This window comes from Choloepus didactylus, chromosome 6, assembly GCF_015220235.1.
Source record: "Choloepus didactylus isolate mChoDid1 chromosome 6, mChoDid1.pri, whole genome shotgun sequence".
Classification (NCBI taxonomy): Eukaryota; Metazoa; Chordata; class Mammalia; order Pilosa; family Megalonychidae; genus Choloepus; species Choloepus didactylus.
The window spans coordinates 3,369,058-3,509,337 of NC_051312.1; the positions used below are offsets into that span (position 1 = coordinate 3,369,058).

At 56.0% G+C, this 140,280-nt stretch overlaps 2 protein-coding genes across 6 annotated transcripts; one reads left to right on the forward strand and one right to left on the reverse strand.

The window, feature by feature from the left end:
- Window positions 1–4,817: 4,817 nt before the first annotated feature.
- LOC119536551 (tumor necrosis factor receptor superfamily member 6-like) lies at window positions 4,818–18,166 on the forward strand. Its single transcript, XM_037839415.1, has 12 exons — window positions 4,818–4,830; window positions 4,900–5,090; window positions 5,173–5,241; window positions 9,455–9,578; window positions 10,500–10,628; window positions 12,184–12,304; window positions 12,933–13,012; window positions 14,918–14,998; window positions 15,591–15,626; window positions 16,095–16,120; window positions 16,511–16,565; window positions 18,071–18,166. The coding sequence occupies exons 1-12, from the start codon at window positions 4,818–4,820 to the stop codon at window positions 18,079–18,081; spliced, it is 936 nt and encodes a 311-aa protein (XP_037695343.1). The 3' UTR covers window positions 18,082–18,166.
- Window positions 18,167–40,915: 22,749 nt separating this feature from the next.
- OSBPL5 (oxysterol binding protein like 5) lies at window positions 40,916–104,968 on the reverse strand. 5 transcript variants are annotated; one of them, XM_037838804.1, is made up of 22 exons: window positions 104,847–104,968; window positions 78,858–79,014; window positions 76,829–76,911; window positions 73,802–73,882; window positions 73,480–73,557; window positions 72,354–72,557; window positions 71,681–71,765; window positions 69,367–69,541; window positions 69,055–69,244; window positions 65,217–65,401; window positions 64,660–64,741; window positions 63,062–63,160; window positions 62,613–62,709; window positions 61,535–61,633; window positions 46,182–46,279; window positions 45,734–45,823; window positions 45,513–45,649; window positions 44,870–45,055; window positions 44,507–44,633; window positions 43,112–43,238; window positions 42,482–42,584; window positions 40,916–42,041 (listed from the first exon to the last, which is right to left on the reverse strand). In XM_037838804.1, the coding sequence occupies exons 2-22, from the start codon at window positions 78,991–78,993 to the stop codon at window positions 41,903–41,905; spliced, it is 2,601 nt and encodes an 866-aa protein (XP_037694732.1). In that variant the 5' UTR covers window positions 78,994–79,014; window positions 104,847–104,968; the 3' UTR covers window positions 40,916–41,902. The 5 variants fall into 5 exon arrangements, with proteins under 5 accessions (XP_037694732.1, XP_037694730.1, XP_037694733.1 ...); XM_037838802.1 differs by having other exon boundaries at window positions 73,480–73,581; XM_037838805.1 differs by having other exon boundaries at window positions 44,870–45,111; window positions 73,480–73,581.
- Window positions 104,969–140,280: the final 35,312 nt, after the last annotated feature.

The following is a 140,280-nucleotide window of genomic DNA, read 5'->3' on the forward strand; positions in this document are numbered from 1 at the left end:
GTGTCCCAGATGGAGAAGAGAATGGAAAAGGGGCAGAAACGATAATGGAGGAGATAATCACTAAAAATGTCCCATCTCTTATGAAAGACATAAAAGTACAGATCCAAGAAGTGCAGCATACCCCAAACAGAATAGGTATGAAAAGAACTATGCTAAGACACTTAATAATCAGATTATCAAATGTCAAAGACAAAGAATTCTGAAAGCAGTAAGAGAAAAGTGATCCATCACAATACAAAGGAAGCTTGGTAAGACTATGTGCAGATTTCTCATGGAGGTGAGAAAGCAGTGGTATGATACGTATAAGATACTGAAGGAGAAAAACTGCCAACCAAGAATATTATATCTGGCAAAACTGTCCTTCAAAAATGAGGGAGAGTTTAAAATATTCTTAAACAGATGCTGAGAGAGTTTGTGAACAAGATACCTGCTCTACAGGAAATACTAAAGGGAGCACTACAGACAGATAGGAAAAGACCGGAGAGAGACATGTGGAGCACAATATTGGGTGATTGTAGCACAATAATGTAAGCACACTGAGCAAAGATGACTGTGAGTATAGTTGAAAGAGCAAGGTTAGGGGCATGTGAGACACCAGAAGGAAAGAGGAAAGCTAAAGACTGCTACCATATAGCTTGGTGAAAACTAGAGTGGTCAGTGAGTGTGCCTAAATATACAAAAAAATTTTTTTAGGCACAGCATGACTTGATACACACACACACACACACACACACACACACACACACACGCACATAAATATACAAATTATCATGGTACCAAAGAAAAATACTTCTTTTTTTTTTTCACTAGTGCAGGGTTTATATCCTTCCATACTGACAGATAAATGCACATACATTCTCTAAGCACGAAGCATATATTCACAAGTAACTTTTTGCTTAAAGACAAAACTTCAATTAATGATCACAATGGGAATTTAGTTATTTGATACAACCACTAATCTAATGTCACCAATAAAATCTAAGCCAATATATCACAAAACCAGGGTTATATTCAGTGGATATGCATTAATAATCTATACAACTTAACATTATACCAAAAAAACTGGAATTAAATACAAAATTTCCCTTATTTTTGGTGGTTTTCAAATACCATGGAACAGATTACCAAAAAAGCAAAAAAACAACAACAACAAAAAAAACGACCAAACAAACAAAAAAACCTGTCAAAACAGATTTTAAATATTTTCACTAAGATGATAAAAAATTGAATAAGCCTTTGAAATTTTCATACTGGGCTGAAGATTGAAAACATCAAGCTGGCCCCATTCTGTCAAAATTGACAGATAAATATTTACAATGACCAGATAGGCTTTAATTACAATGATACTGGAGGACTAGTCCCTCACATCAAGAACCCTTTTGGGGTTAATTTTCAATGCAAACATATTGTTCCAGTTTGCTGATTCTGCCTTTTAGCAAAACACCGGAAAAGGATCAGCTTTTATAAAGGGGTTTTATTTGGTTACAAAGTTACAGTCTTAAGTCCATAAAGTGTCCAAGATAAGGCATCAAAAATTGGGTACCTTCACTGGAGGGTGGCCAATGGCATCAGGAAATCCTCTGTTAGCTGAGAAGTCACATGGCTGGTGTCTGCTCCAGAGTTCTTGTTTCAAAATGTCTTTCTCCTAGGACATTCCTCTCTAGGCTGCAGCTTCTCAAAAATGTCACTCTTAGTTGCTCTTGGGGTGTTTGTCCTCTCTTAGCTTCTCTGGAGCAAGAGTCTGCTTTCAATGTCCATCTTCAAACTGTCTCTCGTCTGCAGCTCCTCTCTCAGCTCCTGTGCATTCTTCAAAGTGCCTCTTTTGGCTGTAGCAAGCTCGCTTCTTCTGTCAGCTTATATAGTGCTCTAGTAAACTAATGAAGGCCCATGCTGAATGGGCAGGGCCACACCTCCATGGAAACTATCCAATCAGAGTTATCACCTACAGTTGGGTGGGTCGCATCTCTACAAATACGTTTTTACATGAGGGAGAATAAACCAATGCCAACTTTGCAAGATGTTGAAAATGGGGTGATATTGGGGAAAAAATACAATCAATGCAAACTAGAGTCTATAGTTAACAGTAACATTGTAATATGCTTCATTAACTGTAACAAGTCAATATACCAAAGCTGTAAGAGGGGGATATAAGGGAGGGGTATGAGATTCCTGGTGTCAGCATTGTCGTCTGACTTTTATTGTGTTCTTTTTAAAATCAGTTTTATTGAGATATATTCACATACCATACAGTCATCCATGGTGTACAATCAGGTGTTCACAGCACCATCATATAGTTGTGCATTCATCACCCCAATCTATTTTTTAACATTTTCCTTATACTAGAAAGAATCAGAATAAGAGTAAAAAATAAAAATGAAAAAGAACACCCAAATCATCACCCCCATCCCATCCTATTTTTCATTTAGGTTTTGTCCCCATTTTTCTACTCATCCATCCATAAGCTGGATAAAGAGAGGGTGAGCCACAAGGTTTTCACAATCACACTATCAACCCTTGTAATCTACATTTGTTATATAATCATCTTCAAGAGGCAAGGCTACTGGGTTGGAGTTTGGTAGTTTCAGGTATTTACTTCTAGCTATTCCAATACATTAAAATCTAAAATGTGTTATCTATATAGTACATAAAAATGTCCACCAGAGTGACCTCTCGACTCCATTTGAAATTTTTCAGCCACCGAGAGATTTTGCTTCAATTAGCATCCCCCTTTTGGTCAAGATGTTCTCAATCCCACGAAGCCGGGTCCAGATTCATCTCTGGGAGTCATATCCCATAGTCATATCCCGGAGTCATATCCCGTAGTCATATCCCGGAGTCATATCCCATAGTCATATCCTGGAGTCATATCCCGTAGTCATATCCCGTAGTCATCTCTGGGAGACATATCCCATAGGTTTTTATGAAATCTACCCTGAAAACACATACTTGACATACAAAGAAGTTTTTACGTTTGTCAGGGTAATTGTGCAAGAGCCTGTGCTGTTCATGTTCTCTATTGTTCTTTTATCATATTTTTATTATAGAATATAACATATATGCATAATAGTGATAACTTTCCAAGTACAATTTCAAAGAATATTATAGGTTACTATTCCACAGTTTCATTTATTTCCTTATTAGGAAATATATATACAAAAAGTGTTATCTTCCAAAGTATGTTTTAACTACTGGGTATATAAGAAATTTCCAAAGTTATTATGAGTTATAGTACCATAGTTTTAGTCTTTCCATTATTATAAAATCTAAGATAGAGACAAAAAGGTATAGCTTCCAAAGGCTCCCATAAGGTTCTGCTTCATGGGGGCCTCCTGGATTCCCCCCCTCCTCCTGTCCATTGCTGAGGAGGGTCCCAAGGCCCAGATCTGGAGGTGCACTCGTCTACACCCTTCGCAGGGCCTCCCTATCTGAACTTTTTGGGAGAGGCGCCAAGCAACGCAGCGGGCCTCCCTCGGGCCTGGAGAGCCATCATCTCCTGCCTTGACCCCCACAACGTGCCCCCAGGGTCTGTGAGTGGCTTTCCAGTCTCCTAATGGGCCTTCTCCCTGTGGGGTCCCCTGTGGGTAGACCCTTCCCCCTGGAACGCGCTTCCCACCCACCCCATCCCCATCCCCCCCCTAAGTCAGCCTCCGGGCACCAGGGCCCCTCCCTGGGGCTCATCTCAGCCTCTGGGAGACCCTGAGACCCCTGGGTGCCCTTGTTCCCTCTCAGTGGCTCATCTCCAGGGCTCAACCCCGACGGTGACTTAGATCCCAACGCGTAGAGACCTGTCCCTAGTGCCCGTGTCCCTGCAGCTGCACCGCGACCCCCTCCCACCCTTCGCCCACACTGGTCCCGGACCCTGTTGAAAGTGTGTCGCCCGGATGCAGTGCCTGTCCCCGGGTGGGTCGCTGTCCGGTGAGTCGCTCCCCTCAGCCTGTCCCCGGGTGGGTCGCTGTCCGGTGAGTCGCTCCCCTCAGTTCCCCGCGGCGGTGAGTCACGCATCTGGACTCTTGCTTGTGCCGGGCAACCCAGGGACAGGGACTTCCCGCCCGGCTCCAGCGGCGGAGGCAGGCGGCTCCTCCGGGTTAAAACTGGAAACCGCGATGTGGGGACACCGCAGCTCCGGACTCGGCCCTGCCTGTGCGCGCAGTCGCCCGGCCACCGCCGCTCCTCCGAGCCGCTTTGTTCGCGCTCCTCCATCACCCCCGGGTAGGGGGAACCACAGACTTTTTCGGGCCGCGATGGGTCCCAGGCCAGGGCTGCGCTCTGGCGGCGAGCTCGGTGGCCGCTCCCTCCCCGGCGTGGATTATTTCGGTGGCCGGAGGGGGGGTGGGGATAAGTGGGGGGGTCAGGGGTGGGAAAGCCCCCGTTGCCCTTCCTGGGCCGTGTCCTGTTCACCCCGGTCCCCGTGAGGGCACAGGGGAGTCCCGTCGACATGGCACTTGGGATAACGAAAGAACGCCTGGAGGGGCTCGCGCTCCCCCAAATTCCTCCCAGACTCCAACCCCCACCGCGCACGAGGCTCCAGGGGGACTCAGAGAACTTGGGGGCGTGAGGGGAGACGGAGGGTCGGACGCTAGTGGGGGCCTCAAGACACAGGGGGTGACAACACGGCTGGAGCCTGTGCTCACCCTTACCGGGCGCTCGGTGGTGGGGTGTGACGGGGAGGGGAACCCTGTCAGGAAAGACGTGAACTTGGGGTGTATAGTGGGTGGTGAAAGTCGTCGCTACCCCGTCCCTCCCCTTGCAGCAACAGGACAGCAGGTTGGGCCTCTTGGGGGGTAGGAGGGCGGGGGACCGCGGTCCCGGGGGCGCCGATGCCGCTGCGAGGTCTGGGGGAGGCCAGAAGCCTCGGCCCGCGCTGCACTTCGGGGATCCTGGGGCGCCCTGGGTCCTAAGGTTCCGCGGACGCCTGTCGTCAGGCGGCTCTTTGCGCGCTGGGTCCCCGGCGTCCGGGCCTGACGCTGGCGGGTGGCGGCCTCGGCCTGGGGCCGGAAGCTCTCCAGGGCCTGGAGCGCAGCGTTGGCCTCTGGGCGCCGCCTCCGGGAGCCCCGGCCTGGGGAACCCGTGGGCCGGGGGCGGGGCCGGGGGTGCGGCCGGGGGCGCCGATGCCGCTACGTGGTCTGGGGCGGGGCCTGCACACTGCGGCTATAACTGCGAGGCGCACAGCAGTTTCGTCAGATGCGCACTATGTTCGCGCTCGCTGCCCTGTCGCTGCCGCTGCTGCTGCTCCGGGTGCAGGTGGGTGGGCGTCGGCGGGTCGCGAGAGAGGAAGAGGAGAAGGGGTCCCGGGGGGCGAGGACCCCGAACACTGAAGGCTGCCGGGTCCTGCCGCGCGCCCCGAGGGTTTGGCGAGGACGGAGGGACCGACTTGGAAACACTCGCGAAGTGTCGGCTCTGAATCCAAAGGGAGCCCCGAGACGCCCCGCACTCCCGGCCCCCCGCGACCCCCCCCCCCCAGCCCGATTCGGAACAGATCGCGGAGGCGAATCCCCTTCCCGTGTCCCCACCTCCCAGGGCAGCCGGGCGCGCCCGCTGTCTTCCCGTTGAGCGCGCCCGGAGACCCTCTCGGAGCCCGCCCTGGGCAGGGTCACGGGATCGCGGCAAGTCGTCCCCTCCTGGGGCTCTCGGGGCGGCTAACGGGGACTCGGAGCGCGTCGTGGGGCCGGGGGGCGGCGGGGGACGGCCCGGGAGACACTGGCAGAGCCTCCTTCGGGCTCCACTTGGCGGCCGCGCGGCGCCTCCGCGATCTGCGCCGGTGGCGGGTCCCGAGCTTGGGGGTTGGGGGGCTGGTGCGCGGCCCCGGAGGTCGTGGACGAGACCCACCTGGGCGCGAGGGCAGGTGAGGCTGAGGGGGCGGGGCCTGCCCTTTCTTTGGCAACTGGATTCTTTCTCTTTATCACTTTCTTTACTTCTTTCTTTCTTCACAGGAAATGCACATTGTGAGGCCATTTATTGCCTTACAATTTATTTATAATTTGCGGAGGGAGGTTAACTGCCTTATTGAGGTAGGACAGACAGACATCCACTGCCCATATTTGAAGTGGACACTTTGAGAAGTGCAAACCCCCCAGGAAGCCCCTAAGCCCCCAGGTGAGAACACGCCCACCTTCCCAAGGCCCCCCCCCCCCCCCCCCCCAGGCCCTTCCAGGCTCCCTCTCTGGTGAGTGCTGCATTTTCTAGAATTTATTACATGGAGCCTGCACCACTCTGTGTCTCATGCGCCTTCTTTCACTTCGCTGAGTGATTTTGAGGCTCATCCATGGCCTGAATGGGTCGTTCATTCATTCTTCTTTGTGCCTTTCTCTCAGTTAACTGACCAAATATACATGACCTAGAAACCATTTGAGCCACATTGAATTGGACAATTCTGCAACATTAAGTACACTGATATGCTCATGTAACTCCCACAGCCATCTATTTCTAGAACCTTTTCCTCATCCCAAAAAGAAACTCATCTCCATTTACAGCCCCTCCCCTTCCTCCACCCCAGCTCCCCAAAACGTTGAATCTGCTTGGGCCTCAGTGATTTGCTGGTCCCAGGATTGTGTGTGAGAGGGGCAAGGTTCCCCGGCTATGCCTGGCTGGGGTCCGCAGCCGCCGTCCTCAGGGCCATCCCCGCTGTGTCCTGTCTGCCCCCGGCTGTCCTTTCATGGCTGAACCATATTCTACTGCGTGGGGAGACCACCTGGGGTCCCCACTCCCCTGCCAAGGCCCCTGGGTGCTATCACCTTGGACTGCTGAGAACACAGCTGCGGGGACACTGCCACCCAGTGTAGGGCGCGTCCTGGTATAGACGCTTCTGGGTCTGTCCCTGGGCTGCGAGGGCCGGTCTCAGGGTGGGTCTGGGCGAGGGCTCTGAGGACCCCCAGGCTGTTTCCTGTGGGGCTGTTCCACTGTCACCCCCACCAGGTACAGGGCTGAGGGTTCCACTCATCTGCACCAGCAATTGGTGTTCTGTTTTTTTAGCTATGAATTTTATTGACAAACACTCTACACCCACCAAGCAAACACACACCCCCTCCCATCGCCCTGGACCCTCTAATCTACTTTCTGTCTCTGCAAAGTTGCTGCCTCTAGACACCTCTTACCCGTGACACTGTTCAGTATGTGTCGCTATGTGTCCTGCTCATTTCTCCAGGATGTTGGAAGGTTCTGCTGTGATACAGCAATCCCAACCCAAATCCCAGCAGCCTACTTGGCAGAAATGGTAAAGCCAATTACCAATTTATTTGGAAGGATAAAGGGCCCAAGGATCCAGAAACCTCTGGAAAAAGGAGGAGGAAGTTGGGGAACTCGCCCTTCCTGCCTTCGCAGCACATGACAGTTGCCTGCAGTCAGGACTCCTGCCTGCCTTCTCCTGGGTGACAGTGGGACCCTGCCCCAGGGACTCCTCTCCTGCCCCATCCCCACCCAACCCCACCACCTACCCTCGCTGGCCTTATCCATTGCACAGTGTGCAACAGGGTGGCTGAGGCTCTCGCCTGCCTGCTGGGGGTCCCACCCAGGGATTCCCTGCAGGAGGAAGCAGAGCAGGTGCCGGGAGGAGCAAAGGAGAAACCAGCCCTCCCTGCGATGGCCGTGCTCCTGGAGTAGACTCTCTGCTCTCGGGCCCGCCCCACTCCAGGCCTCCAGCCCCGGGACCGATGGGACAGGCCTGTGCTCCTGTTGGCTGCAGGCTGTGGTGGGGTCAGGGACCCCAAAGTGTCTGGAGGTGGAGGGCAGAGCCGTGGAACCAGGGCAGCCCTGCCCCGGCCCTGCTCAGGCTCCCTTCCGAACCCCCACGGGGGGAGCAGCAATGGGGGGAGGGGGGATCTGGGGCCTGGAACCCCCCCACTTCCTGGGTAAATCCACTTCGGGGGCGCTGAGCCCTCTCCCCCGCCCAAGGGAACCCCCACACCCCCAGGAATCCGGTGGTGACCCAGGATGTGCTGCTGCGGCTCCGGGGTCCTCTACTGTCACCTTTAGGCTTCCCATAGCCACGACCCCCTGGGTCCCCAGTGACCCCTGTCGCTCTGTGACCCGGAAGACGGGCGGGAAAGCAGCTTCGTGGCTGCCCTGGGCCTTCTCAGCCCGGAGCCCCCTTCACTCGGGACTCGGGGCCTTCACTTCAGCCAGAGCCGGGGGGACAGCCGGCGCCCCCGACCCGAGAGGAGCCGCCCAGACTCTCCTGCTCCCCCCTCCTCACCGACTGAGGAGGCCCGAGCCCGCCTGGCCTGGGGGGCAGGGGTCCCTGGGTTCCAGCTGAGGTCAGCAATGGAAAAGGGTCAGGCGTCGGCCACGTGTTTGCCTGAGGTGGCCGAGGAGCGAGACTGGGGAGACCCGGCAGCACACACCCTGCTGGGACAGGGGCCCCAGGGCGCTTTAAGGGGGCTTTAATGTGGCTTTAAAGGGTCTGTGGGTGTCAGTTGCTTCCTCTGTGAGGTTCTTTCAACTGTTTTGCTTCATCATATTGCAGCAGCTCAGGTTAGAGACCTAGAAACGTGGGAGGTTTGCAGTTGAGACACCACATGTATTTTGTGGTTTATAATACGATTCGCCTGTACATAGCAAGTCCTGGGAGTTAATATCTGCACGAGACCCGTTTGCTGTGATGTGTTAATATCTACTACTTCATAACTCTTGATGCATTTTTATTGGAATTCTGGACCCTGGGGAGCTCAGCGTTCTTTAGGTTTGTTTTCACAGTCGGAGGGTTTCAGGTGAGGTTTTCATTTTTCTCAAGGGCTCTGTAAGGAATCCTTTAAGGAGCAATTTTAGGATCGGATGCTCTTGGCTGACTGGGCCAACGATTGAAGAGCATAGTTCCCTTCCTGGGGAGCCTCAGGAGGATTTCAGCCTCCCTGCTTGTGGCTCCTGGCTCCGCTGGCAGCAGGTGCCCCTTGGTGGCCGCGCACAGCCCACTCGGTCCCCATTTCCACCATCTCCGGGCCACCTGGGCCCTGTCCGGGGAGCCCCTGCCCCTTCGGAGTCCCGGCGTGTGGGCCTTGGCGTCGGCCTCTGCACTTCCCCCGCCCAGACGTTCCTTTGGGACGTGGGTGAGGGTTTGACTGAATTCCTGTCCCCGAGGAGAGCCTGTGCGCTGTCCTGTCACCCCAAGGAGGGGGCAGAGAGGAGGGTCCCGCCCGCCCCCAGCAGTGCGGCTCTGCCCTCCGCGCTCTCCCCAGCGCGCTGCTGCGGCCCCTGCGGGACCGGGGTAGGGCCGTGTCTGGTGGGCCGGGCGCAGGTGGGGGGCGAGACCCCCGGGGCTGTGTCCCGGCTCCCTTGTGACCCGGGGGCTGGGCTGGTCGCCCCCGCCCCGTCTATCGGGGTGTCAGTCGTACGCATCTCTGGGTGGGCATTACCATGAATCGAGCACCTGATCACTCCCTGCTGAGGAAACACCTCCTGACACAGCGGCCACTGCCCTGGGCCCTTGCTGACCCGCGTCTGTCCCCGCGTCTGTCGTTTCCAGATGACGGCGACCCCTGCCCCGCCCCACCTGATTCCCACCGGGAGCCGGGAGGCCGCTGACCCGCTGGGCTGTGGGCCCCACGAGTACTGGACGGCCGGACGCTGCTGCAGGCCCTGCCCTCCCGGTGAGTCCCGGGGGCCCCACCCAGACCTCGGCACCCCGGGAGATGGGGGAGGCCCTGAGCGGGGAGGGAGGGCTGGGGCTCCCCTCGGCAGCCCCCACACGGAGACCCTGGGCTGGAGGGTCCCGCCCCCCCCAGGCCTCCCCCTCCTCCCCGGGAGGGTCCCCAGGGGCTCAGGGCGCCTGTGTGTGTTTGTCCCTCCGAGGGCAGAGGGGGCCCGCAGGCCCTCCCGGTCCAGGCCTGAGTCACCCCCTCCCTCCAGGGCTGAGCGGGGCCAGGGAGGGCGGGAGGGCCTGAGGGACAACTGGGGGTGACTCTGCAGGAGCCGGCCCCCCCGGGCAGTGAGGAGGGAAGTCCGAGCAGTCCAGGGGCGTCGTCACCCCCATTCGATCAGGACCTCCCGGGCCCCTGCTGTCTGCGCACTGGGGCGTGCTCTCCTACGGGTACCTGTGTCCCTGGGTCGGGGCCACAACCACCCTCGGGGCCGATGACCCCCTGGAGGTCAGAGGATGCAGAGAGGCTGTGAGACCCCCCAGGGAGAGGACAAGGGTTAAAACCAGCCAGGGAAACGCGCCCCGGCAGGGTGAGGGGAGACCAGGCTCCAGGGGGAGGCTGGAGGACAGGATGCCGGAGGTGTGCCCAGGTGTGTCCCGGGCTGGACTCTCTGCTCTCCCCTCCTGTGGGAGGAGGACGCAGCGTGGTGAGGACGGGGAGCTCCTGGGGCCGGGCTGTGGAGCCATCACCACTCAGCTCATGAGCCCCAGACCCCCAGTGGGTGATTCCATCCTCAGGAGGAGGCTGGGAAATCAGTCCTCGCCCGAGAAGTGCCCGAGGAACCAGGGTCCCTAACAGGCAGGGGCACCCACCACCCTCCTGGGTCCCCTCCCACCAAACCCCTCACCTCCGCGGCCCCCTCTTGCCCAGGCCAGCGCATCGGCAAGCACTGCAGTGTGACCCACAGTGTCGGAGAGTGTGTCTCCTGTGAGTCGGGGACCTTCTCGGATGTCCCCAACGAGGACACCTCCTGCCGTCGGTGCACCCGGTGCCGCACAGGTGAGTGCAGGTGGAGCCGAGGTGCCCGAGGTCCTCTGGCTAAAGGAAATGCCCCCCCTGGCTGCGCAGTACCCACATGGGAGATTCTGCCCAGTTAGTGATCCTGGACGTGCCGCGACATGGGGCCACACGAACATCCGTCCCCCATGGAGCCCTGGGCTGGGGGCCGAGGGGCTGAGGTTTCATGTCCTCGTGGTGATACCTGTGCAGGTGACAGAATCGATCACCAGATCACTAGGATTTACAGGACAGGTTGGCACGGCTGCTACGGGCAAAGTCAATATTCAAAAGTTCATCTGAGCATTGAGATGGCAGCACCAGATCTTTAGCAAAAACATAATTTTTAAAAGACGCCATTTGCATTAATGCAAAATAGCAGTTACCTTGCATGAATCTAGCAAAGGATGTGGAAGGTGCTCATGTGACGAAACACTATTCATGAGGGACTGAAAATGCAGAGAAATATAGCACGACTGGGGGAGAGAAGACTCAAGGTTACAGGTGTCAGTTCTACCTGGAATGAGTCTCAGGATCACTGTGTTTGCAGTGAAAATCCCAAGAGGGATTTCCCTGAGCTTTGACAAGCTGACAGTTGCCAGAACTCTCCAGAGAAGAAACGCAAGCTGGTGCCCCTGGCCCTGCAGACGGGAAACTCTCTCTCTACAGTGGTGAAGCCCGTGGGAGCAAAGACCCAGAGGGAAGTGCCTGTGGAGAGCCCAGCGTGGGGACACCTGGTCTTTGCCGCCCGACCTCCCCCCTTCCAGCGACAAGCAGGAATCCCCCACGGGTCTGGGATCCTTGAAGGTCCACGGATACCACGATGGAGAGTGCCCACCGCACAGCACCCACGGGCGTCCGTTCCTGGTGGGGGAAAGTCCAGAGCTGAAGAGTGAAACTTCACCTTTAAGCAGAAAACATGGAGAATAACTGATTGGAAAGTAAATGTTGGAAAAGTAAGAAAATCGTAGACTTTTAAAAGGAGGTAAAATGGAAAAGATCAGTAAACATACAGACACATTAAAGTAAATGAGAAGATGAGCCACGTGCCAGGCTGAAGGATGTGAATGCTCACACTGAGTGTCTGAGGGGCACAGGGTCCGGGGCCTCTCGCTCTAATGACGGCTGGGGACACGCAGGACCTTAGAACACAGCCTGGCGGGGGGAGCAGGGTGCAGCCGAGCCATAGGCAGTAAGCAGGTCCCCGTGCACGGGAATATTATTCAGCCGTGAGAAGGAACGAAGTCCGGGTCTGTGTGTCCACTTGGATGAACGTTGACCAAGTCCCGTTGGGTGAAATAAGCCAGACAGGTGTTGTGCGATCTCAGGGTGTGATGACCCAGAACAGGCCAACTCGTGGAGTCAGTATGTAGGATACAGGTGACCAGGGGTGCAGGGCAGGGTGGGGATTTCCTGCCTAGTCGGTAGACGTCCTGTTTGGAGTCTGGAAAGGTTCCGGGTGGGAGGGCAGGTCTGTTCCCGGGACGAGGCATTGCCATGGCCCGGTGTGTATGGGGACAGGGTCCCTGCTCCGTGACTGACCCCCGCCGCCCTCCAGCAGACCAGGAGATGGTGGCTGAGTGCTCGCTGACCAGTGACCGGCACTGCCAGTGCAGGACGGGGAGCTTCTACTGCGACTCCCCTGCAGAGTGCCCCGAGAGCTGCTTCCGGTGCTCCAGGTGCCCCCCGGGGGCTGGCGGATAGGGGGGCCGGGGCGCTTGGGGGAGCCTGGTGGCTGTGGGTGCACACAGGCCTGGGTGGGCCCCCACGCTCTGCTTGTCAGCCTCAGGGGATACAGTGGAAAAACTGCCTGCAGGAGCGTGTGCATTTGTAAAGCCACCGTAGACTTTAAAGGAGCTCAGGGTGGGTTGTTCACTCTTATACCTGAAAGGTCCAGAGTAAGGACTGCTTCAGGTCCAGCTTGATCAGGGTGTTGGCTCCATTTCTCTGTGACCCTCTGGCCTTCCGCCCTCTCCTTGGGCTGGTGTTGTTCCTGGGCTGGCTTCCCGCTGAAGGAGAGACCCCTGCAGCAGGCCCAGTCCTTCAGGCCAAACACCACAGTGTCCAGCAGAGAGACAGAGGGAACTCCATCCGCCCCCCTTCCTCCCTGGGTCACAGCTCACTCTCCTTGGACTGTCTGGTCAGGGAGCCGGGGGAAAGCAGGTACTGAAGGCCCATGGCCTGGCCGTGCGCCTCCAGGGAGCTGCGCCTGGTCCCTGCTGTGCTGTAACCTGCTGTGGAGGTGACGATGCTGGGCCGGGCCAGGCAGGGGAGTAACTTTCCGGTTTCTTCCTTGTTTGCTCTCAGGTGTCTGGAAGACACCGTCCCCCTTTGGCCGTGCAACGCCACGAGGGACACCGTGTGTGGCCCAGCTCACCCTGGGTCTGGTAAGAAGCTTATTCTCTTACATCTGGGCTTGGGAAAACTTTTCTGTAAAGGTTAATGCTTCCAGCTTCCCGAGCCAGAGTCTGTCACACCATTCAGCGCCATCCTGGTACTGAGAGCAGCCAAGGACAATGCGTAGATGGATGTGCACGGCTGTGTGCCAGTAAAGCTTTATTTACAAACACTGACCGAGGGGCCGGATTAGGAGAACCCTATGCAGCGCAGGGGACGAGCTGTGGCCCCCTGTCCTCTCCCGGGTGGGGCAGTGAGGAGCTAGCCTGGGCCTCTCTGATCCCTCCTACCCTCCCAGTGCTGTCCGGACTCTGGGTCCACGGGGTAGCCGGGCTCTGAGCGGGGCCCGTGGGAAGGATGGCGCAGCTGCCTCCCGGGAGCCTGTGTTTTCTCCTTCCGTCTGTTTTCCCCATTCCCCATCCCAGTCCTGTCCACGGTCACCATGAATCCACCCATGTGTAGAGCCCAGCTATGCCTGCTCACGGCCTGCTTCTGCCTCTTCCCGTGTTTGTGTCCGGTTCTCTGGTGGCTTTTTTGTTCTTTTTTTGGCTGTTTTGCGATTTATAAACCTTACATATCTTTAAGCCATTTCTGTCACAATCATCTTCACGCCGTGGCCTGTTCTCTCGCTGGGTGGTGTCCTCTTGAGGGACGGACGTCCCTACTGTTGTGATGTCCTGTTCCTGTGTCCCTGTGCGGTTGGGTCCTCTGTGTCCTGCGTGTGAAATCTGAGCCCTGAGATGGTGGGTGCTCTCTCCTCGTCTGCGGGGAGCTTCTTGGCTGTACCTTTCTCACTTCATTCTCCGGTGACTACAGAGTGGATTTTGCAGGGTGCGAGGCTGGGTCTCCGTGGGTGATGTTTTCTCTCTGTGAGCCCAGAAGACATCCACGACCGCCCTCAGGGCTCGGCTCCCTGTCCCCTGGCGCCTGCCGCCCTCAGCCCCTGTCGGCTGCCTTTCCTCGGGGGTCCTTGGCTTGTCCCCTGCCTCCCGCCACGTGGCCTGTCCCCTCCTTTCCCGCTTCCGAGACTCTGGGTTCTCTGTATCAGGCTCCAGTCGTGAGGGCTTTCGGGCCTCCCCGGGGCGCTGGCCCCACCTGACCGGAAATGGCTCCTTCAGGTGCTGAGAGCCGTGGGTCTCCCCGCAGCGGCGCAGACGGGAACCGCGGTTTCCCGTGATGACCACACAGGCCACCAGGGCCAGTCCCACTCTCACATCAGGCTTTATCCAGAGAGCTTGAGGCCCCAGCTTGCTCCTCCTCTGCACATCGTGGCTGCCCCGCTGCTTTGGTTTTTGAATTACACTTCAGAAAAGCTTTTTCGGTTTCTACAAAAAAAAAAAAAATTTACTCAAATATCCTACAAATCTTTTAAAGGGAATTTAAGATAGAAAAACTTGGGTGGGTGATCTGAGGATGTGGAAGTCTTTAGTGTGTGGGGACCCTGAGGACGTGTCACTCATTGTCCTCCTCACTGGGGGTGGTGGGACCCCGCGCCCTCTCCCCACGTGTGTCTGTGCATCAGCTCCTCCTCCTCGTGCTTCTGCCTTCCCAGCGGGAGACTGTGACCCCCGGGTGGGCTGCCCTGTCGTGCCCCTCACACCAGCCCCCGGCCCCGGGGAGCCCACAGCCTCTGGCCGCCATTCTGGGGACAGGCCACCCACCTCTTGTGGGACTCGAGCCTGGGGTCCTCATCTTTGACGTAGTCAGGATGGTCCTGGTCACCAGGAGCCGTCAGGGAGGGGAACAGAAATGGGCAGTGGGAGAGGCCCCGGGGCTGGACACGTGCTGCCCCCGCTGACGTTCCCAGGGCCGGAGCGCTCCTGTGAGGCATCTCCCTGGGGTGCGGGGAGCCCGGGTGGGCTCTGAGCCCCTTCCCCTGCTCTGCCTCCTCCCAGGAAACAGAAACCTGCTGTGGATCTGCGTCATCGTGCCACTGAGCTTCCTCACCGCCGGCCTCTGGTACTGTCACAGAAAAGGTGGGTGAGAGCTGGGGTCACAAACCCTTAGGAAATAGCTACATGGAGAGACACCCGGACAATTAGATGGGGAGATAGGTGGTAGAGGGACAGACAGATGGTAGCTATACACACAGACAGACATATAGTTAGATGGACAGATTATTGGTAGAAAGATAGAAAGAAGATAGTCAAGTGATGGCTGATTGAAGATGAAATGAGAGGACAAATGCAGCAAGTTGTGAACAGTGGGTGGATCTGGGCACCAGGTGAGGGACGTGTTCAAAGTCCCTGGAAGGGTTTTGAATAATTTTTGCTACTATCCTATTGGTTTGAACTTATTTTGAAATGAAAACCTAAAGGTAAATTAATAAGGGATTAATCTGCCGCCTTGGCAGCATGGAATCTGGGCACGATCACAAGAGGGTCTCGTAGGGAGTTTTAGGTGCAGACCCCCAGGCCCATTTCCTGACCCAAGAGGCCCCCACTGGCCTTGGCGTGGGGAAGGGGCGGGAGAGGGACGGGCCTTTGACAAATCCCAGGTCAGCTGGGGCCGGGGAGGGGTCCTGGGCGGGAAGGGGGGCTCGTGGGGTGACCCCTGCTGTGTCCCCAGGGCGCCTTCGGAAGTGGGTCATCGGCTACGTGAAACGTGAGTACCTGTCTGGGCGTGAGCTGCAGGCATCGGGGTCCCTCATAAGCAGAACCCCCGATGCGTGTCCACGTGTCGACTGAGGGGCTCCTCTGTGATACTGGCTCGGGTGACCGAGGGGCTGACGGGCAGAACCCAGAGGGCAGGCAGCAGCTGGCAAACTCAGGCCGGAGATTTACGCTGTGGTCTTGAGGCCGAACTTCCCCAGGGAACCTCGGTTTTCAGTCTAGATAGGAACCCCAACTACAGAGCTCCTGCCTCGCACACCTGGGCCAGCCTGAGTGACCAGTGGGTCCTTTACCTGGCCCGGAGGACACACGGACTGACCGTCCCCGAGTTAGAGCATTTCCCCCATGACTGTACACTGATAACCAGGGACGTCCCCCGACACTGGGCGTGTGCATGCGGAGCGTCCCGTGGTGTGTGAGGACGAGGAGGAGACTTCCTTTCTCCTGTTTTTGGTTTCAGGGCAGTTGAGTGCACCAGGTCCCCAGGTACGTGTCTCGCTGGTATTGGGGTGCACACCTCCTGGGAAACCCTCGTGGGCTCGGGGTCCCGGGATAGGCCTGAGCCTCCAGCCTGACAGGACCCAGGAGCCAGCCCGGGCGGGTGGGGACCCCACCTTCCCCTGCACCCGCCAAGTTGGCCCGAGCTGGCACTTTCATCCACCTTCTAGAGCCCAGGGTGGCTGGGCCGGGAGACGGCTTGAGTTCTGCTGGTTTAGCCCATGGAAGGGGGGAACTGAGGCCCAGAGGCCAGGGCTTGGCCTGGGGACCCCCAGGGAGGGCTGGTGGCAGAGCTGGGACCGTCCCCATGTGGTATTCCTGGGTGGAACTGCACTCGCCCGGCTCACCATCCAACACTGAGACTTTCTCTCCCCATAGGCGGCTCAGGAGGGGCTGGGCCATGAGGTCCCCTACCCCAAAGCTCTCTTTGCCTGTGAGTCACCTGGAAGCAGCCAGGCCAGTGTGGTGCTGCTCTCTGTGGACGCTGGAGGTGCTGGGCCCGTCCCTGGAGTGGACCTCGAGGCTGGGACCCAGCCTGTGTCATCGGGGGGTGTTCTAGTTTGCTAATGCTGCCAGAAAGCAAAACACCAGAGATGGATTGGCTTTTATAAAAAGGGGGTTTATTTGGTTACACAGTTACAGTCTTAAGGCCGTAAAGTGTCCAAGTAACACATCTGCAATTGTGTACCTTCACTGGAGGATGGCCAATGGTGTCCGGAAAACCTCTGTTAGCTGGGAAGGCACGTGGCTGGCGTCTGCTCCAAAGTTCTGGTTTCAAAATGGCTTTCTCCCAGGACGTTCCTCTCTAGCAAGCTTGCTCCTCTTCAAAATGTCACTCACAGCTGCACTGAGTTCCTTCTGTTTGTCAGCTCATTTACATGGCTCCACTGATCAAGGCCCACCCTGAATGGGCGGGGCCACCCCTCCATGGGAACCTCTCATCAGAGTCATCACCCACAGCTGGATGGGGCACAGTCCAAGCAAATCTGATCAGCACCAAAACGTCTGCCCCACAAGACTACATCAAAGATAATGGCAATTGGGGGACATAATACATTCAAACTGGCACAGGGGTCCCGGGGGCGCCCCTGCCCTGCAGGCTGTGGTACCCAAAGGTCCTCCAGGGGCCCCGGGAGTGGGTGTGAGGGGAGAGGGAGGGTCGGTGGCTGGGTGCCTGCCAGTAGAGCGAAAGTGGGGGCCCTAAGATATGGGGGGTGACAACACGGTTGGAGATTGTGCTTGCACTTAGTGGGTATTGGGCTGTGGAGTGTAAGGGGAGGTGACCCTGTCAGGAAAGATATGAACTTGGGGTGTACGGTGAGGGGGCGATATCCCGGTGTACCCTCAGCTCCACTGTCACGTGGCCAGGTGCACGGTGGCATCTGCTGCTGTCTCTTGGTTTTCGTTGCTCCCGGTGTCCGGCTTTAGTGGCTCCTCTGTTTCTGCGGCTTCTGTGTCCTGGGCGTCCTCGCTCAGCTTCTCGGGCTTTTCTCTCTGAGCTTCTCTGTGCCTTTCTTCTGTCTTCCCTCTGTCTTTATCTCCTTGTAAATGATCCAGTTAGGGGATTAAGACCCAACCTGCATGAAGTGGGTCACATCTCACCTAACTTGAGATCCTGTCACAGTGCATCCACACCATCAGGAAGGGACTAGCTTTCAGAACACCATCTTTTCTGGGGTTCATACAGCTTCACACCATCACGGGGTACAGCAGGGCCAGTCATGGCGTTTGTACATTCACAGGGAAAAGGTTATATAGTTGCACAATCATTATCAAAGTTTGAGGCATCTGGGTTACAGTTTAGTGTGTTTCAGTAATTTCGGGTATTTCCTTTGGGCTATTCTACAATATACTAGAAAGTACTGAAAAACCCTTCTCTAAAAGGATTCAGTCACCCACTTATTTGTTAACTCTTAATTTCCCTGTCACAACACCCAGGCGGAGGATGAACCTCAAAATCACCGGGTGGCATTAAAGAAGGTGAGTGACACGGATCGCTGCAGGCTCCAGGGATGAAAGTCTAGAAAACGCCAGCACTCTAGGGGCAGAGGGGAGCCTGGAGGGGTTGGGGGTGGCCCTTCGGGGGTGGGCGTGTTCTCACCTGGGGGCCCTGAGGGGTTTGCACTTCTCAAAGTGACCACTTCAAATACTGGCAGTGGATGTCTGTCTGTCCTACCTCAATAAAGGTGTTAACCCCCTCCCCAAATTTTAAATAGTGAAGCAAGAAATGGCCTCACAACGTGCATTTCCTGTGAAGAAAGAAAGAAGCAAAGAAAGTGGCAAGGAGAAAGAATCCACAGCTACCAAAGCAAGGGCAGGCCCCGCCCCCTGAGCCTCACCTGGCCTCACCTGCCCCCCGCCCAGGACCCCCGGGGCCGCCCCGCCCGCTCGGGACTCGCTACCGGCGCAGATCGCGGAGGTGCCGCGCGGCCGCCAAGTGGAGCCCGAAGGAGGCTCTGCCGGTGTCTCCCCGGCCGTCCCCCGCGCCCCCAGCCCCACGGCGCGCTCCGAGTCCCGGTTAGCCGCTCCGAGAGCCCCAGGAGGGGGCTGTTCCCCGCGGTCCCTCGGGCGTCTCCCCAGGGCGCCTCCGAGCAGGGACGCGGGGCGCCCAGACGCGGAGAGCAGCGGGGTCGGCTTGGCCCGCGCGGGGCGTGGGGACGAGGAAGGGGCTGCGCCGCAGGGATCTGTTCCTAGTCGGGTTTGGAGGGGGAGCGGGGCGTTGCGGGGGTCCCCTCGGACTCTGGACCCGCCGCCACCCTCGCGACGCGAGCGCCGGTACGGACCCCTTCACTCTCCCGGGGTCCTCGCTCCCCGGGTCCCCCTTCCCCTTTCCCACCCGTGCGCCCCCTCCTGCGCCGGGAGCGGCAGCGGCGACAGCGCCGGGACAGCCCCTGGTGAGAAGCCAAACTCGGCCCTGCTGGGTGTTGAGCAGCAAAGCGCTCATCCCCGCCCCTGCCAGGCCCCTCTCCCAACTCCCACCCCCCCAGGGGACGGCCCACCCCCACGCCCGCACCCGGGCTCCGTGTGCACAGCGCCGCCGGCCCGAGGTATGTTTGGGACCCAGGTGCCCATGAGGACGCACCACTCCCGCCCTTCTGCAGCCTTGTGGGCCCGGAGGCGCCCCAGGACCCCGAAATGGGGCACGGGCCAGAGCCTTCTGGGCCCTCCCCAGACCTTGCAGTGGCTTCAGTGGCCCCAGGACTGTGTGTCCCCTGCCCTCCTCCTGCCCAAGAGGCCCAACCTGCTGTCCTGTCACTGCAAGGGAGTGTGTGTGGGACACCCCGGACTTGCACCCCCTCATTATACATGGCAAGTTCTTATCTTTCCTGGGAGTCCCCCTCCCTGTCCCACTCCACTGCCCAGGGCTTCTTAAGTGCAAGCACAACCCCCAGTCGTGTTGTCACCCCCCTATGTCTTGGGGCCCCCACTTTTGCTCTGCTGGCAGGTGCCCAGCATCAATCCTCCCTCTCCCCTCAGGCCCATGAGTTCTCTCTGAGACCCTCCTGGAGCCTTGGACAGTGGAGTGACTGGGGACCCGGGAGGGATTTGGGGAGGGGTCACTCCTTCCTAAAATTCCTTCATCATCTCAAGGTCCTGTGATGTGGGGCCTCCCCTGTGCCTGCACTGGGGACCAGGGTGAACTGGACACAGCCCAGGAAGGGCTACCCGGACTTGCCCACCCCCTGATCCCCCACTAATCCCCATCCCTCCTCCAGCCACCGAAACAAACCCATTGAACTCGCCTTCCAAGCGTCCAGCTCAGGCTTGGGTTGAAGCACAAATCATAGTCGAGTTTGCAGATTATAGCATTTTATTTGGGACACCAACAATTTTGCTGCAACAAGGAAGCTGGATCACTTGCAAAAGTGGAAGCAGTTTTGAGCTTCTAGGGATGGGAAGCTATTCTTAGTGACATAAAAAGGAAATTAACTTGACTCCTATGATTAGAGGAGGGTTTTCATTTCTATAGGGGCAGGTTTAGGGCAGGTGGGCTTTACTTTGTATTGACTCAAAAGTGATGGGTCAGGGGCTTGACTGGCTCTCTGGGTCAGCTGCCTTGGTGGGGATTTCAAATTGCAACAGATAAAGAGATCAAGAAGGAGTCATAGAGGAGGCTGGGCACGGGTTTTTGGTCTCTGAATGGGTCTCTGGGGCTTTCTCTATATAATTTTATCAGTTTCCCTCCTTGTGGTCGCTCCGTCATAGGAAGCCTTGACTGAAGCTTTTACTCTCTTTCACCTCCCCTCACTCCACCCTAGGAACCTGCAGATCTGCAATAAGCCACCGCCCCACCCTTAGGAATCCCGAACATTAAAATTTTAAACTCTCCTGCTGCCAAGCCCCCACTTTTAAACTGGCCAGTGGAAACTTGCCAACTATTCCTCTCCCCAAAGTGGCCACTGAGAAACGGCCACACCTAGACCTGCCAGCCTCCCGTCCCTGGACAAAGAACTTCCTGCCAACCATCCTTCATGGGCCCCACTGTTCTCTCGGCTCGGGGCTGTCACCATTTTCATAGGCCTCAGTCCACCTGTGCATGGTTGGACAATAAAACTCCTTCTGATCAAGTTTTCGTCTCTTCTCAATTGAAAAACCTAACAATAACTGTCATCTTCATTGTTTTCTGATAACTTGCTCCTATTTAACCAACAATTTCCCCTGCCTGACCCTTCAGCCCACCAGAAATGTGTGGAATAAGTTCGTATGTTACTCAACCTTGGAGAAAACTTGGAGAAAAATGGTGTCTCTGTTACCAGACAAAGGCTGTGGGTTCTCTGCCTGATGCGCTCAAATGACCAATTCCCAAGATACCAGGTTTCGAAGAGAGAGAGTTTCTTGCTAGGTGCAAAGCAGGAGAGCAGACGGCCTGGCAGCCCCAAATCTGTATCCCTGAGCCTAGGGAGTTGAAGGTTTTTACAGATTCTAACAAGGGGAGAGGAAGTCATTACAATTTGAAGGTGAGCCGAGGGGAAGAGGCAGTTATCCTGTCTGCAGCAGGCACAGGTAGACACAGTTTACCAAGGTAGAGGGGTGACACTGAGCTGGAGCAGTTCATGGCTGACTCAGGTTCCCTCTTAGCATCAGGGCATTTCCTTATAAGTTTCTGAAGTGAAAAAATAATGGGTAAAGGAAGTATCGGCTTTTATAATCAAAAAGGCACAAGAGATTTTATAACCATTATCAGGGGTCAGGTCTGCTGGATCACAGTTCAGAGGTTCCAGGTATTTCCTCTCTGTCTACTCTAATATACCAGAAAGAAAAAAGGAATAATTACGTAACCATTCAGTGGCCATAATCATCCCTTCAATCCTGATTCCCAGGTTGCATCTCTAAAGGGTGTCTGCTCCCAGCTCGTGACAGTAAGAGGAGACTTCCATAGAGAAACTGAGCATTTACTAGGCCCTGCCTGGTGGCCCTTGTTATCTGTGTGTTTCCAGTAAAATACCACATTCCTTGGGGTAAAGAGGCCACATTGTAATCCTGGACTTGGGGACTCTTGAGGCAGAGTCCAGAGCAGTTCAACAAGGAGATGCATTTGACGGGGTGAACCTGATGTTTCCTCAGGGCCACGTCTCCAAGTGTAAGGGGGAGGGTTATAGAGGAGAACAGCTAAGTGGGGGGTGGGCACAGACCCAGCACGACTCTGCGTGGTTTCATTTGCTATGTGGTATGCAGGAAGGATGAAGGAACTGTGTTCCAGGTAGGAGTACACAGGGCAGAAATAGGGCAAAAAGGAGATAGAAATTCATGGTGAAGTTAGGGTATTACTAGGGATGGAGATTGGACATTGCAAGGGGTACAGGAAGAATAAGTGGGTGTTTAGACTGAGGGCAAAAAGCAAGAGAGAGAATAAGATAAGGAAATTCACACAGGTCTTAATCCATGGTCTTGAGCATTATCTACTTGTGACATCTTGGGCAGAAGCTGTCTACCTCAGATGCTGTCAGCTTTTGGAATCCTTCTGTCAACTTCAGCTTGAGGCCCAAAGTGGGAGTGATCTCCTGTGCTAGATTGAAGTTGTTGTGTACCCCAGAAAAGGCTGTGCTTTTAATCCTTTCCTATGGGTGCAGCTCTATTGTGGGTGGGACCTTCAGATTAGGTTGTTTCAGTTGCGAGGTGACCCACCCAATGCAAGGTGGGTCTTAAACCTTTACTGGAGTCCTTTACAAGGATAAAAGCCAGAGATCTCACAGAGAAAAAACACCCAGAGAAACTCAGAAGAGAGCCTCTGGAGGAGCTGGGACAGCCACTGAAGCCAGGAGCTGAAAGCAAAACATCCTGGGAAAGAAGGATGAGCAGACGCCGGCCAAGTGCCTCGTTATCTGACAGAGGAACCCCGGATTCCAACAGTCTTTCTTCAGAGAAGGTATCAACCTCTTGATGCCTTAATTGGGACATTTTCATAGCCTTAGAACTGTGAATTTGTGAACTAATAAATCCCTGTTGTAAAAGCCAACTCATTTCTGGTATCACATTCCGGCAGCTTTAGCAAACTGAAACACCTCCCAAGGGCATGGAGCACATTTGCTTAGGACTCGGGGACCCAGAGGCCTGTTCCCTGTAGTCTGACTGCCACGCTGGCTGTAAGATCCGGGAAGCTCCTTCCAGCTGGTTGCAGAAGCAGTCTTCCATTGACCTCCTTTTCAGAATACCCAGCATCTGGTTGGAAGGTCGTGTAGAGTCCTCTGGAGGAATCTTGGAGAGGCAGCCGGATCTGTGAGTGGTGGAACTGGCTCTTTGCAGCGAGTGCCTTCTGATAATGAGCAATTCCAGATTGTAACAGACTGGTGTCTGGTGGAGTGGAGACGTCTTCCCACTGTGACTTCAAGGGGGACGGCCGGGGCTCTCTCCAGGGTCCAGGTCTCACAGCCACCAAGGCTGAGGGGAGAGCCCCAGCCCAAGGCAGGGAGAGGGATTCAGATAACTTAGCTGGTTTTGGCTTTAAGATACCGTTTGATCTTTTAACCTTTCCTGAAGACTGAGGATGGTCGGGACAGTGAAGCTTCTGGCTGACGGGTGAGACCTTGCAAAGGTCCTTGATTGAGTTCCAGTACAGCGGGCGCCTCTGTCACTGGAGAGAAGAGAAGGGACCCCCCAGGGGGGCAACCGAAGCCTAAGAGTGTTGTAGCCACGGTGAGGGCAGTGGCCGTGAGACAGGGACAAGCCTCCTTCCACCCAGAACACACCTACGATGACGAGGACAGTACTCATAGCCCATAGAAGGGGCAGTTGTGTAAAGTCCATCGGAAGGCGTCCAAAAGGGCCCTGCCGTCAAGGTGTTTCACCCTGTCCCACCTTTACAGGTTTCCCAGGCTTATGTTAATTGACAGGTGGAACATGAGTTATATACTAGCCTCGCTTCTCCTCTAAAGTCCTTTTTTTTGTTGTTAAGATGAAGCTCTGAGCTGTAGCTGATTGCAAGCACCTTCAGGGAGGCAATAGAGTAAAACAATGTAATTGACAAAGAAATGTGGTTATTTTTGTGGCATGCAACATTTTTCAAGAATAACTAAAATTATGATCAATTACAAATATACTCCTGTCAAAATCATGCAAATCAGTATCCGGAGATACCATGGACAGCGAGGACATTGTCAAATCTCTAGGGATTCTACATAACGTCAGAAATATTTATATTAATCACATTTTACCCATTCAGAGTCAACCATCCAAAGGTGAGAAAATCCTTCTAACTTGACAAGACTACCATGTAACTTAAAACATATCAACTGAACCATTTCCAGCACCACTCTTTTTATAACTCAAAAGAGGAAATCCTTTGTGATTTTCCAGGGTCCTCAGAAAGATCCTGATTAGTTGAAATAAAAAAGATATCATTTACATTTTGATTTTGAGAAGGCAAAATGTCAAAACAAGCAGTTATTTTTAACACTTGGCTAAATTGGATCATAGTGGGCTGATAAATAAATAGTTGGTTACTTACTTAGATTTTAAAAAGTAAATATAGGAGAAAGCCATAGGAAGCAAGAAGCTTGAAACAGAACCTGGAAGAGAAGGAAGAGATGAGCAAGGAGATGCCACCATGTGTCCTGCAAGGGCAAGAGGAACCCAGGGTCACTGGCCGCCAGCCCGGAATGACAGTCTTCGGGGATAAAGCGTTACTTCGATCATGTCTTGATTTGGACATTTTTCTGGCTTCAAAACTCAGGTCACAGAACAATGGCAGAACAGATCAAAACAAAAGAAGTTGATGATCAGATGCTATACCTTAAACGGTTTAAGTCTTTATGTCCAATTGCTGCTCCAGGTTTTCTAAATGTACTTTGTAAATCAAGACAGTGACCTCTTTATTATTACTTATCCAAAATCAGAAAGGAGAGGGAGATTTGTGTACAAAGACATACAACAAGAAGAAGGCCATGTGGAGATGGAGGCAGTGGAGACTGGAGCGATGCAACCACAGGCCGAGGAAGACCAAGGATTGCTGGGAGCCACAGAAGGCCCAGATCATCTCCAGACACGTGTGTTCTGGTTCACTGGCTCACCTCTTCAGTCTCATTCATTCCACAACAAACTTTCCGTCTTTTTCATTTCCTTGTCAGTCTTGAAAAGTAGAGACCTTTCATTCTGAAGGTTAATAATCTGAGTCCATCTGATGACTCCTAATGACCGGGCAAAGACCACCTCTTCTGGGCTAACACACTACAGAAATGGTGCCGTGCTCTTAATGCATCACAGCCGGAAGCACACGAGGTCTACTTGACTCGTGTCTCGTGAGGTTATCCTCGATCACATGGTCAAGGGGGTGCCTGCCAGATTTCTCCATTACAGCATCAACATTTTCACTTTCTCTTTTATTAGTATTTTTTAAGATACTCTGATTCAATGTGAAAATCCAGTTTTCCATCAAACACCTAACCACCAACCATACCATTTATTGATGGAAACTGTCTAAATCAACTGCTAATATAATGGCTGCCAAATAGTGATTTGCTATTTCTATCATCCTGTCTATAATTAGTAACTGGCATTCTACGGTAATGAAGAGCTATTCTTCTCCATCATTTATGTCTTTATCTTCTTTCTAGCTTTCTTTTCCTTCCTCCCTCCGTTCCTCTCTCCCTCTCGCCCCTACCCTCCTTCCTATGGACTAATGGAATCCTATTTTATTCGGTCTTGTGGGGGCACATGTATTAGTGTTGATTAAGTTGGAACCTTTGGATTAGGTTGTTTCCGTGGAGATGTGCCCCACCCAACTGTAGGCGATAACTCTGATTGGATAATTTCCATGGAGGTGTGGCCCCGTCCATTCAGCATGGGCCTTGATTAGTTTACTAGAGCCCTATATAAGAGCTCAGACAGAAGGAGCTGCTGCTGCAACTTACAGACACATTTTGAAGACAACTGGTGGAAATAGAGTTTTGCTGATGTTTTGGAGGTACTAGCCCAGAGTTTACCCTGAGACGCTGACAGACATTTTGGAGAATGCCATTTTTAAACCCCACCTGAGAGCAGCTAAGAATGACATTTTGGAGAGCTGCTGCAGCCTAGAGAGGAATGTCCTGAGAGAAAAGCCCTTTAGAAACCAAAACTCCAGAGCAGATGCCAGCCACGTGCCTTCCCAGCTAACAGAGGTTTTCCGGACACCATTGGCCATCCTCCAGTGAAGGTACCTGATTGCTGATGTGTTACCTTGGACAATTTATGTCCTTAAGACTGTAACTGTGTAACCAAATAAACCCGCTTTATAAAACCCAATCCATTTCTGGTGTTTTGAAACACGGCAGAATTGGCAAACCGGAAGATCCCTCCGGACAAAAGCAGCTTGAGACAATTTTTTAATGTAATGTTATTGAGATATTTTCACACACCACAAAACCAGTTTTGCCTTCCCAGATTCAGCCCGTGAGGTTCTGACCAACAGGTGTGCATAAGCTGATGAAGTTCAGGTGGCCTGGATCTCAGAGCCCCAAAAGAATCCTAAATTCTTCTGTGAATTATCTTGTTGCTGGCAGGGCAGCGAAGGAATGAAACATGGACACAAAGATAAGTTTTTATGGGAGCAGGGGACTCAGTGCCTAGTTGACAAGCAGTGCCCCTGCTTGCTCCACACCATATTTATTAGCTTTATTTTATTACAAGAATTAGGGGAGTTAGTAACAGGCCAGAGAAGGCAGGATAAAGAAGTTAGTAAGATAGGGAAGTCAGGGACAGGCTCCGCTTCTTGTATCAACAATGCGGGTGCTGCCCTGGACAGTGCTCCGTCTGGGCAGGATTTGGTGTTGCCATATCCATATCCTTGAATATGTCAAGGACGCCTTCAAAGCTCAGGCTATTTTCCCACATTTCCCCCTTTTTTATTTTAGCTGCTGGCCAGGTCTCTGTCTGCTACCTGGGTCCCGATTTGAGCTGGGCGTGGGAAACAAATAGCCATGGGGGCAGGAGACCTCCCTTAAAAGGGTTGAGGGTTCAGACCCCTGCAAAGTTGGGGGGGTGAGGTTCTGTGCCCCACCTCTGTTGGCCCCCAAGTTCTCTCCTGATGGCCCCTCTGCGACTGTGCCTGTCTTAGGTTGTTCCTTCCCCGAGGAATCTTACCCATCTCTGGCTAACCAGCCATCCTCCGGGGCCATGCAGGGTGATGTAAGGGAGGGGCAACGCCCCCCAAGAGGGTCAGTTTTGTCTCCTTGACAGCCTATGCCCCCCTGGCCTCCATGCCTAGCAATGGTCTGGACCCAGGCAGCCAAAACAAAAAAGGGGGAAAACTGAGTGAACTGTTTTCTTTTGCATTGCCAATGTTTATATCTTGTTGCATAATTGAAGGAACAATTTAGGTGCAGGAGAATAGTAAAACGTTGTCATCATGGTCCCAAGACACATATCTTTACGAGGTGTACCTGCACAGCTTTCCATGCAGGCATGTGGCTCAGCTTTCCAAGCCACTACCTCAGATATGACCTAAGTAACATGGAAGACTTGGTTCCCCACATGTCCCCCTCTTTTGCCTCTTCAATGCTGACAAGATGGACCAAGCAGCTTCTTTCTGCTTTAGGTCTGAGAGGGTTTTTCTTGTGCATCTGAGGACTAAACAAAGACACAACAAGATTAACAAGATTATGAAAATGCTACCTAGGAACCTACCACTGAGGGATTTAACCCATGCATAGGATTTAACCGTTTGAGGCCATCAGCAATGCCTTGCATAGTTTCTGATTTTGAAAGGATATTGAAGCTTACACTTTGTGTATCATACACAGTTTCTTGCAATTTTAAAATGTCTAGTGTAAGATTATTATAATGTCCAAGTAGATGTTTTTTTAACTTTATTCCAATTTAAAAGTGTGTGATTATATTCATGAGGAGTGACACAAAATATTGACGTATTCCAGTCACATTTTAACTTAAATTGATTCCGCAAGTTTTCCACCTCCTCCCCCAAAAGGAGAACGGCATTTTCTAAGTCCACCAGGCGGGCATTAACCTCCTTATCAGTTTGCAACTGCTCGCCCCAAGCTTTGCTTGCATTCTTATGCCATTCTTGAACAAACTCTGTGGTTTGAATAGATTGATGTAATGCTGTCCCTGCGACAGTGGCTGTTGTTGTAATAGCTATTAAACCAATAAGAAAAGCTATTAATGATCCAAGAAATCTTTTTGTTCTTTTGTATACTTTTTCTACATTTGCAGTAACATATATGCATATCAGGTGACGATTCCCAAGGTCTGCGCTGTGAAACAGGGAGCCATAGACCTTTTCGTCATCTGAGAATTAGGATAGTAATATTAGTAGAATCTGTAGTATTATTTAAACACGTATATAATGAACAACTTCTATTTTTCATACAACTAACTTCTTTAGTAGTAGTATTAATGGTTAGGTTTCCTATCAAAAACGCATAAGAATCTCTAACACAGGCTTGTATTCCAAAATTATCTATCTTTGTAAATTTTAGAGAATAATGAGTCTTATCCATATAATTTCCATCCCATCGGGAGATGTTATGTAAACTAATGGGGAGCCTCCAAAGCGTATCTTGAACGTAGGAATTATTTAAAGTAGGTTTGGGTGGGGCCAGCCAACGCCATGCCAAATAATAGGATATCTGGCCTGGGTTTGAATACTAACAGAGTGATTATAGTTACAGACCTTCCATCTCAACTTCTTGTGATCAGAGCAATTTGTGTTGGTACAATTCTGAACCACATACCCCTTAGGGGACCAGTCAGTTGGAATTCCCTAGGAACCATTCTGCACCAACACTCTACTAGTTGCTCTACAATCATCCCAATGCACCCTTTGCATTTCTGGCAACCAATATCGTGGTATGTGACAAATAGGCCATTGGGGACATGATCAGTAATAGTAATATTTTCATTATAGGCAAAACTATATCCAGATATTAAAAATAAGGATGACTTTGAAATATTATTTTGTTTGGGTATGATTGATAACCGTGCCTGCCAGGTTAAGGTTAAACACCATTCACCCCAGCCCACACACAAAGGTAAATGCGTGAAAGCCAATGATTGAGAATAATTTTTTCCTTCATCCTTAGGAAACTGGGGAAGTCTTTCATCAATTGGAGGAGGTAGCCAAGTACAGTTGCTAAAATATACGGTGGGGGAGGGATGATCCCACTCTACAGGCTTTAACAACAGGGGATTGGGAATATAAACCCAATAGGTATAATTTCTAGAATGAGCACATGCCAGAGATATACTTACAGCAATAGCAATTAGAGCCAACATTGCTACAGTCAGGTTAGGACCTGTCATAGGCAACTGAGCTTGTTGGACTTGTTTTTCTGCATCCTGACACAATTTCTTTATCTGCCCCCAAGTTGGATGTCTAGCTTCTCTAGTTCGGGGCGTTGGCCCGATCACCACTGTTTTCAGAATCAGTCCCTGCGGCCCCATCACTGGCGGCTTGACGTCCCACAGCCATTTCCTTTTCCTGTCTGGAGTCATGGTACGGCTTCAGTCATCGGGCCGGGACCCACATTGGTGCACGTCCGTCACTTGGGGAAACACAAGCATAGCCTCTTCCCCATGTTAACAAGGTACCCGTTGTCCATTCATTGGTTAACATATCTGTCCACCATATAGGAGGTGCTTTGTGAAAGTAATGTTTCAGTGTTGTCTTTTCTGCTGGGAAATGTCGTTCTGCTGCAGCTCCACCCAGCTTTTCATAAAAATTAAGAAAATTAAGAGTAAAGAGGGCTTTGGACAAGCGCTCATGGGGAGAGCCTTCATCTCCCCCCTTTTGTTTTGTTAACATGAATTTCAAAGTATGGTGAGCACGCTCAACAATAGTTTGACCCTGAGGGTTATACGGAATACCGGAATACCGGTGGTGTGACGAATCTGCCAAGCAGCCGTGAAAGCTGCAAATTTAGTGGAGGAATAGGCGGGGCTGTTGTCAGTTTTGAGAGCTTAGGGAAGCCCCATGGAAGCAAAAAATGCAAATGAATGAGCACGAACATGACGAGAAGTTTCACCAGTTTGAGCAGTAGCCCAAAGAAAACCAGAATAGGTGTCAATGCAAACATGGACGGTTGCTAGACGGCCAAAAGACGGGATGTAACATCCATTTGCCATAGATCATTAGGAGCGAGACCGCGGGGGTTAACTCCAGCCTCCTGAAGAGGTGGAGCAGCCAGGAACTGACATCCCGGGCAGGAGGAAAAAACAGCTTGTGCCCCAGCAAGTGGGAAGTGGCGCATAAGATGTTGAGATGGGGGAAATGGATTTCACAGAGGAATTTGGCAAAAACAACCATTCTACAAGCTTATTGTTTTGCAAAAGTAACCTTGTAGGGGATCTTGGAGTGGAAAAAATAAGTAAAGACAATGGCTTCTGAGGATCAACACCAGACACCTGGGCTTGCTGAATTTTTGCTTCTACTAATTGCAATTATTTTTCTGCAGCAGGAGTTAAAGACCTTGGGCTAGTTAATTTAGAGTCTCCACAGAGTAAAGAAAACAAATTTGTCAATTCATAGTTTGCTATACCCACTTTAGGGCGAAGCCAATTAATATTGCCTAATAACTTCTGCAGATCATTTAAAGTGGTAACAACATCTCTTTGAAGGTGTACCTTTTGGGGATGGATTGTTAACTGATTAATAGTGGAACCCAGATACTGCACTGGCAGGACATGTTGTGCTTTGTCAGGAGCAATATATAAACCTGCAGTTTGTAAAGCATTTTGAACAGCAGTGAACAAGGCTTCTACTTCAGCTTCTTGAGGTACAGTGCACAAGATATCATCCATATAATGAATGACATAAGCCTTGGGAAACTGCAAGTAGACGGGCTGTAGGGCTCGGTCTACGTGGTACTGACAGATTGTAGGGCCATTTAACATGCCCTGAGGTAAAACTTTCCACTGATACCGTTTAGAAGGAGTTTTATTATTAATAGACAAGACAGTAAATGCAAATTTTTCTTTATCTTGATTTGCTAAAGGGATAGAGAAAAAACAATCTTTAATGTCAATAACTACTAAAGCCCAATTTTCAGGGATCATACTAGGATTTGGAAGGCCAGGTTGTGAAGGTCTCATAGGCTGAATGACAGCATTGACACTCCGTAGATTAGTTAATCTTCTCCATTTCCCTTTAGCCTCGATTCTATTCCAAGCTTTTAAACAATGCTGAACTTGTTCAATGGCCTGATTATTATAAACAGACTGATTTTCAATGGTAGAATAAATGCCAGTTTTCATTAGTTGCTCAGTTGATATGTTTACATTATTTCGGCGATTATCAGCAGCCTGTATTTCTGCATGTTCCATTCACCAAGTCTTAGATGGCAAATACTCTTCCTAACTAAGAACTGTACGAGCTAGGGTGGCCCAATCAATAGGGATTAACCATGAGCCTTCAGCCACACCTTGAATAATGCCAAATGTAAAAGGAGAGTGAAGCTCATAGGTTTGAATTAACTTTTTGAGCTCTTTAATAACCTCAAAAGGAATGGATTTATGAGAAAAACTATAGATTTCATTAGGATGATCAACATCTTGGCCAGGAGGCACTTCCTCAGTAACTGTGACCGGGAAAGCAACAGGATAACTCACAGCCTCTAAATTTCCACGCCGTTTCACCTCCGCCAAGACCCTGCTGAACGCCTGATAGACGGGCTGGCTTTGTCAGCGGAGCGCCGCCAGGCACGGGATGCGGCGGGAGGGGAGGCGGAGGCCATTCCTCCCAGCAAGGAGCCGTGGGAGGAGGTAAGTCAGAATGGGAAAGTTTCTAGCGCTTTTGAAAAGCAGTTTCATTTTCTGAAAGGGTATCAGGATCTGAATCATCCTCCAGTTTCTTCCCCTCTTTCTCATCATCAGTTTTTAAAGGCTCAAGAACAGATTTAATTAAAGTCCAGGTAGACCAAATAGTAATAGGTAGGTTAACTCCGTGTAAATGTTTTTGTTTTAATTCCTTGCCTACCCTTTCCCAATCATGTAATTCCAGAGAGCCAAGAGTCGGGAACCAGGAACAATATTTTTCAGTAACCTGCAATAATTCCAAAATCTGTGATTTCCCCACCTTAATGCCGCCGGCCCGCAGCAGCTGTCGTAGGAGGGAGCTACATGGCACGTATTTATCATGTCCTTCCACATTACCATTACCCTGCTATTGTGCTCGGGGTCGTTCTACAAGGAACGCATACAAAACACCGCTGTTACCCCCACCCGAGTTCCAGCGCCGCTGTCCCTCAGTCGTTCAAGCGACTCTTCTGTCAGGAACCGGGTCTGGTTCTTCCGGCCCCACGTCGGGCGCCAATTGCTGCTGACAGGGCAGTGCAGGAATGAGACACGGACACGAAGATAAGTTTTTATGGGAGCAGGGGACTCAGTGCCTAGCTGACAAGCAGTGCCTGCGCTTGCTCCACACCATATTTATTAGCTTTATTTTATCACAAGAATTAGGGGAATTAGTAACAGGCTGGAGAAGGCAGGATAAAGAAGTTAGTAAGACAGGGAAGTCAGGGACAGGCTCCGCTTCTTGTGTCAGCAATGCGGGTGCTGCCCTGGACAGTGCTCCGTCCGGGCAGGATTTGGCGTTGGATATCCATATCCTTGAATATGTCAAGGACGCCTTCAAAGCTCAGGCTATTTTCCCACATTATCTGTATGTCTTGTTTGTGGAAATCTTCAATTATAGCTCTTAATTTAGCTCAGGTCCGAGGTTTAAATTATTGCACTCTGGAGGCCTCACCAGTTTGGGGAGTTTTCATTTTCAAGGAGCCTGGGTTAATCATTTTACTTCTCGGGGTCAAGGGGAGCCAATCAGGGCAGCTGTGGGGGAAGGGCTGCAGACAGCAAGCTGAGGGGGGTGGGGAGCTCTAGGTTTGGTTGGAGTTTGCTCCCCTTTGTTCTGCTTTTGGCCTTTTCTTTTTCTAACGCACCTTTAAGTGACACTATGGTGGAGCAGCCCCCACATGTTTTTTTAAAGGCACCTCTCTCAAATGCACGATTCTGTTTATATCAGAAGTCTTTCACAGTGGCCACTGTACAGACAGACCGTCCTTCATCAGAGCCACCCACGCACACAGAAAGCGACAGGGAGCCGGAGTTCTAGCAGGCCGAGGAGAGGGAGATTAGGAGCAAGAAGAGCCCATCAGGCTGCAGCGCGATGAACTATGATTTGTGCAGCACGTGTCTCAGGGCCCTGGGCTGTGGGCTCAGCAGCTGGGAAGCCATCCTGACCCCAACGGAGTCCCAAGGATGGAAGGACCAGCCGGACGCGGGAGTGAACCAGGAGCAGCTCTTTGCGCAAAAAAGAGGCTCCAAGAGAGACAGCCAGAAAATCAGGGGCATGAGGAGGAAGGAAAAGCAGATGGGAATCTGAGATAGAACCAAAACAAAGCTACCGAACAGGAGTCCCGAATAAAAGAACCTAACCGGCCGCAGATTGCGGACTTGCGCCTGGAAGGGCTCACCTGGCTGTTAGGTTTGGAGCCATTGAAGAATTCATACAATGCAGCCAGTCAAAGTTCAAGTATAAAGGTTAAGATTTATTAGAGGAAGAAAGCAGGTGGGAGCCAGCAAAAAAGAAGAAAAAGATAATGGCTCCCGCTCTCTATCTGAGAGCAGCATTTTTTTAATGAAAAAAGGAACCCACGTTGGGTAGGGTGTCTGCTGTGATGTTCTGTGCCTCGATTGGGTGAGGGCCTGTCTAGTTTTGGGCTGATTGGTTGGTAGAATTCTGAGACAATGTTCTTTTTAGGAAAGCAGCTGCGTTATCTAACTGGGGAGAGCAGGCCTTCTTGGTTGTTTATTTTACGGGCATCTCTGGCCTCGCCTTACCCACCTTTGAGGGGCTACTGTGGCTGGAACGGCCTTGGACAGCTTTGAACAGCCTCATCCTTTAGTTTATGGGGCACCTGTTTTCTTGTGAGATAAGCTGTGGGGCCCCTGGGTTAGAAACTCCTTCTACATGTTAGTTTCTTCTTCTGGGATCTAACATTCCTGCTTGTTGCTTTTAATAAAAATTGGCACAAGTCTGTGCTGCATTAGGGTTAAGGCTTTAACTTAGCTCAAGGCAACTTTTTGCAGGGGATTGGGGCGTCGTTTTTCTCTTTGCTTCTGGCTGGGTGGGGTTGTGGTTGGGGGTAGTTGCCTTAACTAAGCTTTAGCATTATTAAATTGATGTTTGGATATTTTCTGCTGGAACCAGCTGGTAGCGAGGCTCTTCCTGTGGCAGGAGCAGACCTTCAAATCTTTGTTGTAGAAGGAGCATGTTTTCGGAATTTTGCTGGTAAGTTACGGCTGCTATTGACCTATTGAAAAATTTAATTAGACATTGTAAGAGGCAAGGAGCAAAAAGAAAAATTAATATAAGGATAATTAATGGCCCAATAAGGGGGAGTAGAATAGCTTACACAGGCATGGAGAAGAATGAAGGAAAATTTGATAGAAAGTTTTTTAACTAGGTAGAAGAGAGAAAGCTGTTTGGTTAGCATTTTTTTTTTTTTTTTTGTTATTTTTAGGTTTTTTCTTATTTAGGCTTGCTTTTTGAGGTTTTGATTATGAGACTATATGGTTACATCCCTCATATTTTACCATTGGCAATGCTGGGAAAGTTCTTGGGAGTAGAGAATAAGTTTTTGTTGTTGAGTTTATGAATGCTTAAGTTTTTCCTGAGCCACACTGGGTGTTAAGTTTACAGCACCATACATGCTGTCCCCTCATAAGAGCAGGCTTTAGTGGTAATTATTAATTGCTTTTAGGTTTTAACCACATCACACTGGCAATTACAGCTCCGGGAGGTATCTTGTTTGTACAGTTGTTGTAGCGCAGCATCACTGGTCTTCTGGGAAACAGGACAGTGGGCTTTAGGGTTCCATTGGGCTGCTTCATAGTGCCCTCTGACGCCGTGCAGCAGAGTCAGTCTGGAGGCAGTGTTCACTGAGAAGCCAAAGTGATCGAGTCTTTTCTGGCAGGCAGAGGCCAAGGTGTCTGTAGTAAAAGGTGTTTGCAGTAACAGCTTGTGTCCATTTACTTCTGGAGCACGTCCATGTGATGTGGTTGACACCCTTATAGCTTTAGGGACCACAGAAATGGGTCTTACCAATAACTCTGATGGGGAGAGAGCATGCAGGCACAGTACTGGGAGCTTGGTTTAAACATGCAAGCACTTGAATTAAAATAGAGGTCTAGTTTTTCTTTACATTTTTATTAGGATTATGTTAGATAATGAGTAGAACATAATTTATATACTTGTCTTGCTTTTTTTAAAAGTGTTTTTTTTTTGCTGTTGTTGAAGATGAAGCTTTGACTTGTTGCTAACTGCAAGTGCTTTTAGAGAAGGATTAGAGTAAAACAATGTAATTTACAAGGACATTTGGCTTTTTTGTGACAGATGACTTTAAAATAACTGAAATTGTTACTGTATTGTTTGATGTTATGATGCACTTAGTAACCACAAGAAGTTAGAAGTTTTTAATTTTTATAATGTTGTCTAAATATTTCTTATGCAATTTATAACATAGTATATGAATTTAATTATTTTTTAGTAGTTTATTTATATTTTTTTCCCAAGGTGAAAGAACAATTTTTTTGTAACTGTTGGGAATAAAAAGATACTTTTTAGGTTTGTCCTTGAGAAAGTACAATGGGTTTGCTGCTAGAGCACAGGTGTTGTGAAAATCATTGCTGATTTTTAAGCTAAAATGGAAGAGGAAAAGACTTAGCTCTTTTAAAAGTGAGAAGACAACATTTTACAATATTTTACTAAAAAAAGATAACATAGGTTTAAATTTGTTAGAATATTGCTAAATAATTAAAACATTTTAGTTAATGCTCCTTGAAATAGTAATAAACAATTTTTGGCAAGCATTAATGGAATGTACAGGTGTTACATCATTTCTCTTAAAAAATACACAAATCTTGTATAACAATTATTAAATTAGAGTTTTTGAGAGGGTTTCGCTATTTGCCATTTTATGGCTGCTTTTTATGCCAGCTTTAAGGTAGCTTTCTTGGTAGGTTTGGGACATATTAGGAGGATATGGGTTAAAGCTTTTGCTTTGTGATTACAAGGAGAAGTTTTTTAGTTTAATTATTTAGCAAAGTATTCTCTTATTATTATTTTTAATGTAATGTGTTAATACTGTTAAATATTTGAGGTTTGATGACAAGTTGAAGTGATGATATTAAGTTTTCTCTATATATTCCAGGTTTATTACAGTGACTACTAAGTAATTGATGGATATATTTATTTGAGGCATGGATAACTTAGAAAACAAATAATATTTTTATACATTTAAAAAGTTTTATTTAATATGAAATGAGTAAACATAGTTTTATTCATTGGCTAAACAAGGCTGTTAGAGGGACTTTGTGTTAGCATTATAGGTTTGTTTGTTACACTTTAAACCTATGGTTTTTATTAGAAAAGGCCTGAGCCTTATTAGGTTGTCATTTAGCCAGTTTGGGATTTATTAAGGAACCTCCCATTCAAATAAGAGTATAGGGACAGACAATAATTTAAAAGTAAAGAGTGCTTAATACAAGAATTTAAATAAACAATCAAGGACCTAATAATGTTAATATAAAGTGAGAGAAGTTATTTTGATAAAAGAGACTTTTTGCATCCTATGCTGATTACTTAGAAAAACAGTTTTACAACCTTTTATTAAGAAATAACACTTCAATAATTGAAGGGAAACACAAATCATTAGTTGGCATATGAGAATAACAAGACTTCTTAGCTGTTTGAAGTTTACAGAGAGAGGGAGTCAAAGTTATTATGATCAGATTCTTTAGTAGAGATATTATTTTATGACATTGGTTTGACAATTTGCACTTTTGCTGTTTTTTAAATTGTATTAGTTATTTTTCATGTCTTTCTAGCAATTTTAGTTTTTTGCAAGGACCCTTTTGACTAGATCTTTTGATTTTTTAATTTTAAAAACTGATAGGCTAGCACATTTACATTATTATTTTTTATTTAATTGCTTTGGAAGTTTTGATGTTAAAGCAGAGGTGGAAGTCCACATATTTTTTTTTTTTTAAACTGCAACTTTTCTTTTAACTTACCGATTTCTTTGTCTTTTTGAGACAGTTTGCTGCAGCTAGCCATACCACACATAAAGGCTAGCTGGCTGCAGCTATAGCTCATTAACAATTTTAATGATACTTTGTAAATTTAAACTAATTATTAAGAATAGTTTTTAAGAAAGATATAGCTGGCATATTTTAAGAGTTTCCCACAGCTAAGCAATAGCAAAAGAAATTATAAAGACAAATATAGGAGTAGGAGCTGTTTAAATGTAACTGGTTTTTCACACAAATGCAAATTGTGTAAACTGCACAAAATTTAAAAGAAGAACTACAAATTTGTGTTTGTATGGATGACTTTTGGATTAACTTAATTAGCCTTGGTACACAATAGACTTGAAACAAAAGAAAGTAAAGTGAAGACAATAAACAAAAAATTACACACTTACTCAGCACAGGGAAAGTCCTAATTGCCACGCTACCTTAACTCAGATGCATTTGGTGTTTAGTTTTTGTATATTAGAGGTTAAATGTTGTTAGGGACGGGGGTAGGTTTGGGAAAGGAAGGGTTAATAGTAAACCAGCAGGAGACAGTAACTTGAGGAGTTTTTGCCTTTTTCATTTATCTTCTGGTTGTGCCAGACACACGCTCCAGGCTTGCATCACACCCCCTGCCTGGGAGAGGAGGGCTGAGTGGGAGATGGGGAGAGAGGCGTGTGGACGGCAAGCTGACTGCGCGCGGGCAGGGTGAGTGAGGGGGTGCTGTGATGGGACGAGAAGGGAGGGGAAGGGGTTAAGGACAAGGAGAGGGGAGCGGAAGGGGTTAAGAACAAGGGAAGGGGAGTGGAAGGGGTTGGAGAGGAATTGGGAGGGGGAGTATAGTTATGAGGGGGGTGGTTTGCAAGGTTAAAGAAGCTGAAGCCGTTTAAAGGCTTTTCAGGGTTAACTTTTGTAGAAAGGAAAGTAGAAGACTTAGAAGGCTTTTTTGTGAAGGTAGAGGATTTGGTAGAAGATGGCAGAGTGGCATAAAGATAGCCAGGATGGGACAGTTTAAGATTAGAAGCTACAGACCAGTAGTCATTGTGCCAAATAAAATTATTAAGTTCAGTGAGAATTTGCCAATCAAAAATGCCATTTTCTGGCTAATGTTTTTGTTGTTCTAAAGGATATTGCGGCCAAATTGTATTACAAAAGTGGATGAGTTTTTTGCTTTTATTTCCCCTTTTAATTGAAGTTTACTAAGATTGCAGATTAAATATTTGAGGGGAGTAGATTTAGGTGGAAATTTAGTTTTGGAGCCACTGAAAAGTGACTGTGTATTGCCCATGATTATTTAAGAAATTTGAAAGGCTTGAGGTTTGTTAGGGAATTTTGCTTGTCAGAGGCTTACGGAGATTGTGGGAAACTTATGGCCCCCCTGCTCCTTTAGGGGCTTGCAGGGGCCACCCAAGACGTTGCTCAAGTGAGACTAACAGCCCAGATCCACACGACGGCAGCAACAACAAAGCAGGCATCCCCAGTCTGTCATTGAGGGTCAGGAAATGCGTGCAGTCTTTTGCCCAAGGTGTCCCCCGAGTTACTCTGACTGCTGCAATGGGGAAAGACACTCACGGAGTGTCGGAGAGTTTTGACTGAGCGCTCAGTTTCCCTAGGCTTACGAAGCCGGGCGTCGCGATAGAGCGAGCCAAGGCGCCACCTGGAGGTGGGCCGGGGTGTCCACGGGACACCGAACAAAACTCTCGAGGGGGGATCTGGGCAGAAAGATGTCACTTACCTCCCTAGGGCTGAATTAGTTGTAGATACTTGAGAGCTGTGTGGGTGAGCTGGCATCGCGTCAAGGTGGTCTGAGTTGATGGACTCAAGCCGCTGAAGGCAAGGAAACCTGAACGGCTGTGTAGTTCAGGGCATGGAGTCAACTGGGAGGCTGCCCCATTGCCCTGAGGGGCCAGGAAATTTAAATCCCAGTCACACCCCCTTCCCGGGTTTTCGGCACCAAATGTTAGGTTCGGAGCCATTCAAGAATCCACACAATGCAGCGAGTCAAAGTTTAAGTATAAAGCTTAAGATTTATTAGAGGAAGAAAGCAGGTGAGAGCCAGCAGAAAAGAAGAAAAAGATAATGGCTCCCGCTCTCTATCTAAGAGCAGCATTTTTTAACGAAAAAAGGAACCCACGTTGGGTAGGGTGTGTGCTGTGATGTTCTGTCCTCAATTGGGTGAGTGCCTAATTTTGGGCCGATTGGTTGCTAGAATTCTGAGACAATGTTCTTTGTAGGAAAGCAGCTGCGTTATCTAGCTGGGGAGAGCAGGCCTCTTGGTTGTTCTCTTACGGGCATCTCTGACGTCGCCTTACCCGCCTTTGAGGTGCTACTGTGGCTGGGACAGCCTTGGACAGCTTTGAACACCAGCCCCCGAGGGATCCCTTCTCTATCTCGGGGGGGCCTCAAAACTTGTCAAAAGACAAACTGGAGGTGAGTTTGCAGATCACCGCATTTTATCCGGGACGCCAAAAGTTTGCTTGCAAAAATGTAAGCGACTTCCAGGTTGCAGGGCTGGCGATGGATTTTACAGACTGAGAAGGAGGGGAGTGCGTCTCCTGTTGATTGGAAGAGGGTTTGTCCGTCTTACAGGGGTGCGTTTAGGGAAGGGTTTTTTGTTGTTGTTGTTTGTTTTTTTTTCAAAGGTAATTAACTCGCAGCTTGATTGGCTGTCTGGGTCGGCCGCCTTCGTGGGGGTTTCATATTTCAAAAATTATCAGGGGCAAACTCAAGAGGAAGTTCAAAGCGGAAGCAGGACACTGCTTTTGGTTTTTTGTTTGTGGCTCTGAGGGGTGCCCGGGGCTTTCTCTATAGAAATTTATCCTCTGGACAGATCACGGCTGGAAGGAGTCCGCGAGGTTCCCTGGCCCAGGGGTGATCCGAGGAGCACAGAGGGTGTGGTTAGGGGGCCAGGAGGTGGCAGGGCCACACCTGGGCTGCGATGACCCCAGACTCGGGTTCCCCACTTCTCCCTGCTGGGGAGGTGGGGCAGAGGGGCTGTGTGTGTCTCATCAGCGTCCTGTGCCCGGGTGGCGCGGGCCCAGCCCTGCTCCTGCCGAGGAAGCCCTGCCCTGGGGCGAGGCCCCTCCTGCCCCCCGTGACCCCCCCAGGTGGTCGCTCCCCCAGCCCTGCAGGGTCCGTGCCCACTGCAGAGCAGCTGCTGCAGGGAGCAGCCCTGAAGCCACCTATGGGCCTGGGTCCCACTGCTCCCTTAGGGTTTGCCCACCGCCCACCTGGGGCCTTGGCTTTTTTTTTTTTTTTTTTTTAAACTCTGCTGGGAAGGCTGCTTTCCTCTCTGTGTGGAGCTGCAATACTTCCCTGCAGATGGAGGCTGTATTTGCAGAAGGCCGGGAGGGAGGGGGCTTCTGGAGGGGCCCTCCAGGCAGGGGACTGCAGGTGCTGGGGCAGGGCCTCTGGGGCCTGCGGGAGGGAGCTGGCGGCTGAGCAGGGCAGGTGCCCCTGGGGAGGGTGCAAGGCCCAGCCCTGCTGAGCCCTGGCATGGAAGCAAGAGCCTTTGCTCCAGGGCTGGGGGCCCAAAGGGAACTGGGTGTCCACATGCCCGCCCTGTCCCCTGGGGGCACTGCCCTCTGGGGGTGCCGGGCTGGGAGCCAAGTCTGCGCTGGGCCGTGGCCTCTGGGTGGTGCTGGGATGGCCGAGCCTGGGCCTCTTCCTGGGGCCTGCGGGCCGAGGTCGGGGTGGGGAGGACATGGCGCCCCAGCATTGTCCTGGCTCCAGTCACGGCAGGCACTGCCATCCCAGCACCTCCGGGCCCTGTCCTGTCTGTCCTCCTTCACCCATGGAGTGGCAGCTGCACCTCCCGTAGCCGTGGGGTGTGGGGTGTGCGGTCAGGTGCCCCCACGCCTCCTTCCAGGCCCCCTGGGCTGTGCCAGCTCAGGGCAGGCCATCTCATTCTGATGCTGGTGGCTGCACGGAACAGGAGCAAGGGGCCGGCTGGGGGCTCCCGGTTACAGAGGGAAGCCACCTGGCAAAATGGGCCTGCGCCAACCCCTTTCTGCCCACACCAGTCTGCTGGCCCGTACCCTCCTCCTCCTGTATCCCCAGCTGGCTCACTGCAGGGCTGACGGGACCCCAGCCTCCGGGCACTAGGTCCAGAAGGGGGGCCTGCCTCCCACTGCCCCCCTCGCCGCCCCTGGCCCTGCCAGCTCTGCCCCTCCCCCCTCGGGCCCCTCCTCCCTGTTCTCATGGACCCAGCCCCTTGCTGACTTTGACTCTCCCCAGGAAGGACCCCTCGTTTCCAGAAGCCCCCCAAGAAGAGGACACGCAGTGTGTGTGTCTGTTTATTTCGGTGGATGGCGCACGAGCACGTCCCTGATGCAGGGGGTGGGGAGGACAAGAACATAGATACAAAAATCGGAAAATGAAGTGGCCAGTTAGCTAGGTGACACCGCCACAGGGTGGTTTAAGGCTGGGTGTGTCTGTACACACATGGGCTGATGCCGGCACACACACGCACACACAGGGCACCTGTCACAGGTCCCAGGCCAGAAGCCAGAGGCCACCGCTGTTCACAGAGGCCAAAAATATTGCAATTACCTTTACTGAAAAAGTGTGAATAAGGAAGACTGTGAGCGTCAGAGCAAGTGCCCACCTTGATCCCTCCCGGCCCCTCCCAGTTCAGCCATCTCACCTGTGGGCTGCCGCCTGCCAGGCAAGCTCACACCTGCTCATACCTGTGCGTGCAGGTGCCTCTGGGGCAGGTGAGTCCTGTGCTCTGGGCCATACAGCACAAGGGCTGAATGGAAACCAAAACATCCGCCCAGAGCAGCGGGGGCCGCGCCTGCGCCCACCCGAGACACCCCCACGGGGAGCCCTGCCTCCGAGGGCGGCGTCGCGGGAAGGGACGGCTGAGCCCCGCGGACCCCCGCGCTGGCTGCGGGCCCCCTGCTTGCTCCTCGAGGCGCCCCTGTCCCGCCGCGGGCGGCCGTCCCCAGCCCGGGCAGGCCCTGGCACCCCCGGCGTCCGACGCCCCTGCTGGGCAAGTGGGGTCCCTGGAGGTGACGGGGGAGACAACCAGGGCGCAGTGCACAATCGGAGCTGCATTTGGCTTGAGCATTAAGGCTGGGCAGGACGGGGGCCTTGCAGGCGAGGCGGGGCCTCCCCAAGAGGGGCCCAGCACCCCCGGTCCCCGCGGCGCCCCTCTGCCGCCCGGGTCCACGCCGCCTCCGCGGGGCCGGCTGAAAGTGCTGGGTCCCTCGGACAGGGGCCGGGGCCGCCGGGGCTCCGCAGGCGATGCCGCCGCCCGAGGGCCCCTCATTTGAGGAGGGAGTTGGCGAGGAGCTGGCCCGCCAGGAGCACGCAGAGCAGGAACCAGGCGCGGGGGCTCCGCAGGAGGCCGGGGACCGGCGCCCGCCCGGGGCGCGCCGCGGAGCTCAGCGTGGCCGACAGGTGCCTGCAGGGACAGGGCTGTGCCAGGGCGGCCCCACCGAGCAGGGGTGCCCATGGGTGCGGGCCGGGTGCTGGGCACACACGGGGGTGGAGGCGGCCAAGGCGCGCCCCTGCCCTCCAGGACAGGAGCAAACCCGAGGGGAAGGGAGAGGGCGGGCAGGGGCGGGGCCCAGTGGGGGCGGGCACTAGTGGGGCGGGGCCTAGTGGGGGCGGGGCCCCGGATCAGGGGCCTCTCTGGGCTTCCTGGGCCCACCCTGGGGAGACGAACGGTCAGGGGTGAGCGGGAGCTGCGCCATTTGCGGCAGAAGCTTCCAGATGTTCTCCTTGCCACCAGCCTCGCCCGCAGCCTCCAGCTCGGCTTGCACAGCCCGCCCTCACCTGGACCACGCCTCGCCCAGAAAGCTCCTCGCCCAGAGAGCCCTTCGCCCCGAGAGCTGGGCCTACCTGTGCAGCTCCTGCTGGGCCTCCCGAATGGACAGCACAGCCTCGTGCAGCACCTGCAGCCGCCGCGCCTCCTTCCTGCAGCGAGGACACGGGCTGCCCCTGCCTGAGAGCGCCAGCGAGACACGAGGGTGGGCATGGGGAGGGGGTAAGAGAGGATGAGCCGGCACGTCCCAGGGTCACCCCCGGTTCACGGATGTAAAGACACCGGGCGGCAGAGCCCCAGAGGATGTTCCCGGAGGGGCCGCTCAGGCTCCCCGGCCTCTGAAAAGCCCTGGGGACAGGATCCGCGAGGGGTGGCTCAGCCACTAGACAGGCAGGGACTGAGATCAGAAGACCCAGAACCCCCAGGAGAGCCAAAGAGCAGGACGCATAGGGCCCGAGGGGCTCGCACAGATGGGCACACATGTCCTGCCAGCCAGGGAGGGCACCTTCCCCGGAGGGCCGGCCTGGGGAAGCCACTGGCCTGTGCCGTCTACTCCGGACCCCTCCTGCCCTGCCCTCGGACTCCCAGAGGCAGGGCACCCCGCGGCCTCTCCCTCCTGCAGGGGGCTGGAGCCGACAGTGGGGCCGGCCCTCCCCTCCCGCCCTCTGCGGGGCCAGGGTCCCAGGCATCCCCCAGGCAGGGCTCACCTGGCAGGAGGTCGTCGTCCTCGTCTGAGAGCTCAGGGCAGGACTCAGGTGTGGAGCCGCTGCTCTCAGTGGCCTGGCTGTGGCCCGAGGGCTGGTCGCTGGCCTTGCGGAGCCGGCGCTCTGGGCCCTGCAGGGAGGTGGAGCTGCTGCAGCTGGGGCCCACCGCAGGCCCCCCAGGGCCCAGCCCCTGGGCTCTGGCTGGCCCTACAGCGCACACGTCTCCCCCCACTGGGCAGGGAAGGTGGAGGGGAGAGGCCCCGAGCGCAGACGGGACATGCCGCGGCCCACCTGGGTGCCACCGCCCTCAGGGATGTGGCGTGGCCTGCTCTTGGCACGACAGCTCTAGCAGAGGCAGCGGGCAGCGGGGAAGCCAGGGGCTTCGGGGCAGGACAGTTGGGGGGCTGAGTCCCAGACCTGGCGCAGACCTACAAGTGCCTTCGTCTCTCTGGGCCTCAGTTTCCCCATGGACCCCTGTCGGGCATGAGGGTGGCTTCCAGGGACAGCCTTGCCCGGGCCTGTCCCGGGCTCCCAGTACACGCAGTGGTGGTGGCCCTGGGGTGTAGACAGTTCTGGCCCCGGAGCCGGCCCTGCAGAGCCCGAGGGCTGGTCAGTGGCTCAGGCCACCACGGGGCTAAAGGGCTTCCACGGAAACTTCCAGACAGTGGTCTCTAAAAAGCCCGGGGTACAGGAATGGCCAGGGCGGGTCGTTCCAGGGCAGTAACCAGGGTTAACAGTGCCCTCCAATAGGGCTGCGGGGCAGGAGCCGCCCCTGAGGGTCCGGCCTTTGCTTTCCGTCCAGCTCAGCCCCAGCCCCTTCCTCGGGGGCTTCCCCCGCAGCCCACCTGCCGCCTCGGGAGGGAGCTGGCCCCTGCTGCTCGCCCTTCCTGGGTGGCGACCCCCTGCCGGGCCCCTCCAGGCTCTGTGCCTCCCCTGGGTGGGCTCTGTCCTCCCGGCCCCTGTGCACCCTGGGAGCCCACCTGGCGGCAGGTGTGGCCTGCACACCTGGAACCGACCACACGGCGGGCTGGGGTGCCCCCTGGTGGCTGCCGCAGGCATGGCAGTGGGTCCGGCCGCACCCTGAGGACTCTCCAGGCTTCCCTCAAAGCCACCACTGGGGTTCCCCAGAGGACCCTCCGTGTCCTTCCTCATTGGAGCCTCCCGGACTTCCCTCCGCCCTTCCGAGGAGGGTGAGCAAATCCTGGTCCTTTCCTTCCCACCTGGGCAAGGCCCTCAGCTCTCGGAACCCCAACTCCCCATCTGTGGGGTCAGGAACCACTCACAAGGCAGAGGGCGGCTCTGGGCAGAGGGCAGCTCTGGGAAGCGATGGGGCGAGGGGCTGGGCCGCCCCGGCCCTCCTGCTGCCCCCAGGTGGTCCCTCCCCAGGTAAGCGCTAACCTTGTGTCCGGGCCCCGAGCCATGCAGGAAGGCAGTCTGGCCAGCCACGGGCTCCCCACGGAGGGTGTGCAGGATCCCGTCCTGCTCATACTGAGCGACGTCCCTTGCGGGATCCCAGGGGCTATAACTGGGGGTGCAGAGGTGTCCGTGAGCAGAGGCTACGTCCTCAGGGTGAGGGGCCCTGGCCCGGCCCTCCACTCCCAGCAGTAGCCAGAGCCCTCTGGGTGGGGCCAGGCTGAGACCCCCAGGCAGAGACCCCCTTGCAACCCAGTTTCTCCATCGCTTCCCCCTCCAGGGGAAGGGGCTGAAGCTGGGGAGGGTGCAGGTCTGCTGGGTCCCCCAGGGCCACCTGTCCGCACTTACTTCTCGTATCGGTAGCGCCACTCTCGGGTGGCCGGGTCCAGGTGGAACAGCTGCGGCTTCCAGGGTGCTGGGCCGTGCAGGTGCTCGCGGGCCCGCTGCCTCTGTGCCTCCTCCAGTGCAAACTTCTCCTGCGTGGCCCTGTGCTGGTCGCCCGCGCCGATGGCCCTGGTGACATGCTGCCAGAGCCTGCAGGGCAGCGGGCCCACTCTGAGCAGGGCCTGGGCTGCCCACCTTCTGGCAGCCTGGAAGCAGGACCTCTGAGCACTGGAAGGGATGGCTCAGAACGACCTCTGCTTGATTGCCTCCAGAGATGGGGAGCTCACTGCCTTACAGGGCACCATTTATTCACCAAGAGATGGTCAGTTCCTAGTCTAATCCCTCATTCCCACCCACAGGCCCCTCCCTGTGCCAAGTGTGGGTCCCTGTCCTGTGGGTCTGTGGCAGTGACGGGCACCCCCTGGTCTGCTCCAGTCCAGGATCATCCCCTCTCCCCACTCCTCTCAGCTGCCCCCTGCATGACCTGTAGTCTGCTGTGAGGCCCAGTCTGACTCAGCCCTCCCTGCCAGGGATGTGGCCACCTTGCTGGCCTGGACAGTGGCTGCCTGTCCTGTCCAGGGTCAGTGGGGTCCCTGAGGGACCTCACCTCTCGGACTCCAGCTCTGTCTGCTCCTCCAAAAGCACCGTGTATCGCTTCAGCCTCTGCCTGCAGGTTTCCCCCGTTGGGTTCCAGAAGAGCTCAGTGCTTCCGCTGCCTTCATCCTTGATGAACACTTCTCTGTCCTGCCCCGAGAGCCAGGCGGGGTCAGGGGGGCAGCCCAGGTGGGCCAGCTCCTCTGCCCCCGCCCGCCCTGAGGGAGGCCTTACCCAGTGCCCCACGAGGCTCGCCAGCACTTCCTCCCCCGACGCAATCTTTCCTGAGATTTGGTTGATGCTCATGCTGCCCGCGAAGAAAGGCTGTGGGGACAGGGGACACCTCAGAGGGTCGGGGAGGCCTGTCCCGAGGCTGGTCTTCATGGGGCCAGAGCGGTCAGTGCACGGGGGTGCGGGCTCAGGGAAGAGAGCCACGAGGGCTTGCATGACACACTCGCCCCACACCCCAAGCCTGGGCCCGGGGAAGGAAGGGTCCCTCCAGGCCTCTGTCCCACCCTGGAGACGCGTCCGTCCTCTCCCTGTGCTGCCCGGAGCGGCTCTAGCTGCGTGTGCCCGCCCAGGCAGCCACCGGGCCCGGGAGGACAGGAACGGATTCCCAAGGGCTCGCCCGCCCCTTCTCCAGCCCGGGCTCCCTGGTGGCTGGGGGAGCTGCAGGCATTACCTTGAGCTTGAACTCCAGCTCGGCGTGCAGCCTGTTCTTCTCACACTCAACAGTCACTTTACCGCCCAGCTCCATCGTCATGGTGCCGTACAGGATCCCTGCGAGGCGGCGGGGGCGGGGTCAGGGGCGACAAGGTGGGGGCTCCAGGAGGAGAGGAGCCTGGGGGAGGGGCTCGGCAGGGGGCGGGGCTCAGGACAGTAGAGCCTGGGTAGGAGCTTCAGCAGGGGGCGGTGCTCTGCAGGGGGCAGGTCTCTAGGGGGAGCAGAGCCTGGGGGAGGGGCTTCAGCAGGGGGCGGTGCTCCAGGAGGAGCAGAGCCTGGGGAGGTGCTCCGCAGGGGGCGGGTCTCTAGGGGGAGCAGAGCCTGGGGGAGGGGCTTCAGCAGGGGGCGGTGCTCCGGGAGGAGCAGAGCCTGGGGAGGTGCTCTGCAGGGGGCGGGTCTCTAGGGGGAGCAGAGCCTGGGGGAGGGGCTTCAGCAGGGGGCGGTGCTCCAGGAGGAGCAGAGCCTGGGGAGGTGCTCCGCAGGGGGCGGGTCTCTAGGGAGAGCAGAGTCTGGGGGAGGGGCTTGGCAGGGGGCGGTGCTCCAGGAGGAGCAGAGCCTGGGGAGGTGCTCCGCAGGGGGCGGGTGTCTAGGGAGAGCAGAGCCTGGGGAGGGGCTTCAGCAGGGGGTGGGGCGGGGCTCCACGGGAGCAGAGCCTGGGGGAGCAGAGCCTGGGGAAGCTGAGCTTGGGGGGTGGTTCTGCTCAGGAAATGCCCCAACCTCTGCTGGGTGGACCCCTCCCGGAGCCCCGCATTCTAGGCTCCAAGGGACCCTCATGCCCTGTGAGACCCATGCGTCTGTCATTCTCTGACCCTGCAGTTCCTGCTCCAACAGTCAGCTCCTATGGGCAGCTGTCGGCCCGTGTCCCCAGGACGGGCCAGCATGCAGCGGACACCAGCGTCCAGGACAGGGTGGCATGTCACAGACACCAGAGCCAAGGACAGGGGTCAGCTCCCAGGATGGGGCTGGCTCACACCCGCCAGAGCTGAGGACTCGCCCTGGCATATTTTTGAATTAACACATATTCTTTGAATCAACGAGGAAGACAGAAAGAATGAATCTTCCCATGTCTCGCCATATGGAGGGCTATCTAAAGAAACAACCAGAAAATCATTTCTGTTGTAAAACATTTAGAAATGTGGAATAAATGTCTTTTTCAAAAATAAAGAAAACGCACCACAGACAGAAGGCCGCAGGATGGCGTGTAACGAGGTCCTCTGAGGGTATGCAGCAGACACAGAAAGATGCTGGACTTTTGGACTATGCCTTATTTTTTTAGTTTTGACTTTGGAAAAGGTAAATATTTGACATGATTATAAAACCAAATTAAACCAGAAAAGCAACTCCTAGCAATCAAAAGTAAAATGAAATAAATGCCCTGAATGGTGGTTCAGCGGGTGGCATAACTGTGGAGAGGCACTGTGACAGGCGACTTTAAAAACCCAAGTGGGGTACATGTGGGACAAAAATGATGGCCCACATCAACCCACAGTTTTCAGTCGTGTAGTGCTGTGATGGGGTCGGCACGTGATTCTAAGTTGGCTTTATGTGTAACTGGGCTGAGAGGAACAAATAATCATGGTGCAGTGTCCCTGAACACTGTGATTTGGGGCCAGGGGAGACAAGGCTCAGATGTGAGACCAACGAGGCTGAGGGAAACCTGCCGCCTTGGACCTGGGTGGGGAGTGTCTGCGTGGCTCATCTCTTGTATCTTAAAACAAAGATTTCCATGCTCAGGTCACTGAGAAACCCTTGAGACAACAACGAAACCTCAAGTGAGAAGCTGGCCTGGCTCCAGGCTGTGATCTCCAGATACCGTTTCCCAGTGAAACAATCGGGGGGCTCCCTGGGGAAAGTGCCCGTTCCAGGTCTGGAGCAGTCACCCCGGGAGCCCGCCACTGGGGGGCTGGAGCAGGTTGCCCTGAGAGCCCACCACTGGGGCTGTAAGGAAAGGGCTCGGGGCCAACTTGAAGGGTTGCCCACTGGCCAAGGATGGGACGATGCCATCAAAAAGGGCACCCCTGGAATGTCCCGAAGCCATCGATTATGTTCAAGTCAAATAATGCTCAGAACAACCAAACCACAGCCACCGTGGATGCCAGGGACAACTCATTATTCTGAAAATGGGAAAAGTCAGGTGTTTATCCTCGATGAACTGAACCTGCAAGGGAACCACACGGTAAATGATGGAACTGTCTCTCCAGAGGAGCTTTCCTGATGTTTAAATAAAGAAGGAACAATGGTCACTGTCCTGCAATGCCTAAGGAATGAACGGACCCAGGCGCTGAGAGCCAGGGTCCTCTGACATCACAGAAATGGAGACAACAGACATCACACACCTCGTGATGGAAAACCCAGAAAACCACCTATCAGGTGGTCCTGCTGAAGAAACTGTCCCTGAATCTGTTCAAGACTCTAGGAGATCCAACCAACTTCAATTCATAGGAGACACAGGGCAGAGAACATGTTCAGTTACGCTATGGGGATGCAACCAGTAAAACCTGGCTAGAGGAACCTCTACTGGAAAATGACCTTGTTTCTTCAGCAAAAACATTTTAAGGAAAAGAGAGAGAGAGAGGGGTGGGGGTGGGGGGAGATAGACAGATGAAGGGGACTTAAAGGAAAACTAAGACATAGAGTATCCAGGTGACACTAGTGAAAATGGCAGTGAAGGGACCTTCCTCTCTAGCAGCATCAGCAAACCTGGCAAAAAATGTGAGAATCCATCTCATCGGAACTCTGGCTGACAGTCCAATGTTTACAGCAACGAAGCGAATGCTGAACCAGGAGAAAGGCTACCGACACATGAACGTCACACGGTGGCATTTTAACTTAGCCTTGCCCCTGGGGTGGTCTTGAAGATGGCAGCCTGTGTTCCCACTGTGTGTTCCTGGTCCCAGAGGGAGAAGCGCAGACCCTGTTCCCGAGGAATCATGTTTGTCTGTTTCGACCTGCTCTTGGGTTCCCTGAAGGACCAGTGCAAGATGCTTGCCTTTGCTTCACCTAATTCAGACTCTCAGGGCAGAGGGCCCATTACATGGAAGATGAGCCACAAAAACCTTGAGAGCCAAACAAACAAGCCACTGTCACCTGCAGACAAAAAAATAATGATGACAGTTGAAGCAAATAATATATACCAAAAGCAGGGAGGAAAAGCTGGGAAGTAAGAATCTTTGGGCAGTAAGGGTTTTGACAGGCTCCTGCACATAACAGGGAACCTAGAAAGCCACACATATGCCAGGGAAGAAACATGCTCAGAGACAACCTGAGAAGTCCATAAGCTTTCACCCCAGATTGGTTTTCAGGCCCAAACAAGAAGTGAAGGCTAAGGCAGAGTCCTAATAGCCCAGCTAAGTGTTGAAGGAGTGATCCACACAAAGCCAACCTGGTAACACCTGGGCAGTCTCGTCTTCTCTTTCTTTCCTTTTATTTTTTGCACATCATAATATTAAAAATTTCCAGTTTTCAATGAAAAAGTATGAAGCATGCGAAGAAACAAGAATGTGTGGCCCATTCACAAGGGAAAAAAAGAAACATTAACAGAAAATGTCCCTGAGGAAGTACAGACATTGGACTTACTAGACAGAGACTTTCTACCAACTGCCTTAAATACGCTCAAAGAACTAAAAGAAATCAGGAGAACAATGTCTCAACAAATAGAGACTCTCAATAAAAAGACAGAAATTATGGAAAGGAACCAAATAGAAATGTTGTCGCTGAAAATTACAATATCTGATATGACAAATTCAACAGAGGGCTCAATAGCAGATTTGAGCAGGCAAAAGAAAGACTCAGTGAATGTGTCAGATGAAGTTACCCAGCTGGAGGAAGAGAAGGAAAAAGAAGGAAGAAAAGGGAACAGAGGCCAGGAGGGCTGTGGGACACCATTCAGCAAACCACCATGAGCCCACTGGGAGTCCTGGGAGGAGAGGAGAGGGTGAAAGGGGCAGGAAAAACATTGGAAGAAATAATGGCTGAAACTTACCAAACTTGGTAAGATAAATGAATGCACATATCCAGGAAGCTCAGGGAATTCTAAGCAGGATAAATGCAAAGAGATTGACACTGAGACACATTATAAACAAACGCTGAAAGCCAGCATTAAAGAGAGAATACAGAAAGGAGCAAGAGGGAAGTGACTTGTCACATACAAAGGATCCTCCATTATATTAACAGCCAATTTCTCATAAGAAACCACAGAGGTCTAAAAGCAGTGGCTGACATATTTAAAGTGCTGAAAGAAAAAACCTGCTAACCAAAAATTCTATATCCAGCACAATTACACTTCAAAAATGAAGGGCAAATTAAGACATTCTCAGATAAACAAAGACCTGCCCTACAAGACATACTAAAGGGAGCTTTCCAGGCTGAAATGAAAGGACACGAGATACTAACTTGGAGCCATACTTAGGTAAATATAAAAGCCTGTATTACATATTTTGGTTTGTAACTCCTCTTTTTTTCCTATATGAATTAAAAGACAAATGCCTAACATATTAATTAGAAATCTATATTAATGGGCAGACAATGCATAAATCTATGAAAGTGAGAGCATAAAGGAAGATGTATAGGAACAGTTTTGATAAAGTAGCAAAGCTAAGTTGGTATTAATTCAACTGGCATTGCTGTAAGTTTAGGATGGGCAACCACTAAGAAAATAACAGCAAAAATACAGAGAAGGAAATGAGAACGGAATCAAAATGTACACTACAAAAATCAAACACAAAAGAAGGCAAAAATGGAGGATTTGGGATAATAATAAAGATATAAGACATCCAATAGCAAATAAGAAAACCAATAGTAAAATGGCAAGAGTAAGTACTTTCTTATCATTAATTAAAATGTAAATGGAGTAAATCCTCCAATTAAAATGCAGAGATTAACAGAATGAATTACAAAAACATGACCCATTCATATGCTGTCAAAAAGAAACCCAATTTAGGTCCAAGGACATAGAAATGTTGAGAGTAAAAGAATGTAAAAAGATATTCCATGACAATAGTAGCAAAAGAAGAGCCAAAGTAGCTATAACTAGTATCAGAAAAAGTAGACTTAAAATAAAAAAATTGTCACATGAGACAACGAAGGACATTATATATTGACAAAAGATTCAATCCACTAAGAAGCTATAATAAACACACATGCACCTAGAAGAGTCCCAAAATATATGAAGCAAAAATTGACAGACCAGAAGAGAGAAGTAAATGGTTCTACAGTAATAGTTGCAGTCTTCAATAGCTGTTTTTCAATATAGGGTAGAACTATTCAGAAGATTCATAAGGAAATAGAGGGCTTGACCAACACTGTAAACAAACTAGACTTAATAGAAGTATATAGAACACTCTTACCCAATATAAGCAGAATCCACATCCTTCTCAAGTGCATATGGAACATTTTTCCAGAACAGACTACATGCTAGGTAACAATCCAAGTCTCAGTACATTTTAAAAGAATGAAAGCATACAAAATATCTTCTCTGACCACAATGGAATGAAACTAGAAATGGATAACAGAAGGAAAACTGGAAAATACACAAATAACACACTCTTAAAGAACCAATGGGCCAAAGAATAAATCATCGGGGAAATTGGCAAATACTTCGAGATGAATGAAAATGAAGACAGCAAAACAAAACATACGGGATGCAATGAAAACGGTATTCAGAAGGAAATTTAGGGCTGTAAATGCCTATATTAAAAAGAAGAAAAGATCATAAATCAACAACCCAACTTCACACCTTAAGGAACTAGAAAAAGAAGAGAAAGCTAAACCCAAAGCTAGTAGAAGGAAGAAAATAAAGAGAGAAGGAATAGAGAATAGAAAAACAACGGAGAAAATCGATGGAACCAGAAGTTGGTTCTTTGAAAAGATCAACGAAATTAACAAACTTCAGATTGACTAGCAAAAAGAGAGAAGACTCAAATTACTAAAAGAAGAAATGAAAATAAGAACATTACTATCAACTGTAGTTGGTATGCAAGCTACTGAAACTGATTCAAAAAAGAAGATAATGCGAATAGACCTATAACAAGCAAAGAAATTGAATAAGTAATGAAAACAAAAACCAACAAAGAACAGCCCAAGTGCAGTAAAGCTTCACTGGTGAGTTCTATGAAACATTTAAAAAAGAATTAACATCAATCTTTCTCAAACTCTTCTAAAAAACAGAAGAGGAGGAGCGCTTCCTAATTGAATATATGGTGCCAGCATTACCCTGATACCAGAAACAGACAAACACTCTACAAGGAAATAAAACTACAGATCAATATCCCTCATGAATAGAGATGCAAACATGCTCAGTAAAATACTAGGAACGGAATGCAGCAGGAGTAGACTGAAAGCATTATACACCCCGAACAAGGAATTGTCTCAGGAATTCAAAGGTGGTTCCACATTCAAAAATCAATCAATGTGATACACTATATTAATGTAATGAAGGGGATAAAACCCCCTCATGGTCACTTTAGTTGAAGCAGAAAAGGCATTTGACAAAATCTAGCATCTTTTCACGGTAAGAACACTCAACAAACTGGAAATAGAAGGGAATATCCTCAACACAATGAAAAGCATCTACAAAAACCCTACAGCTAATATGATCCTGGTGAAACATGGTGAAAGACTGAAGCCTTCCCCCTAAGATCAGGAACAAAAACAAGATGCCTGTTTTACCACTTATAGTCAAATCGTACTGGAATTTCCAGCCAGAGCAATTAGGCAAGAAAAAGAAATAAAATGCACCTGAATTGGAAAGAGATAAGTCAAACTCTCTTCACAGATGACATGATCTTATATATAGGAAAGCCTAAGGAATCCACTAAAAACCTCTTAGAGCTAATAAATGACATTTCCAGGGTTGCAGGATACAAGATAAATATACAAAAATTAATTGTATTTGCAATGAAAAAAGAGAAAAAGAAATCAAGAAAACAATTACATTTGCAATAGCATCAAAAAGAATAAAATAAGTAGGAATAAATTTAACAGAAGTGCAAACTTTATACTCTGAAAATGACAAAACATTTCTCCAAGAATCTAAGGAAGACTAAAAAGCTGCAAAGACATCTGTTTCATGGATTGGAATGCTTAATATTGTTAAGATGGCGATATTCCTTAATACAATCTGCAGATTCCACCCAATGCCTGAGAAATTGCAAAGGTCTTCTTTTTTTTTGCAGTAATGGAAAAGCCAGTTCACAAATTTACATGAAATTGTGAGGGACAACAAACAGCTCAAACAATTTGAAAACGAATGAAGTTGGAAGACTCACACTTCCTGATTTCAAAAGTTAGTACAAAGCTACCGTACTCAATCTTCTTGACCAAAAGGGGGATGCAAAATGAGATGAAATAGTTTCAGTGGCTGAGAGATTTCAAATGGAGTCGAGAGGTCACTCTGGTGGACATTCTTATGCACTATATAGATAACATCTCTTAGGCTTTAATGTATTGGAATAGCTAGAAGTAAATACCTGAAACTACCAAACTCCAACCCAGCAGTCTGGACTCCTGAAGACAATTATATAATAATGTAGATTACAAGGGGTGACAGTGTGATTGTGAAGACCTTGTGGATCACACCCCCTTTATCTAGTGTATGGATGAGTGGAGGAATGGGGATAAAAACTAAAGGACAAATGGGGTGGGATGGGGGGATGATTTGGGTGTTCTTTTTTCACTTTTATTTTTTATTCTTGTTCTGGTTCTTTCTGATGTAAGGAAAATGTTCAGACATAGATTGTGGTGATGAACACATAACTATGTTATCATACTGTGGACAGTGGACTGTATATCATGGATGATTGTATGGTGTGTGAATGTATTTCAATAAAACTGAGTTTAATTAAAAAAAAAAAAAAAGCTACCGTACTCAAAACAGCATGTTAATGGCCTAAGAACAGACCCACAAGTCAGCAGAATAGAATTAGGAGTCCAGAAATAGAACCATGTATCTATGGTCAACTGATTTTTGACAAAAGTGCTGAGAGTATCAATGGGGAAAGAAGAATCTTGTCAATAAACAGTGCTGGCACCGATGTTCATAGCGGCATTATTCACAATTGCCAAGAGATGGAAACAATCCAAATATCCTTCAACAGAGAAGTGGATAAACAAAATGTAGTATATATGATGGAATACCACACAGCAGTAAGAAGGAACCTTAAAGACATAATGATAACATGGACGAACCTTAAAGACATAATGCTGAGTGAAATAAGTCAGACACAAAAATAGAGATATTGTATGTTACCACTAATGTGAACTCTGTGAAAAATGTAACATTAAATGTCTTAAAAAATAGAATACAGGGGACCTAGAGATAGCCAGAATGTTGTGAAGGGGAACAATAATCTACTCTGTACAGATGTGATAATGAGGGTGATCGTAATGGTATAGGAATGGTCAGGAATGACTACGGTACGTTAATGGGATTCATCGTTGGGGATTTGCTCTATAGTTGCTCATTGAATTGTGCCTTGAAGGACTTCACCTTTCTGTATATACCTTGTATTGCATAATAAGGAAAGAACTGAAATCGTGGAACTGTAACCCGTAACAATTTTTGAAATTACCTATATGACTACTTGTTGAGCTGTACATTGAGAGACGACACCTTTTTGTATGTATGTTACACTTTACAATAATGGAAATGGCTGAAGTTGTGGAACTGTAACCTATGATATTCTTTGAGTTTTGCTCTCTAACTACTTGTGAAATTGTATATTGAATGTTATCACTGTTATGTAAATATGTCAAAGTTCACAATAAAAAAATAATAAAAAAAAATGGCGCTGGGAAACTGGAAATCCACATGCAGAATAAGGTGGACCCTTACCTCACACCATGTACAAAAATTAATTCAAAATGGATCAACAACCCAAATGTAAGAGTGAAAACTATAAAACTCCTAGAAGAAAACGGGTAAATATTAATGACCTTGGATTTGGCAATTTTTTTAAAAAAATATGACACCCAAAGCATGAGCAACAAAAGGAAAAAAGAGATCCATTGGACCATAGTGAGATACCACTTCACACCCACTGGAATGGCTGCATAAAAACAACAGGAAATGACAAGTGTTGGTGTGTTCTACTTTGCTGATGCTGCCAGAATGCAAAACACCAGAAATGGATCGGCTTTTATAAAGGGGGTTTATTTGGTGTCCAAGGTAACACATCAGCAATCTGGTACCTTCACTGGAGGATGGCCAATGGTGTCCAGAAAATCTCTGTTAGCTGGGAAGGCATGTGGCTGGCGTCTGCTCCAAAGTTCTGGTTTCAAAATGGCTTTCTCCCAGGACGTTCCTCTCTAGACTGTAGTTCCTCAAAAATGTCACTCTCAGTTGCTCTTGGGGCCTTTTTCCTCTCTTAGCTTCTCTGCAGCAAGAGTCTGCTTTCAACAGCCGTCTTCAAACTGTCTCTCATCTGCAGCTCCTGTGCTTTCTTCAAAGTGTCCCTCTTGGCTGTAGCAGCTTGCTCCTTCTGTCTGATCTTATATAGTGCTCCAGTAATTTAATTCAGACCCACCCTGAATGGGCGGGCCAACACCTCCATGGAAACCATCCAATCAGAGTCACCACCCACAGTTGGGTGGGGTGCATCTCCATGGAAACACTCAAAGAATTACAATCTAATTAACACTGACAGATATGACCACACAAGATTACATCAAAGATAATGGCATTTGGGGGGACATAATACATTCAAACCGGCACAGTGAGGATGTAGGGAAATTGGAACCCCCAGACACTGGCTGTTGGGAATATAAAATAGTTTGGCCTCAGTGGAAAACTGTTTGGAGACTCATCATGGGATCCAACAATTCCACTCCAAGGTGTAACCCCAAAGAATTGAAAACAGGTGTTCAAAGAAAACACATACATGAATTTCCAGGCAGCCCTATTCAAAAGAGCCAGAAGAAAACAACCCAAATGTCCCTCAACTGATGAATGGATAAACAAAATGTGATATATCCATATGATGGCATATTAAGCCATAAAAAAGAATCCAGGATTGATACATTCTACAACATGAGCCTGGAAAACTTCACACTATATGAAAGGAACCAGGCAGAAGTGGTCACACCACATATTGTAAGATCCATTTACAGGAACTGAGCAGAAGAGGCAAATCCCTCAAGACAGAAATCAGGCTTGTGGTTGCCGGGGGCTGGGGGGTAGGAGGGGAGCGGGAGTGGCTGCTAAGGGGTACGGGGTTACTGTGTGTTGTGATGAGGAAGTTTTGGCAGGAGAAAGTGTTGATGGTTGCACAACAAGGTGAATATACTTATTGCCACGGATTTGTGCACATTAAAGTGGCTAAATGGTAAATTTTATGGAAATTGTATTTTACTAGATGTATAGTAACCAATCACAAGGTATGAGCCTTATTTGAGATCCAACCGAAGCAGCGAATTGTATGGTGTGTATTAGGTATACGTGCACATGACAACTGGAGACGTTTAAATCGTGACTGTATATTGGATGACACTCAAGAAAATAGTGTTGTTTTTTTGAACTGTGATGTTATTGTGGTTGTGTTTAAAAAGGGAAATCCTTATTTTTTAGTGTCATATATAGATGGCACAATGTGTCTCAGATTAACTTTAAATTATCCAGGGTGTGGGAGTGTGTAAGGATCAGAGGAAATAAGATGAGTGGCTTGTTGTGACATGGGTGTCTGGAATTCACTGTTCAATTCTGTGCTTTCATGTATGTGTGAATTTTCCATAATAAATGTTAAAAATGCATCTAATGTTCTTTTCAATGGATAGACAGGGCTATGAGAAAATAAGATAAAAGTAAATAAGAGTAGAAATAGGATGTATTAGTCAGCGTTCTCTAGAGAAACAGAATAAGAGATAAATATTTATGTATGTATTTCATATATATTATGTAAATATTATGTGACTTCTTATAGGAATTGGTTCATGTGACTGCAGGGATGAGCAAGTCTAAATTCCATAGGGCAGGATGCAAGCTGGGAACTGTGATGAAGGTTTTTGATGAATTCCCCAGGAGAAGCTGGCTGAAGTATAGATGGAAATTTTCCCTCTGACTGATGAAGTCCTCAGGTCTCCCTCCAAGGCCTTCGACTGACTGGCTGTGTCTTCTCTCATGGCTGAAGGCTGTCTCCTCAGTTTGTTGTAGATGCCATCAGCTGTACATGTGTTCTGGTTTGCTAAAGCTGCCATTAGGCAAAATACCAGCAATGGATTGGCTTTTATAAAGGGGATTTATTAGGTGACAAATTTATAGTCTAAGGCCATAAAAGTGCCCAAACTGAGGCATTAACAAGAGGACACCTTCACTGAAGAAAGACTGGGGCATCCGGAACACCTCTGTCAGCTGGGAGGGCACGTGGCCGGAGTCTGCTGGTCCTTTGCTCCTGGGTTCTGATTTCAAAATGACTTTCTTCAAAATGTCTCTGGGTCTATCTCTCTTAGGTTCTCTCTCTCAGCTCCTGTGCATCCTTGCTTGTTCTCCCAGGGCATTTCTCTGTAAGTGTCTGGGGGTCCTATCTTAGCTTCTCCAGGGCAAACTCTGGGCTTCATCTCTTGGTTTAGCATCTCCAAACATTCTCCCATCTGCATCTCCAAGTGTCTCCAAGTATCTGGGTCTGTGTCGGCTCTTAGTTTCTCCTGGGAGCAACTCTGGATTACATATCTTAGCTTCTCTCCAAAATGTCTCTCCCAGCTTCTCTGAGCTCCTTCTCTCTGTGCGTTCTCTTAAAGGACTCCAGTGACCTAATGAAGACCCACCTGGAATGGCCAGGGTCACACCTCCATGGAAATGATCTGATCAAAAGTCTCATCTACAGTTGGGTGGGTCACATCTCTATGGAAACAACCTAATCAAAATGTCCCACCCTAATCAAAAGACTAATAAGTCTGCCCCCACAAGATTGCATTAAAGAACAGTCTTTCCTGGGGTACATAACTGTTTCAAACTGGCACAAATGTAATCGACTTACTGATGATTTAAAGCCATTAAATACCTTCCCAGTAACAATCGGACATGTTCTTGCTTGACCAGATCACTGGACACTGTCACCCACCACGCTGACTCATGAACTTCACCATCACACAGGGGAAGGGGAGGGGAGGGAGCTGTGGTCAGAGGGGCCTCCTGGGGCTCTGTCACCTTGGTTTCCGAGGTTCCCGTGGGAGGCAGGAGACAGGGCTTCAGATCATCGAGTAACTAGAGTTTGTTCTGAGACATTTCCTTAAGGCGGGCTCTCTCACGTGGCTATGCCCTCGGCAACAGGGAGAGCTGCAAAAATCCCACCTGCCAGCAAAGGGAGAGTCAGGGGAACATCTGAATTGGCCTGGGTTATGGGGGTTAAAAACAGAAACAAATTTGCAGGCACCGCCTCCTGTCTTGTGAGTCTGGGATTTGAATGGACACTTCCTGTGCGGCCCAGGATCAAGCTGAGAAATTAACTTGGAGTGGTCTTGGGTTGGTGGTGCAGATGGGACCTGGAGGGATGGATGTTCCTGTGGACAGGCTTGGATCTCAGGGCATGAGCTCATAACCCAAAATCACAAAACACGTGGAGCAACAACCTACTACACCCGAGAGCCAGAAACAAACCCCCAGCAAGACTGGAATCCCAAAGTCTTCATATAGACACTCATCCATTTCACAAATACTTACCGAGCGTCTACTAAGACACTGCTCTAAGCAGTGGGGATACAACAGCAAACAAATTAGAATTATTGGGTAGGAACTATAAAACAATTATATTCACAAAGTTTAAAGAAACACAGGGTATTGCAAAAATGATCAAATAATGAGGTTCCAGTTTAAAAATATAGATGGATTTGAAACAGAACCAAGTAGAACTTCCAGGAAGAAATAATATTGAAATTGAAAACTCAGTGGATGAGTTAAACATCAGCGTAATCAGAGTTGAAGACAGATCTAAAGAAATTATCCAGAATGCAAAGAGATGAAAGATATGATGGTATATTAAGAGATACAGAATACTGAACGAGATGGTTTAACTTAAGTCTAATTGGAATTCTATAAGAAAAAAAAAAAGAAAAATGGAGGATGATGTAGGAGTCAAAATAATGGATAAAAAAAATTCCAGACGATTAAAGCTATGAAACCTCAGATTAAAAAAGTTAAAAAAAAAAACAACAACCCAGAAAACTCAATTAGCAAAAATTAAAAAGAAATCCAAACCTTGACATGCTATATGGGATTTGGAACACCAAAGACAAAGAGAAGATCTTAGAAGTCGAAACTGCAAAGCAGGTCACATGACAAATAGGCTGACAGCTGATTTATCAGCAGCCAACATGGAAGCCACAGGTGGTAAAAAAATATTTTCAAAGAGGGGAGAAAAATAACACTCTAGCTGGAACTACATACCCAGCCGCAACAATCTGAAGAGTGAGGGTAAGGAAGTAGCCGAGGTCAATGCTGAATTTGAAGTATTTAAAGAGGAAACAAAACTGTTTCAGCAACACAGACAATTAAGTGTGTTGTGGATAATGGTGCCATTGGTAAAACATGTCTCCTGATATCCTACATGACAAATTTCCATCTGAGTATGTCCCATTTTTGACCACTATGCGGCACAGCTATGAGTGGTGGACAGCCACGCACTCTTGGCACAGGCAAGAGGATTACGACAGATGACAACGGCCGAGTTATGCACAAACGGGTGGACCTCTAGCCCGTCTTTCAGTGGTCTCTCCATCCTCGTCTGAAAATGTGAAGGAAAAGTACTGAGATAACTCACCACCATCCAAAACCTCCTTTCTTGCTCACTGGGACCCAAACTGACCTCAGCGATGAGCCCTCTACTACTGAGAAACTTGCCAAGAACGAACAGAAGCCTATCGTTCCAGAGACTTCTGGAAAGCTGACCCACGACCTGAACGCTGTCAAACATGTGCAGGGCTCTGCACACACAGAAAGGCCCACAGGATGGATTTGGGGAAGCAAATTGGTGCCCTGGGGCCTCCAGAACTGAAGATGGGCCGCCTCTCCACAGCCTCTTTCTGCACAACTGCTGTTGGTGCCCCACTAAAAGCAAGGTTTAATCTAACCACAGATTAAAAATTAAAATTCGCTTTACAGTCGTGACAGATGCCCTGCACCCACCCACAAGCACGCGTGTGAGGCAAACCTACAGGCAGGCCCTCCTGCCCCCTCCAAGACCAGTTCATTTTGAGTGTGTATTGTCAGAAAAGTGATCGGTACTAGTTTTTGTTTTCTTGTTTGAAAAAAAATTTTTTTTGGTTAAAAGCAAAGGCAAGCTTTTATTTACAAGACATTAGTCTCTGTAAACAGATTAACTTGAGTTGTTGGAGCTGCTCCCTGGTTCCACTCTGGAGAGTAATTGATGACATCTCAGTGATTTTTTTTCCCTTTTTGGGGAGGGGGGTGAAACTTTTGGGGGGTTTTGTTTTCAATTAGCCTTGTTTTTCATTCCTTAACCAGTGGCAGGCAGCATTCCCCGCCTGGTGCTCTTGGGAAGGAGTCTGGTAAATGCCTCGTTTAATAACATCTTCCTTTTCTCCCCACTCTTGAGTAGGTCCAGGATTTGCTGAAACTCATGGAAGTGGGTGGAACCGGCCTGCCCTCCCCTTTTCTAGGATGCACTGCAGACTCAGTGACTGTGACATTTGCCGTTTGCTGAGTTTTTTCTTGAAGTTAATTTCTAACGTCTTTTCCTGATACGTGAAGAAAGTATTGCACCTTTTGAAATACATCAGATGGACTGAGTTCATAATTAAAACATGTTTTCTCCTGCCAGCCACTGTCTGATGTGCTTAGCATAATATGTGATCTGCTGGTCCCAGAACCCTGCTGAAGAGCTGGGATACGGAGGAGACCCGGGGCCTGCTGCTGGGAGACAGAGGTCCATGGACTGCGTCACCTCCTCTCTCAAGTGAAGGGGATGGAGGCTGAGGCTGGGGCAGGGGCAGCTAACCACACGGGGTCCAGCCCGGGGAGCCCCTGATTTCTGTTCTGCATATGAGGAACCCTAGGACAGCCAGGTGAGGCTCTTTAGTATAACCAAGTGTTAACAGGGATATCAGGTTATTTTGATCGCAGTTTCCATTTTTAAAAAAATGTTTATGTAATCTTTTCCACTGTGCCCAAATCCTAAATCTTGTAGGTTCATTAGTGTTGGACCCATGCTTTGTCACGTTTCAGTCCTTTGTATATGCATTTCTTTTCAGATGCATTAAACAAACAAAAGAGTGGGAGCAAAACAAAGCTCTCTCCAGACAAACCCACACCCAAAGGCTCCCCCCTCAGGCCCCCCGTGAAGGAAGGGGGCGCGGCTGGGCTCCCACCTTTGCAGTGGGCGTAGGGCATGGTGATGGTGTAGTCCTCGGCCCGGCTCAGGAAGCTCAGTGTGGCTTTGCCATCCAGCAGCGCTGACAGCGAGTTCCCTGCAGAGAAAAGGACAGCGGGACAGTGAGTAGAGACAGACCCCCGGACCCGGGGACCCACACCCTAACATCGTGGGCCTGAGCGCTCTTCCAGAATGTCGAGAGACTTCCTGGCCGAGTGACCGTGGCAGAGCCACGCAGCCTCCCTGGGCCTGGGCGGCAGTGAGATCCCCGTCCAGTTCGGACGTGCTGAACATCCTGAGTAGTTATGGAACCTATCAGGGGTTCAAGTTTTATTTCGGTTACTAAACTGGCCTTCTAGGGGCTCCTCAGGGGAGCTTTCCAAGCTAACCTTTGTCCCTGCTCCAATTTTACCCCGCGTCGAGGTGGGTCACCCCCAACTCTGGGCTGAGAATCGCAGCCCCAGGGTGGAGACGGCGTGCTGAACTGGCCGTGCCAAACCAGCCGGGGGTTCCTGCAGGCCGACGCCACGACACCACCTGCTACCCTCTCCCACAGACCTCTATACCCCGGGCACACTGCGGGACACACACCTGTCCACAAAGGAGAAAGAGAGAGAAGGCACACCTGATGGAAACAAGCAAAACCCGCTTTGAGCAGCCACCGCTGCGGGCACTAGAGCAGGGCACCCACCAGAACTTCCCAGGCGATGGAGATTTCTCCTCTGTGCTGTCCCAACTGGGAGCCCCCGGCCGCACGTGGCTGCTGGGGACTTGCAGTATGGCCACTGCAACCAAGGAACTGGATTTTAAAGGTTATTTAATTGCAATACTTGCAATAGCCACATGGGGCCAGAGGCGGCCGTGTTGGATGGTACAGCCCTGACTGTCCCTTTACGTGCAGGTGATCTCCTCTTAGCTTCACCTGCAAACAGTTCCCACCTGGCGGTGATGGGCGCAGGCACCCGCCCTGCCTTGTGGGTCCCGCCCGTGAGGGGCCAGGAAGACAGGAGGATGGCCACGCTCAGCCCCTGCCCCAGCTCACCCCGAGGCCCTGGGGAGCCTGTGGGGGCTCTCACCATAGAACCTGGACTTGGCCGTGATGCTGCCGCTGATGCAGAAGCCGTCCTTGCGGTTGCTGACATGGAAGGCGGACACCGGCGGGTGATGGGAGACCTGCGGGCGAGGCGGCTCCTGAACCGGCTCCAGCCGTGGGCAGCCTCAGGGCGAGCACCTCCCTGCACACAGCCCGGTGGGGTCCAGGGAACCCAGGCCTGGGTAGGCTGGAATTCCTGTGGGACCCCAGGGTGCCCCCCTGGAAACAGGATGGGCCGTCTCTGTTCCTGAGGAATTGTCCTCTGGGTCACGGCCATGGTGCCTTGTCTGCAGCCCACCCATTCCTTCAGCCTCTTTGGGAGAGCCCTGCTGGCAGGGCAGGGATGGAGCCCTGCACCCCAACAGGGTGGGGCAAGAAACGGGAGCAGAGAAGACCCCGGCCCGCAGCCCAGCATTGTCCGGAGGCCCCCACCTGCTCTGCGATGTAGAAGGTGTGGCTGTTTGTCTGGGGGTGGAACCAGCAGCAGCGGAAGGTCTCCCCGAGGATGGGGTTGTAGGGCTTCTTGATCCCCTGCAGACAGGAGCGAGGAGCCTTGTTTGAGAAACCAGGTGCCCACGGACCCGGGCAGAGCGCAGTGTGGCCCAGGGACAGAAGGGGCCAGCTCCGCTGCCCTCAGCCGGGGCCCACGCAGGGAGGAGCCCCTGCGGGAGGGGGGGTGTGTGCCCGCAGCATCTGGGAAGAGCACCCCCCTTTTGCTCCAGGAAAACCATGCTTTGCCCATGGTTTCCGTTCTGGGCGACAGCATACAAGGCGCCCTGAAGCCTCTCGGCTCAGAGTGGGGAGTGAGGCCCCAACCGAGCCCCCTCTCTTCCTCCACGCTTCAAATCCAGAGTGACTAATAGATGAAAAACGAGTGGAGCCAACTCACAAGCTGCTCAAACTCCCGACTGCTTCTAAGGACCGTTTTGATAAAACCCGCCGGCCCTGCCCACCTCTGCACGAGCCCCCCTACCTGCAACCCCTCTCTCGCCCTCTCCTCCCCCAGAGGGGCTGGGTTTGTTTCCTCTGGGCTCTGCTCTTCTCCCCACCCTCCTGCAGCGACTCCTGCCCCCCACTAAGCTCCGACCCTGGTCTGAGCTGGCGTAGCTGGCCGGCCCCTTCCCGTGGCCCCCCAGTATCTTCAGCTCTCCTCGTGCTTGCACAGTGCCTGCCTCACCCCATAGCCTGGGGGCTCCATGGACGTGGGGTCAGGTCTGCTTGGCGCCCACCAGACCTGACGCTGAGACCGCCGTGGCTGCCTCTCAGAGCTGCATGGGCAGCGTTGGGCATTCCTCCAGATCTGTCTCTGAGCCTTGACCCCTGCAGTGCCCCGATTGGGCCCTGCTCAACTGGAGCTGCCGCCTACGAGGAGTCCCCCCAGAATGCCCCTGCCCTGTGCATGCTTGTACGCTGGTAAGTGCCTGCTCAGGACAGGCCAGGCCCTGGGATCCCCTCTGCCCATCCACCGCTGAGCCCAAGGCACCAGACCCCCAGCAGGCCTGGTTCTACCCCCAAGCTGCCGCCGTGTGGCTTTGGGATTATTCCTTCCCTTCCCCAAGCCTCAGTTAAAAAGAAGAGGTGGGACCAGGATCCTAGTTTCCAAACTTGTGCTCTGGAACCCTAAGGCTCTGTGGTGGGCCGAGGATTGGGGCTATAGTCCCCCCACCACCCCCACAACCCCAGCACCCCTGCTCTCCTCTGAGGGCTGGGCCTGGGGTGTAAAAGAGGATCCATGGCTAAACACAAATGCTGGAAACCAGGAATCCCAAATCTCCTTGTCTTGACCTTTGCGGGGGGCAGTGTCTCTGACACAGCCAGAGGCTGTTTGTTTCCTGGGGGGAGGACAGGGGTCCATCCTGTCCAGAGAAGCGGATCCCCCCTCCCAGTCTGTGGGAAGTCAGGGTCCTGTCCTGTCTCTCAGGACCCTTCGAGGCTGTGAGCGTTGGGATGGCTGAGAGCCTGGGGGTGCAGCCTGGGAACCGGGCCCTGGGGCCGTCCATGCGGCAGCCCCACCCCCGCCACCCCCTTACCTGGGGCTTCTTGTAGAAGCCGGACAGATACCAGCGCAGGACGTGCTTCATGCGGCCGTAGGCGTCCTCCTCCAGCGCAGCCCTGGGAGGGGCAGGGGGCTCGGACTCCAGCCAGGGCCTGGGCCGCCCCTCCTCCCACCCCCACCTCCATCCACACCGCGGGGAGCAGGTCGCCGTGGCCCAGGATCTGCCAGGAGGCAGGTTTCCTCTACCCAGAGAACACGGGGGCCTCTCCAGTGCTGGCTGAGAGAGCAGCTGCTGACTCGAGCTGCCGCCGCCTCCGGGAAGCCCCCTGGGCTCTCCTGCCCTCCCCGGTGGTGAGCCTGCAGCCCCTTTCCTGACTGAGCCGGTCTCTGCGGCCCGTGGGGTCCAGCTTTGGTACAGAGGGCGCTGAGGAACCCCGTGCTTGCCCTGACTGAACGTGCAGCCCCCCAACCCCGCCCTCCACCAGCTCCCCACAGGACTGCTCTCGGAGGCCCAGGGCCCCCAGGAGGGGCTCTCCAGAGACCTCCGCGGGGGGCAGGCGCTGGGGGCGGCCGGGCTGTCTGGGCGCTCACCGGGAGAGCAGGTCGGCGTGGTAGCAGTGGTCCGAGAGCTTGCTGAGGAAGGAGCGGGGCTCCAGGACGGCGGTGGGCAGCACCACGCGGGACAGGTCCATGCCCGGCCGCAGCTGCCTCAGCAGCACCCAGATCAGGCCCCTGTTCTCCTCCGACACGGCCTCCACCTGCGAGCGCTCGCCCTGCTGCTGGCAGAGGCTGCGTCAGCCGGGGGGCCCAACGCTGCCCGTGCAGCTCTGCATCAGCCCCCACCCCGGCAGGCCTGGAACCCTCCAGCCCAGCCCCCTGGGGTCCCTGTGGGCCCACCCTGCCCCTCTGGTCTGGCAGAACTGGGCCCTCCTGTGTGGGCAAACCCGTCTGTGGGTTTTGTGAGATTGTGTCCCTGTGGCTGGAGGGACAGGCGTGGGACAGCCCCTCCTGCTGGCTGGCTGCTGGGGGCAGGAAGGTGAGTCCACTCAGGCCCTGACTGCCCGGCGAGGCAGGAGCCCCTGGCCTGCCCTTTCCTGGGGACCCACGGCGAGGAGTGGAGGGGCCGCCCTGGACCCCTTGCTTCCTTGCTTGCATCTGACCCTAACTGCAGGTGACAAATGTGTGCTGAGGAGGGACGGACTGGGGACTTCCGGGTTTTGTTCTTCTCCGGGGAGGGAGGCGGGGGCCCTGCTCCCACTCTACACTGAAGAGCAAACCCTCAGGTGGGCCGAAAGGGTGACGGGGCGTCTGCAGATGGCGGCACAGGGCAGGGCCGTCCAGCGGCTGGACACTGGCTGTGGGGAGCCCCACCCTGTCCCTGCCCCGTCCCTCCTCTCTCTGGGGAGCACCGTGGACTTTCTGCCATCACTGGCGGGAAGGCCGCTGTGGCTCCGAGGCCTCAGCCTGGGGTGTGGCCAGACTCGGCTGGGGACCCCCTGGTCTCCCCTCCCGAGCCCCACAAACCCTGAGCTGGGCTTTGGGCAGGAGCCCCGGGCTTGTCCCGGGTTCCCAGTGACGGGCCCAAGCTCAGCTCTCCTCCCTCTTGTCTAGGCTCAATCCTTGTACCTGCCCAGGACATGGGACTGCGGTCACCCCAGCTTTGCAGAGTGGACAAGCAACTCCCCCAAGGTTGCATGGCCTGCGTGAGGCAGAGGTGGGCTGTGAGCTCAGGGCTGGCCGTGTTCTTAGCCAGGACGGCGGCTGCCTCTAAGGCAGACAGTGAACCCGGGGTCCAAATCCGGGTGGCTGTGGGCCTGTCACTGCCTCCTTGAGCACGTGGGGCTGAGGCTGGGTCTCGGTGGTGCACTGAGCACCTAGGGGGCCAGGAACCCCAAGGCAGGGGCCATGCCTGACCCCAAGGAGAGGGCCTGGGGAGCACTGAGGCTCCCCCCCTCACTTTCCAGGCCAGCCTCAGGGCATCACTCCTTGAGGCCCCTCCCACTCCCACCCCACCCTCTTTAGCCCCTCCCACTGGCTCCTGTTCTCCGCCCCATGGACGAGCCCCCCCCGCCCCGTCTCTGCCTAGGGGCAGTGATTCCTGCCCCCACTCTCCTCCCACCTCCCGCTCTGCCTCCTTGACTCCTCTGGGGGGCTTTGTGTGGGCTCCGCCTCTGGGTGGACTCTGGGGCCACCTGCTGTTGTGGGGTGATCTGTGTCCCCCAAAAGACACACTGAAGTCCTAAGCCCTGGACCTCAGATGCAGCCTTTACTTGGGAAGACGTCGTCACTGATGGAGTCGGGTGAGTTAGACAAGGCCCTGGGCGGGTGGGACCTTGTCCCATATGCTGGGGTCCTTGCAAGAGTGGGGACAGCCCTGCACCCACAGAGGACACCCCCAGGAGCTGGGAGAGGCCAGGAAAGGTCTCCCCACAGACTTCAGACTTCCAGCCTCCAGAACTATGAGACAATACATTTCTGTTGCTTTAAGCCCCCTCCCCACCCCTGGTCTGGGGAACTTCCTGACACAGCCCCAAGACACTGAGACCCCAAAGCCACCCTGCTGCCCAGGGCTTTCCCCACGACAGGCCATGGCCACTTGGCATCTGTCCAGTGGGCACCCAGAACGTGCTGCGTCCACCTGGGCCTGTCCCCCCCACCTCTCTGCCTCTCCAGAGCCCCCCTTCTCAGCACACAGTGTCACTGCCTGGCTCACACCTGCCCACCCCCACCTCCCAGTGTGCCCCGAGTCCACCCGCTTCTCTCCTCTCCACGGCTGGCCCAGTCCAGGTACTGTCAGCACCCTCCTGATGGGACCCTCGGCTCCCACCCCTGCCTCCCCTGGACTCCCCCGACCTCCACTAAAACCCACCGGCGGCTTTTCCAACTCCCTCGGCGGCCCTGAGGTCTTACACCTGCCCGCTCCCGGGGCCACCTCACTCTGCCATTGCGGGCCCCGGACACCCTCACTGCTCTGCCCTCCCCAGGCCAGCGCGTTCCTCATGGGAGAGGCGGAGGCGGCCCCCACAGCTGGAGCTGGCCTGGCACTCTCCAGGCATCAGACAAGACGGCTCCAAGGCCGCGGTGGAGTAGAACAAAAATGAGCCTGCTCCGAGGCCACACCTGGGCACAGGTGCAAACAGGAACACGTCCCAAGCTGCAAAATGGCTGGACATCGCCCTTCCTGGCTGAAACCAGTGGTGGCTGCGGCCCAATCAATTACAGCCCCGCCTTGCTCCTTTTTTCCCACCCAACTATAGAATCACTTCTGGGCAGCACCCAATCTGGGGCAAAGCCCCCTCCCTCCGACACCAACCCTGCCCAAGGCCTCTCGGTCCTCTCCGACCCTGCTCGCTGAGCCAGTCCACGGTGGCCCTGGGTGTGTCCTCCTCCTCCGCACCAACAGACCTGACTCTTGGCTCCCAGTGTGCAGCTGGAGGACACAGATACCTGCTCTCCGCCTCGGGGCTCGTGCACAAGCCGTCTCTCTCCCCTTGGCATCCAAGGGGCCCAGGGCTGCCCTCCATCCCTGCAGGATGCTTAATTTCTGGGGTCAGCTTTGCTGGGCCATAGTACCCAGTTATTCATCACACACCGAGCCAGGTGTCACCGGGAAGGTGTTTTGCAGATGGGATTTCCAGCTACCACGGGTTGGCTCTAAGTCAAGATGACCCTAGATGTATGTGGGGGTCTCTTCCAACTGGGGGAGGCCTAAGAGCACAAACAGATTCCCCGGGGAAGCAGGAATTCTGCCTTAGACTGAAGCATAACAGTGCCGCCTGAATTCCCAGCCTGCCGGCCTGTCCTATGGATTTTGCTCACCCCGATAATTGTGTGGGCCGACTCCTTGGAACCAATCTCTTTATATCTACCTATGTATCTATCATGTGTCTGCCTATCTGTCATCTGTCTGTCTGTTTAACCGTATCCTATAGGCTCTGTTTTTCCGGTTCGCCCCGTTGCAGTGAACCCCTTGCAGCCTATTTCCTCGTCTCCTGCCCTCCCTAATGTCCTTTGCCTGTTTGTGCTCATGGTCTGCTGACCCCTAGGCTGTGTGGGGATGGAGGCCAGGTCTGCCTCGTGCAGGGCATCTCTCCAGGGCCCCGGGCAGCACCCAGCACACAATGGGTGCTCAGTGAGTGTGTAAGCCCAGCTCTGCTCACATTTCAAATTTCCTCCCTCTCCAAGCAGCCAGACTGTCCCTCCTCAGATTGGGCTGGGGTCCCCCATTGGCAGGTGGCTGGTGCCCTGGCTGCTGTCCGTGTCCGCTCAGTGGGCAGGGCAGGGCCCGGGAAAGGGAATCTTTTGGGGAAAGGGGTCCCTGCTGCCTGCAGCGCCTGGGGGTGGGGGCTGTGTTGGGGGGGTCCTCTCAGCAGCTCAAGCCTGCTACCCAGACCACCCCTGCTTAGTGGGGAGGGGTCGGGGCTCTCACCTCCCCCAGCTCCTCGTGGGCCTGCCCCACGTACGTGGTCCCCCTCCGCGAGCCCGCAGCCCCCGGCCCCTCGCTGCCGCTCCCGCCGGGCCTCCCGCCCCGCTCCGGGGCCTCCGCGTCCGACTCCTCCGCGTTCTCTTTCTCCGACTTGTCTGAAAACGCGTCGTTCTCCAGCGAGGACCCGTTGAGTCTGGGGGGGCAGATGGCGCGGTGGGTCCCCGGCCGGCCCCCCTCGCCCCCGCACCGGGAGCCCCGGCCCCCGGGAGGGGCTGCCACCCCCCAGCCCCGCCGTCCCCCGGCCCGGCCGCTCACGGGAACAGGTCCTGGTCCCCGCGGATGGCGGCCGAGGCGGGCGGCCCGTAGAGCGCCGAGGGCGACGCGTCCGGCGAGGACCCGGGCTCCCCGTCGCGGCCCTGCTTGCAGGCGCCGAGCCGCAGGAGGCTGGAGCAGCGCAGCGCCAGCTCCAGGGCGTCCAGCCAGCAGCGGCCTGGGGGGCAGGGGGCGCGGGTGAGCCCCGCCGCTGCGTCAGGGGCCCCCGCCGCGGGAACGCACACTGCCCCCCCCCAAGAAAAAAAACCCTGCCCCCCTTCCCTGCACCTGGAAGCACCTGGGAGCCACGCCCCCCACGGCCCCTCCTCATTGGAGAGTCTACCCCGTTGCCCCGCCTCCCCCACCATCATGAAGCCCCTGGTCCCCCCCCTCCACTTCGGAGATCCCGCCTCCTGACACCTCTAGACTCTGCCCCACCGAGGAGCCCGCCTGACCCAGAAGTGGAGGGGACCTACTGCGCCGTGAACCGCTGCCACGGGGAGGGCAGGAGGCTGGGGCGGGCCGGGGGCACACGGCAGACAGCCCCGCTGCCCCCCTGGCACAAGCGGCCAGCGGGTTAGACGTGCAGGGCGCCGTTTGTCCCCGGGGCGCTCCCAGTGCGGGGATGTGCACCCGCCCAGGTCCCCCGATGGCCCGTGGTTGCTAACAGAGGCCCTTCCGTTCACAGAAGCTACTCGGCTTGGAAAGGCATCTGGGGTCCCTGAAGTGAGGGACACAGGGTTAGAGAACACTGAAGAAGGGTCTTTACTTCTCTGAGCCCTGAAACTGTCAGGCGCTTGGAAAGTGGGGTTTTTCCCCTAGCTTTTAAAACCATGGAATCCTGCTGCTGTGGGAGCATCCCCTGGGACTGTGGGTTGCAGGAGTGGGTGGGAAACACTGGGTGAGCGTGCCCACCAGGATGGGTGGGCCCCAGCCAGCTCCTGATTCTCTGGAGCTGCCCTTCTCACGGGGGCACCGGGGACCCTGCCTGGCTTTTGCTGCAGGCCTGGCTTGGCGCCCAAACTGCAGGGGCCTGTTCTCTGAGTGTTGGGTCTGGGGGCCCCTCCCTGGGCTGCGCCCTGGCTGCACCCAAAGGCCAGATGGGCCCTGGCCCAGGCCCCACAGTCACAGGGGATAGGGGAGGGAAGTCATGGGGGCAGGGGAAGGGGGCATGGAAGCAGCATGTGCAGGCAGAAAGCTGGGAGGGTCACCACTGCTGAATTGGGCTGGGGCTCTGAACACGCGTGTTTCGTGGCTGCCACAAAGAGGACTAGCCATTCTGGATATTATGCATCCTTTGAAGCCCATCCCGAGGCTGTCTCTTCCTCCGGGAAGCCCACCCTGATACCCATAGGGGGTTATGGACACTCTTCCTCCCTGGCTGCCACTCAGCCCCCAGTCAGGGGGCTCATGCTTCAGCCCGATCTGCCTGGTCTGATGGTTCCCTGCTCGCCTCCCCCACCGGCCTGCGAGCTCCGTGAGAGCATGAGCTGCCCGGCCCATCCCAGGGCCGCGTGGGGCCTCGGGAAATGACGGCGGAATTAAAGGGACCCGGGCAGCAGGCGCAGGGCGCGTGAGCGGGGCGCTCGGCCACCAGGGGGCGCTGTGGCGCAGCAGGCGAGGGGCTGCAGCCCAGCGGTCAAGGCCAGGCTGCCTCCGCCCCAGCGCGGCCCAGCTCAGAGCGAAGCCCCTCACCTCGCCTCCCCGGGAGAGGCCCACCCTGAGGGCTGCAGAGTCAGGCAGCCGCATGTACTCAGAGCAGCCACTGGGGGTCGCAGTGGGATAGGGGCCGGGGCTGGGGCGAGGGCAGCAGCCCGGCTTGGAGGGTGGTGGTCCCACCGGGAAGGTGGGGGTGATCTAATTACAGCAGGAATTGTCGCGGCAGCTGCCGGAGCTGTTGCTTTAGGCTCCAACAGCATGCAATGCCGTGAGGGGTCAGAGAAACTTGGATTCATGTCCAGCACTTTCTTGCTGGCAGTTTGCCTGTGCCTCGGCTTCCCCATCTGTCAAATGTGGCTGACAGTAGAGCCTGTTGATTCAGTGGTGCCTGGTGCATGGTTGGCGCTCGGTGACTATTCGCTGGTTGCTTTGTATAAGGTGACTGAATTCTCATCATGTAATGACAGGTGTCATTATTCACATTTTACCCATGGGGAAACTGAGGCTCAGAGAGGGGTCCAGGCTTGCCCTGTGACATCAGGCTTTCTCCTTCCCCCTGCCCCATGGAGTTGGGACCACCTGTGCCTGGGTCTAAAACCCAGCAATGGGGTCACGTGGTGGGGCCGCTGGGGAGGTGGCACACCAGGTGGGGACTCACCGTCCGACTCAGAGGCGGCCCTGAAGATGAGGTAGCTGCTGGGGAGGGGCTGCGTGATGGAGCCCACACTCTCGCCCTTGGGACCCTGGAGAGGCAGAGACATGGGTGTCACCACGGGAATCCCCAAGGACACAAGGGCACAGAGGTCATGTGGAGTCATGCCGGCCCACAGTGAGACATGCACGGAACCCTCCGGAGCCTCAGGACTCCCAGGTGGGGGTCAGGCACCCAGCAGTGCAGACGGGGCAGGCGGTGACAGGGGTGACAGGGTGGGGAGCTCTGTGGCCTTCTCTCCAGCTCTGAGCTCCCCAATTTAGGGGGGCCAGATTCAGCAAATAGAAATACAGGACTCCCAGTTAATTTTGGATTTTAGAAGTGAATAATTTTTTAGTATAAGTATGTCCCATGCACTATTTGGGACATACTTATGCTAAAAGAATGTTTACTCACCATTTCATGCAGCTGGGTGATGGCCTGTGGTCTGATCCTGACCCCCATTATGCCACCCCATCCCCAAGGGCCCACTTCTGAACGCTGTGGCCCCCGCGGCCTGCGATGAGCTCCCTGACTCCTGGTCAAGGGCTACTTGCCCCACGTGGGTCTGTGCGGGGCCCTCTCCTCTGTCCTCCACCTGCCCCGAATCCCGTGGTCCCCAGGCCCCGGCTGCCGGCACCTTCACGGCCCAGACGGACTGGTCCAGGGGGTGGAAGAGCTTGAAGCAGAAGCCGTCCTTCTTGGAGGGGCGCTCGATGAGCTCGCAGCAGTGCAGCAGGACGGTGCCCACCCACTGGCCCACCTTGGGCGTCTTGTAGATGAGCAGCACCCCCGGCTTCAGCACGCACCACAGTTTTGTCCAGCTCTTCAGGGTCCCGCGGATCTGCAGGGGCGGAGCCGCCGTCAGCGCTGGGCTGGCTGGGTGGGAGGCGGGGGAGAGTGGGGCACGGGTGCACCCTGCCCCTCCTTTGCTCCCCACACCTGCCCGAGCTCATGCCTACCATGTGCCAGGCTGGGGCTGTTGCTGCCGAGACCGGAGCCAAGCCGGGTTGGCAGTGCCCTCCAGCAGCTCAGGCTGGAGCTCAGGGCTCGCTTCTGGCTGTGGGCACAATGCCACTTCAGTGGTTTCATAATCCCCTAAATACTTTTTATCGACATGGGAAAATAGAAGGGATGTGAAGTGCTTAAAAAGCAGAACACAAAACTACATGCATGATGATCCGATTGTAATCTTATTGGCATTTTCATTTCAAAAGACCAAAGGAAATGCACTGTGAACAGTAGCTATCTTTAGAAAGCAAAATTCTCCTTGAAGTTAATTTCCACTCCTATTTTTGCAATCAGAACAAAATCGTGAAAAAAAATTAGATGTAAACAAGGCATAAGAAAATGGGGGAAATTAGAACAGTGGCTGGAGTGCTGATGATCTGCATGAAGTGTCTTATTTTTTTTAGGTGTGGTTGTTATCTTAGTTTTAAAAGCAGCCTGTGTGGGCCCAGGGCTCTGCAATGATGGGCTCCTTCGTGCATTTGATCTCTGCTCTGCAGGGCAGCCCGGGGGTCAGCTGTCTCACCCCCACTGTGTACGGGGAAACTGAGACTCAGGTCCTGATGCTGGAGCTGCCCTCTTTGTGTCCCCAGCGTGAGGCTCTATGGGCACTCGGGGTCCCCTCAGCAGACAAGGGATGGGGTATGGTGGGAGGACCCCTTGCAGTGACAGACACGCCGTGTCGTCTCCAGTATGGCCTCTGGGTGGCCTCCCAGGCTACCTACGGCCAACACCGGCCGGCACACTGGCCCACCCACCTTCAGGCTGTCGGCCATGATGACCACGCTGGGGTCCGTCAGGGCGCTGAGCAGCTGACGCGTGGCGCGCTTCTTTTCCTGCCGGTAGTTCTCCTTCTGTGCCTGGGCTCAGGGCAGCCCACGGGTGGGTCAAGGTGGGAGGCCCTGAGCCGGGTCCCTCAGCTCCGCCACCCACGGGGCCTCCACCAAGAGGGCCGGGGGACGAGGACGGGGGCAGGGGGAGGAGGTGGGGGTGCAGCCTAAGCCCCTCCCTTGGGCAGGCTGGCGGGGACCACCCTGCTGGCCCAGGCCGCAAACAAGCCCCCTCACTGGCCTGCCCCACCTTGAGCGTCTCCTTCTTGGTGGCCTTGGCCGTGGGGGACACACACTCTCTGTCAGAGCCGTTGCAGAGCCGGTACTCCGCCTGCAAGAGAAGAGACCCAGGTGGGGGGAGGATGGGGTGGGGGTGTGAGGCCCGGGGCCACCGAGGGCAGGGACAGGGGCAGGCGGAATGGCTGCGGGCCAAGGGGAGGAGCAGAGCGGCACCCCCACCCTGCCCAGCACCCTCTGTCCAGGGCTGGGGGTGGGGAGAAGGGAGCGAGCGGAAGGTTGCAGAGAGCATGTAAGGGTGGGGGTTCACGGCCAGCCCCATCAGGCCCTGTGCTGGGCCTGTGGCAATGAGATGGGGCCGCCCCTCCTGGGAGCTGGGGGGATTGCTGTGGAAAAATAAAGGGACAGATGGGGTGCTCAGGGCTGGAAGGAAACACAGGGGGTTCCAGGGGACAGGGCTGAATTCTGACCATGGGTGGCAGCCCGTGAGAGGGATGGAGCTTGCAGAAAGAGGAGCTCGGAGAAGGCTCTCAGCTGGGTTTCCAAGACCATGCCATGTCCACACAAAAGCACGGCATCCCCCCAGACCTTGTCTGCCCCCACAGGGCTTGGGGGCAGGTCTACATTTGAGCCACAACCATGCGTCCAGCCTCTGAGCAGGGGCGAGCTGACAAGTGCCCCAGAAGGCTCCCACGCTGGTCCCCTGGGAGCTGCCCACCGAGGGTCAAGCGCGGGCCCGCTGGGCAGCCACATGGGCCGAGAGCAGCAAGCCAAGTGTGCTGTGCTGGGAGGGACCGTGACCCTTTCACAGACGGGAAGCTGAGACCCGAGGGTGGGGTGGGGCTGGGGCACTAGTCAGAACAAACAGCCAGGACCTGGGGTTCTGGACTGTGTCCTGCCAAATCCCATCAAATCCCAAATTCTGCCCACTGCCAGTCTCTTCACGGCCTGTGAGCTAAGAACGGTCTGTACATTTTTAAGTAGGTGAAAAGAAAATCAAAGGAAGAATACTATTTCACGGCACATGAAAATTATATGGGATTCAAAATGTCCACAAATACAGCTTTGTTGGGGCACGGCCAGCCTGTCCGGGAATGTTCTGCACAGAGAGGCTCAGGTGCCTGCCCAAGGTCACACAGCTTGAGGGCACCAACCGCACTCTCTTTGCCAAGTGCGATTGCTCCAGATGGTGGGAAGAAAGAGACATGGACAGGACATCAGGGGTCCTCTGGATGGGGGTCAGGGAGGGCCGCCCTGCAGGGAGACTGAGCTGAGGCAGGAGGTGAGGCGGGGGCTACTGGGGGGCACGGGCTGAGGACGAGGCACCCCAAGCTCCCCTCCTGGGCTCCCCTGGGTGTGGCCCCTCCCCAGGCTCCTAACTTTGTAAAGCTTTTCCTGTTATCTGGCCGCCCTGCTCCTCCCTTGAGGCCCTCAAGCCACCTCCTGGGAAGGAGGACCCCTCCGTCCACCCAGCTGCATCAGACTCGGGGACACGCGCCTGCCCTGGGCCCGTCCAGCGCCTTCTGCCACAACAACCACACGGACGCTTCTGTGGCCATCTGCTGCCTGTCGTGAGTGCCCGCTGTGGACTGGCTACATCCAGCACCAGCCCGGCCAGCAGCAGGGCTCAGAAACCATATGAATCAGTGAATGAGTGAATGAATGAAACCTACAGCCCAGCCACCCAGCCATGTGCCAAAGGCACAGCCCTTGCTTTAGGATCTAGGGAAGAGGGAAGGGGGTGGTGGGAGCAGGGGCCTGGGTGGGGGGTGGAGCAGACACCCCAGACCCCCTAAGCCCTCCTGCTCCTCACACGTCAAGGCACGTGCAATACGGGGTGTCCTTAGAAAATAAGAACTACTGTTCAGAACTGTCCGGAAACATGCAACCTATAACAGGAAATACTTTAAAAATGTAACCTAGAGTTTGAAGCTATTACTTCAAAGCAGCCCCTTAAGAATTTGGGACATGAGCAGAGCTTTCCTATCCACCCCGCCCCCCCCATAACCTTATGGCTCCCTGACGAGCTGTCGATTTCCTTTGGGATCCGTCTTCCACACTGGAACGTACGTCTTCTCGGTATCCCTCCCCGAAAGCAGGGTGTTACACACAGAAGGTGCTCGGAACTCATTACTGAATCGACTCTAAAGTTTGAACCAAGTGGGGGTCTTTCTGACAATGTATGTTTTATTAGGTTGTGGAAGGACGTGGCCATGTTTTCAATATTTTTATGCAATAAACTTGTATCTTTAAAAAATAGTATTAGTGAGGGCGTGCTAAATTGAAAAATAATAGCCGGCCTGCTGCACCCGCAGCAGCCCTGGGGCCCGAGGGTGGGTGCGCAGGCGCTGAAGGGGTCAGCCCAAAGCTCTGGCCTTTTCTTCTCCCAGGGCCAACAAAGGGACAGACCACTAACTCCTTGCCCGACAGACGAGGAGATGGGGTCCTGGAGGAGCAGGGCTGCTGCCCAGGTCGCCTGGGGGCAGGTGGCTGGGGCAGGGAGAGAACTGCCCTCTAAGCCCCGCTGCCTGTGACCGTGTCCTCAGCACCAGGCCTGCTCCGGCCTGGACCTGTGGCTTCCCTGGCGTGAGAGCCGCCGGGGGTGGGAGGCCAAAGCCCCGCACCTGAGGCCCTGGGCCCCCCGTCCCTGGGCCCGAGGTCCCGCCAGGAGGGGCCTGGCCGGGGTTGTAGCCAGGGTGCATGGAATTGTCCAGAACCCAGTGTTGCCCTGGGGAGGGCGTCCCTGGCTCCTGGGGGTGGATTCCTCACAGCAGAGGCCACAGGTCTCCTCTCACGACGACTTTCTGTCCGTCCGGCAGCCCACACCTTCCCAGAGGCCCCCACCCCCGGGAGCCACGACGCCGGCTCCAAGGAGAACACTGAGAGCTTGGCTGCCCTCCTGGAGTCGCACAGTGTGGGATTCGGAGAAGCTTCCCTGGCACGGGCTGGGGTGGCAGGTGTGGCAGCCCCTCCCCACCTCCAGCTGCTTTCTGCTGCTGACCCCGGCCCGGGCTCCTGCCCCTCATGGCTGGGCACTTACCGGAGGCACCTTGGTGGCCGAGCCTGGGGTTGGGGGTCCTTCTTCCTTGGGCGGCATTGGGCCAGCGGGCTCCATGTCCTTCCCTGCAACAGAGCGGCCGGGTGAGGCTCGGGAGGGGCAGGAAGTGGCCCAGGTGGCAGCGGCTGCAGGGTGCTGCCCTGGGGAGATCCAATCAATCGCGGGCGGCGGGTGTCGCCTCAAGGAGGAGCTGGGGGGGACGGGGGACTGTGATCTCTGGGACAAACAGGGAGGAGGCCCTGGGCTGGTCCTCCAGGGCTGTGTAAAGCCAGCCCCACAGTTCTCAGACGCAGAATGTGGCACTCATTCCCACCCTTATGGATGGAAAGGTGTGGACCCCGGAGTGCCAGGACCCCAGACTCGGTCATGAGCAGTAGCCAGACTCAATCCTGGGGAAAAGGCTTCCCCTTCCCTGCCTGTTTCAAAGCCGGGTGCCAAAAGCTCTGGCGTTTGGGGTCCTCGGAGCCGGTGGGGTGCGGCAGGAGGAAGGAGGGGATGGGGCAGAGCAGGCCCGAGCCCCCCGGGGCTGTGTTGGCCACTTCCTGTGGCTCCGCGCACAGACGATTTTCTGCCCGGGCCTGGTGCTGGGAAGTGGTTACAGCCGGGGGCGGCATCTGTCCTGCCAAAGCCACAAGCTGCCAACGCCCTGTGCCCAGCTGGGCGGCCAGGCTGGGTGCGGGGGGACAGAACCCGCTGGAAGGCCCCAGGGTTCTGCAGACCCCCTTCCCCGGGAGCCGTGGGAAAGGGCTGGGCGGCGGTGGGGACCCTGAGGCTCTCTCCAGAACAGCCAGCGTGTGGCCCTGAGGAAGTGGCTCTGACCTGGGGCCCTGGTCACCGTCACGGCTCACGTGGAGGGTGTGGGGATCGGGGGTTCACCCGGGGCCAGGAAAGGCCCTGGATGGCGGCCCCAGAGGTCGCAGGGCACCCCTGCTGCCAGCCGGAGCGGGGACACCTGTGGTGAGGGAGCCCCTCCCAGCCTCTGCTTCCCCACCACAAAGCCCCCCACCCACACGGGCACTGCCTCCTGGGCTGGGGGAGCAGGTGGAGGCTGAGTGCTTGCCCCTTCCTCCTGAGGGGGACGCCGTTCTGGGAAGCTGCACCCCTACTCCTCGGAGAGCCCCTCAGCCCGGTGCCCTGCACCCTGGGCCAGCCACTCCGCCGAGTGGAGCCCACCCTTCCCTGTGCCCTGTCCCCGAGGGTGCAGCGCAGGCTGGGACCGGGTGGGCACAGGGCAGAGGGCTGTCCCTTCAGGACCAAGCCCCCACCCCCTGCATCGAGTTCCTGCGACTCTGGGCCTCAGTTTCCCCATCTCACTGATGAGAGTTTGGATGGGATGGTCTCTGTGGGCCTTCCAGGTCCCAGCCTGAATGTCACCCTGACACAGGGTGGGCCTGGGTCCCTCCCGCCCCCAGGGCAGCAGAGAGAGAGAATCCTGGCTTGGGGGTGGGTGGGGCAGGGAGGCCGGCTCCTCTTTCCTCACCGTGGGCAGGCAGGGAAGGAGGCCAGGCCGGGGTGGAACCTCCCAGGGGGCACCAGGAAGGAAGGCACAATCGCCGGCTGGAGGAGAGCCCGGCTCCGACCCTGCCAGGGAGGGAAGGTGGAGGGCTCGGGGAGGGGACATGGGTGGGTCGGGGTGGCCGTGTGTGCCCGGTGAGCTCAGCACGAGGAGGGCCTGGCCCCAGGGCTCGGTGGGCATCGTTGCTGGGAGAAGAGACTCACTATCCCCATTTTACAGATGGGGAAACTGAGGCCCAGACTCATGTAGCTGGACCAGGACTCAGGTTGGCCACCCCCAAGCTGCCCCCCAATGGCTGGATGGGGGACACCCCCCTCAATCTTGCCAGTCAACGGAATCTACAGGACCCTGAGGGGCAAGCCCCGGAGACCATCCCGAATCTGGGGCCTCACTGCTGTGCAAAACTCTTTGCTCCCTGCAGCTGCACGGCAGCCCACGCTGGGTGGGCGACCCCGGCCAGGCCGCCGTCCGCGCGGACCCGGAGCCGGCACTGACCTGGGCTGAGGGGGTACAGCTCACTCTCGCCACTGAAGAGCAGGTTCCGGCTGAGCTTCCGGGGCTCCGCCTTCTGGGGGGTGGAGGACGGGGGGCACAGGGAGAAGCGGCGGCGCAGGAAGGCCTCCTCCTTCATGGCGTGGGCGCTGGGGGGCTTCTGGAAGGAAGGACACGCAGGTCACGCCCAGGCCAAGATCAGGGCAGTGCTGTGGGGCCTCGTCTGGGCGCCACCCGCCGGGGAGGGGCCCCCAAGCTCAGGCAGGGGCCCAGCGGTGGGAGCACCTCAGTCCACGGCTGGGAGGCCTGAGGGTCAGCGGCTGACCTGGGGTGGGGGCTGACCCGAGCCTGGCCCGTCCACTCCCAGAGCGAGTCCAACCCCCGCCTCCCCAAACCCCTTCGGCACCCCTCTCCCACCTAGTTCTGTTGCTTGTCACCAAGGGGACCTGGACCTGGGGACAAAGCTCAGGTGTGCTCTGAGCCAGGGGCACCTGAAGTCACGTGGTGGCCCAGGTACCACCTCAGATGGAAGGGCTCCTCCCACGTCCAGGAAACAGCCCATGCCTCGCTGCCGGCCTGCCACCGTCCACACCCCGCACCCGGCACCTGCCCACCTGGGTTTCGCTGTTGGTTTAGGAGCTGTGTCTTCCCTCCTCCCCAGACCGAGGCCACAGGCAAGAGGGGGTTCACAGCCCTGCCCCAAACGGGGAGAACAACTCGGCCCACAGTCGCCTGCCCGGCCTCCGTGGGTGACAACCCCGCCCCACCAGGGCCCCCCATACTGGAGACCAGTGAGTGAGGCTCCGGGAGCCGAGGGGTGTCGGGGTGGGGCGTGGACAGGGCGGAGATCTGCCCCCCTTCTGTATTCCCCGCGCTCCCTCGGAGGATGCCCCCACAAAGGCCCCTGCCCAATTTCTCCCCAGGCCCGGGGCTGCTGCCCGCCGCCTCCTAGGCTGGCCAGTGCCCAGTGCAAGACAGAGGCTCACTTTCCCCGTGGCCCTGGGCTCCCTGGCAGGTGCCTTTCTTTCTCGCCGTGCCTCAGGGTGGGTGGGTGGTGCTCCTGGGCTGAGCAGGGTGGCCCGGGCTGTTGGTGGTCCTGGGGGCTTCTGTGCCTCCTGCCCAGGGGTGTCGGCGTAAGGGGCCCCCAGGTGCAGCCTGCTGGGCTGGGGACCCTGGCTCTCCTTTCCCCATCACCCACAGGACTGCAGCCATGCTTGTTACCTTGGCCATCTTACGGACGGGGAAACTGTGTTCAGGGCTCTGCGGGACTTTTGCCCAGACTCACACGGCTAATGACGGCCGGTGTCTGACTTGGGCCAAACTGGACTAATTCTACCACCTGAGGCCTGAGCTCTGCCCTCTTCACTAGCCGCTGGGAAACAAGGGGCGGGGGCTTTGCCCTCCAAGCCCTGATGAGCACACACCACCTGCCCGGGAGCTGGCACCGTGGGCAGCCACGGTGACTCAGACATGATCCTGCCCTTGGGGACCCACGGGGGGACAGGCCGCCCCTGCAGAGTGACGAGGCGTGAAGACTCAGGTACTGTGGGAATGCGGAGTGGGCAGGGCAGGGAGGGCTTCCCTCACCTGGGCCTCACGTCCTTTAGGGGTGGAGTCTGGCCGACGTGGGGCAGGTGGAGGGACGCTGGTCCCCAGAGGTTATGCTGGCTCAAGGCTCAGCCTCAGCTCCATCTGCTGTCTGCCCTGGCGCCACCCGGGCTCAGGTGGGGAGTGCATGGAGGTTGCTGGCTGTCTTCCTTCTCAGATCCGACCACACGCGTTCTCCTAGCACAGCCACCGACCAGTGGGACCCGTTGGTCTGTGAGCTCCACCTCCGTTCATCTACTCACCCTCCTCCCTGCCTTCTTCCAGCCATCACTCCCCCATCCACCCATCCATCCTCCCAACTTCTTGTCTATCCATCCAGCATCCATGCATCCAACCATTTTTCCATCATCTCTCCATCCATGTACCCACCCACCATCCACCCATCCACCCTCCCAACTTCCTGTCCATCCACCCATCATCCATCCATCCATCCTCCGAACCATCCATCCTCCCAACCATACTCCCGTCCATTCAGCCATCCATCTCCCATTCATCCACCCACTCTCTCATCTATCCATTCATCTACCCATTCATCCATCCGTCCATCCATCTGTCTGTCCAACCTCCCATCCACTCACCTACCCATTTATTCAACCATCCACCCTCTCACCCATCCATCTATCCATCCACTTTCTTCCTACCTGCCTACCTGTCCATCACTCCTCCATCCCATTCCCCATCTACTACTCGTCTAGCCATCCATCCATACATGTATCTTTCTAGCCAGCGAGCTCATCAGCCTGATCTCCCCCTTCCCTTCCCTTCCCCCTTCCCTCCCATTCACCCAACAAACACAGACATCAGAGGTGAGAATTCCAGTCACCTAACAGCTGGTATAGAACCGACACCCCCCAATGAGAACGGGGGTCTGTCAGCAAGACGGATGCGTGCAGTGAACACCTGCTCTGCATGCCGACACCCCCAGACCAGTGCACGTGGGGCCTTGCAAACCGCCCCTGACCGGCCGAGACCAGACGCCAGCGGGTCTCACTCAGGCAGGGCCTCCCGGTCCCCAGAGCCGCCCCGAGGCCCCCAGCCCCCTGGGCATGAGGACCACCCCTCCCCGGGCTGCGGCTCGCTGGGGCCTCCTGAGTGCCAGGCTCTGTCCTACGCGGTCTCGGCCGGTGATCTTTGGTCACCTCAAAGGTAATCTCAGATCACGTCACCCCTACGGCTCCTCACTGCATTTAGAAGAAAACCCGAACTCAGTTTCCCCATCCGAGTGTTTAAAGCCCTCCACGCCCCTCGCCCGCTTCTCCGACCTCAAACCCCACCGCCCCCGTTCCGGCCACACTGGCCTCCTTTACGCTGCTCGAGAACGCTGACGTGTTCCCGCTAGGCGCGTGCCCTCCCGCTTCTCCCCGCGCGGAATGCGCTTGCCCAGCGGAAACGCCACTTCTCCAAGGGGCCACGTCCCACACCTCGCAGGGCTCAGTCTCCACGCAGCCCTCAGTCTTCTGGGGGGCTCTCTTTTTTATCTTTGTTTCCTTGTTAACTCCCTTCTCCCCACTAGGATGCAAGTGCTAGGGGTGCGGGGACGGTGTCTATGTCATTCACGGCTGAACCCCCAGCCCCTGAGTCAGGGACAGGCAGCAAATTATTGCATTTTATTTTATTTCAGAGTTCCAAACACCCCGTACCACTGAGCAACACTTCCCCTTTGCCCGGCCCCTGGTAACCTGCAGTCGACTCTTGTCTCCACGAATTTGCCACTCCTGGATGTTTCACGCACGTGGAATCGCATAGCATTTGTCCTTCTGTTTCTGGTTTATTTACTCAGCATCGTGTCATCAAGAGCAGGGACCAGGGTCTGAGTCCATCTCACGGCTGAGAAATGTTCCACTGGGCGGACATACCACGTCCTGTTTGCCCCGTCCACCTGCCGACGGGCACTCGGGTGGCTGCCCGGTTCTCCCCTCTGGAGCACGGAAGCTGCCCCCAGTCGGCTCTGTCCCAGGGCCCCCGTGGGCCTCGGGGAGATGCCCTGGTCAGTGAATCCCCCCAGGGCTGGCCAAGAGCAGGGGCTGCTGCGCGAGTGGGGCGCCCGCCGGCCAGGAGAGGCTGCGTCTGAGCATGAGCTGGCTCGCGAGCTCCCTCTTCCTCCCCCAGACACCCACCTTCAGGCTAGAACAACGGGACCCTTGTAGGAAAGGTTGTCGGTGCTTCATCGGGGCCGCGTGGGTGGGACCGTGGCCGGACGCCACCAGGCCTCTGTGAGGGGCGGCCGCAGCCTCCGCCCCGCTCTGGGGACCGCTGAGGCCCTGAGAAGGAGGCAGCAGGATCTGGGGCTCGCTTCGGCCCCTCTGCCCGGGTGGAAGTGGTGGGGACGGCCGTGAGCAGCTGCCTCATCACCACGCAGAGGTTTGGGACCAGACTCAGGGAGGAGGGTCCAGCCCACCTCTCACGGCTGTGACCTCTGCTGGCCACGTCCGCCCTGAGCCTCTCTGCACAGAGGGGGCAGACTGTGGGCTCCGGGCGGGCCCAGGGGGAGCCACTGAGGCCCAGGACGACCTGATGGGTTGGGCAAGGGCCCCGGGGAGGGCACTGGCTACGGGTTACAGGACAGCAGCCACCTGTCAACACCACACTCTCGCATCCTTGAAACTCACTAAGATCACAAGGCAGGTGGCCCCGAGGAGAGAGAGCCCCAGGCCCTGAGAGAACCCCTGCCCCAGCCGGCTCAGGATGGTCCCGCAGCCCCCTCCCCGAGAGCAGACGCCAGGCTCCCGCCCCCGGGGCTCCCATCTATGGGTGGGCGTGTGCTTCGGTGTGTGGGAGCCGGGCCCTGGGGTCTCTGCGGCCCACCCACGGCGTGTGCTTGGGTTGTCAGGGGCTCACGGAGCTGGGGTCTTCCCAGGCCGGGGGAGCAGAGCTCATCACACCATTTTAAAGAGGGACAAACGAGTCCCAAGAGGGGAAAGGACTGGTCTCAGCTCTGGGGCTCAAGCCACGCCCGGGTCCCTCAAGGCTGCACAGTTTCAGGACCCAAGTTCCCGGGGCACTTTGGAGAAGGCCAAGGGCAGGGCCAGGGGCAGAACCCAGAGGGAAGGGTCTCTGGTGTGGAGGGGGTGGGGGCAGAGGCCCTCCCCCGCCCGCGAGGTCCTGGAGCAGGGGCCCTGTGGAAAGGGGCAGGAAGCCGCACCCCCCAGGGCTCAGGAAGGCGCCCGGCTTTCTCCACTGAGTCAGACGTCATGTGCCTGAGGGGCCGGCCCGGCCGCGCCCACCCCGCCCACACCGCCCCGGGCCACCAGCTCCCCGGGAGCCGAGCACTCTCCCCACCCCCCAGTTCCAGGAAGCCCCGGCCGCGGAGGCTGGGTCCGAGAGGGGTGCATTCTTGGTCCCCGCAGCCCGGCCTGACGCCACCGTGTCCCACCCAGCCCCTGCCCCACCCCTGCCCCACCCCTGCCCCATGAAAGGGGAATCTGATTTCCATTTACGGACCGCAGCCCGCAGCCAGCGTCTCTGAGGCTGCGGCCCGGGTGGGGCTGGGGGTGGGGAGACGGGGTTGAGGGTCTGCAGGGGAGGCAGGGCCTGCTGAGGTCTGGGACCCCTCCCCACCCCGGACCCGCCCAGCCCCGGGGACAGGGCAAAGACGCGCTGACTCTGAGCCCTTCCATACACTGAGGTCTGGGACCCTGGGGACAAAGCACCCCTGCTTCCAGAAGGGATGTCCCGAAGGCCCCCGACAAGCCTGGGGGGACCCCTCCTGGGGTGCCACCCCCATGAGATACCGCAGGCCTGGCCTGGCGCCGGGGGTGGCTGAGGAGCAGCTGGGCTGGGCCCTCCAGGGGACGCAGGTGGAGCGCTGGGCGCAGCACGTCTCCCCCCGAGGCCGCGCTTGTTTCTGCCCGCTGCTCCTCTCCCTAACTCCCGGGTGGGCAGGAAACCTGGGCAAGCGCACCCGAGGGGAACAAGGGGGGGCCACCCGCCAGCCTCACCTTCTCTAGCTCCTCCCCAGCAGGGCGGGGCCGCGGCCCCAGGGGTGGGGTGGGGGTCAGTGCTGACCCGAGGGGAGCCCGGGGCCCCAGCCAGCCTGCACCTCCAGCCCCAGGCCTGCCACCCCGCCACTGCGATGAGGGGGTGTCGGGCAGTGGGCCCAAGGCTGGTGCTGCATGGGTCCGAGAGCCACCTGGCTATGGCCAGCAGGCCCGGGGGGCGGCGGGGCAGGAGGGGCGGCCGGGAGGGCTGTGTAGGGTGGGGAGGGAAACAGAGCCCCCAGGCCAGGGTGGGTGAGGATGAGGGGGTGGGGGTGGGGGGCCCTCGGGAGCAGGCCAGGAGGAGCCCCTCAGAGGGGTGGGGGCGTGGGGACTGGGCGAGCTGAGGGTCCATCGCCAGCCCGGGCACCCAGCTCTGCCCGCAGGTGTTCAGGGGCGGAACGGGGGCAGATGGAGAAACAAGACGTGGTCCCGCCGCACAATGGGGTACTATCTGGCCACAGAAAGGAATGGAGTTCTCATGCCTGAGACGACGTGGGTGGACCCTGAAACCACGCGGAGGGAGAGAAGCCAGTCCCGGGAGGCCATGGGTTGTCTGATTCCATCACCACGAAACGTCCAGAACGGAAATCCCAGACACTGCAGGGACCAGGCTCTGGGGCTCAGCCGGGGGTGGGCGAGGGCCTTGCTCCCCAACCCCCAGGCCCTTCCCTGGCACTGCCCCCCAAGCCTGCAGACAGAGGGGTCCGACAAGAGCACGCGTCCCAGGTTCTGCCCCAGCCCCAGGCCAGCAATGCAGGGAGGGCACAGGCAGGGGTGCACCGAGCAGCACCTGCCAGGGGTCTCCCCTGGAGAGCAGCTGGCCACGGCCCCCTGCATGGTGATCACCGTGCTGGGCCACATTAACAAAGGATAAGCTCTCAGAAGGAAGGAGGGGACAGTTGCAACAGTCGTGGTCAGACGGCTGCGTTCAGCTCTAAGTGTGTGGACAAGGTCGGCTGTGGGACTGTCCTTTGAGGGTTCAGGGCAGTGCCACCCCTGCAAGTGGCACGCTGTGTTCCCTCCTGCAACCCTCAGGGGCTGCATGGGTGGGAGCACAGCCTGCGAGGGGCTCACGGCAAGCTCGGAGATGCTCTCCCCGGGGTCCAGGTTGCCTCTGGGACAGGGAGGTGCTGAGCCCCCATCCCAGGTGGAGCTGGCAAACCCTACACCCCTCAGAGCATGAGCTGCGGGGTGGTGGGCTCATCAATGCAACCGGAAGTTTCCAAGAAGACCCAGTGGCCTGGCCTCCTGCACCCTGGAAGCGAGAGGTCTGGTGGCTTTCCCAAGGGCCTTCTGTCTCCCACAGAGATCTCAGGTCACAGACCGAGGGCGGGACCATGTGCGGGAAGAGCTCCCTCTTTACTCCCCCTCCTCTTGGGACACCCCCTGCCCCTGACCCCAACAGCCCAGCCCTGCAGGGCCCCTGGCGCGGAGCCAGCTGAGCTGGAATTGGGTCCGATGTCCTGAGGACCAGCCATCCGACACCCTGACCACAGCTGAGCTGAAACACTGGGGACATGGATGGAGGTGGGCCTGCCCCCTTCGTTGGCTGAGACACTGAGGCATGCACGTGTCAGGGCCGCTGAGCCTGCGCAGCGCCGGGGACCCCACAGAGCATCGGGGAGCTCAGCCCAACTGGAGGGAGCAGTGCCCATGGCCTCCACCTCCCTCCCACGCCAGGCCCCGCTGACCCTGGGACGGTTCTGCATCCAGGACAGTCGGGTGGCCAGTGACCCACCCTGCTCTCCACTGCCAGGCTAGAGAGGACACAAACATGACTATTTTCTTTGTAGAAAAGATGGCAGTCCGGCACGGGGCCCTGGGAGCCGACACAGTGGGAGAGCAGCCCCATCAGTGCCTTGTGTGGAGAGACCCTGAAAACACGGCACCAAACCACAGAAGTAAAACCGTGCATCCACCCCGCTTTCCTCCCAGGACCCCAGCCCTGCACCCTGCCTCAGGAGGTAGCACTGTTAGCCTCTCCCTGGACTGGGAGAGCAGCAGAGCACAGAGAGGCTAAGGAAGCTGCCCAAGGTAGCACAGCCCCTGGGTGGAAGTGGAGCTGCTCCCGGGCATATGTTGTTGGGGACTGTGTGTCACTTGAATGCAACGCTGCTCTCTCCTTGCTATAATCACTGAGGGCAGCACGGGGGGCTGGGCTGAGAGCACAGTGCTGCCCAGGGAAGACTGGCCAGGGCACTGCTCCGTGCCTCGGTTTCCCCATCTGTCAGTGGACTGGTGAAAGCACCAGCTCATAGGGCTGCTATGACGATGAACTAGGAGCGAGCTCTTGGGGGGTTTAGAACGCGGTGTGTGACTGCCTGCTGAAACATGTGTACTGTTATTATTTTGGTGCTGAGTGAGAACCTGGACTCTCAGGAGATATGGGCGGGCTGTGGGTCCCCAGGAAGGCTGACTGCCAGGGGAAGCTGGTGTGCCCACCTCTCCAAGAAGCTGCCCACTGAGAAACCAAAGCCCTTCCACAGGATGAGGCTGAGGGGTCTCCAGATTGAGTTCGGGAGATCGGAGGGAATGCAGGGCCAGGGTCTCCAAGGAACCACGAGACACGAAGGTCTCCAGGGGTCTGGTCAGGCCCCTCCAAGGTGGTCTCAGGGTGACCGTCTCCCACGCTCCTTTCCCTGCCCCGTGTGCTGGGGAGGGCCCTTAGCCGGGTCTGCCTGTCATAGTGGCCAGTGGTGACGGCCTCCCCGCTGGACGCCACACCCTGGAGGGCAGGGCCGAGGGTGCTCCGTCTGCGCATCGGAGCACGCTGCACGTGGAAGGCTTTCCGCAAATGTGTGCTGAGCCGAACCAAAAACGCGATCTGCAAAGGGCCAGCCCCCAGAACAGGAGCAAATAGCTGCAAATCACTTATCTGAGAAGAGTTTAATATCCAGAACATATAAAGAATTCCTCCGATAAAAAACGAAAAAGATAAACAATCCATGAAAAAAGAGGCCAGGGACTTCTCTAAAGAAGATACACAAATGGCCGAGAGGCACATGGAAGATGCTCAACATCGTTAGCCGCCAGGGAAATGCAAATCGAAACGGCGAGGACAGACCATCTCCCGGCCTGGCCGCAGATGCACCTCCGAGGCCAGCACCCACAGCCTCGGAGGAGGTGACATCTGGGGTTCGTCCACGGGGACCCTCTCATCCTTCCTCTTCTGCATGGCGGAGGCCCGGGGCTTGCGGAAAGAACATCAGCAGAGGAGGAGGAGAAGAGCAGGCTGTTTGTGGCTGGGGTCCCGGGCTCTCCAGGGACCCTGCGGTGCGCTGTCACTAAATGTCCTGGGGGCTCCCTCTGCTGCCGCGGTGAGAGCTCCCAGGCTGCGGGGGCTGCAGGTGCATCGCTGAGGAGGCTGCTCCCCAACCCCCCCCCCGGGCCAAGTGGGGTCAGCTGCACTTCCCGGGGGGTTCCAGGAAGCCTCCACCAAGACTGGGTTTCCACCCTCAGATCCACCGTCTTTTGGCTCCAGGGAAATCAGAACTTCCTATGAAAAGCTCCCTGTAGAGTCAGGAGACCCTGAGGCCTCCCGGGGGGACGGGAAGGATGAGGCCACAGATGGCTGAGGGAGGCCCCCGCCTGGCCCAGGACAGGTGAGATGCAGGTGTTGGCCTCTGGGGCCCCCCACTTCCCGCAGGACTTCCGGGTGGCTCAGGAAGGGTCGAAGCTGCGAGTGGGAACCCCCGGGGCCAGCGCCGCTCAGGGACATCTTCCCGGCCGCCCGCTGCTCCGGCCACCGCTCGCGATGACAGAGGTTCCCGTGTCCACGTGTGGCCTCCGCGGTGTGGGGAGCAGGGACCGGGACCCCCACAAAGCGCAGTGGGGCTGGCGGGGCCAGGTGGGGTGTGTGCCACGTGCACGCTCACTAACCCTAAGTGTGAGTTCACGCACACACCAGGGCCCACGAAGCCCTTTCACTGCCAGAAGAACACACCCAGGAGAGCTGTCCCTGGGCTGGACTGAAGGACGGAGGACTGACGATGCTGAAGCCGCAGGGCTGGAGCAGCCCGGCTCCCAAGGGGCAGGGGCTGAGGGTCCACGAGCAGCAGGGAGGGGCCTGGGGTCCAACCGCCCGGGTCCTCCTTCTCCAGGAGCCGGAGACCCTCAGCTGTTGCACACACTTGCCACCCTCACCCCGGCTGCTCACACGCTCGTCCTCCCACCCTGGCTGCCCACACACACGCCGCATTCATTCCCACTCCCACCCCAGCCTCACTGAGATGCTGTCTGCTCCCTGCGCCTCCCGGGCTGGCTGGTCTCCGGCCCAGGCCACTGCCCTGGGGGCCCCTGCCCCGTATCTACCATTCTACGCTGTCCCTGCCCCCCTCAGTGCACCCCCAGCACCCCACATGGGAGGGGCCAGTGAATGTCTCCTGGGGGACTCCGAGTGGGGTGTGTATACATGAGGCGTTCAATTACAGACTGAGAGAACCGACAAGTGACTGGAGGTGGAAGGAACTTGCTCTCTCACCTTCAGAGCGGCTCTGGGCGGCCCAAGTGCACATGCGGGTGTCACGGCAGCTGTCGAGGGGCTGCGGAGTTCCCGCCCCCACCGGCACCCCTGAGGGGCCACCCCGGGACTTGCCAGGCGGGGAGGGTGTCAGGCTCCTTCCGGAGCCTTCCCCACGGCCTTCTGCCATCTACGCCGACGGGCTCGGCCCATGGACCCTGGAACTGGAGTCCCCCTGGGGTGCTGGATGTGCACCTCGGGGAGCCCCTGCCCCGACCTGTCCCCACATTCCCAGGCACCTCCCTGCCAGCCGCTATGAAGGCAGAGTGACGAGGGGGGTCAGCAGGATGCCGGCAGGGAGGGTATTTTAGGCAGCTGTGCAGAGATGAGACGCAGCGACGCTGGGGTTTGCTTCAAGTCGGGGGGCAAGTGTGCGTGGGGGTGACACCGTCCCCTCTGCTTTTGTATATATTTGCCATTTCTCATAATAAAAAGAAAAAAAAAAGGAGAAGCTGAGAGCTTTCTCTTAAAGGCAGGAAGTCAACGTGGAGAAGAAAATGTCAATAAAGCAAAAGGAGTTTGAAAGGAAAAAGTGGGAGAAGTCACCTAATGCGGGAGCTACGTCTTCCCAGAGGAGACCATGGGTTTAAAAAGGGTCAAGAGCCGAGGCCCCGAGGGTGGGTGAAAAGGTGACAGCTAGCGGGGATGCCTCAGACAGCGAGAAGCAAAGGAGCATCGTGAGGTTAAAAAGGCAGAAGAGTAGGGCACTCAGGATGCAGCACTGACCGGCGAGCATGAGAGGGCAGAGGGGCCGCCTGGCCGCTGCCGAGGGTCCTGGGGGCTGGCACGGTCCCCGAGGGGCGGGCTGTGGCCTCCCGAGAGCCCGGACCCCGCGGCCCGGCCCGGCCTCCTCACCGGGGCCCACCCAGAGGCCACCTCCTCTCCACCCTCAGGCTCAGGTCACCTCCCCGGCCTCCAGGCCTGCGCCTCAGCCGCCGTCTCCAGGGACCCCCGGGTGGTAATCGGGGCACCCGGCTGACCAGGTCGATGTCCACAAGAGACCCCCGAGGCCTCCCTCAGGCGGGGAGACTCCCTCCTCCAAGCGCTGCGCCTGCTGGGGAGCCTGGGAGGGCGTGACCGCCTGGGGGCACGTAGGGGCTCCGGGTCCTGCAGCCACCCCTCGGTTCTCGTCCTCCTGCCCGTCCTCTCTGCCATGAGAAAGAGACTCCCCCAGCCTCCTGCAGTGCATGGCACCCCCAGGCGCCCATGGAGGGGCAGCCGACATTCCTGCAGAGGGCACCCCACAGGGGCTCAGGACCCCTGCCCAGCTCTGCTCCACGGTCTTCTGTGAGTGCACTTGGGCCTCATGTTCACCTGAGGAGGCCCCATCGTGACCCCCACTTTACAACCCCAGGACGGGGGGGGACACCATGTGCCCAAAGCCCATGGCCAGCAGTGGCAGAGCCTGACCCCAGCCCCTGGGCCCCCTGCCCCAAGCCCCTCAGCTCTGAGTCTTTGGGTCCCCCACTGGAGTCCCTGGGCCCCCTGCCCCAAGCCCCTTGGCTCTGACCCCCTGGGACCCTACCCCTGGTCTGTTGCCCTGAGCCCCTCGGCCCCCTGCCTCCAGCACACCAAGACAGGGGCAGACCCCATCCGTGCGTCCCTCCTTTTTGGACGTCAGAACGGCCCACCCTGAGTGACGTGCTGACAGGCGGTCTCCGTGCCAGGCCACACACGAGGCACCTCGGGGGGCGCGACGGGCAGCTGCGGCCACAGCCGAGAGTGTTCCACGTGCCCAGCGTGGGCCATCCACAGCGAGGGGCGCGCATCCCCTTCCACCTGGACCACGCCCCTCACCAGAGGCAGGCACACCGACTCACAGACACACAGACAGACACACAGGCAGCAACTCGGGGTGCCCCAGGCCATCTGGACCCAATCAGAGTCTGTTTCCCCCAAGTGTCACTCTTGCTCCAAGGGAGCTGCTGCAGAAACAGGGAGGGGCCCGCCGGACACACAGCTTCCAGCACAGAGAGGAGCTGGGGGCACCCAGGGACCCGCCCGCTGCTCCTTGGCCCCGGAGGAAGGGGACGGCGCTTCTTCAGGGCGGCTCTCGTGACAGGCTGCTCTTCAGAGCCCAGGTCACCCGTCGGGTGCTGTCACAGCCATCGCCTCCCGGGCGCTGGGACCTGGCCAAGGACTTTGCAGCCCAGGCGGAGGAGCCCGGGGCCCCCGAGGGCGGGAAGAGGACCCAGGCAGGTCCAATGCCCAGGCCAGGCTGGCCTCCAGCAGGAGGTCACCCGAGGGTCCACCCCAGCTCACCCCCGCCAGGCTGGGTGCCCCGGGCGGCTCCTGGCCCCTCCAGCGGCCTCGGAGTTCTCATCTGTAAAGGGAGGTGGCACCTGACAGACAGGTAAGCGCGGCCCCCGTCATGTCCCCACTGCTCGGCCAGGCTTGGGTGGGTCTCGGGCCTTGGGTGGCCCCTGTGCTCCCTGGGCAGCACCTCCGGCTGGGCCAGCAGAGCCTGATCTGACGTCTCCCGGGACTCACAGGTTTTCTGTGCTGCTGCTGCCCCATCCCGGGTCCAGAGCTGGAGAGGAAAAGCCTGTATCGGAAGCAAGAGGTCCCTCCCTTCTCAGGCCCCACAGGTGACCGGGCAGATGCCAGCCTGTCCTGAGGAGGGGTCTCTGCCACTGCTGTGATGGGCGCCGTCTTGGGGCCCCCTCTGTCCATGCCCGGGGAGACGGCAGCTCTCCGAGCCCCTGGGACCGGCGGCTGAAGCCCTCCTTCCTCTACAGCCAGCCTCGAAAAGTGATCATCCCTGAGGTTCCCCGAGATGTGGGGGGACAGAAGGTGTTGCCGGGCAGGCAGGGGCATCGGAGAACGTCACGGCCTTTCCAGCTCTCTCTGCAGCCCCTGATGCCGTCCAGGGAGGCCTTTACCTGGCTCTGTTGCCCACCCACCCCGGATTTGCAGAGCTGGGTGGCCTAGGTGCAGAGTCTCGAGCAGGGAGTCATGAGGCAGCGACTCCAGTTGAGTCACTGCCTCACGCTCGCTGCGCGTATTTTTAGAGTCACCTCCTATTTATTACAAGCCATGCTGATTTTCCAATTGCATTTACTTTGGTAAAAATAAGCATTGATTTAAAGGACCGTGTTTCAGAATAACACGCTAGGTGGTGTGTGGCCACAGCAAAACTCCCGAAGGTGGTTTGTGAATGTGGGGAAGCCGTTCAGAAAATTCCAGAAGCTGCTCAGGGTCCGGGGCCCCTCCCTGCCCAGGGGCCCCCATGCTTCCCACAACTAACGCAGAGACCAGGGTTCAGTTTCCACAGCCCCCCTTCTCAGGTGCCCCCACTCAATAGCAGCAGTGTGGTCCGTGGGCCTAGTGAAAAATAGATCTTTTATTATAAAATAAAATGTAGTTCAGAAGCCAGGGGATGTTCCAGTTTATATGTTCTATTTAGGAACATTCTGAAGCTGCTGCTCAGGTCAACACCCAGAGCTGCCCAGCAGCCCCAGAAGCCCCTCCGTGTCCATCCCTGCCAGGCCCCGGACCCCACCTGACCAGCCACCCTCCGGCTCCCGGGCACCTCCTCTGTGCTCTCGTCCAAGGGCCTCCCTGGAGCCCGTGGTCAAGTGCTCCCCACTTGAAAACGTGGGCCCTCTGAGCCCTCTCAGCCTGCAGTGTCCCCCTCCCTCATTTTCCTTACACTGAGGGGAACTGGGGTGTTGACCCTGAGGGTTTTATGGGCTTTTGGTCCAGCCTGAGCGCTGCCCTGCAAGGTCCAGCTCTGGTCCTGTATCTAAGGGGCACGACGGCTTGCCCTGAGCGTGAACAGACGCCTATAAAACACCCGGACGATCGCGTGTCTGAGTGTGCGCTCGGCACACACTGGCCAGTGCTGACAACCGTAACGGCCTGTGGCGGTCTGGAGGTGTGTGCAGCCCAGAAAATCATGTTCTTAAATCTAATCCTACCCTGTGGTGTGGACCCACGGTAAGGAGAAGCTTTAGACGAGGCTACTCCATTTAAGGGGAGCTCGGGATGCGTCTTAGCCCTATTACTAGAGGCCCCTATGAACAGGATGAAGACAGAGAGAGAGAGAGAGAGCCAGGGAAGCAAGAAGCAGAAAGCAACAAAACCCGGAAGAGAGGCAGAGGCCGGCAGATGCCACCACGGGCCTGGCGGTGTGGCGGAGGAGCCCGGGATGGCCGGCAGGCGGTCTCCAGGAAGAAAGCGTCACTTTGATGATGCCTTGATTTGGACATTTTCTGGCCCCAAATGTAAGTGAATAACCCCCTCCCTCCCCTTTTAAAGCCAACCCATTTCCTGGTATATTTGCTTTAAGCCGCCTGGGAAACTGAAACAGGCCATAGCAGACTCTGAACAAGAATGCAGTGCACAGTCAGGAACATAAAATGAACAAAAGACTCCCGGCAGCTGGACTAACGCCCGTAAAAATCCACGCGCGAGGCTGGGTCCTCTCTCCCCGACCCACCTCTTCCCCCTTTAGGACCCGCTCCCTCTCGGGGCACGTGTTTCTCACCGTCTCCTTCACCTGGCCCCTCGGATGAGGGCTTTAAAGGAGGAAGTGGTAACTGACGACACGTCCCACAGGAAGTTTGAGGAAGAGCACTTTGGGGACAGTGGTCTCGTGGGCGCCAGGGCCCTCTGGGGCCTCGAGTCTTGGCCCAGCACCATGAGGGGAGGCCGTGGGGCGAGCACGCTTAAGTCCCAGCCCAGGGCCCTCCCAGTGGGTGACCCGGCAGCTCCCGCAACCTCCCCGAGCCTGGGTGTCCCCCCGTGAGACAGGGATAGAACAGGAGGGTGGTTGGAGGGACTGAAGGGGGAGGTCACTCAAAGAGCCTCCAGTGGGTGTTGTTCATTAATAAAATGACTGTTGCAGTTGCCCCGTCACCAGGAAGAGGGAAAGGACTTCTAATTTATACTTCAGGCCGCAAGGAGGGTGCAACGCGTTTTGTGAAGATTTCTACCGAGGGTGGCGAATGTCCTTTAAGTTCCGATGCTGCCCTTACGGCCTGAGGAAGAGGGTCCCCGAAGCCACACGCTCCCCCGGGTCCCTCCTGCTCGGGCCAGCTGGGGCCTGGGAGGCAGCACGGCCCTGGACGCCAGCACCGCGGCCGTGCCCGGGTCGAGGGCAAGGCTGCCTGGCCTCCAGGCGGCGGTGAGCTGGCACCGCGGGGCGGACAGGCACACACCGGGGACAGTGTGATCCCTGTGCGTTTGAGATTTACAAATAAATGGAAACGCAGACACAGTTTAGCAATAACATGCACAGCAGAGAATGGCTGTTTGTTAAGCCATTTGTTAACAGCCATTTGTTAAACTGCAATGTAAAGACCAACGGCAGGGGCAGCTGTGGTGCAGGGCTGGTGGATGCCGGGGCCAGAGAGACTCCTCGAAACGATGTCCGCCCTGCCTACTTGGAAGTCTTTCCTTCCTCCCCTTTCCCCTCCTTGTGGAGTTCTCCGCAGTGTTCTGGTGGTAGAGGTTCCATACATATGAGGCCCAGGTAAAGCCAATCCCACCTGGGCATCCCTGCAGTGCACCCTCTGACCTCCCTAAACTGCATCTACTACCATCAGCTGGTATCAGCATCTACTGTCATCTTTATGTGCTGCACACTGCCTGGCCCAGGGATGCCCATGGCGGGCATGGCGTCAAGTCTGTGGGATGGCGTCTGCCAGCCACAGGAGCAGGGGAACTCGGGGTGGGAGGGATCCCCACGTCTTAGTGTCTTCAGGCTGCTGTAACCAAGCACCACAACTGGGGTGGCTTAAAACAGAAACTTACTGTCCCACAGTTCCAGGCCAGAAGTCAAAAACAAGGTGTGGCCAGCCGTGCTCCCTCAGGGGCTCCGGGGAGGCTCCCTTCTGCCTCCTCCGGCTTCAGGCAGTTACCAGCCACCCTTGGCGTCCCTTGGCCTCCCTCGGCACGTGGCCGTCTCCCCCGTGTGGGCTTGTTGTCCCCTCTCCGCTTCGTAGAGGGGCACCCCTCATTTCAGATCAGGACTTGCCCTACTCCAGTCTGGCCTCATCCCGACTCGATTACACCTTCAAAGACCCCAGTTCCAAGCCAGGCCGCATTCCCGGGAGGGGGGTTAGGACTTGGGCGTCTTTTGGGGGCCACCACCCAGGCCACAGCACCCCGCGAGCCCCACGTTCTACGGCACGGAGGACACAGAACGCATCACACACGGTTCTTGAAGATGGGGCTGCGAGTGGGAAAGTCAGTGAGTGCTACAACAAACGCCCGCCGGGGCCAGCACCCTTCCCTCCACCCGCCCTGGAAGGAAACGCCCCGTTTGGTTTCCAAAAGGACCCCCGGGGTGGGGAGCACTGGATGGGAGAGCTAGAACATCCTCTGGCCCTCAGACCAGGGACAGACAGACGGATGCACGGCGGGCGGGCTGGCCAGCGAGCTGCAGAGCGTGGGTGAACGGGGGAGGTGCTGGCCCTTCCCCACCCTGCAGGGGGTGGCTCAGAGGCACCCGGAAGGACGGCCAGGGCTCTGCTCTGCTCTCGGTCACCGAGTCAAAGGCACAGGGTGCAAGCCTTTAAAGCTCCATTCAGGGTCCTGGGCATCTGACACACTTGCCGAGTGGACATGAAACAGTCAAGACACCAGTGAGTGAAATCCAGGAACATTTCCACGCATTTGTGGTTCCAAAAGACTCTACTCAAATCAATACCTTATTCCACGTAAAGCAGAACCCTAGCTGGGGGTCCGCCCATGATCGCCCCGGCTGCACATAAAAAGCCCCCCGAGGTGGACAGGTCAGCGCCTGGCGTCCGCTTGGGAGAAGGGAACGTCTGCCCCGCTGCACCCAGGGGGAGGGACGCCCTGCACGGCCAACGTGGGCTCAGATCCTGCCCCCAGCACCCCGCACAGTGGCTGGGCAGTGCCTTGGTGTCACCCGGGACCGCAGCCCCGTCGCCAGCCCCCAGCTCCCCTCGACTCCTGGGGTCTCAGGCTTTAATTAACTACATCTGTTGGACACTGAGAGACCCCCAGGGACTCCGGCGAGTGGTGGCGTATCTGAAGGCAGAGACGGGAGGCGAGAAAGATTTCTGCAGCGGAGGGTTCGAGTGCTGAGACCTAACCGGACGGCAGAGGCGGCGGGGGTCCCCGAAGCCGGGAGGGTCGGCGGACTTGGTACAGCGCTCGTCCTGTCTCCAAGCCCGTCCGGGAGATGAAGCGCCTGCCCCCCACCCCCCACCTCCAGGTGCGAGATGTTCTGCTCCTTAGAGGGCTTGGCTGGGAAATTCAGTGGAGGGTGGGCTGGCGCGTCCAGTCGGGCAGCGGTGGGCACACCCTTGGACCCCAGAACCCCACTCCCAGGCAAACGAGCTCCCACGCATGCCCCAGGAGACGCGGCACACGCACGATCGTGCCACAGCTGGGAACAGGGATAAAATGGAAACAACCCGCAATCCCCTCCACAGGAGAATGGAAATAAATTGGGACTTATTTACACAAAGCAAGGAAAATGAACCACGAATCATTTCTCGTAGCAACACAGAAAAAGAGAATTTGCAATAGGCTACGTACAGCAGTTTCTGCAGATTCCCAGTAGCTCTAAAATTGTTAAAAATCAGAAAGGACACGGACAGAATATTAGCAGTTGTATAACGCTGTCAAACCAGCCCGACAGGCTGGCGTTTGTTTATAGATTCATCCATATATAGTAAAAGCAGAAGAACGGGCCTGGGAACGTGGACTTGGAAATCCAGGCCTGGGGAAGGAGAGAGACGGAGAGGCCTGGGTGGGTTTTCTGGGAGCTTCCCCAGCTCTGTAACTTAACTTAAAATAATCTGAAGCAAAGAGAGCCTGAGGTGAAGACCTGGATAAAGCTGGGGTGGGTTCCACTGCTTTGCATCATTCCTGTGTTTAAACTTCTGGAATAATTACTCATTAGTAAGTTCTAATTGATAACGATGAGATACCCTCTCTGCTCTGAGAGGCTGGGGCAGGGGCCAAGCTGCCTTCTGGCTTCGATGTGACCCCCCGGCCTGCAGCTGGTGCCGGCTTTGAGCAGATTCCGTGCTTTGGTCACATCCTCGTGGCACCCCGAGGCAGGTGCCATGTCGGCCCCTTTTACAGATGGGGTAAATGAGGCCCAGGTGGGGAGGGCCCCCAGGTAGCGAGGTGTCAGCGCACAGTTTCCCACCCTTGTTCTCAGCCCACGCGCTCGGCATCCCCGAGGTCCGATGGGGCACCCCTCCAGTCCCCCACGGCTCCACAAGGGAGCCAGCAATCGGCCAGCCTCAGGGCAGAAAGAAGTATCCCAAGCAAACATGCAGCCACACTCACAACCCCATGAAGAGAAGCAGGGGACACTACTGCCCCGAGCAAGGGGGGAGGCTGGGTGTGGCCAGTGCCCAGATCCACTGGGGCTGTGGCCAGTGGCAGGGTGACCCCAGCCGACAGAGGCAAGAAGAGGGGCAGGTGAGGGATGGGGTCCCCTTGAAGGGACAGAGGCTTCTGCAGAGAAGGTGAGGGGACAGAGCAGGCCCGGGGGGAGCTGAGCCAGTGCCCAGGGCTGAGTTCCCCTAATGGCCGGTTACTGCCTCCCTGCCAAGAGCCAGATACTGCCGGGGGTGCAGCAGACAGAGCTGGGGCAGGAGGGCATTCCAGGCACAGGAGCAGCAGGTGAAAAGACAGAGGTGCAGGCAACAGAAAGTTCCGGGGCTCCATGTCCGAGGTCATGCTGCAGAGCAAGCCCTGCCCCCCTGGGTCAGGAGTGAGGGGACCACGCTGCCACCTCCCCCTTCAATTCCTCGTCACAATCAGAGAGAGCCCCAGGCAATCCTGGAGTGCAGAGGCCCGGGCACCAGCTGGTGGTGGGCACCCAGCGACGGTGAGGGACAGCGATGCTGGGTCACGGCAGGCACGGCTGCGTGTGGGGACCGGCTCGGCCTCAGGCCCGGACCCCTGGTGGCACGGAGCGCGGCAGCCGCCCGCCTGTTCTTAGCAGCACAGATGGGCAGTGCCCAGACGGTCCCTCAGGAAGCCAACAAGAAACAGAGAACCCCTCTGTCTGTCCTGGGCGGCCTCCACACCAGCCCACCTGCCAGCTCAGCAAAGATGACACACCCAGATGGCACCAGTGACCAAGCCTGGCTCCCGGGGGCTTCAGCTGAACCCTGACGGTTCTGGATCACGGTGTTATCTTCTTACAGACCCCAAGGTCTCCTAGCCTTGGGCTGTGACCCTTGCTGGGGGCCTGTGTTTCGCCGCAGGCGCCAGGCTAAGAGTGGAAACCCACCATGTGGTGCCTGAGTGGAGGAGGCTCCCCCCAAAGCCGAGGGTTAGAGGGGCTGGAGCGAGGGTGGGGAGCTGGGGCAGCTCGGCCGTCCACTCCAGTGCAGTCTGCCGCCACCCGGGGCCTGCAACTGACGCTCGGAGGTTAAACCAGGCAGTGGGCTTGGAGGAACCCTGGAAACATCTCTAGGGTTATGTGGGTGGGTGAGGGAGGAGGGAGAAAAGAGAGCAGAGGCTTCTAATCACTCTGCCTCGTGGCTTCAAACTGTACAAAAATTACTGGAAACTCTTCAATATGAAGCTTGACTTGCATCTTGAAGCTATCAAACAGCTCAACAGCAGGGCTGGGGTTGGGGTCCCCCTGGAGAGCCCCGTCCAGCCCCCAGGTCAGGAGCAGGGGTCTGTGGCCATCCACATTCCCTAAAACAACTGTCCCGGCGTCACCTGTACACACAAGCCTGGGAACCCCAACAGTTGAGGGGAGCCCCAGAGGTCAGGAATGGGTGCCTCGGGATGGCTGCCCACCGTCTGCAGGTTACAGGAGGGAAACTAAGGCCTGGGAGGGGCACAGTGACCTGTCCCGCCCTGGGGCCCTGGGGTTGCCCCTCAGCCGCAGCCCACCTATGGGGGGAGGGGAGGGGAGGGTGGCTGGGGGAGGAGTTTGCATCCTGAGCCCAGACAAGGGAAAACAAGGACCAAGGGCCCAGCGCCCCTGCCCTGCAGCACCCCGGATGTCCCACTGCACATCTGGCCTTGGGCAAATAAGGAGTTCTGGCTCCCAACCAACAGGCTTGCTGTGCAGGGACTCGGGGAGCGGGGAGAGGGAGTGGGGACCCTCTGCTCTCGGCCAGGTGGGGGGTGGTCGCCCTGGTCTGCTCCACCTTGCGAGGTCGCATGCCAGCCTCCCGGCGTGACAGGTGGAGGAGCGCAGCTGCAAGGGCTGGGCCGTGCTCCAGGGCTGGCTGCTCCCCAGGGGCTCCCTGCACCCTCACGGCTGGTGGGGGGGACAGGTGGGCTCCTGCAAGAAGCAGCTCAGGGTGGCAGGAGACAAATGCCAAGCTCAGGAGCAGTGGAAGGGGCTGGAGAGGTTAAGAGAGGGTCCCCCGGTGAGGCAGCTCCCCCCGGGCCCTGCACCATGGCTGAGCACCCATGCACCCACTGACCTAGCCTCTCCCTGTCCTCTGCCCAGGGTCTGCACCAGGGTGTCAGGGGGCAGAGGGGGGCTAGCAGGGACCGCGGCACTCCCCTGTAGGAGCAGGCAGGCCCGCGGGAGCCCTCAGGAGGCGCCTTCAAAGTCCTAATCAAAGATGTGGACACGCAGAGCTGTGTCCACGGCCAACTCCCGTCCATGGCCACCCCCACCCATGACCAACCCTGCCCACGGCCGTCTCTGTCCATCGCTGTCCGCAGCCATGCCCGTCCACAGTTCTCAGTGCCCTGCCTGCTCCCCAGATGGATGAACTGGCCTTTAGGTTCCAGTGGGGAGCTGTGGGACTCTGTCCCCGCTGTCCCCCTGCCCCGGGGTTGATGTGAGGAGGGTCCACTCTGGAGCAGGCCCACAACCCAATGGCCAGCGGGAGGGCAGGAGTGCCGGGGCCCTCAGACCCTTGGGGATCCTGGTGGCTGCCTCGCCCCATCAGACAACTGGGAATGGGTGGCAAATGAAGGGAACACGACACACACACACACACACACACACACACACACACACACACACACACACACACACACACACACACACACAAACACACCCCTTCCAGGCTGGACGAGATCAGAACCCTGCTCCCCTCCCTTTCTCGAAGAAGACAGACATAAAAAATGCATATTTCACAGACACACTTACACAAATGGCCAAGGCCCCCTCCCCGGGATCTTTGGACCGGACACCCCGCCAGTCCCCACATCCTGCTGGACTCTGGTGACCCCCGAGGCAGCTGGGGTAGGGGGTGAGGCTCATCCCACAAAAAGGGAATCCAGCCTCCCAGACCCACTGGTCACCCTCTGGTCGCCCCTATGTCTTGTGAGGTGGTCACAGAGGCACCGGGAGCCCCCGTGGTCACTGTGCAGCCTGGAGACCCCAACTGTGGGGCCGGCCCTTTAAGTGACTCCCCATCGTATTCACTCCAAGAGGCGTGCAGTCAAAAACCTCGCCGCCATTGCTGCCCAGCCAGTGTCAGCTGCAGGGCGGCAGAGGTGGGGGAGGACCCCTCTGCTCCCCTAATACCCCTGACCATGCGGCCTGGGCTCTTTAAGCCGCTCTCTGCCACAGTCATCCCAATAGGTGGGCACACACACACACACAAGACCCCACCGCAGCCCAGTAAACGGGTCGCAGGGCGTGGACAGTTCTGGCCCTTTAAGCGACCCCCCCATACCACCCCCCCACTGCCGTATTCTCCCTAATAGGCGGGCACAGCAATCCTGCTGCCATGCATCCTCCCCTCTGCAAGGACGGCCCATCCTCGCGTGGACGTGGTTGAGAACAGGCTCATCCTGGAGTGTGAGAGGCAGGGAAGGGTCAATGGCCAGGTCCCGCGGGGAAGGCTTTGCTCCCTTGCCACCCTCACCAGGCCTGGCATCCCATGGGCCCTTGCCTCTGGGCAGGGACCCGGGTTGGCCCCACCCAGCAGGGGCCTGTGTTCTGGCAGCACAGGAGGGCGTGCCCCAGTGTCCCAATCCCCCTGGCCATGGAGCAAAGGACGGCGGCTGCACCAGCGGCCTGGGCATCCCCAAACAGCCTCTCACTGCGCTCTTATTCAAGCTCGGTTCAATTGTTGAGCTTCAACTTCCCCCTCAGCCCAGCTTCGCGGCCAGGGCAGCAGGGCCGGCTGAGCCATAGGGTCCCTCTCTCCCCACAGGCGAGCCACCAGGCATCCAGCAGGGAACGTCCACTCTGTCCACACCCAGACGTAACGCAGACATGACAGGCCCCGGCAGTCTCCTCCGGCATCGCGAGCACCGGGGTGCCAGGCCGTGGGCCAGTTCCCAGGAACATGGCCCTGGGCACACTCGAGCAAGAAGTGAGCAGTGACGAGCGAGTCAGCAGCTCCTGCCCTGGGCCTGGCTCGGGCCCAGCACCTGCCCCACATGAAGTCATTCGGTTAAACAAATACAGAATGGAGCTGATTTCAGACACGGGTAAATGCTGCTAAGAAAACAAAACAGGGTGGCGGGGGACACTTTGGAACAGGCCCTTGCGGCTGGGTCAGGAGCAGAGGCCTCGGGAGAAGGGCGTCTGGGTGCGACGTGCGTCGGATGGAGCCTCCCAGGCCCAGCGCGTGGCCCGTGCAAAGGCCGTGAGGTGAGGGCAGGCCGGGCCTGGGGCCGGGCCTCTGGGGGAGAGGGTTGACAAGAGAGGTGGGCGAGGGCCGCGGAAAGGACTCTGGACGTCCTCTGAGGCTGGCGGTGCAGCACAAGGGGGTCTAAGCAGGCTGCAGAAGGACCGGAGGGGCTTGGAAGGGGGAAGCCGTAGGTTGGTAGATGTGTTCCCCCAGGCGAGAGCTGGGGGGTGGCCGGGAGGGGAGGAGGTGGGACCTGGAGAGCAGCAGCTGGGTCTGAAGTAGGTGCTGGAGGCCCTTGGGGCCCTCAGATCCCTTTAAGCCAAGGAGGCCGTATGTCCTGAGGGCAAGTCCGGCCCTCAAGGCTCAATGACCTTGAGGTGCTTGGAAGGCTCTGATGGCCTCTGTCACTGGGGGGACTGGGGCTGGGTGGTCCGAGGCCTCTCCGGAGGTCATCGATTCCCCCAGGGGTCTGTGGTGCTGGTCGCAGGAACCCCTCCTCGGGGATCCCCGAAGCACGTGTGAGCTGCCCCACGTCCTCAGTTCTGCAGCATTCCTTATCTCTGACGGCTTATCCCCCAGCTGGACAAAGGGCTGCGAGCCGGGCGGCATTCCGACGTGTTCCCCCACTCCCCTCCCCTGTCCCAGCTCTCCGTCCGGCAGGTGCAGTGGACTCAGCCCGTGCCCACTCCTCTGAGCTCAGCTGCCAGCACGGCCAACCTCACACCCACGTGCACACACTCCCGGGGTCCCTGGCCAGTAACCTGATGCTCAGAGAACACTGTGATCCGGGTCCCAGCCTCTGTACTGGCCCTGCCCCCACCTGTCCCCGGAGATGCTTCACTATCAGCCTGTAAATCCCCCCAAAGCAGCAGCCAGCACGGGGAGGGCCACCCAGCCCTGACAAAATCCTCCGACGCCCACTGCAAACCCATGGAACCCCCATACAGCACCAAGCCCTCTGCCTCCCGGGCAGGTGGGGGCAGCCACCCGGTTGTAAGTTCTGTTTTCCTGGGCTGCAGGTTCAGTAAGTCACGCCAAAAACCTGGTGCTGAAAGCAACGTCTCTCTTCCTTTGTGACAGCCGCCAGGAGTGGTGCAAGGACAATCCAGGAGAGCAAGCCCGGCGGCCATCAGGTCAGCGGCCCTGTGTGTCTTTGTGCACCACCCACGTTGCAAGGCTCCCCGGTCCACCCAGCCCTGCGTGTCCCAAGGTGGAAACTGCTGTCTGATGGTTCCAAGGGTGTCGGGACATGCCGGGATCTGATGGGCCTCTGTGGCCTGTGCCCAGGGCCGGAGCATCCAGCTCACCAGGCCTTGTCGGAGAACCAAATGTGCCCAGCTACAGCCTGACACCCAGGTCCTCCTTGCTCCTTGAAGGGTGGGGGGGCGGTGCTATCCCCATGGGGACAACCTTGCCCTGTGCGCTGAGTGTGGGGGGCTTGGTGACAGAACCAGACAAGAGAGCATGCATGAGTCCCCAAAACACAGGTGCTGGAACACACGACAGTCTTCAAACCACTGGCTCGTCAGGGAGTTTTGATTCCCTCCCCCGTGCGTAGCGTGTCATATTAATAAAACAGCCCAGCAAGCTTCCGGAAGCCTGCAATTCAGAGAAACTGATACTGGGCATCCTCAGCCTCGTGAACGTGGTCGTGACGGGCCTGAATTCAGCAGACAGCCCGATTTGAGCAAGCGAGACCACCCAGGCCCAGAAAGCAGCCCCTGCCAGGAGTCAAGGACGACAGACCCGGGTTCAGTGTTGCATTTGCTTTGTCACCTTTACTCTCCAGCCTGGACCAGACAGACACACACCTCATCTGTCTACTGAGCACCCAAGCCCTGCCTTAAAGGGCCCACTATCCTGCCGCACACACGTGCAGGCAGACAATAGGCTCTGAAGCCGCAGCTTGAAGCCTGAAGGGGGACAGCCAGGCGCAGCCCACCGGCGCCCAGGTCCTTTTGCAGCCCACTGGTCCCCGGGACCTGCCTGCTGCCTGCAAAGCTGACCCTGGCTCAGCTCGAGCCCTGTCAAGTTCAAGGGACACAGGCGCTGTGTCTACAGGGAAGCAGCAGACAAGGGGGGTAGTGACAGCTCCTCCAGCTGTTGAAGGGGCTGGTTTTCAGCTCAGCCTGGGTTCTGGATGCTCCGGTACAGACCCCAGAGCATAAAAAGTCCCATCCCAAAGGCTGTGCCCATTTCCTGAGCTGGCCTGCTCCAGGGCTCTCCTCTAGTTCCCTGTGGGAGGCCCTGCTCCTGCTCCCAGCCCAGGGTCTTTAGGCCTGGGGAAGGTCACAGGGACCACCTATAAAAGGCACCCTGAAGGGGCTCAGGCAGACGGGGGGACACACACTGAATTATTTCTTGGGAAGACGACGGTAGAAAAACCTCAAGGTAATAAAAGAGGAGACTGCAACCAGCTGCTGCAGCAAGGGCAGGCCTGGCTCAGCCCAAGTGTGGGAGAGGGGCACAGCAGCCCACCTTGAGGCTGGGCGCACCCGTGCACAACCCCAGTCCCGCCTCCAGCAGGCCTCTGGGGGAAGACAGCCCAGCTGCGTGGGCCAGCAGGCAGGCGCCAAGGCTGGGCCATGGTAGGGAGGGGCTGCTCCCCACCCCCTCTAGCATTTCACACCCTCCCTGGACCCTCAAACACCTTCAGGCACACACTACCCTCCTTTGGGGTCAAATCCCCAAAACAATTCCATAACTTTAGGGAGTCAGTGGTCCAGAGATGGAGGCTGGGGTGGGTGCCAGGGAAGGGTCCTCCTTGCAGTTCTTAGATGGGGCCACCCCCCACTTTGTGGACCCAGACGGAGCTGTCCTCTAAACCAAGGCTGGAGCTCAGGGGCCAGACAGCTGCCCCCAGACTCCAGATCCAGACGCTGCACCCCCACAGGGCACCGACCCCACCAAGTGCCCCAACCCCCACCCCCAGCCTCCGAAATGGGAGCACCGTCCCCTCCACTCACCAGGACTGTGGCGCTGGGACCCAGCCCCCCTCCCTCCAGGTCCCAGCTCCTTCAAGCCCCCGCAAGTGGGGAGCCCAGCTCTGCGCACGTCTCCGGGGCACCCGAGCCCCACAGGAGCCCCAAACACGCCTGGCGGCGACCGGCCCACGCCCAGGACCCTCCCCGGGATTCCCCTGGCTCCCGGGCCCATCGCGGCTCCGCGCACCCACGCTCCCCGGCGCGACTGGGCGGGGCTCCCCGGCTACCGCCGCCGTCTGGGTCCGCTGGGCTGCGCCCCAATCCCCGGGGACTCCCCAACGCCCACAACCGGCCCCCGGCGCCCGCTGAACGCTCGGGTCCGGCTAGGCGTGCGCCCCTCCGGACCCCTCCCCGGCGCCCCCCCCCAGGCCCTCCCCGGCGCGCCCGCGTCTTACCGTGCGCAGAGCCTCGGAGCTCCGGGAACGGGCCGGGCGCGCGGGGGCTCAGCTGGCGGCGCGGCCCCGGCTGCAGGAAATGCCAGAAGACGGATCCCGGCGCGCGAGGCGGAGCGAGGGAGCTGGCAGCCGGGAGGAGGGCGCGGGAGGAGGGCGCGGCGGCGGCGGCAAAACCCGGGCGGGATCAGCCACGGCGGAGCCGGCTCCCCGCGAGCCAGCGCCGACCCTCTCCCTGGCGCACTCTGCGGCTCCCGCGCGCCGGGCCGGCCGGCAGGAGGCCGGCGCGGTGGGTGGTGGCCAGTGGGGTCACCCTCGCAGAGGTCTCGCATTTAGGGTGTAAAGACCGCTTTTCCCTTCCCGAGCCCAAGAAACTGCTACCATTTCTCCCCCAGTCACATAAGCAGGCAGAACACCAGGGGGCCTCAGAAATCGGAGCCCCCAGGCCTTGTCCTCTGTGTGTGCTCCAGAGGGCACCTCCGTCGTGGTCCCTTTTTAAACTGTGCTCCACCCTGGGACTGTGGCTAAGAGCTCTGCGTCTTGGAGATTTCTTCCTGTGCGTTTTCTCCCTCATCCTTTCTCCCACCGGGAAACCTTTTTAGCCCCCCAATTCCTCTTTTATAAAACCACTTACATTACTTCCTTTAAAACACCTCCACGGAGGGGCTGAGGCGTCCTCCCCGAGCCCCCACCCCAGCCCCGGGAGTGGGCAGTGCTCCCAGGTCCAGTGGTGGCCTCGGCCTGCTCCGGATCCTGACCCTCAGACCCCGCCCAGGCCCTTCCTCTAGCACCTGTCCCCAGGTGGCCAGGCAGGTGGGAGGGGGCACCTCCTCAGACACCCTGAGGCACAGGTGGAACATGCGAGGGTGTGGCGCCTCCTCCAGCAGAACCCCTCAATTGGCTCCTTAAGAGAGACCCCACCTCCCTCCCTCGCGGAAAGACAGGTCCACCTGGATGCTTACACTTGGTGCCAGAGGGCAGCCCCTGAGCCTGGTGGTCCGGAGATGCTGGGGGTGCTGAAGACCACCAGGCAGGGCTGGGAAGGGCGAGCCTAGAACGTTCCGGCTCAGACCATGGTGTGGCCAGGAAACAGGTGCCACCACCTTAGCTCCGTCCCCAACCAGCCTTGGACCCCTCTTCACCCAAGTGTCTCGTCCACTCTGCTAGACCAGTGTGGTTCTCCACCTGGGGGAGAGGGGCCCCAGCTGTCCTGTGGGGCCTTGGGTTAAGGGGGTGCCGAGTGCCACCACCACCTGCACTAAGCGGCCCCTAGGACACACCTTCTCTTCTCCCGTAATCACCTGGCGAGGCCTCCGGACGCAGAAGTGCTCGGATAAGAGGCTCAGGGCCATGGTGGAGCCCGCTTGGGGATGGCCTGGGGACAGCCTGGGGCAGGCGGCCGCGGCTTCTTCAGGAAGGGGTCCGTGCACCCGAGATGTGAGAACAGCCGGGACTGTACTTCGGGGCCCTGGCATGAGGCTGGGGTGCGGCTGTCAGGAGCTGGAACACTGCTGGTTGCTGGGGCCGACCCCCAGGGAATTGGGGCGGAAAACAAAGCCCCTGCTCCCCAAGGCGGAGGTCTCAGGGGGCCAGAGTGGCGGAGGCCACGCCAACTCCTTGGGCTCCCTCGGCTTCATGGAATGACACTGCTGAGCACACGGTCAAAGGGCAGTGGTCCAGGGCCACCGGGGGGGGGGGGTATTCAATTCCTGGGGTGCTGTAACCGAGTGCCATAAGTGGGGGGCTTCAAACAGCAGAAAGCCGCTCTCTCCCAGTTCTGAAGCCGGGGATCTGAAATGGGGGTGTCGGCAGGGCCCTCCGAAGGCCCCGGGGGGCAAGGGGGGACTCCCTCCTGCCTCCTCCAGCTTCAGGCATTTGCCAGCAGCCTTGGCACTCCTGGGCTCACAGACGTGTTGCTTCAACCGCTGCCTCTTTTTCCAAGGGCCTTCTCCCCACATCCGTCTGTCTTGGTGTCCAGATGTCCTTTTCCTATAAAGACCCTGTCTTATTGGGTCGGGGTCCACCCTAATCTAGTCTGGCCTCATCTTAACTAATTACGTCTCCAAAGACCCTGTTTCCCAGGAAGGTCACTGTGGTAGGTGGAATCCCGCACCCCAGTGAAGACATGTTCTCAATCTGCTTTGTCTCAGTCCGCTTCCTGTGGGTGTGAACCATTTGCGAGGAGGACCCTTTGAGGATGTTCTCATCGGTTAAGGTGTGGCCTCAATTGTGAACACGTGATCACTCACGATCACTCGTTAGTGATCTTCTAAGATCCTACTAAGGATTAGCCCAAGTGAACCAGGGGAGGCCGTGACCTGTGCAACTGGAGACCTTATAAAAAGCAGCCCAAAGCCAGAGAGAGCCCAGGAAGAAGCCGGAAGTCAGTGGAATCCAGAGGAGCTGACACAAGGAGAGATGGGTGGCCCTGGGACGGGAGAGTGCTGGGGAACCCCGAGGAGCAGAGCCGGAATGCCGTGGACCTCGGGAAGAAGCATGGTCTCGCCAACACTTTGAGTTTAGGCTCCTAGTCTCTGAAACCGTGAAACAATAATGCATGTTGTTTAAGCCCGCCCGTGGGGTGGCATCTATCACAGCAGTTCTGGCCAACAAGACAGTCACATTCACTGGACGTGCGTTTTTGGAGGACACAGCTCAGCCCATCACGGCAGGGAAGGGCCCAGAGGACTCTGTAAGCCGGGCGGATGCTGGGACAGAGCCCAGGGGAGGCCGTGGTCAGGTGGCCAGGGGACCTGAGGGCCATGCCAGACACGGTGACAGGCATCGGACCCCTCCAGAAAGCCCCCTTCCAGCTTGCTGCCCGGTGTCGGAAAGGTAGCTCTGATTTGGGCCCTGTAGGCTTTGGACTCTCTGGGTGAATGTCACTACCTGGGAGCCACGGGGCCTTGGGAGAGTGCACGGCACTCTCTGTGCCTCAGTTTCCCCATCTGTAAAGCACAATGATGGGAGCAGCTTCGGCCTTGTGAGCTGATGATTGTCAGTGAGTTGGGAGACCCCCGAAGCTCAGGACTGGATGGCATGGGGCAGACCATGCATGTGTGCATCATAACTGCAGGAAGACATAGTATCCCTGGCCTCCGGGAGGACAGCGGGCGCGGCAGGAGTGTGCACGTTTAGTGGTCACTTCAGGGACGCCTACAAGAAGGTGCGACTTTTTAAAAAACAGCTCTATTGAGATATAATTCACATACTGCTCAATTAATTCATTTAAGTGTCCCATTCAGCAGTTTGTAGAATATTCACAGAGTTGTGTGACCATCACCAAAGTCAGTTTTAGATCATTTTTATCGCCACCAAGAGAAACCCTGTGCACTTTGGCTATCAGCCTTCTAAGGTGAGATTTTAAAAAAATGCCTTTGCAAACGCGCAGCCTCTTCCTCTTGAGCAAGCAGGATGCGCGCTGAGCTCCCAGACTGTGCAGCACCGTCCCCAGCCGGGCGCGAGTGGCCCCCAGGGGACGTGGGCCCATGCCTGGAGACGGTTTCGGTTGTCACAACTGGGGGGCCGGGGCCGCTGCTGACTTCCAGAGGGCAGAGGCCAGGGACGGTGCCGAACAGCCTGCAGTTCCCGGGGTGGCCCCTCACCCCCAGAACGGGATCATTGGCCCCAAATGTCAGTCGTGCTGAGGTCGAGAAACCCTGGCCTGGAAATGAATAACACACACTCACACTCAAACACACACACTCACACACACGTCCTCCAGAGGGACACATCTAAACCCCTGATTCAGGCAAACACCTGATGGTAATAAAAATATAAAATTTCCCTCCTCTCTAGCTGGAAGTACATGACGTTCGATCGGAAAGGAAAGGGACGTGCTATTATAGGGCACGGACTCTGGACTCCAGGAGGTGCCATGGCCTTTTTGGGGGTGAGGTCAGCATTCAACTTAGCTCATAGGGGCTGAGTCTGCGACAGTGCTGGGGTGTCCCTCTATCCCCCCCTGCCCCGCCTGGCCCCAAATATCACTGGAAGAGCAGGTGGGATGGAGAGGAAGACTTGAAGGAGACGGCCAGGACGGCTGGCGAGCCCCTGACCTCGGAGGCTGGACCCCTGGGGAAAGCTCCAGTCGTCCCTTCTGGAAAATGGGACGGCTGTCCTGCCCTGCCCACGCTGTCCCTACGGGCTTGGAAGGGGCCCCAGGCAAGGCTGCGGCTGCCTGGAGCAGCGAGTCGCCTCTTGCTGGAGGTGCAGGTGGGAGGTGCCGTCCTCCCGGCGCACCCCCGGGGGGCCCATCTGACCACAGGGGAGGCCAGGGGCCCTGAGGATGGAGGGGTGGGTGCGGAGGGGCTGTGCTTCTCGGCTTCGATGTCTCAGGTCTGAGATGTGTCCTAGACAGGGTGGGAGGAGGCACGTGGGGGGCACGGAGCAAGGAGGAGAGGGCTGTGGGAGCAAGTCCCAGGCCTCGCCCCGCCTCCACTCCAGGTGAGGCTGTACGTCGGGTCGCACCACCAGGGAGAACACACACAAACGGACACACCCCCACACACCCACAAACACATGCACAAACACACACGTCCAAACACATGCACATGCAGAAACACACATGTACAAACACAAACACACAAACACATGCACAAAAATGCACAAATACACACATGCCCAAACATACAAACACATGCACATATATGAACTCACACAAACCCACACCCACAAACACATCCACAAAAACATGCACACACGCACACACAACCCACACCCACAAACACATCCACAAAAACATGCACACACACACACAAACCCACACCCACAAACACACACACAAACACATGTACACACACAAACACATGCACAAGCACACACACAAACACACGTAGTAACACATGCCCAAACACACATGCACAGACACAATCACACAGCATGCCCAAATACATACATAAACATGCCCAAGCACACACACGTGCACACACACAAACACATGAATAAATACATAAGCACACACATGCACAAAGGCACGCATTTGCTCTGCACCCTGAGATAAACTGGAAAGGTTCATGCCACCTTGTCTAGTTCCAGTCCCCAAATCAATGACACCCTGAGCCTCCCTAGGAGTTACTGCCTCCCCACGAGAACAATTTCATCTTTGCGATGCTGGTGTTGGAGGGCCTGTCCCGAAGACCTGTGAGCACGGCCATGCAGGAAAACAGCTGTTTCTCCACAACTAACTGGCCAACCTGATATTCTTGCTTGGTTTCTCTTTGAACACCTGTGGGGTTTGTTTTGGTGGAGCCAGTACTTCTTCGCAAGTTGAACTTCTTTCCCGTTGTAAATGCTTTTGTTCCTGTGTCTTAATTCAAGGGGTCTTAGAAGACTGTTCCAGTCTGCTAATGCTGCCGTTTTGCAAAATACCAGAAGTTGATTTTTATAAAAGGGATTTATTTGGCTACACAGTTACAGTCTTAAGGCCATAAAGTGTCCAAGGTAACACATCAGTAATCGGGTACCTTCACTGGAGGATGGCCAGTGGCGTCTGGAAAACCTCTGTTAGCTGGGAAGGCATGTGGCTGGCATCCGTTTGGTCCCAGGTTGCATTTCAAAATGGTGTTCTCCATGGAAACACTCAATCAAAGAATTCCAATCTAATCAACACTAATACATTTGCCCCCAGAAGACTGCATCAAAGAACATGGCTTTTTCTGTGGGACATAATATATACAAACCAGTACAAAGCCCTTGACTGGGGCTGACCCAGCTCTGTCCTCTCCTGTCTCGGAGTGTTGAGCTGAACACCCATTCCCTGCCCAAGTGACAGAGAGGACTGATGGGCAGGGAGGGCTTCCTGGAGGCGGCAAAGGGCTGGACCTTCGCTGGGGGCTGCCCTCTCGGTCTGATGATGAACAACTGGACTTCCCCGAAGGGTAGGGTTTTGGCAAACCCATATTGGGGCTTGTGCTGGTTTGAATGTATTATGTCCCCCAGAAAAAGCCATATTCTTTGATGCAATCTTGTGGGGCAGACAGAATAGTGGGGATTAAGTTGGAACGTTTGGATTAGGTTGTTTTCATGGAGATGCGCCCCACCCAACTGTAGGTGATAATTGATGAGATATTCCCATGGAGGCGTGGCCCCACCCATTCAGGGTGGGCCTTGATCAGCGGAACCATATAAACGTGCTGACTCAGGGAGACGGAACTCAGTGCAGCTGTGAGTGACGTTTTGAAGAGGAGCAAGCTTGCTAGAGAGGAATGTTCTGGGAGAAAGCCATTTTGAAACCAGAACTTTGGAGCAGACACCAGCCATGTGCCTTCCCAGCTAACAGAGGTTTTCTGGACGCCATTGGCCATCCTCCAGTGAAGGTACCCGATTGCTGATGTGTTACCTTGGACACTTTATGGCCTTAAGACTGTAACTGTGTAGCCAAATAAACCCCCTTTTTATAAAAGCCAACCCATTTCTGGTGTTTTGCATTCCGCAGCATTAGCAAACTAGAACAGGACTGAAAGCTGGTTTTCCTCTGAGGATCTACAGATGACTCTGGAAGGGCCGACAGGAATATGGGGCATTCCTGCTTCTACATGGTCCCGGGGTGCCTGGGGCTGCCGCCTGGAGCCCAGTGAGACCAGTTAGCGAGTGCTGAAAGCAAAGGTTCCAAGGCAGGACCTGCCCACGGGGGCCAGCAGCTGGGGTGGCCGCCAGTGGTGGGTGGGCTTGGCAGACGGAGCCCTTTCCTCCCAGGAAGGCTGGTGCTGGAGAGTCACTTGGGGTGGTCCCAGGCCCTGCTCCCCTCACAGGGCCACCGCTGACGGGTCCCTTTCTTATGCTGGGTTTCTGTCAGCAGGAAAAGCTCGTGCACCTGGAGGAGATGCAAAGGCCCTCAAAGATCAGCTGACCCAGCATCGGCACTAGAAGGAAAACTGACCTGGAGGGGGAAAGTCACCCCAGTCACAAGACCTGTTAGTACTGGGGTGTGGATGCCCGGGGTCTCCTGTCACCCCTGTAGGAACACTAGGACACGCCCTCCCCAGCTGAGCAGGCCTCCCCTCGCTGAGGAGTATCTAGAACAGCAGTGACCAAAGTGGGAGCTTGGAGCCCCCCAAATGGACAGACTTGGCCTCCTGGGGGTCCCCAAGAGCTTTTCAGGGGTCTAAGAGGTCAAAGCTGTTTTCCTCATCATCCTGGGATGTTTGTGCACTTTCCACCTTTACTCTCTTACAAGTTACAGTGGAATTTTCCCAAGGCTACTACGAGCGCTAGCATAATAGATGAAACACAGAGGCAGATGTGAGTCTCCAGCTGGCTTCTAGCGAGCCAGCCACTGGAGAGACTTGCAAAACATACAAAACACTGCTACTCTTCTCACTTCATATTTTTGTTTTGGAAAATACATGTGGTTTTAATGAATAATGTGTTATTTGTATTAATATGTAATGGGTTTATCATTCTTATTTTTAAATGAATAGTTAAATAAATATATCTAAAGACTTAGAGTAAATACTGATAAGACACAACTCACAGAAACAAAGTTCTTTGTGGTAATCAATTTTTAAGAGTTTAAAGAACTCCAAAACCAAAAGGTTTGAAAACTGCTGATGTAGAGGATGCCAGAAGATGGAGTAAAAAGACTGCAGTATGGGATGCTGGAATGAGATTGGAGTCAGAACCGGGTGTGAATCTAGGCTTTGCCATCCTCACTTGTCTCTCTACTACCACCATCACCACCACCATCACCATCCTCCCCATCACCAGCATCACCATTGTTCTAGTTTGCTATGCTGCAGAATGCAAAACACCAGAGATGGACAGGCTTTTATAAAAACAGGGGTTTTTAGAAAGCCATTTTGAGGCCAGAACTTGGAGCAGACGCCAGCTGCCTTCCTAGCTAGCAGAGGTTTTCCAGACGCCATTGGCCATCCTCTGGTGAAGGTACCCGATTGCTGAGGTGTTACCTTGGACGCTTGCGGCCTTAAGACTGTAACTGTGTAGCCAAATAAACCCCGTTTTATAAAAGCCTATCCATCTCTGGTGTTTTGCATTCTGCAGCATTAGCAACTAGAACAGATTTGGTACCAGAGAAGTGGGTGCTTTTGCTGCTGAGTTTGCAAATACCAAACTTGTTGAACAGCTTTTTAAATGGATAAGGGGAGTTTCTGGAAGAATTGTGAGAAGCTTGATAGAAAAGGCCTAAACTGCTTTAAAGAGACTGTTTGTTGGAAATATGGACTCTAAAGATGCTTCTGATGAGGCCTTGAACAGAGATGATGAATGTGTTGTATGTGAACTGGAAGAAGAGCGATCCTTGTTTTTAAAGTGGCAGAGAATTTGGCAAAATTGAGTCCTGGTGTCAGACGGAAGGAAGAATTTGAAAGCAACAACCTGGAATACTTAGCTGAGGAGATCTCCAGACTACGTGTGGAGGACGTATCCTGGCTTCTTCTCTTGCAGCTTATAGTAAAATGCGAGCAGAGAGAGATAAACTTAGAACTGAACTCTTGGGTTCAAAGAAACCAGAAGCTGAATGGCTTGGAAAATTATGAGCTTCCAGGGGGTGGAATCCCAGAAGCTACAAGCCCAAGTGAGGATGTAACCAAACATGGGAATCCAGCCACCATTTCAGTACAAGCCAAGGTGGAGATGGAATTATCCAGAAAGGACTTGTGGAAAGTCTTATTGTCTGATGGCTTTGATCCCTGGGTGCTTCATGCAAAGCCAACAGAATTTTTGCGAGATCGTTATAGACAGAGCCATTGCTGGTCTGGACTGGAGGAGACAGACCAAGGAAAAAATTAAAGGAGAAATCTCTTCAAAGACAGAGCCATGGAGGTTGAGGTCTGGAGTCAGAGGTCTCGGGCTGGGAGAGCGGAGCAGCCCCATGCAGTAAAGGGTGAGTTTGGCCCTGGAGGTCGAGGGCGGGCTTCTGCCTCGATGCTCTGGAAGAGTTTTTTCACCCGAGGTCCCAAAGCGGGTGGAGCACATTCCCAGGGAATTGGGGAGAGCCTGGCTGCCACCCCACTGTTCTGAAGGGGTTGAGCGTGTGCCCCGGAGATGGAAGGGAATCCGGGAGCTGCCCCGATGTTTGAGGAGGGTGAGGCCAAGAAGGTGGTCTCCCCAATGTGTGGATATATTGGAGCACTCACCTAAGCATTTGGAGAGGAAAAGGCTGCCACAAAGGCCCCTTAGGGAAGGGTTAGGCTCCCGCTCTCGTTCACGCCCCAAGGATGCAACATTGTTCTGTAAATGACTCTCAGACTTTGAAATCTAATGGAGTTTGTCCTGCAGGTTTTAGGAACTGTGTTGCTCCTGGTTAACCTGGTTTCCTTACTGTTTCTTCTCCTATGGCAATGGGAATGTTTATCCCTATGATGTCTGTCCTTTGTATATTGGGACACATAACTTGTTCTAAGTTCACAGATCCACAGCTGAAGAAAAATTATGCCTTAGACTGGCCATGCCTATATTGATTTTGATGGATTTTGTACTTAACTTTTGTTACTGAAAGATTTAAGTTTTGTGATATTGTGATGAAATGAATGTATTTGTATTTGGAAAGATAATGTCATTTGGGGTCCAGGGGGGTGGAATGCGCTGGTTTGAATGTATTGTGTCCCCCAAATGGCGATTATCTTTGTGGTCTTGTGGGGCAGATGTTTTGGTGCTGGTTAGATTTGCTCGGAATGTCCCCACCCAGCTGTGGGTGATGACTCTGATGAGATGTTCCCATGGAGGCATGCCCCGCCCATTCTGGGTGGGCCTTGATCGGTGGAGCCATATAAATGAGCTGATCAGAGAGAGGGAACTCAGTGAGAGCAGCTGTGAGTGATATTTTGAAGAGGAGCAAGCTTGCTGGAGAGGAATGTCCTGGGAGAAAGTCATTTAGAGGCCAGAACTTGGAGCAGACGCCAGCCACGTGCTTTCCCAGCTAACAGAGGTTTCCGGACGCCATTGGCCATCCTCCAGTGAAGGTACCTGATTACTGAGGTGTTACCCTGGACGCTTTGTGGCCTTAAGACTGTAACTGTGTAAAGAAATAAACCCCCGTTTTATAAAAGAAGCCAATCCATCTCTGGTGTTTTGCATTCTGCAGCATTAGCAAACTAGAACCACCACCATCAGTGCCATCACCACCATCACCATCCTCCCCATCACCAGCATCACCACCATCATCCTCCCCACTACCACCATCACCACCATCACCATCATCCTCCCCATCACCACCATCACCACCATCTCCACCACCACCATCACCATCATCACCATCCTCCCCATCACCAGCATCACCACCATCAGTGCCATCACCACCACCATTACCACCATCTCCACCACCACCATCACCAATCCTTCCCATTACCACCATCACCACTGTCAGTGCCATCACTGTCACCACCACCATTACCACCATCTCCACCACCATCACCACTACCATCACCACCACCACCTCCACCATCACTACCACCACCATCACCATCCTCCCCATCACCGTCACCACCACCACCACCATCTCCACCACGACCACCATCACCACCATCCCCACTACCACTACATCACCACCACCACCACCAGCCACCATCCCCACCATCACCATAATCTTTACTGAGCATATCCTATGTACCAAACACTGTATTTAGATGCCTTACATTCATCTCCATCTCCAAAGAACTCTATGAGGTAGGTATTCTTATCCGTGTTTTGCAGGTGAGGAAACTGAGGCTTATAAAAGTTAAATAAACTCACCTGGCAGAGCAGCACTCTAAACTCTAGTCTATTTGGCTCCTTGCTCACTCCACCCTGATCTTGCTTGGTCCCTTTTCTTAATTGCTAGTTGGGAATATTGCTGATGATAATAGTTGCCATTACTGAACGCCTGTGGGTTAGGTGCACGTCTACATCACCTTCACCTTCTCAGTCCTAGGGTCAGCATTAAAATAATGCCCATCATTGGGGAGGGGGTAAGTCATCTATGTAGAGCGGTCACCCAGTACTGGCACATCTCCACGGCCGTCCCAGAATGTGGGGCTGAGGTTGTTCAGACCGGGCGGGAGACAGCAGAGGGGGCGTGGCAGCGTGGGGTGCACCTGGTGAGAATGCCACTCCCACCCCCCTCATCTCTGTCCCTCGGGCTTGGAGGGTCATGCCGTGCCGTCCATGCTTCTCCCCTTTGCTCCCTCAGCTCGTGTTTGTGGAGCACCTATTACGTGCAAAGCAGTGTTCCAGGCCGGGGGACGTGGCTGTGGACATGCCAAACAAGGTCCTGCCTGCACGCTGCTCACAGTCTTGTGGGAAAGCCAGAAAACAGTGCTTTCCTCCGCTGTATGCTGTGATGCAAAGGAGGCCCGCCGGGGACAGGCTGTGAGGAGGCAGTGCGGCGGGTGGGGACGGGCAGAGGGGCCTCTGGAGAGGGTGGCTGGGTGAGGCCTTTCTGCAAACAGGACGTTTGAGCAGGAGCCTGCCTGAAGCGGTGCAGTGAGCCACGGCACTCTCAGAGCTCAGCGTGTTCCGGGCAGCGGGGACAGCGGGCACCCAGGCACGAGGAGGCCATGAGCTTGGCGTGTTCATGCAGCAGCGAGGGGCCAGCATGGCGGGAGGGCTGAGCGAGGGGGACGGGGCACCGGCTGGGCTCGGGGCGCTGGCAGGGCCGGACTGTGCAGCGTTTCCTGTGTCCTGCCAGGAGTCTGATCTCAATTGATCAGGGTGGAAACCACTTGGGGGTTTCTGGAAGGGAATATATGGTCCTATTTTTGTTTTTTAAAAAACATTTTTCTGGCTATAGATGGGCAAGAATGGAAGGAGGGAGTCTTGTAGGAAGTTTTGGTGTTTCCCTGGCTTGGTGTGGGATGGTAGCGGGAGAGGCAGTGAAAACTGGGCAGCTCCAAATCTATCTTGAAGTAACCAAAGCTGATATTTGATCAGGGATGGGCAGAGAGGGTTTTCAACAAAAGACAGCAAAGGCAGCAGGGCCTGGGGACAAAAGTCTGGGGTTCTGGCTAGCTCTGCACCTAGCAGGCTGATTTTGATCTCTTGGTGCCTCAGTTTACCCCTTGTTCTTGGATGATGATGCACATTCTGTCTCTCCAGAGACTACTGAGTTTCCAGTGAGGTAATAGCTGGGAAGCACCTTCATCATCCTCTCCAATGTGGTCAGGTAGCGTGTGTGGCACTTGAGTCAGATGTGAGCTCCCTGAGGTCTGGATCTACAGCTTTGCCCCTGACAGGTCTCTCCATGCCTTGTGGATCGTTGGAGCTTCAAATGGGAGTGTGAAACTGCAGACTGTGAATCCTCATGAATACAGATGCACAAACCCCCAACAAACTATTAGCAAATCGAACTCAGCAATATGTAGAAGGGACACTACCTCATGAACAAGTGAGGCTTTTCACGGGAACACAAGGCTGGGTCAACATTTGAAAAGCAATCGAGGTAATTCAGTATTTCAACAGACCAAAGAGGAAAAACCACATGATTGTCTCCATACTTGCAGAAAAAGCACTGGACAAAATTCAGCATCCATTCATGATAACAACTCACAGAAAATTAGTATTTGAAGAAGATTTCCTCAGCCTGTTAAAGGGCATCTATGTGGCCCCTACAGCTCACAGCACACTTAATGCTGAAAGCCTGATGCTTCCCCTTCTGATTGCAAGCAAGACAAGGCTGTCAGCTCTCACCACTCCTGTTCAACATCGTCCTAGAAATCCTAGCTGCTTCTATAAGACAAGAAAATTAAATAAAAGAGATACAGACTGGGAAGGAAGAAATAAAATTGTCTTTGTTCACAGATGATGTACCTGTGTACACAGAAAATCCTAAAGAACAAATAAAAAAGGCACTAGAACTGGTAATTGAGTTGAGCAAGGTCCTAGGATAAACTCTCAGTACAGGGACCAATTGTACTTCCATGTATCAGCAATGAATAATTGGAAAGTTGAATGAAAAAAAAACAGTACTATATTGCTATTAATGTAGCACCAAAATACATGAAACAGATATAAATATAACAACATATTTAAAAGTTCTGTTTGCTGAAAACTACTAAATGCTAATGACAGAAATCAAATAAGACCTATGCAAATTGGAACGCTCAATATTATTATGTCAATTTCCCCCAAACTGATCTGTAGACTCAATACAATCCCAAACAAAATACCAGTAGGATATTTTAAAATAAGAATCGACAAGTTGAGTCTCAATTTTATATGGGAAGGCAAAGTAACCATAATAACCAAAATAATTTTGAAAAAGAGTAAAGCTGATTTCTTAATGTCAAGACTTTCTGTATCAGTGCCATATCGGTGAAGGAATAGACACATACATGAGCGGAGCAAAATAGACCTACACAGATATGGTCAATTGATTCTTGACAAAGATGCAGAGGAAATTTGATGGAGAAAAGGTAGTCTTTTCAACAAATCGTGTTGGAACAATTGGATGTCCTTATGCAAATAATAATATATTAATAAAATGCCTCGATCCAAAGCTAAACATAAATGAACTCAAAATAGATCAGAGAACCTAAATGTAAAACATAAACTATAAAACTTCTGGAAGAAAACATAGGAGAAAATCTTTGTGACTTTGGTTTAGGCAATGATTTATTGGCTAGGATACCGAAAGCCTAATTCATAACAGAAAAAAATGATAAATCGGACTTCATCAAAATTAGAAACTTCTTCTCTTTGAAAGACACTGTGAAGAGAATGAAAAGGCAAACTTCAGACTGGGAGAAAATATTTGCAAAATGCTTATCTGATAAAGGAACAGTACCCATCCAGAATATATGAGGAACTCTCCAAAATCAATAACAAGAAAATAAACAACCCAATTTTAAAAAATGGGCAGAAGACTTGAACAATCATTGAGGGGTTGAGAATGCCTTTTTGACCAAAAGGGGGAAAATAAAGGAACAAAAATAAGGTTTTGGGGGCTAAGAGATGTCAAGTAGAGTCAGAGGCTGTCCTGGAGGTTACTCCTATTGACGCGTCACATAGATATGCCAAATTACCACCATATGATGAGCCCAAGTCAGCAGTAGTCCCAAAATCTGTATCTGAGACTCTACAAAAGTTTCACTGACTATATTTATTTTTCAGAAACTTAAATCCTCCAGGGTGCTCCTATGCCAGCTAAGTCCCAAAACCCAGAGGCAACAGCCTCTTCAAGAACATCAACCAGATGTGTCCCCTTTTCCCATAATGTTGACACCCCCTTTCAACATGAACAGGTTAGGGTGGTCACTGCCTAGACATCCCTGAAGATCGGGAAAGTGATTAACTAGAGGAAGGGATAGCAACAACAAGATGGAATTTAACAAAGGTTTATGAACACTGAATCTCTGTATAATTGTCTTTTCTTAGTTGCTAGAGTATTAGAATAGCTAGAAGGAAAGAAGTGAAATGATGGAAATGTTAACACATAGCATCCTTTGAAATTTGCTCTATAGCTACCTGTTAAATTGTATTTTGAAAGTTATCACCTTTTTGTATATATGTTATATTTCACAATAAGGAAATAACGAAAACTATGGCACTATAACTCATAACATTTTGGAAATTTCCTATATAACTACTTGTTAAATTGTACTTTGAAAGTTATCACCTTTCTGCATATGTGTTATATTTCACAACAAGGAAATAACTAAAACTGTGGAACTGTAACCCACAACATTCTTTAAAATTTGCTGTCTAAATACTTGTTAAATTGCCCTTGGAAGGTTGTCACTTCTATGTATACACTATGTTATATTACACAATAAAAAATGATTAAAAAAAAAAGATTTGAACAATCTCATCATCAAAAAAATAATGCATGTGGCAAAGAAGCACATGAAAGGATAAAACCACAAGACACCACGTCACACCTATTAGAGTGGCTGAAGTACCATGAACAGAAATGATGACATGACGGCAAGACAACCCCAAGTGCTGGTGAGGATGTGGGGCCACGGGACTCTCGCCCACTGCTGTTGGGAATGCAAGGGGAACGGCCACTCTGGGGGACAGTGTGACAGTCTCTCGTAAAGTCAAACACACTCCGATCGTGCGACCCAGCCTTTCCACTCCAAGATCTTCACCCAAGTGAAAGGAAAGCTTGTGTTTACACAAACATGCATGCCAGTGTTTATGGTGGCTTAATTCACTATTGTCCCAGATGGAAACACCCAAACGTTCCTCAACCTGTGGCTGGATAAACACAAGACAGTGCATCCGTTCAGCAGAGCACCTCTCAACAAAGAAGAACTGAGCAACCCATACGCTCAACGACACGAGGAATCTCAGAAGCTCCTGCTAAGGGAAAGAGGCGTCATAAAAGTCTATGTTCTATATGATTCTATGATATTCAGGAAAAGATAAAAGTATAGGGACAGAAGATGTTTTGCCAGGGGCTGGGGTGGCGGAGGGGGTGGCTTGACCACAAAGAGACTGGGGGAGACGTTTTGGATCTTGGCTGTGGTGGTGATTACACAATGGTGCGCACGTGCCAAAACCCAGACAGCTCCACACAGAAAAGGGTGAGCGTTACTGAATGTAATCACACCTCAAATCACGCCTCAGAGGAAAAGCATATTGATTGAACAAGGAAAACAAGTGCAGGTAAGTAATAGTCAGCAATTGGAAAGCCAACAAATGCAATTTGTATCTTAAAAAGAGTGTGTGAGTAGGAAGTCTCGGGCTCCCCTCCTTGGTCTCGTAAAGACAGGCAGCAGGTGTGCAGGAGTTACACCTGGTCCTTTCCAGAGACACTTCTTGTGCCACGGTGCCTGGGTCTTGTCGCCGGGTCCCTGCCAGGGAGCCCCAGCCCTCCAAAGGGCTCCTGGGAAGTGGGGGCAGGGCCCACAGCCCCCATCAGCCGAGGGTGAGGCAGGGTCCCCACCGCCCCCATCCGTACAGCTGTCAATGCTGCAGGGGCCGGGACACTGCTGCGCAGTCACCTTGGAGTCTGTGAAAGCGAGCCTGCCACCTTAAACCCGTGCCCGGCACCAAAGGGGCTGCGGTCTCGTCCTGGGCTTGGAAAGGAGCCGCGCCCGTCGCTGCAGCCTGCGGGTCTCGCTGTCTGCCCCTTGCCAGAGGACTTTGGCAGTGAGCGTGGGGCGGTCCTGCCAGGGGTGGCTCCTGGCTCAGGCACGGCCACCTTCACGGGCAGGTGCGCACAGACAGCTGTGGGCAGACAGGTGTGCATAGTCAGGTGTGGGCGGACAGGTGTGGCAGGCCCCACCTGGCCATTGTTCTGCCTCAGATGACAGCACAGTGACTCCACTGTGCCCCGCCTGGCCAGCGTCACCCTCGTTTCCCCCTGAGGCCCTATTTTGCAGAAACACCTGGCTCCCTTTGGAACTGGAAGGTTTGGGACGTTCAGGTCTCTACTTCCAGCCTCTGGAAGCTCGAGGATCTAGAAGAGCGTCCAACAGCAGGACTTTCTGCTGACGGGAATGTCCGGTCATCTGCACAGCCTGGCATTGGAAATGCGGTCGGTGGGACCAGGGCCCTGGATTCTAGTTTCTGTAAATGTGCATTTAAATGGCTGCACATGGCCGGTGGCTGCCGTGTGGGATGGCACAGGCCTCGACTTTTTTTAATTTTTTAATATATATATATATTTAAATTCAGATTTATTGAGATATATTCACATACCATACAATCATCCATGGTGTACAATCAACTGTTCGCAGTACCATCTTATAGTTGTGCATTCATCACCCCAATCTATTTTTGAACATTTTCCTTACACCAGAAAGAATCAGAATAAGAATAAAAAATAAAAATAAAAAAGAACACCCAAATCATCCCCCCCATCCCGTCCTATTTTTCATTTGGTTTGTTTTCCCCATTTTTCTACTCATCTATCCATACACTGGATAAAGGGAGTGCAATCCACAAGGTTTTCACAATCACACTGTCACCCCTTGTAAGCTACATTGTTATACAATCATCTTCAAGAGTCAAAACTACTGGGTTGGAGTTTGGTAGTTTCAGGTATTTACTTCTAGCTGTTCCAATACGTTAAAACCTAAGAGGTGTTATCTATCTAGTGCTTAAGAATGTCCACCAGAGTGACCTCTCGACTCCACTTGAAATCTCTCAGCCACTGAAACTATTTCATCTCACTTTGCATCCCCCTTTTGGTCAAGAAGATGTTCTCAGTCCCACAATGCTGGGTCCAGATTCATCCCCGGGAGTCACATCCTGCTTTGCAAGGGAGATTCACACCCCTGGGAGTGGGGTCCCATGTAGGGGGGAGGGCAGTGAGATCACCCACCAAGGTGGCTCAGTCAGAGAGACAGAGGCCTCGACTTTTTACAAGTGGTTTATCTGTTTTTCTGCCATGACTCCTCTCCTTTCTGAACAAGGGTGTCTGCTTAGCTCTGGAAAGGGTCCATGGTAAAATGAATTGCCCAGAAGGAAAGCCCTCTGCCACTGTACCCACACACAGCCTGTGGAGTCAGCGGCTCCTGGAGGAGGGCCTGGCTCAGGCCTGGGGGTCTGCCCTCGCCCCAGGAACCCCTGCACTTCATGCTCCCGGCCCCTGCTGCTCTCTGGGCTGTGGAGCCCAATACCCCTTCTCTCCACAGTTCCCAGCAGGCCAGGCCCCTTTGGGGAGACTCCTGACGCAAGGCCTGGCACCTCCAATCCCGGCTGTGCTGCCCTGGAGCCCGGCAGGGGGGAGCATCCTGCACTGCCCCAGAAGCCCCCGCACAGCCTGCCCCAGCCGTCGCCCCTGCAGGCCCCCTTCCGGGCACAGTTCTCTGTCTCAGGGGATGTGGCGGGTTTCCAAATTGAAATGCTAACTGGTGCAAGTGGGCTGACCATGCACACACCTGCCCCCTCCCCCGGGACCAGCACTCGAGCTGTCTGGTGTCCCCCACATGCCCCCCCTTCCCACCCATGGTGGGAGACAGACGCTCGGGGCCCCAGTGCCGCCGGGGGCCCTGGAGGGGTGCCATCCACACGGGGGCTGTGGCCTGGGGAGGCGGGAAAGACGCCCACTCGGGGAGAGTGTCCTGCATGCCTGGCCTGGCTGGGTGCTCCCCCGTGGCCCCCATTGCGGGTGATGGGCCAGGATTCGAGGCTCAGGGGGGTTCAATCCCAGGCCGTCTGATGGGCGCTCTCCCCAGACAATGGGCCAGCAGCACATGAGCACAGCGGGAGGTGAACATCGTGACCGCGACAGGTGAGGGACAGAGCTGGGAGCTGTGCCCGCGAGCCCCCAGGGTCCCTGGACCCTGACACATCTGAGTAATCGTCCGTTTTCACCTGAAGTCACGTTCCTGCACCTGGGACTCACGGGAGGGTGGGAGGGGAGGGGCCGCCGACCAGCGGGACCCTCGGACCCTCGGGATATATTTGTGCCTGGGCGAAGGGGAGGGAGCACAGGGGGCCCATGGCTGTCCGGCTGTCAGAAGGGCCGCCGCTTCTCAGGCACCAGTATGCTCCGAAGAGGGGCTCGTCGGAAACAGGGTGCAGAGGTACAGCCCTGGTTACGAGGATCCCAGGGCCAAACGGCCACCCACAGCAGAGGCCGGGGCCCTGCGGGAGACCCACCCGCCAGAGTCCCTGGGGAGGCCCGAGGCTGGGCCTTTCTAACAAGGGCCCCCGGTGAATCTTACGCTTACTCAGCCTAAGAGCCACAGCTGCAGACAGCAGCCGAGCCAGCAAGGGAAGGTTCTGGAAGGGTGGTGCAGAGGGCTGGCTGTGAGAGAGGAAGGAAGCCGGCCTGGTGAATGGGGAAGAGTGGTTTGGGACCTGGAGCATCTAGAACGAATTCAAGGGGTGTGAACATGGGGATAATGTGGGGGTTCTGAGTACACGTGAATCAAGACTCTCAGGGCAACAGAATAAAACAGCGGAAAGGCACATCCTTTGGTCTGTGTGTGCCCACACTTCCCTCCCAGGGACACAGTGTCCCTGGCACGCGCCACGCTGCCCATCCTCTGCTAATTGAAGCCTGCTCCTTCTGCAGCTGTGGGCTCCGGCCTCGCCTCCTCCAGGAAGCCCTCCGTGACCTCCCGCCAGCTCTGCTCTCTTCCCCAAAGCTCTGTGAGCCCCAGGGAGGCAGACCCATGGCCAGGCATGGCTTTCAGGGCCTGGGGGAGACCAGGGGGCCATGGGAGAGCAGTGATAAGACAGGAAGGGTCACTGGACGTCCTTGGTCCTTGGGAGTTGCCGTTGCCCGTTGGCTTGGTTCAGTCTTTCCAGGCGTATTGTGTGAAAGGAGCCTTTCCCTGCGGCCTGCCCGGCGGCCACAGAGAGCTCCCGGGGGGGACCTTTGTTGGGGGCTGGCTACACGTCGTCCCTCCTTTCCAGGACACTTCTTTCCCCCGGGTCTCGCCCCCCAGCAGGGGTCGGGCTCAACACTCCGGCTCCCGGGGGTCTCGGAGCCTTGAGCATGCAGGTGAGAGAAAGGGTCAGATGGGGCAGGGTGGTGGGCCCACAGCGGGGAGCTGAGCCAAGCGCCCGAGACCCCTCCGCTTGGTTGCTTCTCCCTCCCCCCCATTTCTGACCTGGTTTCCAAGTCAGGTTTCTGGCCTCCTGCATGTCTGTGAGTCCCCCCACCTCCTTTCAATAAACCCCTTCTCCTTAAGCAATGAGTCCCTGCGAGGGCCTCACTCCCAGCCCCGGGGTCTCCCGCCCTCAGGGGGTCGGGGTTGGTGCTGGACACAGTCCAGCCTCAGCTAACGCCAATGCACAGCCACGTGGAGAACCTTCTAGAAGAAGGAGTAATTGGCTTCCTTGAGGCTGCCCCAAAACCCCAAAGGGTGCAGGGAGCTCATTCCCAAGCCGGGCCCCAGCCCCACAGAGAACCAAGCACAGGACAGACACCCAGGTTTGGGGTGGCCAAAGAAAAGGTCTCCCTGCCCCACGGCTGAAGGGAGCAGAGCGTGAGGGCCATCCCCTCGCAGGGTCACGGGGTCAGCTGGAACCGGCCGCTCTCTCCTCACAGAAGCGGGAAGTTGCTGGGTGTGGGTCCGTGCCCCGCCTCCCCGGTGCACACGCACAAACGCCTCTCTATGTTATAAATAGGTCACTTGGAGCAAAGGGCGTGAGTGTGTCATCCGCCCCCCCCCGCCCGGGCCACCGGGGGTTCAGCTCCGGGGGAGGGGGTTGAGGGAGCGGGGCGCCCGCCAGGGGTCGGGAATCTGCTCTTTCCCCTGATTTGAGGCCTTGGGGGCCCGAAGCTCCTCTGGGGGACCCAGATGTGACTTGCAACCCAGAGGAGAGAAAAGGGCTTGTGTTTGAGGGCCAGCCGGGAGGGCTGGGCTTGCGGGCCAGCGGGGGGCCTGCCTGTTGGTCCTGGGAGTCACCGGCCACTTCTCCCTGTCCGAGGAGACATGCTCAAGGGTGCAGCTGGCACGGAGCCCGGAGTGGACAAAGGGGCATGCACCACCCTTTCCCACTCAGCCCTTTCCGGCACTTTCCAGCTCTTCTGGGCACTTTCTGATCCTTCTGGCTCCCGCAGACATTTAAGGTCCCTTGATGAGACCCTTCCTGACAAACAGGAGGCTGACAAAAAGGGGGGGGAGGGACGGTGGGAGGAGTCTGGAACCATCTTACCCTCCCCCTCCAGGTCACTCACGTACCCCTCTGGTGGCCCAGCTCACTCCAGACTGACCCCAGGGCCTGGCCCTCCTGACCCAGGGCTGTGGGGACTGCTGGGGACAGGGGATGGCCTTGCCCCATCTCTGCAGCCTGCCCAGTACCCCCTAGCCCAACAGTGGGTCGGGGCTGGGGGTGGACCTGCCTCTTCCTGCAAAGCCAGCTGAGCTCCTTCTGCCCCCTGGGGTTCTCTTGCAGGTGCACCCCCTTACCTACAGGAAGAGGCCCTCTGGGGTGCACCCTCTGACCACCCACTGCTGGGCCTCCTATCTTGCTAGAAGGAGTCACAGCTGCCACTTTCTGCTAATCTGCACTAGAGTGTGAGTGATTCCTAGTGGCCCATCTTGAGTCTTTTTCTTAAGAGGCTCTTGCATTCTTGGTTAGAAACAAAAGCTTAAGGAATCTATGATGATAGTCTCCTCTTTGAAAGGTGAACTGTGGAGGGAGGCGGCAGAGAAGCGGGGTCAGAAACCTCTGCCGAATAGCCTGGGTTGTTCAAGACTTCTGAGCCTCAGCCCTCCCTGCCTGGCATGGTTGGCAGGGGGACGGAAGGAGAGCCTGCCCACACGCACAGGCCCAAGTCCTGGGCATGCAGCAGGTGCTCCATTAATGCTCCAAGAATCCCAGAGTGTGGCCCTTCCCCGTGGCCAGGTGGGTGGGTCCCAGGGCGGGCACTGGCCCTGGCGCTCCCCAGACTGCCCTCCCCGCTAACAGCCTCGCCACACCGGCCGGCTCCCTGGACGCTCCCTCGCCGTGGACGCTGTGGGCGGGCTTGTGGCCTCCGGCCAGGCACAGCACATGCCCCAGGCCTCTCCTCACCGCCCTGCCTATACCCACCTCCTCCCTATGCCAAATGCCTGTTAAAAGAAATAAAGCAAGATAGAGTTACTATGGCTAAGAGATTTAAAATGGAGTTGGGAGGTCATTTTACTCTCAGCCAGAGATCACAAATGGCCAGTGTGCAAAGCCTCAAGCATCATGTTCCTCAAAACCCCAAGAGCTTCTGGACACTGTAAACCAACCACAAGATAAAGAACTCAGTAAACTCACCTGAAGGGCGATCAGAGCCCCCCAAATATTCACCAACCACAAACGACTTGTGTAATCTTTTTCTTTAAAATCTTTGCCTATAAACTTGCAGATAATTGAGCCTAAGAGTCTCCTCCTGAGTGCCTCTTTGTTGCTCAGATGTGGCCCTCTCTCTCTCTCTCTAACTGAGCCACCTTAGCAGGTGAACTCACTGCCCTCCCCATTACGTGGGATCTGACTCCCAGGGGTATAAATCTCCCTGGCAATGCAGGATATGATTCCCGGGGATGAATCTGGACCCGGCATCGTGGGATTGAGAGCATCTTCTTGACCAAGAGGGGGATGCAAAATGAGAGGAAATAAAGTTTCAGTGGCTGAGAGATTTCAAATGGAGTCGAGAGGTCACTCTGGTGGACATTCTTATGCACTAGATAGATAACACTTTTTAGGTTTTAGTGTATTGGAATAGCTAGAAGTAAATACCTGAAACTGTCAAACTGCAACCTAGTAGTCTGCACTCCTGAAAGCGATTGTGTAACAATGTAGCTTACAAGGGGTGACAGTGTGATTGTGAAAGCCTTGCAGATCGCACTCCCTTTGTCTAGTGTACAGATGGATGAGTAGAAAAATGGGGACAAAAGCTAAATGAAAAATAGGGTAGGATGGGGGATAATTTGGGTGTTCTTTTTTATTTTTATTTTTTATTCTCATTCTGATTCTTCCTGATGTAAGGAAAATGTTCAAAAATAGATTGGGGTGATGAATGCACAACTATATGATGGTACTGTGAAGAGCTGATTGTACACCATGGATGACTGTATGGTATGTGAGTATATCTCAATAAAACTGAATAAAAGTAAAAAAAAAAAATCCTTGCCTAGAAATGCCAAGACGGGACACGATTTGAGCTGCTCCCTGAACCTATGCTCCCCAAATTGCAATTCTAAGATCCCAAATAAATAAATGTGTCCGTTGCCTGGCAGCTGCATCTGCTGTTTCTCGGGTGACAGGCCCAAACCCTGCGGGGGCAGTGGTGGGAAGGGGGCCGAGGTCCCCTGGCCAAGGCCGATTGCACAAGCCTTTGGCCCCGCACTGACCCCTGCCGGGAAGAAGGGACATTGCTCTAGTTTTTGAGGCTGTTGTTTACAAACAGGACTAAAGGCTCAAGAAGAAATAAGGAAGTAGGAAAACAGCTGCCACGGGCTGGGACCAGGGCAAGTGGGGCCTGAGCAGTTAAACCCTCCCGGGGACCTGTCCTCAGGGACCCCCTTCTTGGAAGCCCAGGGAGAGCCTTATCTAGCCACTTCTGGCTGTGGGCTCAGAGCTCACTGTCTGGACAGGCTGAGAATTTTCAGAGTCATCATTTGCTGGTTCCTTTGTGCTTAAGAGTTTGATTCCCAGTGTATCCCTTTCCTCTCTGATTTCATTAGAAACTGCAAGGAGAAGCCAGGGTGCACTTTCCACATACAGCTTGGAAATCTCAGCTAAATATCCAAGTTTGTCGCTTTCAAGCTCTGCCTTCCATCTGCTATCAGAACCCCATTTTGCCAAGTTCTCTGCTACTTTATAAAGAGGCTCGCTCTCCCTCCAGTTTCTAATGACACATCTGTCACATCCGTCTAAGGCTCATTTGAAGTTCCTTTAGCATCCACATTTCTACCTCCAGTCTCTCCAGAGCTCTCTACCAGGCACCTCACAATTCTCCCAGCCTCTACCCAGCGCCCAACTCCGAAGCCGTGTACATATTTTTAGGCCTTTGCAACAGCAGCGTCCCAATTTGTGGTATCAAAATCGGTTTCAGTTTCCTGGTTCATGAATTTGAGGCTAGGAGAAGTCCAAACGGGGGCAGGAGCCAGGCGGTGCCTTCTCCCTGAAGGCTGGGGCTGGCTGCCAGGGATCCTTGGCCCTTGGCTTTTCCATCACGTGGCGACACACATGGTGGCGTCTCCTCCTCTCTCCTCCCGGCTCCACTGACTTCCAGCTCCCGGCTGCTCCGAGGGGCTTCTCTCTCCATCTGACTTTCACTCTGCTTATAAAATGACTCCAGGAATCTGCGCTTCAGTGGGGCCCAACCTTAACAGAAGTAACCACCTTGAAGAGATCCACATGCACCAGAAAGCAGAACAGGACCAGGAGCACGTCACCCTGGACACACCGTTCAGTCCGCCAGAGACCGATGCCTCGGTGCCGTCTGCCGCCAGGCCCACCTGTCCGAGTGGACCTGGGCCCCTGGGGCTCCTGTGCTGCCCGGGGCCTGCTGCCCACGCCTTTCCACGGCCATGGCCTGGTAGACTGCGGGCCCCTGTCTGGTGGTTGGCCGGGCCTCCACACCCTCTGCTCGGGGCTCTGCAGTGACCGTGTCTGCTGGGGGCCTGGCATCTTAGGACAGTCACAGACCACAGGGCCACATCCATACAGGCAATGGCGGGGGGCGGGGTGCTGAGTGGGTCAGAGTCCACTGAGTCCTACATGCAGGGAAAGCACAGGCTGCAGTGGACAGGCTATCCCTGGATGTGCTGCTGGGAGCCCCAGAGCTAAAGGGGACCCGGCAGGTTCCCACGCTCGGCCTGTTCCCCGGGTGCTGTGATGTTTGAAGCCAGGAATCAGATGCCCAAAATGCACACATACCCCACGTCCTTTGTCCAGCTGCCTTCTTGTCTGCCGTCTTGGTGGGCCTCCATGACCGGGGGCAGGTCCAGAGGGGCTCGTGCTCTTCCCCTCATTGTACAGGTGGGGAGACCGCACCACCCTGAGGTGATGACGGGGATCTCGGGGGGCTGGTGACCGGGTGACGGATGGAAAGCAGGTGTCCATAGGGTGCTGTTCCGGTTGCCGGAGTGAATCTGGCTTGTGGCTGGCCAAACCCAAGGCAGCCTTTCTCCACCTCGGAGTGGGCAGGTGCCCAGCCCCGTCCAGCCTGCCTCGGGCCCCTCCCCCTCCGTGTCCGCCCCTCCCCCTCCCCACACCTCCACCCACACCGGCTCCCCAGGGCCCCCCACTCCTGTACTTTGTGGTTGGTTTTTCCTGACAGGACCTCCAGGCTGGTATGGGTGCCTGTTACGGGGTGACCTGTGTCCCCCAGAAAGATCTGCGGCAGTTCTAACCCCCAGTACCTCAGAATGTGGCCTCATTTGGAATTAGGGTCATTTCCCATGAAACTGGTTACATTAAAGTGTGGTCAGCCTGGATGCGGCAGCCCCCAACTCAACACGACGGGGTCCTTACAAGGTGGGGGAAGTAGACACACAAAGTTGGGGGGATGATGGAGGAGGAGAAAACAGGGTCACCGGCAACCACTGGGAGCCAGGCGGGGCACAGGGGACAGGTTCTCCCAAAGCCGACACCTTGATCTTGGACTTCTGGGATCCAGGACTGTGAGACAAAAGACTCCTGTGCTTAAGCCCCCCGGTTTGTGGACTTGATCACGGCAGCCCAGGAGACCCGGCTGGAGCCTCCTGCTTGTCTCGTCTGCACAGTTGCTTCCCCCCTGGTCACATGCTCTGCCGGGGGCACAGGCCGAACAGGAGGCCCTGGGCTCTGAGCTGGGCCCAGGGGAAGGCCTCGTGTTGCAGGAACGGGCCACACCGGTCTGTCCCCCACTCACTGCCTGCTCCTTGGCAGCTGAGCCCCGAGGAACGGAGGCGAGTTGGCAGTGGAGGCTGCCTGCTTTGCATCCCAGCTGTCGGGTTCTCTGCTCTGCCCTCTCAGCACCTCAGAGAACCCTACCAGGTCAGAGAAAAACCAGCATCTGCAGCAGAGGGAGTGGCCACGGGGCTTGCCAGCAGGTGCAGCGGCCGGGTGGGTGAGCTGTCACCTAAGCGGTGGACAGGCCCCGCCTGTGCCGGGAAGGCTGTGCGACCTCGCGGTCCTTCAAGGATGAGGACAAGGTCTGTGGCCACAGCGGGCTGCAGGAGGCCAGTGGTGGGGGCCCCCGGGCCCCGGAGAGCAGGGCTCTGAGTTCTGCAGCGTTCTCCACGGCGGGGAGCCTGGTGGTCCTCCGGGGAGTGACGGGGGAGCTCGGCGCTGGGCCTGGGCCAGGCTAGGTGAGCAAAGGTGAGTCCTGCCTTCCAGGTCACCCTCCACGCAGACCGACAGCTAACATGCCACGGAGACGCAGCTAGTTCAAGGTGGTCCAACCCCCAGACCCAGAGACCCCCACTCAGCACCCCTCCCCGCTCGCTCTCGGTAGTAGCCTCGGCTCCGGGCCTCTCTGGGGACCACTGTGGATCCGGGTCCAGGGCAGGGATCTAGGTGTGTGTGTGGGGGTCCTGCCCCCGGCTGGGAGCCAGGTCCTTGGCCTCACCTGCTCTGTGCAGCCATGTCCTGGGGTGGGGGTGGGCAGGAGGGGCTTGGGGAGGAAGCGCCTGTGTCCCCAGCGTGGGCAGCAGGGACCCTGCTCCCTGGCACAGCCCAACCTGGCTGCCTCCTGCCCGCCCAGCTGCCCTCCCACCCCCTGCAGCAGCCCCGACGCCCTGCGTGTCCCCGGCTGCTCCCTGGCTCTGGGCCTTGGCTTCCCCGGGACGGGATTGTCCCTCCCTGCCACGGACGAGCCACTTGAGCCTCGGGCTCCTTAACTCCAGGGCAGCAGAGACTGCCACGTGGGTGAGGTGAGTGTGAGCCGCTCCATCACTGCTCCTCACACTCGGGAGGGGACGGGGTCCCTACCCAGGAGGCCTCAGAGCTCCCCACCCCCCACTTCTCTGTCCCTCCCCTCCCCTTTTCTTTCCCCTCCACTCCCCTCTGCAGTCTTCTCCCCTCTCTGGGTGCCAGGCCTCACCAATCCCAGCACTCCCCAGCTCTCCCCTGCCTTCCACACCCCTTCCCGCAGCTCCGGAAGCCCAGCTCCCTCCTCCATGTCGTGCAGCACAGGGTTGCTCCCCAAGAATGGGCCAATGTGCCCATGTCCACTGTTGGGTGCTGCCCCCTGCCCCAGTATTGACAGACCCGGATGACTCCTGTAGCGAGTTGGGGACCAGTTAGCTGCAGGGGGCCCAGGGCCTGATGTCCTCCCACTGCTGCTCTCAGGCCCACCGCTGTGTGCAGAGGGGTCCTCAGCCATGGCCGAGGGGAGGGGCTCTGGCGGGGTTGGGGGTGGGGGGATGGGGGGGCTTGGGCCGTGGGGCCAGGGGATGCGCGGACCACCCTTGTATCCAGCTCCGCACCCCAGGACCAGGGCTCTGCTCTGGAGCCCTCAGCCCAGGGGGAGCCCCCACCCTAATCAGGGCAGGTGTGGGCCCTGGTGTGAAACCCACAGCCTGTAGGGCCCTTCCCTGGGTGGCTAGTGGGGACCCTGTAATGGGCATCAGAGCACCAGCTTCTCCCCTCAAGCCTTCTCCGCCAGGTCCAGGCTTACACTGGTCCTTGCACACGTGTGTGCACACATACACATCCAGCCCCCAGGCTCCACACCCCTCCCACCAACTCCCAGCCTCTCTACGGGACTCTGTCCTCTGGGAGCCCCTTCTCCAGGGCTAGAACTGGGGTGTCCCAGTTCCCCCTGTTCCCTGGGGGCCCTTGGTGATGGAGCAGGACCCCCACCCAGGACCGCTTCCGTGGGGAAAGCCCAGCCCCCTTTCCGTTCCCCTCATGCTCCCCTCCCCTTCCTGGCAGACACCAGCCCAACTGCACCCCTCAGAGTCCTCCCTTTGGGCACCACCTTCTCCCAGCTCCCAGGCCCCTCACTGCCCCGTGGCCCCCGGCCTCCTGTGGGTCCCTTCTTTCTTGGCTGTGGGGACAGTTGCTGGAGTATTGAATATTTTTCCCAGGCTGCTTACTCTCCTCTTCACGCCAGCCAGAGTGAGGAGCCGGCCAGGGGCAAATGGCTGTGGAGGGGCTGTGGGCTGGGCTGGGAAGGCACCGAGGTCTAAGCAACAGGGTGGGGGGCATCCGGACCCCCAGCTGGCAAAGACCAGTGGACCCAGAGGTTCTTCAGGGGCTAGGGGGTGCTGAGCACGTCGATGTCCCTCCTTTGGGGAGGTCTGGGTGTCCCCTTGGCTCTGGCCCTGGGGGTGGGGTCCTCTAAGACGGGGGTCCTGCCCTGCAGGGACCGTGCCCTTGGGAGGGACCATCCACGTGGCTGAGCATCTTATTGTGGGCAGAGGGGGCCCGGGGGGCTTCGGGCACAAGCCGGGGGGGCCTGGAGCCCCATGCACGCTGTACCTTGTGCCGGCATGCCTTTCGAGAGCCACCAAAATATCTGAGACTTAAAATAATAAGTGCTGGCACCAAATGACAAGTAGAAAATGCAAAATCAAAATGTAGATCATTCGGTTAAATAGTACCAGCAGCAGATGCGCACAAAGCTCTGTATTGTGTGCCAGCCCCCCTGCCTCAGCAGCTCATGGAATCCTCCCCAAATTCCTGTGAGGTGGGTTCCGGCCCACCATGCCCACGGGCACAGGTGGGGAATCTGCGGTGGAGAGTGAAGGTGCCCGCCCTGGCGCAGCTGGGGGTGCCAGGCAGGGTCTGAGCCCAGGTAGCCTGGCCGCCTCCCCAGCCCTTCCCGGCCCTGCAAACGGCCCCCCGTTGTGTGAGCTGCGGGCCGGGGCTGGTGGCGAGCGGGCCTCACGAGCTTTACGCAGTCTGCCCAGCACCAGGCCCTCAGGCCGGAGCAGCCCCCTCCAGGGCTGGGTTCCAGATTCCATCATTGTCTCGGCCTCCTCCCCTACCCTGCCAGCTGTCTCCGAGTCTCCCTCCCAGCCGGGGTTTGGGGGAGGTGGCCTCTCCCCGAAGGTCGCCGGGGTCCTGAGCCTGTGCTGCCTGGGACCTGGGGCTGGGGTGCTGGCTCAGGGCTGTTGGCGCCCACACAGCGTTTGCTGGTTAGCAAGGGTCTCAGAAAGCGCTGGGATCCGGGGCCCTCAGAAAGCCTTCTTGCCCACTAGATGCTGGTGTGGGGTGGGGATGGGAGGTCAGGCCCTCGAGAGCGGAGGGGTCTTCAAGGGGTGGCAGAGGGTGTCCTGCCAGCGGAACGTGCCAGGACCACAGGCCCCGGTGCTGGGTGAGGCCTAAACCTGCTTCCTTGTCACCCACCCCGAGGCCCCTGCACCCGGGGCTGCCTGGGAGAGGGAGGGCTGGGGTGGTGGGGGTGGGGGTAGCGCGATCTGCTGGTTTCCTCACTTCTCTTTGGAACAAAGTCCGAGCTGGTGGTGGCCGGTGGGTTTGGGGGTCTCCTCTCTAGTCATCAGGTGGAGGTGAGGGTCCAGGACACAGATGTCTCTGCCCTGGGGCCAGACGGGGCGGCTGTGTCTGCGACTAAGGAGTGAAGACGGGGCAGGCTGGGGCGGGGGCTGCCTGGGGACAGGGGGTTCAGCGAGAGAAGGGGGAAGGCGAGTGGGGGGCGGGGTGGGGCAGGGGAGCCCCTTGATGAGCCGGTGCCCTCCACCGACACGGGTTGGGGGTCCCCCAGGGAACCTCAGCCCTGACTCTCCCTCCATTCCCCGCAGGGGCCCTTCGAGGGAGCTTTTCCCCTAAGCGGGCAGAGACCCGGGTCCGGGTCGGGCAGCAGGGATGGCAGCCCCTTCCATGGCGCGTGCCCTGGCCAGGCATCCAAAGCTCATGCCAACCCCTGACGGTGAGAATGATCACCCCACTTCCCAGGTGGGGAAACTGAGGCACAGAGCAGCGGGGGTGGGGGTCCTGTTCTCACGGGTGCTACCGCCCGGCTTGGTCCTCGGTGCAGCTGGAGTCTTTCTGAAACCCGCATCCGCAGTGCCTTTCCAGGGCTTGGCACATCCCCCGTCTGTTCCCTGGAACCAGTGGCTGGAGCTGCCAACATGCTGAGCTGACCCCTTGGGCCTAATCCCCGTCTCTCCCACACGCACACCCTGCGGGAATGAGGCATGGAGTGGCCCGGCCACGCTTGGATCGCACGGTGCCCTCGGGGGCACAGCCTCCCGTGCTGCGCCTCTCTGGCTTGCTCCAACTCCGTGAAGAGTGGGTGTGAGGCTCACCCCCTCCAGGAAGCCTTCCTGGCTCTCCAGGCCAGTCTGTGCCCCTCCAGGGCGGGGGCTGCACTTTTCTCACCTCCGCCCTGTTCCCTGGAGGGGGTTTGCTTGGCGGGGACCACTGCGGGGGGGGGGGGTTGCAGTTGGAGCCCCCAGTCTGCAGAAAGAACTCGCAGGAGCGAGGCGCCGGCACAGCCTGGCCCGAGGGGCACCTGGCTTGGCCGGACCCTCTGCGTTGGGGATTGAATTCCGTCCCCCACAAAATCTCAATCCACGTTCCTGAGGGTGTGAGCCCGTCTGTAAGGAGGACCCCTTGAAGATGTCATGATCCTTAAGGTGCAGACTCGTTTGTGAATAGATTCTTCAAGGATCCCACGTAAATGAGGCCCAGGTGAATCGGGTGGACCTTCACCCCTAAGGCTGGAGCCTTAAAAGGCGGAGGAAATTCAGCGCCGTCCAAGGAAAGCACCGAGGAAGCCGGAAGGTGGAGGCGGCCCCGGGAGGAGCCATGGGGTGGAGGCCGAGCTGCCAGCCCAGGACCCCCGAGGACCCCCGAGGACGGCGGTGAGCCAGTGTCAGATCACTGCGCTCCGGGAGAAGGATGGCCGTTCAGACCTGGGTGTCGGACCTCAAGCCTCCAAAACGGAGAGACAATAAATTCCCACTCTGTAACCAACCTGGTATGCGGAATTTTTCGTAACAGCCCTGGCAAATTAGGACACCTGCTAACCGGCCCGGGGTCGGGCACGGTTGGGGTCCCTGGAAGGGAGGGATGGAGTGACCTGGAGTGACCTGCCCAGAGGGACATGCAGGCCCTGCAGCATTTGGGGCAGACAACAGGAGGAACTTCCCAGCAGGGCCTCCCGCGGGGTGGGGTGTGTGTGGGGGGAGGCATTGGGGTCCTGCCCTGAGCCTTCCCCATCCCCAGGGTCTGCGCTCACCTGGCAATGACCCCATCGGCCCACCACCCTGAGGATGACATCCTGCCACATGTCAGGCCTCTCTTTTCTCCCGACTCCATCTTCAGATGGCAGTGGGACTTCCGCTACTGCTCCCAAAAATGCATCCAGAGCCTTCTGCTCCCAAGTTCTGAAGCAGCGTTCCCAGCAGGGGGCTCTGGGTCACTGCACAGCGTGCCAACTGGGGTTATGCCGGAAAGGAAAACCTGGGGTCAGAGGAGAGCGACAGGCTTCCGAGCCCCAAAGAGCAAGGAATGCACTGCAGTCTGCAGGCCGGCCAGGGCATGGCGCCCCCAAACATACCTGACCTTGGGCAGCATGGGGTTACATGGGACCAGCGGAATCCGTGGTCCAAACTCTAGACCCTCAGAGAGCTAAAAACCGAGTTTTTTCCAGGGTGGGAGCTGGGGCCCTTGTCCTGGGCCCTGTGCAGGGTTTTCCCTTTGACAGTACGCTGACCCCTTCAGGAGACCGGGGACACCCCACATTGAACAAACCAACACCCCTGTCAACACCACCAGTGCCCGAGGCTTGTGTACCCCTGGTTCTATGCTGGCACTGTGATGAAGTCACTTTCAAGGCTGCCCTCCCACTTTCCAGATGAGGAAACTGAGGCTCGGAGAGGCCACGGGACCCCCTGAGCTCCAGAGTTGGGATTTGAGCCCATCCCCGTGGAACGCCGGCCGTGGCCCCCGGCCATCACTGCATGCACTTCCTGAGCGCTCGCCTGCCCCCTGGGGACGTGCACGGAAAGCCCTCAGCCTACTCGGTGCACACACGCAGCCCTAGTGTGGACCGCCTGGCAGTGGTCATCAAGCGGCTTTGCCAGGACCCCATGGGACACCCTGTAGGACACCCCATGAGTGTCATACCTGTGGGTCTGCACACGGAGCACAGTGGTCTCTGCCGGGCATCAGGACCCTCCCCTGGTGTAAATCAGGTCTCCCCAAAAGATCTGTTCAAGTCCTCACCCCTGCCCTCAGAACGGGATCTTGTTTGGAAATAGGGTCTTTGCGGATGTGACTGGTCAAGGTGAGGCCATCCTGGAGCAGGGCTGGCCCTCAACCCAAGGTGACCGGTGTCTCTGTAAGAGGGGACACGTAGGGGCAGAGGCTGGGGCGATGCGTCCACAAGCCAAGGCATCCAAGGACGGCTGGAAGGGGTGGGAAGGAGACTCCCCTCCGGGGTTCAGAGGCCCTGCCACACCCGGATTCTGCCCCCTGGACCGAGAGACAACACCTTTCTGTGGTCTAAAGGTCCCCAGGAGGGCCCAGGAAGCTCACACGGCGGGCCTTTGTGACTTACAGCCTGTGCTGGGGCAATGGGAGGTGGGAAAATCTCCAGGCTAACAGCTCTCCAGGGCCGGCCCCAAACCCAGCCTGAGGGGGGCAAAGGTGCCCTCGGGTCCCAGTGGGCAGCAGGCCTTGCTTTTGTGGACGAAAATCTGCAAAGAGTGGAGCCACTGCTGCTGCTCTGATGCCCATCCCCGTGCTCCCCTGTAGTCGCCCCGGCCACCAGGAGGGCCTGTGTTCCCGCCTTACACAAGAAGAAGCAAAATCTGGGGAAAGTTGGGGACTTGCCCAAAGACAGCAAGCTGGAAGGGAGGGAGCTGCGATTTGCACACGTGTCTGTCCCTTCCCACAGCCCCTGTGGGAGCCCCTGCAGCTTCCCCACACGGACAGGCGCGGGTGAGGGGATTGGTCTGGCCACAATGCCCCATGTGCCCCTCGGGGAGAACTCCAGGACCAGGGTGGGGCTGACCCCCCTTCCGCAGGGGTCTTCAGTCCAAAGAGGTGAGGCTGCCCACCCCCCTCCCAAGATGCCAAGGCTCCCAGACCTCAGCCCAGGGCTCAGACTTCCCTTCCCACCATGCTAGGGTCTGCCTGCCCCTCTCCCAGTCCCCAAGATCTCAGGCCTGAGGCTGAACTCCTTAAAGAGGGGTGTCTGGGACCTGAGTATGCACCCTGGGGTACTCGGCTTCCTGCAAAGACCCTGGCCAACCTCTGGGGGCCTGGGAGGCTGGGCCCTGCTGAGCTCACATTCACTACTGGGGTCCCGTGTCTGACCCATGGTCCTGCTAGGCGCCCCCATCGCTGCCCGAAGGTGTCCGAGCCTTCCCCTCCGTCCTGCCCAGGCAATCCGTGGCAGACATCCAGGCGTCTCCCTTTACAAGTTTGTTTCTTAAACAATTTGTGGTGGGCAAAAGAAGCCCAAAGTCAAAGGCACAGACAGGGTGAGAGGTGCAAGTTGCCTTGTAGCCTCCCCTCCCACCCGGTCCCCACCCCCGGGGGGCGGAGGGGGTGTCCTGGCTCGTCCGGGTGGTCGCGCCAGCGTTGAGCGCCCTGGGGGAGGGTGGGTGCGCCGCGCTCGCTGCGCTGCAATGCAGCATCCACTGCCCCTCGGAGCGCCGCTTGCCTGCAGCCCGGGCTGCTCGCTGGGGGGCTGCGCCGGGGCTGGGCATTGCTGGGGGAGGTGGGTGGGGGGTGCAGCGGCGCCTGGGCACAGCAGGGCCGGCCCCCAAGGAACTTTAAAGAAGTTCTCAGAAAGCCGGCATGCAACCCCGCGGCAGCAGGGCCGGGGAGGGAGGGGGTTGGGGGAGGAAGCTGGGCTCTGGAGGCCGGAGTTGCACCCCAGCCCCTTCCCCGCGCAGGTCCAAAGCCCCCGGCCAGCGGCCGCTCGTCCACGCCGCCCCGTCCCCCGTGCCCGTCCTCCGCAGCCCCATGGAGACCCCGGACGCGGCGCCGCCAGGAGATGGGGAGCGCACGGACGGCGGGCTGCGCACTCACCGGGCAGCAGGGCATGAGGGCGCGGGAGGGTTCCCTGCTCCGAGCGGGTCCTCGAGCTGTCCGCTGGGCTCGGCCGGGCGTCCCCTGGGTGGACCTCTCAGCCGGTGCACGGCCCCCGCGGCCCCCGGCCCCCAGCCCAGGCCCTCCTTGGCGGGGACCCTGCAGCTCCGAGGTGGCCGGAGAGCAGCCTCCGAGGGCAGAAGCGGGCGGGAGTGCTCCAGGGGTCACTGGGACCAGCCCCCAGCAGGTGTTGCAGAGCCTGCGCAGCGAGGGCACCGGCACCCGGCCAGGGGCAGGGGGAATCGCGAGGGGGAAGGGCGAACCCTCATCCCAGCTGCTCCCCCGCTGCCCCCTCCAGCCCCGGCAGGACAAGTTGCCCGCAGGCTGGGTTTGTTATCTAACACCTCAGAGCAGGCTTGCCTCCTCTCGGACGCTGGAGGTAGGGTTTAGCGATCATGGCTACCAGCGGGATGCTTCCTCCCCCCACCTGGAGAAAGGGTGCCCCCCGGGATTCCCCATGACAGGGTCCCTGATCCTCGAGGCCCTGTGGGAGGTGCTTCTGCAGGACTCTGATTGCAGCTGTGGCCCCTTTCTTGCCCCGAACACTCAGTCACCCAGGGGTGGACACAGCCCTGGGACTGTGGTCCCCTATGCCCATCTGCTCTTCCTCTGTTCTACCCCGATCCAGGGAGACCCAAGGCCCTTCTGAACCCTCGTTGGCAGCCTGGGGCCCTCCTGGTCCAGCTGCAGCAGACGGTGTGTTTCCTGACTTCCAGGTGGACAGCTGGACAACAGGACCTGGTTCCCTGACCAGACTGGGAAGCAAATGAGTTGTCACTAAACACAAGAAGACACTCCTGACGGGGCACGGTACCCACAGGAGCTCCCATGGCCTTCCTTGCCCAGCTCCACACAGAGCCTGATGCACAGAGAGGGTGGGTGACTCCTGGGGCAGGGAGCAAGTTAGGGGCAGCCTCGGGTTCAGGCTCATCTTGCTGTATTCTAGGGATCCTCCTATCCCCTGGGTGTCCTGCTACCTCCCAGCATCTCAGCCTGCCCCGCCCAGCCCTGCCCTGCCCTGCTCTGCCCCGCCCTGCCCAGGGAACTCAGGCAGCTTCTCAGTAGCAGTAGCTGACGAGTCCCTTTCAGAAAGCCCAACCGCCATGACTGTGCCGAGAGAGCTGCAGAAGCCCAGGTGGTGGGACTCCTCTTGGAGAGTGTGCAGGGAGGCCAGTGCCTCTCTGGCCTGGGACCTGGGACATGCCAGCAATGCCCAGGGGCATCGCCCGCACAGGGCAGAGCCGGCCTCTTCTTAACACACTTAAGCTCTACCGCTGGCCCGGATTCCAGGCTGGAAAACCTCGGGGCTGAGGAGAGAGGGCAGCAGGCCAGAGGACTCAGGCTTAGGATGGGGATGGCTTAGAGAGGCAGCCTGGGGCCTGGCCTGCGGTGAATGGTGCACATGCCCACCTCGCCACCTCCTCCTTGCTGCCCCCTCGACCCCCTCACTGTCCCCACCTGGCCGCCCCTGCACAGTCCTGCAGATTCAGCACTCCCCTGCACCTTCACCCCAAATCTATCACATCAAGGTGGGGCTGGAGAACCTGGAGGCTCAGAGTGTGGACTTCAGCTCCCACTGGGCAGGTCGCATAACCTCCTTGTGCCTTGGCTTGCCTCACAGGGATCAGGCAATCTCTGCGGAAGTGGCATGCAGTAGGTGCTCAGTAAATGCTCTCCAGCACTGTGAAGTGCTGTTCCTCTCTTCTTGTGCTCACAAGAACACTTCCTGGTGGATATCATGTTCTCCATTTCACAGACGGGGGAGCTGAGGCTCTGTGAGGTCATGGAGCTGGGACATGGGAGGGATGGCGCCCGAGGGGAGGGGCAGTGAAGGCTGCAGGGGGACACTCTCCAGGTGAGGCAGCCTCACGGGGACCTGTGCACGCTCAGGATGCAGGAAGGTGCTTGGGCAGGTGAGTGTGCCTGTGTGTGTGACTGTGTATATATATATGTGCATGTGTGTATGTGTGTGTATGAGTGTGTGAATTTGTGTGTAAGTGTGTGAGTGTGGATGTGATTGTGTGTGTTTGTATGTGTGCTGGTTTGAAGCTGTTATGTATCCCAGGAAAGACTATGTTCTTTAATGCAATCTTGTAGGGGCAGACTTATGGGCGGGACC

What these genes read in the sequence shown, in the direction of transcription:
- OSBPL5 (XM_037838802.1), bottom strand. Translation starts at nt 78,993, where the DNA reads ATGAAGGAGGAGGCCTTCCTGCGCCGCCGCTTCTCCCTGTGCCCCCCG. An exon ending in CGAGCCTCGTGGGGCACTGG is followed by an intron (nt 45,650 to 45,733) that starts GTAAGGCCTCCC and finishes CTCTCGGGGCAG; the next exon opens with GACAGAGAAGTGTTCATCAA. An exon ending in TGGCGCTACCGATACGAGAA is followed by an intron (nt 44,634 to 44,869) that starts GTAAGTGCGGAC and finishes CTGCACCCCCAG; the next exon opens with TTATAGCCCCTGGGATCCCG.
- LOC119536551 (XM_037839415.1), top strand. An exon ending in AGCTGCTTCCGGTGCTCCAG is followed by an intron (nt 12,305 to 12,932) that starts GTGCCCCCCGGG and finishes GTTTGCTCTCAG; the next exon opens with GTGTCTGGAAGACACCGTCC. An exon ending in TGAGTGCACCAGGTCCCCAG is followed by an intron (nt 16,121 to 16,510) that starts GTACGTGTCTCG and finishes CTCTCCCCATAG; the next exon opens with GCGGCTCAGGAGGGGCTGGG.